At 28.9% G+C, this 132378-nt stretch overlaps 3 protein-coding genes across 6 annotated transcripts; 2 read left to right on the forward strand and 1 right to left on the reverse strand.

The window, feature by feature from the left end:
* Positions 1–12761: 12761 nt before the first annotated feature.
* Positions 12762–30274, forward strand: LOC107172360 (uncharacterized). Of its 3 annotated transcripts, XM_015522808.2 has the most exons (10): positions 12762–12979; positions 13075–13213; positions 13384–13740; positions 23823–26802; positions 26889–27213; positions 27283–27353; positions 27747–28006; positions 28089–28222; positions 28296–28628; positions 28721–30274. In XM_015522808.2, the coding sequence occupies exons 3-10, from the start codon at positions 13635–13637 to the stop codon at positions 29018–29020; spliced, it is 4509 nt and encodes a 1502-aa protein (XP_015378294.2). In that variant the 5' UTR covers positions 12762–12979; positions 13075–13213; positions 13384–13634; the 3' UTR covers positions 29021–30274. The 3 variants fall into 3 exon arrangements, with proteins under 3 accessions (XP_015378294.2, XP_089086729.1, XP_015378360.2); XM_089230603.1 differs by having other exon boundaries at positions 12762–13213; positions 13412–13740; XM_015522874.2 differs by lacking the exon at positions 13075–13213.
* A 5294-nt stretch (positions 30275–35568) lies between these two features.
* Positions 35569–38776, reverse strand: LOC107170494 (uncharacterized). 2 transcript variants are annotated; one of them, XM_015520729.2, is made up of 3 exons: positions 38311–38776; positions 38077–38204; positions 35569–36364 (listed from the first exon to the last, which is right to left on the reverse strand). In XM_015520729.2, the coding sequence occupies exon 3, from the start codon at positions 36311–36313 to the stop codon at positions 35978–35980; it is 336 nt and encodes a 111-aa protein (XP_015376215.1). In that variant the 5' UTR covers positions 36314–36364; positions 38077–38204; positions 38311–38776; the 3' UTR covers positions 35569–35977. The 2 variants fall into 2 exon arrangements, with proteins under 2 accessions (XP_015376215.1, XP_015376141.1); XM_015520655.2 differs by having other exon boundaries at positions 35569–36367; positions 38311–38775.
* A 12098-nt stretch (positions 38777–50874) lies between these two features.
* Positions 50875–120344, forward strand: LOC107172259 (uncharacterized). Its single transcript, XM_015522580.2, has 15 exons — positions 50875–51613; positions 52398–53198; positions 69440–69653; positions 72798–73120; positions 76995–77180; positions 81114–81539; positions 88211–88509; positions 97995–98256; positions 106869–106999; positions 107311–107506; positions 107616–107990; positions 108129–108701; positions 112835–113650; positions 115365–115606; positions 119203–120344. The coding sequence occupies exons 2-15, from the start codon at positions 52460–52462 to the stop codon at positions 119644–119646; spliced, it is 5226 nt and encodes a 1741-aa protein (XP_015378066.2). The 5' UTR covers positions 50875–51613; positions 52398–52459; the 3' UTR covers positions 119647–120344.
* Positions 120345–132378: the final 12034 nt, after the last annotated feature.

The following is a 132378-nucleotide window of genomic DNA, read 5'->3' on the forward strand; positions in this document are numbered from 1 at the left end:
ATTATTATTATTTATTTATATTATAAATTGGTTTTTTAATTATATTATTTTAAATACATTGTAGAATAACTAGAATTTGTTATTAATGTTATTATGTTTGTCTATTAATGATGAATAATATTTATTTCCATGACATAAAAAAGTTTATTATATTATATATACATGTTTATTACTATTTATTAATTAGTTTTTATTTTAATTTATAATGTGTTACGAATTTACGATGGTCATTGGTCGATGATAATTAATAATTGTTGTCATTATCATTATTGATAGTAAAATTACTTATTATATAGTATGTCATAAATACATTAAACAGTATTGACAATTTTAAAATAGTCCACCAAAAGCGCTAGCACCGGCATCAAAATTTAAGTCGTATGCCGTCTTATCATAGCTCGTTGGGCAACCATACTATCTTAAATCGTGGTTTGAGATGAAAAAATCTAGAGATTATATCGTGTCTATCAAACGACTTTTGGTCTTGAAATAATTAATTTGATGTTATTTTATTAGTATATTTATTGGCCGAAAGAGGGCGCCACTACTGTGATTCTGTTTTTTATATTTTATGAACTTAATACTTTTTTTTTATTGACAAAAGTGGTACTAAAACATTCAGCAGAGGGTCGGGTTTCAGCCAAAAAAAATTTCAACCAAATCGGTTCAGTAGTTTTCTCGGTTAGCGCAGTCTAAGAAAAACCCTTAACATTTTATATTATAGTATAGCTGATAATATCGTAAGCTCTTAGCTTTTAATTCGGGTTTATTTCCATATTCCCTCTTTCTGCTCTAGAAATCATGATCTATTGCCATTCCATTCTTTAAGTCCAAATCAAGTAATAACTCAGTCTTTGTTGGAGCTCTGATACTTGCTAATTTATTCTACATTATAAATGTTTAAATTGACCACTAGGTACAGATACATCTCTCACGGGCCGCAAGGTATTCGGGATACCTAATTATTTTTAAAGGGTTGCGTGGTCTCTACGTTTTCTTAATCCTTCACTGTACTCACATTTATTAAATATATTTATTTTTTGGTTCGAGTTCTGAGATCAGTGCTTGTATATATTATTACACGATACACAATAGTATATAGGATGCACGATAATATACAAAAAATGACAAACTCAGCTTACCCATCTATACATTATACAACCCATTATTTACTTTATATTTTAGTCAAACAATAATTGGGAAAAGGTGTAGTTTACTCTGCTAATAATGAAATATATCAACAAAATATACCATGTTTGGTATATAAAAATAAATATATAATATATGTCTATAAGAAGATAATAAATATATCATTGATTTTTTTTTTAATGATTCTAAAAAATAAAATCATAAAAGGAAATACCTAAATAGGAAACACCAGTGTCGGCCAGGTACGACCTGGTCATATCATAAATATGAAAAATGTAATACATTATATATAAGAGATTCTATATTTGTCATTTTAAATAAAATAAAAAGTTAAAATTTTCTCTTATTCCAAATTTACAGGTAGGTATTCGACTTTTATATAAAAAACTATATATATATATATAATAAATGCTTTAAATATATTATATTAAAAGTCTTGACATTTCTTTTGACAATTTTTCTATGTCATCTATTAGTTTTATTTTGTCTACATTTAAAGTAATATATTTTTATATAGCCATAATCATTAGTGGTTCTAAATGCTGTTGATCGAGTGACGACCTTAATTTTGTTTTAATTACTTTTAGCTTGGAAAATACTCTTTCACAAGTGACTTGAGTAGATGGCAACAGCATTATGTATTTAAAAACTTGATACAAGTTGTTGTACATACCAGAATGACAAGATTTGGGTAACAATTTTAAAAGCACATGCTATGCATTTCCACCAGGAATTACAATTTATTTAGTTTAAAAAAATTTAAAACTCAAACGCAATTAAAATTTGTCCTATAATGATACTTCGAGTTTTCTCTATAGCTACTTCAAGGAAAACTAATGGAAAACTTAGTGTTGTTTTTTTAATCCTTAGTTATAAACACAAAATTTTTTATGATTTTTCAACTTTAAAATTACTTCCAAATTTTCGGGTTTTCGACAGATTTCGTAAAAATTTGAACTATAAACGCTTATTAAAAAAAAAATTGTGACTAACGATTTTTAATTTTTTTAGCTACAATAAGAACAGCTCATAAGGAACCTTGTATTAAATTTTCAAGTTTTTTGGTCATCCAAAATTTTTTTACCGGCACGTCAAAAAAAAATTCTCGAAAAAATCGAAAATTTCAGTAGTCTATAAATAACTCAAAAAAAGTCAAACAATTTTGAAAATTAAACTGTATGTAAATATCACTGACATAAACATTTGGTGAAAATTTCAAGTATTTATAGTGATTAGTTTTTGAATTACAACCATATAAAAAAATCGATTGGTTCGAAAATTAAATTGTTCGTAAAAATTCCCATTTTTCTGTCATTATTTTTTTTGTTTTTTTCTATTTTATTGAAAATTGTTGTAAAATGTTAACTTCTGACCTCTATAATGCACCAAGGATATTCACTTTTACATCGGAAACTACCCCCAAAGTTTGAAATTGAAGCATTTCGACTAGTTATGCTGTACACAGACACACGAAAAAAAAAACACACATCATTGTAAAATCAATACATTCATCATTTCGTTCAGAATCTAAAATGTGAGAAAGTCATTTTCAACAAAACTTTATGATGAATTCATATATGTTTTCAAAATCAGTCTGTACAATTGGCAATAGATTGATACTTTTAGACAAAAAAAAATAATAAATAATGTTCATCTAGCGTGCGACGGTACGTATTTGACATGTGACTGCGTTTGCGACCGTCATATAATCGAAGATAAGAAATACTATTATGCAGCGGGCTGTAGTAGTTATGTGTGCGGGCCAAAACACTTACACTAATGATCGTTTACTACAAACACAAATATTGCCTATATTCAGCTCCTTAAAAACTATCGATATCGAATCCCCTTAAGTTTTACTTATTAGTTTTGAATTATAAATAAATTCTAAGATACATTTTACGTTACTTGGGTCAGGGTTAAGTACCTCAAAGAGCTGATCTGACAGGCCTGCATCTCTTCTATCTTTTTCATAGCTTCGGCATTCTAAAGGAATGTGTATGACGATTAAAGGCATACCGTAGCTGGAGTAAACCTGAGGATCTTCTCACTTTATGAGGTGTTGGTGGATGATGTGGGTGAACCCTATCCTGGGACGGATGATTGCAATCTCCTGTTTCCTAGTAATATTTTCGGGGAAAAAACAAGGGAAAGTGTTGTATTAATCTCGTGCAGTTTTTTTGATATATATAAATAAATCCTGGTATGAGAAGTCCAAAGTTGTGAGGAAGTTATAGGACGAGCGAGCAAGTCTGACGGCCTCGTCCACGCGCTCGTTGCGCACTATATCACAGTGACCTGGAATACACATATATGATATGAGTTTACCCGCGAGGGTAGCTCTGATTCCATTGGTTCTGAAGGCTAATAAGGCTAGAGAGAAATCGCTAAGAATTATAGCCTATCTAACCTCTATTTTGTTTGTTGCAAACTCAATGGCTTTGAGGATGTCTAGAGCTTCTGCAGTGTAGATTTTTTGGATAATTTCCATTGGATTTATGTGTCTTCGTAAATGATGCCCATGTCAACGAGGTTTTCAGACTGAGCATCCGTAAGAATAAGTGTGTGTTGAAGTGTAGATGACAAAATTTCTTTGAGGAGATGTTATGATGTTCTCTTATGTTGAAATGTCCATGAAATTAGACTAAGTACGGTAATTATTAAAAATTAAAAAAAATTAATGTCAAATGTCTATAAATAGGTCAAAAACATTCAACATATTTTTAAAAATCCTAATATAAACATTTATTGAAAATTACTTAAAATATTTACGGTTATTTGTTTATGAATCACAACAAAAAAAGATCATTTCTATCGAAATCAGGTTTTGTATAAAAATTTACATTTTCCTCTAATGCTATTTATGTTATTAAGAAAAGAAATTGATTTTAATCCCGTATAAAAGTACCAATTACATTTACTTCCCAACCTAAAAATATGCTGAAATTGAAAATCAAACCTACTAAAAAAAAAAATTACATTATGATAAAATCATTACATTCTGCGCTCCACTCCTAATCTAAAAGTATTGAATAATATTAACTATTAATATTACAGAAAGATTTTATAAAACACTATAAGGAAAAACTAATTGCCAAATATTTTAAATTATGTAAATATTATATTACTAGTAGTTATTACTCTTTGCCGTATTTGTTTTATTTATATTTATTTATGCAAATGTATTTGGCACACTCCATGATTTGTGCAGATTCTGCCAATGATCCTTATTACTTAATTCATAAATAACAGGTTGTTCTGGTACACAATAGTTATTAGTTTATTATAATCCGTATTGATATTAAAGACCTAACCTAACCTAACCTAACCATTTATTTTAATAAGCAGATGATTGATTGTATTGAATGCATAACTGTATTTATTATTATGTTTTTATTATTACTATTATTATTATTATTATTATTATCATTATTATTATTATTATTATTATTAAACTATTAATATTATTGACCATAAGCTGTTTTTAGAGTGGAAATGTAAAATTTGGAGCACGTATTTTACATATGACATGGATTTGTTGTTAAAAACCCATCCGGGAGCTAACAACACCGGCCAATACGTACACTCAGAGCATTTTCGTAGTTAGCGTACGACCACGCCTTACCAAGCCACGTATTATTATAACTACCTTAGGAGACGACACATCAGGCACCAATCGTAATTTATGAAATGGTTATGAGTAGTAAAAATTTACGAACATAGTAGCATTACCAAATATTTAACAACATAATATAAAAGATATTTATTTAATGTCATAACGTTTTTTATACTTTAATTCTTTTTTTTTTTTTTATTCATTCTTATTCATAAGTTTGTCCAATTAGAAATTATTTCCATATAATCTCATTATCGCGTGATAACTATTGTAGGTACTGACATAATGCCACCGTTAATACTTTAAATTAGTATTTTAAATATCAAAATGTCATTAAAGTTGCCTATATAAAACCCCTTAAATAAGAAATATGCTGTATATGGCGTAATTTTAATAAATATAATTGTTACAACATATTACATAATATTGTTTATGTACGTTATTTATTTCTCATTTACCTAATATAATATTTCAAATGTATATGATATTATATTTTTTATACACGATATTACATATTATGTGATTTTATTATAATTGTTAGCAATCCTGCGTACCATGAACTATATAATAGATTGAGTGCTCGAGGGCTTCTAACAATAAATATTATAGATCTTTTACATGTTTGGATAATATATATATAACGTGTTTCCTAGTGTCGGCCTGGACAAGGAAGCTAGGCAGCAATCGCTGCCTGGGCCCCAGTCTTTTTTTTTTTAAAAGCTTGAAGAATATCCTATGGCTATATTGATAAAATGATAACTGTAACAAAGTTATCCAATGTTAATAGAGATTCTGTATTACTACTTGAATTGAAACAATTTGCCTTGAATTACCTACGTAAAAATACCTACGTATTTTGATAAAATACGTAAAAATCACAAAAATTTGCAAATTGTTTTAAGCTAGAAATTCATAAAAAATTTTCTTTTTAAATCTAAGATTTGAATATTTAATACAAGATTCCTTACAAATTTATCAATTTTTATCACAAAAAAAATGTCCACCGGAAATTCAAATTAAATTTTTATTAGAATTTGAATTTCAAATGTTGACGAAAATTCGTCAAAACCATGAATATTTGCAAATTATTTTGTAGTTCAAAATTCATAATATTGCTTGTATTTATATCTAAGGTTATAACCTTATTAAATGATAAGCATCATTATAGGACAAATTTTAATTGCGTTTGAATTTTAAATTTTTACGAAATAGCGTAACGATAACGATTTATCCTCAAACGATTTTAAATATTTGTTATTATTCAAAAATATAAGTCGTAGATTCATGAAAATTTTATCAGTTATTAAGATTGGCATTTTCTTTACATGAATATTTTGACTTTTTTTGAGATATTCATAGACAACTGAAATTTTCAATTTTTCTGAAAAAATGTTTTTGAAGTGTCGATAAAATTGTTTAGCCCAATAAAAATACTTGAAAATTTAATACAAAGTTTCTCATAAGTTATTCTTATAATAATTAAAAAATTATAAGAATAAATATAGGCACAATTTTTTTTTTATTAACATTTGAAGTTCAAATATATTGACAAAAATTCGTCAAAACCATGTATATTTGCAAATTATTTTGTAGTTCAAAATTCATAAAATTGTTTGTATTTATATCTAAGGTTAAAAAATTCAACACTAAGTTTTCCATAAGTTTTGCTTCAAATAGCTATAGAGAAAATTTGAAGCGACTTTATAGGAAAATTGTTTTGAGCGTTTGAGTTTTAAAGTTTTATGAAATAGTGTAACGATCACGATTTATCCTCAAACCAGGTATATTATATCTATGATAATACAAGGTATTATGAATTATGATAACTACATGCAATGTTTTTGGAAAAATTGATTAACCATTCCTTATGCAAAATGCGTCCTAATTGAAAAATAAAATATTTGTTTCAAAATAGAATATAATATGACAATATTTAAATATAATATATCCTAGACTGACAAATCATCTCCGTTCAGAATAGTTTTTCGTATACAATGTTACCTACATTGCATTCAAATCTAACTTACCCTAGTCAAAGGTCCACCATACCACCTAATGTACAGCAGAGCGACATCCACTTTCCCGCTTTTATTTTTCTTTATTTTCTGCAGAAGGGTGTTTTATATTTAATTTATTTGCCATTAATTTGGATTCTCTATATAATTTCAAAAGAAAATTTAGATAATTTCTTATTTCAAAAATATGTTCTTTAAGAGAATTCATTAATATAATTGCTTTGGCCAAATCAGCATTTTTATCTTGTAAATATTTGTTCAATAAGTTAATTCAGGAAAGTAAATCGTTAAAAAAAAGTAATAAATATATTAATTTAAAATCTATGTTCTTTAATAAACTTCTGAGAAACGCATACTTTTTCATCTTATATAACAACAATAGTATAATTTCCAAAGTAGCTTTAACAGCTCGACATGTATGAATTTGAGATGACTAACGAGTTAAGCATAATATTTTAAGTTCAACTGGTTTTAGAATTTTCAAAATTTGTTTTTAAAGCTCAATAAACCTAGAATGAATTGAAGATCCAGATATAAAATTATATAAATCTTATAAAAAATGTAAAAAAAAATTACTTCATCTACATTAAATGTAATATATAATACAATTATTGTGGCAATGAATATTCACAGAATACACAGCACGGGGAACTTTAATTTTAAACAAAGCATGAACTCCATTAATTGAACCTCGCATAACCTTAGCTTCATCATAATATGACATATTATGTCTGTGAAACACATTTATTTATATCAATCTTATATTTATTTAATTTTACTTCAATATGATTAAATAATGTGTGTGTCTAAATTTTTTGGTGGAGTAAACCTTAAAAATCGCTCTTTAATTTCATTGTTATAATAATATTTAACAACAACTAATAAACGTTCAGTTTTTGTAATATTCTTAGTTTCATCTATCAAGAAGAATACTCTGAATTGCTAACATTCTTAAAGAAATTGTTATTACTTCTATGTATTTTTTATTTTCAATTACAATACTAGCATGATGATTATTTAACTGTGATAAAAGTTAAAAAACGTTTAAATCAACATACAAGAAGAGTAAAATGGGAACTCTTCTCATTAATCTAAGATCTAATTCCTATAAGCATATGTATCAAAAATAAATCCAAATGACTCAAGTCTATGGATAGCTACCAAAAGAATCACTAAATAATAGCGAGGAAAAATTCGCACACTAAAAAAACGATCTAAAGCTAAATATGAAACTAATATTGAAAAAGTGAAATCTTTACTCAACAGTTAGTTATCAAAAGCTGTTTTACAACTGATCAAAACCATACAATTCAAAATGAAGTAACAAACCTCAAACAAAGAAACAAAGAAGATCGAGCAGTATTTAATTTAATTAGCCCATGTACCCCTAAGGAACTACAGTTGATAATAAATAAACTAGCTAAAAATAAATCCCGGGAGACGATCTAATAACGAATGAAACACTCAAAAATCACTAGCATATATACAGCTAGTTTCATAAATTCCTCCATGAGGCTAGATTACTTCCCTGACGCATGGAGAATTGCAATTATTATCCAAATACATAAACCTTGAAAACTAAATAGTTCACCCAAAAGTTACAGACAAAATATTGAGACTAATTTTATGCTATTTTATAAGTAAGTACCTTGTCATCTTAAATATTGATTGTTTATTGTTGATAAAAAAATTAAGGCTTGATAAATTAAGTTGAGGTTTAGTTCATATAAATACCTAAAAATCTAATTATATCGTCATAAATATTTTCCAGAGCTATTTGAATTTCAATGGAATTAGGTTTTTAACCATAGACGCATTATATAATAACTAGAAGTGGGTTACTGTAATGGATGGAATTAAATTCGAATTCAATGATATCATATCATCGTATACGAAAAACGATTCTGAGCGGAGATGGTTTATCTGTCTAGGATATATTATAGTTTATTAAAAAGTTTCAAATCTTAGATTTTAAAAGAAAATTTTTTATGAATTTTTAGCTTAAAAGAATTTGTGAATTTTCGTGATTTTTACGTATGTTGTCAAAATTCAAACTTTGAATGCATATAAAAAATTTTTTTATATTTTTTATTTCTTTTATTTTTCAACTTCTATTGTAAAAATATGTTAGGAGCGTTGTATTAAATTTTCAAATCTTAGATTTAAAAAGAAAAACTTTTATGAATTTCTATCTAAGATAATTTGAACATTGCCGTAATTTTTTCGTATTTAGTCAAAATTTGAACTTTAAAAGCTTATAAAAAAAAATCATGCCTATGTATTTTTAATATTTTTCAACTGCTATTGTAACAATATGTTAGGTGTCTTGAATTAAATTTTAAAACTTTTATACACAACAAATAGATTTTTTTCAATATCAATTTAAAAAAAAATTAATAATGATCGAAAATTGCATATGCCTATAAATAGTTCAAATTAAGTCAAACATGGTGGATAGAATATACTTATATAAACAATCGGTGAAAATTTTATGTATCTATGGTCATTTGTTTTAAAGTTAAGTACATAAAAAACCAAAATCTCGTTTTTCCTTAATTTTTAGTTTGTTTATCCCGATTATTTAGAAAAAAATATTGGGAATTTTTAACTTTTGATCTCCCCAAAGTACAAACTAGATTCACTTTCTGATCGAACTACGAGATACTGAAGTCGAAAATCGAAGCACTTTTACTGCCCCAAAACGTAATGACAGACACAAAAAAAAAAAACACACATCATGGTAGAATCAATACATTCCTCGCTCTGCTCAGATTCTAATAATACTATAAGATACACCATCTTTGATCAAATTCATTAGTAATTTTATACATAAAAATATACAATGGTTTATTCACATCCATAACAGTAGCTAGCCTATACCCAAGGACGAGGTAAAATTGAAACTTACAGTTTACGACTATACATATAGCAGAGCGAGTTAACTGGTGTTTATAATTACATTTGTTGATTAAGATTTTAAGCACTTAACGTATTAATATAAGTCTCTCAAGACTCAACATTCATAATATAGATATATATTTCATAACTATAATATTTTTAATTAATATGTTTAAAAGACTTTTATCTTTAGTTATTTATACTATTATAATGACTAACTCACGGCTTTCATCTTTAAATTGTTTATAGTACGATCTTGAGCAATTAAGTAAACGGCTTATTTCAGTAGTTATTTGATTGCATTCAAATGTATAATAATTTTGTAATACATCTAATAAATAATAATACACCATTGTGCTGAGTTGAGCTAATCAAGATAAGTGCTCTACACTGTCCACACTTAAATTCTTAATTCTATCATAGTTTGTTGGAAATATTGGAAATATATATATATATATATATATATATATAATATATATACATATTACATATACATATATAATATATTTAAATTTAGGTGCAAGTTATATAAAGAAATAAAATTATTTTTATTTTGTATTATATGTTATTGGATAGAGAAAACTAAAAAACGCTCATATGTTCATTCGGTGCTTAATAGATTAGACTTCAACCCATATAATTCTATTTCAATTATTACAATTCATATACATTTCAACAGATATTATATAGGTATAGGTAAAATACAGATAAATTGATTAAAATCTAAAACTATCAACGTGTATTAAGTAGGCATGGTAATTGTTAGAGCAAAAATTTAACACTTTAATAAATTATATTCTTATTTAGTTAAAAATTATATTGTTACTCGAAGTAAAACATTTTTATATTTATAGAAGATGAATAAGATTGTTAATTTTTCTGTATAATTATTAAAAATATTTGTTGTTGTTTTTTTAATCCCAGTTTTATTATTATTATTTTTAATAACGTAGTGCATACAAGTCTTTTGTATTAGTTCTTATTTCGATTGAGTTATAGATTACTTACCACAGTTAAATTATTGATGCCTTATTATTTTTCCTTTAATTACTTCCAACATCCACTTGTAAATTTTTTATATCGAGAGATTCGAATTCTTATTTCTTATTATTTCTCACAATATTTTTGTTTCTTTCACTTTATTGATAATTATCTTATACATTTATAATACCGGTTATTCAAGTATAAAATAAATAATAATTAATTGAACATCGATGTTAATAAGTATTGATAATTATACTATATACCTCACAGTGGTGGACAAATCACTTTCCAGTCACTGCTTTCTTTAATGATATTTTGAAGTAAAGTTTCGAATTTAATTTAAACGTAAGTTAGAAATATTACACGATTCTCGTTCAAGATAATTAAATTAAACACCATACTACAATTATGTAGTTATATTTTACACCTTTTTTGTTATCGAAACGTATCACTAGAATGAATCTAGAAAATAGTAAACTGACATTAAAAATAAACACGTTTATTATCATTTTTGCGTTCTTTGTCGAAAATTGTTCTTATAGAAAAACGTAAAATACCTTATTTGTGTGCGTGTTTAGTTATTTTTATGTGACTTAAGTCTCGCATAAAAAATAATAATCGAATGCGTCTTTTAGCTTTTGCAGTTTTTTCTTGGTTGAATGATGAATGTATTTAGATTTTATAGTTATTTTCTCTTTGATCATTAAAATGTTAAAAAAATAATAAATTAATAATAATCAATAGTAGCTAAAGTCTATGGTATTACACACGCTTAAAACGTGACAATTCTATGGTAGCCGGTAGGTAATAATGGCTTCAAAAACATATTTTTTTTGTATTTACTAAATAAGTTTCGAATATAGCCTATACATTTTATTATTTAAAAAGAGTTGATGTTAATTACCATTAGTGAAAAAAAGAAAATAAATATTTATTCAGTACCTTCCCTTTGTTTTTGTATATTGTATATATTTTATACTAAGATACATCTTCATAATACTTTCTTAAGGTATAAGTAATTGATATTTTATTATTTTTCATTTCGGTTTAAAATATTTTGTATTACCTAAAGTATCTATTTCAAACTTACAAGTGCGCTGTGCGCAATTGTATCATCAAACCCTACGGAGAAAGCACACTTACGATTCTTATAGTAGATATCTACTCCAATTAGTACACCTAATATTACGTATGATACTTGATTCAATGGCCGTAGAAACAAAATGCTTTCACTATGATATTATTTGAAAACTTTTATTATTAGGTTTGTAATATATTGGGGTTTCAAAGGTTTATATTAATGAAGGTTTTCTAATTTTTTATAAGAAATAAAGTTAAGTCAAGTTTTTTTCGAAAATTGGTTAGTATTAAAACAAACAAAACATTGTGGCAACTTGAAAACAACGATTCGTAGTTACACATTGTACCTATAAAATATGTCCGCTTATTATATATCTATGATGTACCCATCTGTACGGACAATAATTTTGTTTGACATTTAGTAATAGGATTTTGCTGGAATGGATTGTTTTCGCATATAATATTAATAATAATAATAACATAATGTAATCTTATATAATGAAATAATATAGTTGGGTGGTAGGTACACGTCATAATATATACACGTGAATAATATTGAATTACCACTTCTTTATTTTTAACTACATACAGTGGTCACCAATACAAAGTGTTCTCCTTCCTCGGCTATAAAAAATCTCTTCGTCATTGTCGTCGTCGTCGTTGTAGTCGTATACACAGATTTTTGAGATACAATTACACTTATCGCGCGCTGGACAATCTGTCATACTCATAATAATATATTAATATCGCTATGATACTCGACTTGTAGTTCTTGACGCGTGCCTACAGAAAATAATATTAGGTACCTATTATTAAGTTTAAACTACAGCAAAGGTTAGTAGCATCGGTCCGACAAGACTCACTACCACCATCGACACCTCAGCAGCCTTTTCTGCTCAGATTGAAAGCTTTTGTCGTTGTATTACGTATATTCGGCAACATTATAGTAATAATATCGATATAATAATTTTATATTATTATATACCAGCAGATACCTGAACACTCCTTCTCCTTTCATTTCTCGACGTCGGCGACCGAACGAAGATAGAGCGAAGGCGTGTGACGCTGTTACACAACGTTTCGGCCTCGACGGCCACCACCACCACCACAGCCACAGCCACCTCCACTTCCACCGTCACCGCCGCGTAAGACCATTACACCATACAGGCATTGACTCTACAGTCTTAGCTAGCGTACGGTGATCCAAAGAAGTTTTTTCAGCGCACATGACGAGACGGTAAATATTTGTTTAATTCAATAATATTCGCGCTTTCTCTACACGTTTTGTTTTATCAAACAATAATAGTTAATACTTAGCTTTTATGTTATCAGTTATATTTTCTGCGCATGTTTCGAATGTAACTATAGTGTGAATTTATTCTTACAAAAATAAGTACATTGTAGGAGCGAAATCAAAAATACTTTACTGAGCAAGAAATAACCACTCCACTGTATACATCAAACATCAATCGTAAGAAAATATTTTAATAATAACCGATATTTTGTCTCCGTTTTCTTTTTATTTAATATCAAAGTCATTAAATCGACATACGTGTTAGTGAGCTTGCAGCTTTCTTAAAACGAAAAACGGTTTCTGTTTGTATGTACCTAATTTAAAATTTGAATTGGTCGTATTATCAGTATTGTCAGCATCATCCGTGGTCAATAGTTCCAGAAGTCGATATAAGGTCATTGTCGCTGACACATCAGTTTATAATGCTCGCCGACAAACGATCGCCTCACAGAAATGCAGGTGGTGTCACCGTCATCATAAACTCATGACGAAATAATCTGCACCATAAAATGTACCTACTAGATTCCTCATTGGAATTGAGGAATACACCTGTGCATGATATTTGTTGCATGACGTGCTCCAAGTTCTGTTTATAAGTATGAAACCAAACGCAGTTTGTCCAGAACACAGTTCAACAATGTCGGTATTGGTCATCATCCTCTCTGCTACTTTACTGACTTTTACGGGAAAAACAGGCGCTCAAGGTACGTTGTACTTCTTTTTACCGCTTGTAATAATTATATTTTTAAGATAATTATAATATAATACTAGTTTCTAGTTAAATAATTGAACATATTATAATATTGTGGTCACTGATCAGTGATCAGGTATTATAACTATATATATGAAAGTTTTAAATTATATTTAACGGGTTTTATAATTATATTCAGGTATTTTCCTTTACTGTAGTAATTTATGATACAATATTACAAAGTGTAGATAAAATAATTTAAATAATATCAATAAGCTACCCTTATTTATTTTAAATTACTGTAAAAAGATCTCATAAGTATCTTTTGTAAGTATTTCAAATTCTCATACTTCTTAATTGATTACCTATTAGTTTCTTAAATTATATACAATATATATATATATATATATATATATATATATATACAATTAAGCTGATAATGTTTTCTTAGCTATTGCTTGGACAACTCTGGGGGGGGGGACAAGTGGAGCAAACGTCAACCTCACTTTTAGAAGTTAGAAGGGCGTCGAATTCATAATATTGCAATATGGCAAAAAATAAATGGAAATAATTATTGCATGTAAACAATAAGAGTCATATTTATTACCTAATTTATCAAACGGTTTTACCAGTCGATGTTTCCGATTCTTTGTTTGGTTTTTATGAAACTTTACTGAAATTAAGCAATAACTATAACGAAGGCTTGAGGAAAAACTTCTTGGTTTTTCAGAACTATTCAAGTGTTGATGATTCTTGTGATATAATTGCTTTTGAAGTAATGATGAGATGTTACTTTTTCAAAATACTAATGCAGTACAAGCACTGACTTTCTTAAAGAGGATGCCTAGTGCATTTCCTAATAATGTGAAATTTCTCTTAGAATCTCATTAGTAGTACCACTAACCTCAGCGTCTGCCGAAAGTAACTTTTCTAAACTCAAAATAATTTTAAACTATTTCAAAAGACTGATCTGGCTACAATTTGTATACACAAATAAAAAGTAAATTCGTTAAATTTTAAAACCTTAAAATAAAAATAACACAACACAATATTATTCAAGTCTTAAAATAAGTCCAGAAATTTTTTGTAAATTCTTGTTTAAGCCATTTTTTTACATTTTGATAAGAGTTTTTAGTAATATGTAATAGATAACAATTAATTCAATTGTAAATTTATACTTAGTCAGTAAATATATAGTATTTTTTTGCAGACTGCTTATAATAACATGGTGTGTTCATGAATTGAATATTTAAAGACAACAATTTTTGTACAACATTAAATAAAATAGAGTATCTATGCAGAGTTAGTTAAATGACAAAATAAATCTAGATGAGATTGTCCAAAAATTTAAAGTGATGAGTAAAAAATATAAGCCACAACCCACCAAAAATCATATTGAAAAAGCCCCTAGAATTTAAAATTTTTCTCAGGACTAGTAATTTGTTCAGACTGGTCTGATCCAATGCGATAGATACCAGACAATCCGCTGACAAAAGAATTATCCAACTTTTCGTTTGTATTTCATATTTAACATTACCGAATATACTAAATATTTTATGATTTCCCTAGTCGTTAATCCAAGAAAGACTTTCTGTGTATATTTTTTTTTCTATTAACATATAAAGAAATAGTGACAAACGCTTGTAAATTTATAATTCACTATTTTACATAGAAAATCGGATAGAAAAAATAGAAAAAATACTGTGTGCACTGTGATCGTGAGCATGTGTGTTGCAGGTATACCATTTAACTATTCATCAGGTAATAATTGTTTATTATACACCACGTAATGCGGTATCTACACTTAATAATATTCATCTATATATACCTACAGTGCAATTTCGTACATAATAACCATAAATGTAACACAATAATTATGGCGAGTTTTACGTAGGTATATAATGGATTATAATTTATAATGTGATATACATTTAGTGTATCAATTTTTACAGTACATAATAATATAATCTTTTATATAAATATATATATATATATATATATATATATATATATATATAAATAGTAATAATAAATAAATAACGATTTTCGACTAATTATGAAATGGGCATCGCCCCACAGCTATAATATGTATCATGTATGCGACGGGTGTCCTTGGTTCGTGACGGCAACGACTTTAAGAACATTATACAGTGTATACCACCAGGTTGCCAAGCCGTCTTAAGCATATATATTCTGTATAGTACCAATATACATTCCTCTATAGTGCACTGCAGGTGTATGATACAGCCGAAGAGTATGTGTGTTACGACGTTGCCACGATTTTATATCGAATGCGATTTACAATATACTTTTACTTTCACTTTGTTACGACGGCCGCCCTCGCACAGAATACCGACGGCATTGCGCGATAGTAACGGTGGAGGTGCTTGGCGAGGCCGTGGACCGTAGTCCGTGGTAATGGAATTCCAGAATTCAGGAAACAACCAGTCCTAGACACATTACAATACGAACCAACACCACACGAATAATATTAATATTATGTTTCGTTGATAATATTATTGCATTGCACGACACTCTAAGACGTGTGGCGCCGAGTGGCTGAGCGAACAAACAGTTATTATTACTATTTAGATTCGATGCGTTTTAAAATATTTAAAACCTTAAGCTAACATGTTCTGCGACTTGCGAGTATAACTACCAACTGCATTAGTCATCGTGAACTAGCTTCGTGAAAAAATCGTTTCAGTAGTACTCGACTATATAAAAGCGTTATAAATTATTACTCACTCGGACCATAAATGCTTATATAATTAGGGCTCGGATTTTGTAATGAAATAAATCGTGAAAATAAGCGTTTATTATAAGTTATAATATTGCTAAAAAAAGCATTAATTTAATTTAAACTTGAAAAATATTGGAACAAATTTAAATTATTTTTCTCTTATCTAAAAGTTAAAATGATCACTTTGAATTACAACTATAGGTACATTAATCTGTGTCCCGATAACTATTCTATAAGTAATATGTAATTAAATTGATAACAAACGAAAAAATATAGACAACTTAATAGAAAAATTTCACCTATTTCTAGCGATAATATAAAAGTTACCTAATCTGGCCAATATTATTATAATTAATATTATAATTGAAGACATATAGATAATATATAAAATTACATTTTTCGTGTAGATTATTAAAAAGTGATGCAAAAGTGAGCAAACAAATACATTTAAGAAGGAAAAGCAAAAATCAAAATATATTTTATTCCATAACAACTATAATCATATAAAATTAATTTAAAAATCACAATTACCTTTTTATCACACTACGCGCGCGCGCGCAAAAAAAAAAAATTATCTACTATACAAAATCCTAGCCTTACTAATTATTATTGTTCCAGTACCTAAGTATGTGTTGTAAATTTGTAATTGTATAATGCCAAACTAACAACTATGTAATTGCACATGACGTGAAAAATTATTATTATTTCTTTGATTTTTTTGTACACATTACAGATATGACTTTCGCATATATTATAAATTTGTAAACATTGTAATGATAAAATCAATGTTAACTGAAAACCTAGTTTTTTTCTTATAGGCACCTAGGTTACTTAGGTTGTATTAAATTGAGTTTTGATAATTAAATGAAAAAATAACCGTGGGATTTGGATGTACCTATTTTTTTAAATATTATTCGTGATGTTTTCGTAATATGAAGAAAATCATATTCTTTTTATGTACATCCATCAATAAATTAAAATGCAGGTATAATATCATTTTATTTGATACCTGTACCCATTACAACACTGTTCGAGGGTAATGTTCTATTGGAACGCTTGAGACATTAAATACAATGTGTCAAAGATTATCTCATAAAAGTTTGTTGTATCTAACCGTAGATATCTGTTACTTTTTTAGGCCCGTAATCCCATTGTAATATAATGGATCCGTTGTGCAATTTCGAACTGATTGTTGTGTAATAATAAATACACGGCATGTTTATAGATACCATTCACACCCCCGCCACATAACATAGCATTATTTGCACAAAAATAATACGTATTTGACATAATAAAAGCAGGAACACCGCGCGTACAAACGGTATAGATACAAAGATATATTGAGCAATATACATTGATGGACATAATATTTTGTCGTGACATATTTCAATAAACTACAAGTCTTTATACCTATATGTAGCGTTACGCCGACAATGGCGATGTTATACGTCCATAGGAAACTACGTAGATGGCGGAAAACTCTAAATAAAATCGGGAAAAAAAATACAAAACGTTTCGTCATGCTGCGACTTACCTAACAAGGACCAGGTATTCGGTTTCTACCTATAAATAGTTATATCGTCCATTGGTAACGTGTTTTGGCGTGTTGTGTTTGTGTAGATAAAGTTGGAGAAAAAAAAATAATTCAAAAGTAAACGTCATTATTTAATCGCGCCCGGAGTCGCCACCATCATTCATCCGACTAATGGGATCGCGTATAGTAAAACATTAAAAATGAATGAAGGAAACGCTTTAATGCGTTCTTCGAATACCTCCAGGCCTAAAATGACTGTGTATCGATTTAAGTATATTAAGTCTGTTTTAAAATTATACCCACGGTTATAAATCGGTCCGTCGTCGCAGTTAAGAATGCCTTGCACAGGTTAATGTGTATAGGGACACTGAGACTATGATGATAATTGCGATGATATCATCGTCGTCGTCGTCTAGGGTATAGGATTTTATTTGATTAAATGGCGAAGTATAATATTAATATTACATTGGTTATGTTATAACTTTTAATATAGGTAGGGACAGTTAATTATTCATTACGTTCCGACAATGATTGCAAAAAATTTGTACATTTTCTAAAAAAAAATTCTTTATGTACCTACTTGCATTTTACTTTAATAAATAGCAATAACTAACAATTTTTAAATAAATCTTTTTTCTTTCTTTTGTCGCTTCCGCTGAATTCAAATGTGTTCACCACAATGCAATGCAGTGGGTACCTACCTACTATTGAGTCATCCAACTGATTATGTATAGGTAACATATTTTTATTCTAATTATTTTTTTTTTCAAATAGAATATTTACGTATATTTTACGATTTAATAACGAGTTGTTACTTTAGGTTTAACAGCATTCAATGTATTATAATATTAATAATATTATGTTATAAGAAAAGACGAAAAACAGGTTTCTTTGTTATTCCTCAGATCTGATCGCAAATTACGTTATAGATTGGCGATTGCCATAACAATCCGGTATAATTGACACAAGTGGTTAGATGAAATAAAAGATGATAGATGTTGATAAAATGTACAAATTATTTTTGTAAAAACGTAAGAATGTATTATCTTTACTTTATAACTGTCAGTCGAATCAGTCTTGACACAAGTTTATTAGATCAATTTAATCATTCCATTTCGGTGTTGCTAAACTTAAAGGTGAATAAAGGTGTTTGCGTTCTTACATTTTCCTAGATCTATATTAAATTATTCATAATATGATAACATTTTAGAGTAGAAAATGTTTTTCGTAAAAAATAAGAGTTATCGGTGTACTGAGGTGAGCATAGTAAACATACACATTTATATAATTCAATGTTATTAATTTAAACTAAATGTGAATACGTAGATTGATAACTTATAAAATAAGTAGTTTTAATTTTTCTAAGTTTTTAAATGCAATCATAATATATTTAAAATTTACGTCACGTGGATAAGTATAATATATACATGTTAAGTAAAAAAAAAACTATAGCACATGATGTCGCGATAATTCTGGATGTAAAATTTATTAATTAACAAAATAATCTAAAATGTCTAAATTAACGTATAACATGATATTAGTACCAGTTTACAGTAATATTATTAATACAATTTAAATATTAAGTAATTATCTTTCATAACCGAACAGCCTTGGCCACTATAAAAACTAACCAAACACTCTTAAGTGGTTTTAACTGTTGTGAAATACAAAAATTTCCTTTTTAAATGATTGTAACTCAACATTTAAGGATTTACCTACTTTAATTTATTTGCTTTACTTTTCATTTATAATGAATATCTATTGGAAAAAAACCAACGAAATTTAGTAAATGATAAATTCTAAGTAACCTGAAATTATTATATCATTCCATTAGAAATGTATAATGTATTTTGTATTGTATTATTGTTTAGATATTATATAATATGTCAGTTGAACTAAAAAAAAAGGTCAAAAACATGTGTCTACGCTGAACATTAAACCGTTAAAAGTATTAATTATTATTGTTATTAGGATTTCGCATTAAGGGATTTTGGTTGCCGTTATTTCATATAATACACAACGGAGTTGAATATTGTAATATAATATAATAATTCATAATAAACCGAGACAGAGGCAAGAACAATTAATTCCGGCTGTGACCAGCGAGCCGTTTTAATTGCTCCGCGATTGTAATAACTAAAGTCGTTGATTTTATTTTATTATAATCGTCTTTGGGTGGTCGGAAATATCCTATCATACTATCAGCTATATATTACCTATCTATTTCACGCCAGCATGCGGTCATTCTGAAAATCGATTTAGATTTTTTTATTCAGCCAGTTCATTTGAAATCGATATACAATCATCATCCATTATTATCATTTTCATCTTGCGTTTTTCTGTTGTTATAAGATATTATAAAATATCTCGGGGGTTACATTTTTCTATTATGAACGCACGTGCTATCGACATTTACATCTTTTAAAAGTAATTTAAAACTAAACAGTATTTTGTAATTTTAACAATAGCTAGGTTTGGTATTATATAAAGTCTATATGAATAATAATAGGTAATATATTAATATTATATTATACTGCAATTTAACTGGTATGCGTATAAAGTTTAATAATAACAGTCGCACCGTTGTTGTTAAAAATTTGTTTGTGCGGTGATGCAGTAACCTTCGCCAATCGCACTTTCACTTGGTATTTAATAATATAGGGCAACTGTAATAATAACAATAATAATGATTATTATCATTATCATTATATTTCATTCAAATTTCTTAATTTATATTGTAAAAGTAAGTAACTAAATATATTATACAAAATAAATAACTTAGAATTAAATGTTATAAAATGTTTTTTTTTTTTGATATTGATATTAATAATTATTAAGTTTCGAATTATTGCAACATTGTCAATACCTAAGTCTTTTTTTCATATTTCACTATAAATTACCAAAATCAGTCATCACCGCTTATCAAAAATCTAATATATCTACTTATAGTTTATCATTCAGATTATTTATCTTCTAGTTAACTACTTAAGTTTTTATTATAATGATATATTTCTATACATATTCATAACTTGTGTGTCCTTAAATATAGATATTATTTTTTTCATTTCAATATCTATTTTCATTATCACCAAAAGTGTGTTGTTATATATAGTGATATAAATAGCTATATAGTAGGTATATTATAGGAGCAATGAAATAATAACAAGTTATTTTTTAACTAAATCTTGTTATTTATTTTGACGTGTTTATTTAAATTTAAAAACGTTTTATTTTTATTTTCTCATATTATAATTATTTTGGAATTTCGTCTGATAGGTGGCATGTTCAGCTTTCTACACATAAATGTGATTTAGCTTGTGAAATTTAGATCCGTCATCACAGTGTAGTCTCATAATGAAAACACCAATAGGAATTCATAATTTGCGTGAAATTACTATCACAGAATTAACACAATAATGTGATCAACTTGTAAATAAAGTTTTATAATATTCAATTTAAAAATAGTAGGTGATTTATTGTTTTTATTATGTCGGCAAATTTTTTAATTACCTATAATATAACACAGTATTTTTAAAAACTCATACAAATGTTATAAAATAAATAATTACATTATAAAAAAAAACAACTTTGAAGGTATTTTTAAAAACCAGGATTGGCAGTAAATTTTAAATATTTATTATTATTAGATAGAAATGATGAGTTTTTATAATTATAATTATAATTTATTGTTACCTGGTAATTTTAAGTTATATTGGGTAAACTATTAATATTTAATATTTATGATAACAACAGAATAATGTGTGAATATTTTGATATTATTTGCCACTCATTTTGAATTTGTTATCTTTAATTTCTGAATAACCATGAACATAGTTATAGTTATAAATTCAAATATTAATAACAATAAGTATGATAAATAATATAATATATATATTATCTGTAAAATCATTACCATTTTTCATAAATACTTAAGTTTATAAGTATTTATAACTATAGATACATAAAACATAAGTTATAGTACCTAGTTACATAATAACCTATTAATATAATGATTTTTGAAAGAAATGTGTTATTAATTATAAGATCATTGAATATTTTTGATTATCATCAATAAAATAATAAATGTAAATAATTTTTGTTTAATAAAAATTAGGTATAAACTCTTTATTACTTTGTATTTGTAGCAAGATTTATTTATCGGGTGCTTATATGAAAATCTAATGAAATAGATTTAAGTTTAAACTACCGAAATTGTAAAATATTTCATTAATTCTGTTCAATCATTTATAACGAGGCAATAAACTATTATTTAATATTTAAACTAACATATAATAAATAATTTTTCTTATATATCTGTTGTATAACTTATAAGTTTATGTTATTAATTTTAGTTTTATTGGGACCTATGTACACCAAAACTGTTCAAACTATACATATGAATATTAGGCAATTAAAATACTGAAAAATGCTATTAAATATATGAATAAAATTATGGGGGGGGGGGAGGACTGGGAGGAATGGTATGCAAGTATGAGAAAATAATCACGCAAAATCCTGCTTACTTTGCTATTTGATGTAGAACATAACAAAATATGCAATACTTCAAACTTTCAATTTAATTTCCCGATTTCATGAAAAAAAATTTTTATCTTAACTAGTATACTTTATAATCATTACAAACAAATTTAAATGTAAGAAACCCTACAATATATAACATATTTTAATAATAATTGCTGAGTATGGATAAAAAATTCATGATTTATAAATAATAATTATTTCTTATAATATGCAGACCAAGTTACAGAAAATAACTCAATACAGTTATCGACGTTATTGAATTGTACCTTTTGAACCAGTGACTTCTAATTTATTTTTATTAATATGTATTAATTATTAATATGAATAATATATTAATTTCAATTAGTTTTCATGTTAAATTAATGAAGTTTGACTTAAACGATTCCTCCATATTTTATGGTTCTATAGTTTAATTATGCATTGAAAATTCCGCCTTAAAAAATGTATATTTGTTTTTTGTGTATGGGTGCAATGTCTACTGTATACCTAGGTTAGTAGACCTAGTGACGCTAGTGTATTTAATATTTAAACTAATGTATTTTATAACCAATATTCAATAAGCAGAATAATAAAATAAACAAATCATAAATCATTTTTTCTTGTATAAGCTATATAGTACACATTAAAAAAATTAAAGTAAATATTCGTAAATGATAGAGATACTTTTTAAAACAAAAATATGCATTCTACAATGATATCAACTTTGTACTTTTTGCAATTATTTTGATTCACTTAATAGTTAATACAATGTAGGTAACACTTTAATTTGTATATCAAATATACAACTATAAATTCAATTTCGTAAAATAATTAAAATTAAGTGTACAATATGAATTATTTTTATATTAATTATTAGGTACTAACTACCTATTTTCATCTACGGTATATTATTTATAACGAGCGAAATTTATCATTATTATACATAGCATATAATGTATACAGTATACACACTACTGGAATATATGATGTGATTATTTTCACCTGCAAGTGAAATTCCATCACGACTCTCTCTATGTGCCGCTATTAAAAAAATACACGTGCGTTTTACCAGTTTGTATATTATTATTTTGAAATAGTGTTCTTTAATAAGTTTAACAAAAATGTTATGATGTGACCTATAACTTTATTATAACTGAGTAACTGACCAATATGTTTTATACACATACTTAAAATGTCAACTACGTTTTTTCCATTGTTATATGCTATTGTTTAGAAATTAAAATTATCACGATTGTTCTATTAACGGGAATAAAATAATATAAATGTTTTATGTTTATAGGTCAGCAGCAGAGATTCTTTTCCACTTCGTCCAATAATGGAAATTTCCCTTTACCTCGAGTACAATTTCAGGAAGATACAAATAGTGATGACCTGAATTTTCCTCAACGTAGATTATCTTCTGCTAACGGTTTACCACTACCTAATCCTAGTTCATCGAGTTTTTTTTCATCTCAACAACAGCTTCCACCAGGAACATTTACAAATTCTGGACCATTTTCACGACCACCGAATGTTCAACCGTTTATTTTAAACGGACAGCAAACACAGTTTCAACCACTTAGAAATTCTGGTTCTTTAGGTTTCGTTGATGCAGTTTCACCGCCGTCTTTCTTCCAACAAGCACCACAACGTCCACCATCACAACAACAACAACCATCAACACAACAGCAGTTTAATTTTTTCCCAAGTAATTCTCAACAACAACGATTTCGACCTGTTTTACAACAACAACGTACGGAACAATCAGATTCCACTGAAAACTTTGATGAACATCAAAGTGCACAGCCCTCGTTAATATTGCAACAATCGAGCCAAGAAAATTTCAATAGTGATTCTTCTCGTCGTCCTTTGTCTCAAAATAATGGAGTTATACCAGTTTCTAGAAACACACCATCTACAGGACCCATTAGATGGTGGAATCCCACAACGGCTGAGGTAGAATCAGTGGTTGTAAATGGTGACGACACGGTAGATGGAATTAACACAAAAGACGATGCAGAAGAATTAGTTCATCAAAGACAAAACCAGCCACCAAAACGTGGACGTGGTCAACCGCAACAAGCTAAGCGAAGACCCATAACTACACCAGAGCCATCTTCAATTGTTAACCTAGAAGAACATCAAGAACCAGCGGCCATTGGATTTACCGTGATACATGATGAGAATGATGATCGATCATCGTGGTCTCAACCAATAGTCACTACACATAGGCCACAATCTGGACCATCTGCTTTTCGCAATAGAAACCAACCTGCAGTAGTTTCAGGTTCGGTGATAAATCGGCGGCCTACCACATTTAGTCCATTATCTGCTGTAGCATCTTCTTCTACCACCATACGATCTGCGCCCCAGCAACCTTCAGCATTATCTGGGGCAGTTAATAGACAACAACCAACTACTGTAAGAAGTAGAAAATCTTCTTTGTTTTCTACAACCACTACTACTATGAATACTTTAGATTATGAACAAGAAGAGGAAGACGAAGTAGAACAAACTGTTGGAGAGAAGCATCAATTCCAACCACGAAAGTCCACAACAACAACACAACCACCTCCAGTTCCAATTACTACACTGAGATCTGCTTTGAGACCAAGAATAAATTCTTTAACGACTTTGATTCCACAACAACAACAACGAATGAAAAAAATTGTGAACAATCCAGCAATAATTCAAAGCATAACTACTAGAAAACCAACAACAACAACAACAAGTACTACTACAGTAGCTCCTAAAACAACTACAGAACATCAAATAGTAGACGAATATGAAGAATATGAGGATATAGAACACACAACCACATCTTATACAACAACTGAATTACCATTAAATAAAAAACAGACCAAACTTCCATTGGTAAATCAATCGTCTGCGGTAACAATAAATAAAAAAGATAATAATAGTTCAATAGCAACTACTGAAAGTTGGGTTGTAGTCGCAAGTGTACAAACTAGTAGATCAGTCTCATCATCGTCATCAATGGTAGGGGGTGGAACAAATAAGAATAATACTGCCCAAGAGTCAATTACGTCAACAGCACCTAGTCCTACAACTAAACACAGGTTTAATAACAAACCTGCTATAACAACTACTAGCACAACAACAGTAGAAAGTATTATTGATAAATTAGATAGAGTTCAATCGGAACTTTCAAATGGTATATTGTATGGTAGCTCTTCAAATACAAATAATGGCAGCCGTATTTTGACGGATATGCAGAGTAGTGGTAATAACGATGATAAACGAAATGATGAAATTATATCATCGTTTAAAACTTCGGCCACTGAAAAAACAACTAAGACTCTAACAAGCACGATGAGCCCACCAATTACTACAAGTAACAATGTCACTTCTAGCATTTCTAGCACTACCATGTCTTCTAGCACTACTATGTCTTCTAGTACTACCAGTTCTCCTAGTAGTACTACTACAAAATCTGAAAAAGAAGAAGAAGACGAGAATGAGGATAAAGAAGAAGAAGAAAAAGAAGAAGAATCTGATGACTCTGATAAAGAAACAACATTTGTTCGAAAATTCGTACCTTCAAAACAGAGAACTTCTACTGTATCTTCTATTACTACAACTAGCACAGTCAAACCGGCAAAGAAAAAAAGCTTAATAGATTCTGTTAAGTTTGATGATTTATTAACTAGTGGATTACTTCCAGCTGGATTTAGCCCAAAGCCACCTCCAGCTTATAAATCTAAGACTATTACAACCACATCTACAACTGAAATACCACCTCCAGTTACTAATAATATTAGTAGCCTTCAACCAAAAAATACTAATATTAGTAGTAGTAGTAGTAGTATTTCTACTAATACTACACCCAGTACAACTACAGTAAAAGCAAAATCATCGGGTTTGAACATTAAATTTGTTGATGATTCATCGGCATTAGCTTCACTTTTACCACCAGGATTTAAATTAGAAGATGCTATTAAACCAGTCGAAGTTTTGTCTCCTTCTTTATTACCACCAGGATTTAAACTACCAACTGAAAATGTTGAAATCTCTAATAAAAACAAAGATCAAGAATCGGTTATGACAACATTTGTTCCAACGACCGACGTTCCGTCAACTACTCCAACAACAACAACAACGACAACAACAACGATCACTAGCAGTACATCAGGAATAGTTTTCCCCAATAGTGGAAAAGGAACAAATAGCTCTGGAACCAGGAAACCATTACCTTCAAGTAAAAAAATGCAAGCTGCAGTTACTGTGGCACCCACTATTCAGAAGGGATGGCCAGTTAGGTAATTATAATTTATATTTAATAATTTAAAGTTGTTTGTTTGTTTTATGTTGTACTTAAATAAATACAATTCAATCAAATTTTCAGGGTTGTAACTGAGTTTACTGGCTGGTCTACTCCATCAACAACTCCATTATCTATCGAAAAATTATTACTACAGTCTAAAGCAGCTGAATTAGCTGCTATGACATCTACTCTAGAGCCAACTACTAGCACTACAACGACTACAACAACAACTACTATGAAACCACCTCCCACAACAACACCCGGCCAATGTTCTGAAAGTGATTCAGTATGTGAACTTGTTGGAACAGTGCGAATAGTTGGTTCTGGATCAGAGAAATGGGTACCCGAGTTATTAGACCACAATACTGCAGAATGGAGGTTACTAGCTAGTGAAATTGAAACTCAAGTAAATATATAATATTAATTAAATATTACTATAGAATAAATATCTTACATTTTTAAATTAATTTTATAGCTAGATAAAGTATACAGTAAATCACCTGCATTGAGCAAATGGTATAAGACAATAACCATCGATTCATTCAGGTATGTCTATAAATTATGTTCAAGTAAACAAATTGTAAAAAAGTTTTAGGTGTTAACTATTAACATAAATATTATTTTAATATATAAAAAAATAAAGGTATAATAATTAAAGTAATAAAGACTAGTTTTTTATTTATATTTAATTGATTACTCGTGATAAAAATTATAGCGTGATTAAGTTCTAAATTAATTCAAATTTAATATTTATTTCAGTTAAAGTTTTTAAAATATTTTAGTTGCTGATTAATTTAACTTAAAACTTAATAAGTCTATATTAAAATAAAATGATAAATTGTTATGTAGGTATATAATCATTTATCATTATTAGTAACTTACCAAATTATATAAAAAATGTTGAGTTATTTCAACAAATAATTTAAATTTGTGTACTAGTCCTGGAAGTAATGCAATCAGCAATGGAAAACCTGATAAAAATGCTGGGATTCTTGTTGATTTCTTCGTACAGCTCAATCAACTGGGACGTACAGTTAGTACCGCTGACATTCGGCGTCTATTTCATGAAACATTACAAAAAGAAGGAAATCTAGGATCTTCCGCACAACCATTACAATACGGGAATAGTGGTGATTATGAAGGGCTTTATTTAAAATTAGGAAGGTTTACTGTTGATCCAGCACGTACAGATTTTATTGGTAAATAAAAATTCCGTAATATCGTTTATCATAGTATAACTAATATTTATTATTATTATTATTATTATTATTTTTTTATCAGTATTGCCTAAACCTACCAGAAGTGTGATAGCAACCGCTGGAACTGATGATGCATGGTTACCACAATGGGCTGTAGCTGTCATGGTTATTGGCCTTGCTTCATTACTTTTTGTTTTAATATTTGGCATAACAGTGGTATTTACATATTTTTTAAATATTATATTAAGGAAATATCAACGTTTTAATATTGTCTTAATACATTTTACAGCTCGTAAGTCGTAATAAAAACAATAAAAAAGTACCTCCACCCACTCTACAAACATCCATGATGTCTGATGACCAAAATCAACATATTTATGGCACGGGTAAAAATGGTCCAACTACTGGAAGTCGTCATATGATGCATCATCCACCGTCCCATTCCAATTCCAACTATAATATTAGTTCATATGGTTATGATAATTATGCGATTGATGATGACATGATGATATTAGATGAAGACGATTTGGAAGACGTGGATCGATTGTACGATATGGATGCGGTTTGGTCCGACCATGACCATGAAAAAGTCAAAGTTCCATCAAATATTGCAGGGAAAAAGGTTTGAGCTTACTGTTAATAAAATATTTATACAATGCAGTTTTAAATTATTATTTGTTGTATATGTGTCTAATAAAAATGTATTAATTACAGCATCGAGATACACAACATAATGGGCACTATGATAGTTGGCGGTCAACCGCGCTATCACCTCAGACATTAACACCAGTTCAAACTGGATATTATACTGGTGGTAGTGGTTATGGTTACGGCACAGATCCAAGTGGTTACGGAGCTGAGAGACGACATTATCACCGAGAAGCTACGTCTGTTTCAAATCCACGATCACATCATCATTATGCAAGCTCTCATCATAATCCTAACGCTTCTTATACTACTGGACCGAGGAAACCACCTCAGCAGTATCACCCCGACTACGACACCGATTTTTAATAAATATTTTTTATTTGTTTCTAAAACGTAATTTTCAGTTGCCATTGAGGTTGATGCCTATTTAGAATTTCTAGTAATAAATTAAAAGTATTACTGTGTACATAATAATATTCGCTCATTTATTATTTTTATATTATTTTTTTAAATACTTAATTTAAAATAATTTATAAATTTTAAAGTTATAGGTACTATTTCTTCGATGTGAATCATAATTTAATCATTTTATACAACGTATAACTCTAGTCAAACAACTGCTGAAAGTAAATTCAATTGTATGACAAAACTATTCGATCAGAAATATTGTGATTTTTTACTTACTTTTTTATACCTCTTTAGATTTTTTCATTTTACCATATAATTAAACAATTTATTATATGTATATTTTATTTAAAAAAAAAAATACCTTATGAATTTAAGCAATTTATTTTTATACACCTATGATATTTTATTTTTTATTTATATATATTTTTATGAACACTAAATATCGATAATTATAATTAATAAGTTTCCGCTTTGTCGTAGTTTCGTAGAAGTGCCATACTTGGTCCAAATTTTTACTTTAACGTAGTAGGTACCTTTATCTTCATAACAACGGTCATGTAGAGTTATGATTTTAGTTGCAAAAGTTTAGTCTTACTTTAAATACATAAATAAGTTCTTAAGTAACGTTCAAACTCACATATTTGATTTTATATTATTTTTATATAGCCAACAAAATATGTGATTGGTGGTTCAGTCATTATCTTTAGTATAAATACTTCATAATATCTAAAATAAAATTAACAATAATTAATTATAGTGAGAAGACTCATAAGTTACGTTTAGTTCAAAAAGTAACTGTAACTTTTAAAGTTTTAGTAATTTGGCTTATAAATAGAAACTACACATAATATCTATACCAAAACAATTTTTAATCATGTATTATAAAAAAAAATTGATGTGTCATTATCTAAGTTTCTTAGAAATGTGGTTCATACTACTTTTTAATTATTAAAAATATTCATTAGCTTAACTTAGAACATGAATCAAAAGGAAGCAGGGTTTTAATAAAAATGTTGTGTAGATAGGTAATAAAAATTGTATTATCATACAACTACTGCTGTGCCTCTAGTAAACTAAAAAATATAAATTATTCTTCAAGTAACACAATTTCTCCAAGTATAGTGCTTCTACGGAATTATAATTGTAAACTTTTATGATATCTTGTGTTAACTAATTATTGTTATTATAATATATTATTTGTATATATTGAAATATTTTTGATCTTATTTAAAATTATATAATTGTTCCAGATCCAGAAATATTTACTAATTTAAAATGGTGCAAGGATAATAAAATCTGTATATTACCGCAATGTTAAATATTAAAAAAGCTCCTACTTGATAAACTTTATTTTAGCGCTTTGAACAGAAATAAAAATTATGAATGAGTATGAATCCTTTTTTAAGGATATCGTAGCTTAAAATATTAATAATCGTTACAATTAATATTAAAAATATTATATTTATACACATTTTATATATTAAAAAACTCAGAGTAAAATGTATTAATTTTTCAAACAATTCATTATGCCACATTTATTTCTGATTTAATAATTCTTGCTTAAACAAGAATACTAGGGAGTAAGAATAGTTTTATTCATCAACTATTAAATAGAATCACAACGTTCTCATACAACGTATAAAATATAGTTATGTTCATATTAGCATAATTTATAATTATAAAAATTACCAATTAAATTGATTAGATTATTAATTAAATTAGTTTGGATTTAGAGAGCACCAATCAATCATATTACATTTTCAAAATATTATCCAAAATTTTATGAATATCAATAAAATAGTATTTTCATCTATGTATAATATTTAATTTTACTGTTGAAAACTAAAATTTGTATATTCGTATACAGTTATTTTTAGGTTTTAAGCTAGAAAATTATTGGATATATAATGACCTGAGTGTGTATTGGAGTAGATAATTTGCTTTAAACTTCAACTTTGAGTTTGATTACTGGGACGTAAGAAATTCCCATTGCTTTTCATAAAAAAAAAAATAAAAATGTGAAACTAACAAAAAAACAAAGAGAAAACGTGACTATATATGCAGGCACGCAGCACTAGTTTTCGACTAAATGGACTTGGATTTTAGTTTGACATCTACACCACGAAGAAAAAAAGAAACATGATTAATTAGTTAATAACCAACCACAGTTCATTAACTATCAACTTCTGGTGCTGCTCACTTATACGACTTTTGCATCCAACTAAGATATTGGTACAATTATGGCATAGAAAATTATCAATTTAACTATACACCTAATAAAATCGTTAAGAGATCTGCACACTCACAAATTTTTCCCTACAACGTGACATACAGGAAATACTCCCGTACCTCGTAGAGTAATTCGATTTTGATATTTTTTTTTTATTTTTGAAAGAGAAAAGAAATACTTCTTGCATTACGTGTTGGATTTGGATTTTCAAAATTATATTTGTAAGCCATTTAATACAATTTTGAATATGACCAATAGGCAATAATTTTCATAAACTTTATAGTTATTTTAAATTATTTTTGTATTAAACGACGAAATAAAAAATCGACGTCCAATACGCTCTCATCAAAATTATCATTTTTCTAACCAATTAATAAATATTTAAATCAGACCACTCTACGAGTTGTGAGAAATTTTCACGTAGAGCGTCTTTTTATCGATGAGAACTGTTGACATATTTAACAGCAGCGCTATCAGAGGCGTATATAGAATTTTCCTGAGGAGAGGGATATGAATTTATCCAGTATTCACTAACTCAAGGGGATCTTTGCCCCTCACACTCTCTACTCGATATTTTGCTTTAAATTATAATAATTTTTCTATATCATTAATACGTTACCAACATTGTACTAACATATACATATAAGATATTATACTACATACATATTAGTAGCCAGTAGGTATGTTACTTACTTGAAATTTATTATTTGTTATAAATTTATTACATTATTTTAATCTACTCATCGTTTTAACTGAAATCAGTAATAATTGTATTTTTATGAACACGATTAATACAAAGGAATCAGTATGCATAGAGCGTGAACGTGTTTTAACCCTTATTATGTATGAAATGTATGTGTTGCGTTTTCTTTAACAGCTAAAAGTACACTAACTGTTAAATAATATAGTAAACTAAAAAATGTTTCTAATAATATTAAAGAAATATTCGTCTGAACATACACAACCATGTAAAATAGAAAAAAAGGTCACAGGGAATATATCCCGCATCCTCCTCCCATAAATACGTCACTGATAGCAAGGTGAAGGATTTATTATAATAAATATTAAATACACCGTAGATCAGGTACCTAGCCCGGGAGTTGTATATTTACACTCACACTAATCACTATTTACGAATTAACATCAATGGCACCGAATTCGGCGATGAAATTTCATATTGCCTAAATATTGAGTATTGACCATTCAAAAGCCCTTATAACAATACAATTATTAAAATAATGTTAACATTATAATTCAGTCTAGTTTTATAAATATAAGAGAATACACAGTACACATTTCTTCGTTAACCCCATGACAATTACCACCAGTTCAAAACCTAAAGAAATCCATGTTACTTATCACTCGCAACCACTACGTTACTGTCATCCCAACTGGTACCGATTCTATAGTTACTATCTATGATATTGATGAGTGATGATAATTAACAAACAAATTTAAGTCAGGAGTTTTCTGATACCACTAAATTTACATATAAGAATATTTGCACCTATCCATTTAAAAGGTGTAGTCAATTTTATAGGATTGCAAATCGATTTTCATAGAATTTTTGGTCTGAACTGTTTTATTTTCGAATTAATTTCAATTCAAACATCAAAATTGAAACCTCTTACAATGATAAGATATTAATACAGAATATAAAAGACATAAATTCCTAATATTATAGATATCGACTTCAATTTGACATATCTACCATAGAGGCATAGAGATTAAAATTGTAAGAAAATTAACTCAGTAATTTCAGTTGAAGATATTTTTTTGGCGATATAATAAATATAATTCAGTGTCAGAAATATAAGTTATAAATTAAAAATAAAATAAAACATTATCTTACAAAAACACACTGTATTGATCTTAAACTCGACGAAAACGGTATTAAATCCATTATCTTCTTGCTTATCATAAAAATTAAGATTGAAGAACTATAATAGTATTTATTATAAAACAGTGTAAGTTATATATTTTGTTTCAAATTAACAAATAAAGCGGATAAAATATGTTAAGTAACTATAATTATATATAGATACACTTGTAATTTCAACTACGTTTATCATTAACCATACTACAGCTAGGTAAGTTGCTAAAAGGAATGTAAGCAAATTACTCAAAAAGAGCGATGATTTTATGGTAAAACAATAAATTTAATTTAAAAAAATGTGACTTCCGTAGTAGAAACATAATATTTATAATCATATTATGGTTTAATACGAAAATGTTAGCACAATGATTTTTTGTTTAAGTTTATTAAATGTTCTGACAACGCCCGTGGCGTTATCAGGCGGGGAGTTTGGGGCTAAATTCTGCTTTTTTGTTACCATCATACTTTATCTCTTATTTATATTGAAACAATGTTACTCATCTCGAAATTATTTTTTAATTGTGCCGCTGGACAACTTTGTAGTTTTTAGAAATATATAGAGCATGGGTTCTCAACCTTTTGAGGTCCACGCCCCCTTTCAAACTATTTTATGAGTTCACGCCTTTCCCCCCCCCCCCCCCCCCCCCCCCCCTTCACTAGGTGATCAACACACCGGCTGAAATGCACGGCGTAGAAAACAGCAACGTTTTCATTTTTCCTGTTTTTTTAAAAAAATTTTCACACCTCCTTAAGGACCACGCCCCCCAGGTTGAGAACACGTCATATAAAGGACACCGAATCCAGATGTATACAATAAGCTTAATAATTAATAAACGTTGTTGATTTTAAAAATATAATGCATGTATCTACCTATTTTCAAATTGAAGTTGTGTAACGCAAAATGTGGTGGACTCCAGATCTGGACACCCCATTTGCCCTTGGTGTATCAAGAATAATCAATAATCAAAATTTTAACATAATATTTGTAAGTTTAATAATGTGGTGATTTTAATAACAGTTGTTGATAACATTTTTCTTATTTTAGACTAGTGATTAATTTTTGCGTTTATATATAAAATACTTATATTTGCAGTATTTCTTATATATTACGATAGCAACAGATTTATAGTTCTTGCCTTCTTGGACCCCACCCCTTGAAAAAATCCCGGTTGTTCTTCTGAACTTAAAGGTAACAAAATCTAGGGTTTATCTTATTATTTTAATTTAATTTATAATGAATTGTAACTATTTACTATATATGTATGTAAAATATAATAATTTTTAAGTACTGTTAATTCACTTTAAAATTAAAATATCAACACAAATCTACCAGGTGTTCTAGATTATATTATTACTTTAAATTTAACAATGTATAAATGCATTATAATATTAAAGTTTACAACACAATGGTTTCGCTAAAGTCCGTGACATAAAAAGTGATCCTTGAGTACCGCGACCCATATTGCTTACTCTACCCGATAGCTATGGGTTCTCAATCTATACCGTTTGTTATTGCTTGCGGCGTGGCTGTTGCCGTGCCACGCACATCGGAATCCACCGAGATGAAACGGCCGTCAGGTTCGTGACGGTCCAGGGCCACTTTTCGTATTGTGGACTTAAAATTCAAATTTGTTTTATTGCACGTTTGTAAGACAGAGACATTCATGAGCGTTTGGCGTTCTCTCAAAACAATAAAGGCTTTTTTAAGTCTTTAAAGTGCTTTTTAGCACTTAAAAGTATATAAATAATTGACTGGAATTACAGCCGTTTTTAATCTATTTATTTATTTTATTTTCATTACAATATTCATTTCGATTTCACTATCAATAATCTGGGAATTAATATAATAATCCACTGTGTGAATAATAATTTAAATTAAAGCTTAATTAAAATGTGTTCACGACTTGAGACAACAGAGAATAAACTGATGATAGTAGATGACCTAGGTTACGTTGTTAATATAAAAAAGTTATGAATTTGCTAAAAATAGGTTAAAATTAAACCGTCGAGTATAAATTAAAATGCTTAAGAATATGCAAAAATATGCAGTAAAAAAATTTTAAAATACATTCATTATTATGTAGTTTTTTGTTAATAGATCGTGCTAAAATATACAACGTAAATTAGTCGTAAATATTATAAAAAAATAAACTTTTGGAGATTTATAAACATATTTTTAAAATAAACCCTGTAATATAGATATCAGTTTTGACAGTTTTGTACTAGTATTTTCTGCGTAGGTATTATAAGGTTATAACAACAAACATGATCGATCGACACTAAAATAATAAAATATTGTGTTTATTTACATTGTACATCATATATATAATATTTATTTATTTTGATGTCAAACACTTTCATTGAAAGTTTTTAACATATAACATCAATAAATACAATTCATTTTTAGCATAACTTTTTATTTAGGTATTTTGAAAACAATATTAATCTGTATAATATAATATTATCATCACAAACATACATTATTTATACTTTCATAAACTATTAGAAATGTAATAATTGTACGTACAATTGTGGTGCAAACAATTCTCAAAATATCGATACAACATAATAATATTATGATTATATGTGATAATTTATAGGGTAAGTCAAGTAGAGTAGCAGCGTGGCCATATTTATTCATCAAGATACATTAATAACTAATCGAACAGAATCGTATGTTACATTACATAAATTATATCATCATAGATACTATAAGATATAGATAAATGTGAAAATAATATAGTTGGACATGTTTAAAATTCAATATTATTGATTGAGTATTTATAGGATTTCAATAATTTTTCGTATTTTACAGGTTTTTGACAAAAACGCCAATCAGTGCCCACGCGATTATGGCTATGGTTAAGACGGCCACAAACCGCGTTTTTATTGGGTCCCAGGGCGTTGGTCTGACCGCTGGGCATTTGGGCTGACATACGTCCGGCGAGCCTTTTTCAGGAGACTGATCGCCTGACTGATGATTGCTATTCCCGTTCAGACCACTACCGCAGCATCCGGTCACGACGACTTCATTCATTCTGGTATCGGTCACACGGTCCATTTCGATCGACGGTATCTGTGTTACACCGACATAGTCATTTGGGTAACACGCAGAGTTATCATATCCGTTTTCGCAGTTGACCATATCTACGCAGTTCGATATTTTTTTCAAGCGTAGTGTTCAAATAAACGAGTGCTGCTGAGCAAATAAAAAAAAAAATGAAAAATGAATAATTATACTGTTCAATGATGAATCGTGACAGTATTTACGGTGCAGATTAAAACATTTGCCTTCGCCAATAAATAAAATATGAAATTGGTTTTTCAAACAATTGACGCGGTTTATACAGTATATTGGCTTGTTCCTACATGTTATTTAGACTTTAAATTGTTAGTTAGTTAGTACGTTATGCTATATTATATTATATAGAGAGTAATGGAAATTTTGGAAACGCATCTAATAATACAGATAAAGTAGGTACAATAAAATACTTTGTAGTTTTACTTTTTGTATATAATATTATTCGTTATTAAATTTTCATATAATATTTTAAACGTGACTTATTCATCGAGTTCTGGATTGAAAAATAGTGTAGTAATAAATATTTTGTGTTTATTTGACGTTATTTTAATACTATGTAATAATGATTAATATTTGTTATCATATTAAACATTTGTACCTACGTATATCTAAAGTTAAAAATAAAATTGTAATAGATGCAATTTTTTTAACAACCAACATGGTTTTGATAAATGTCTGTAGATTTAAACTTTTTGCTAACATTTCGAGATTCCTAGTATGGGAAATTCGAAAAAACCTAAAATATAGCATAAAATCGACGTATACATAAATCTATAGTATTATATAGGTAACTAAGGACCAAAGCCATCCGCCCGAATAGTTCACGCGTGAGATCTATTTGTCTGGATTTCTCGTACATAATATATTATGTATTTTTAAAATAACGATAAATTTAGTGCAAGACGTAGTGTTCGTCCTGCCCACAGCACTACAATTTAAAGGAAAACTTCTATCGTACTACACGCCACTACGCAAGCCTGCGACTTTAATGCCATAGTGGATAGTGTACGCCATCGCAATGTTGATTTTACCGGATCGTGATTAATTAATTATTTTAGCTTCGTATTGTTGTTAAACTTTGCGCTGCACTTTGTCAATGTCGTTTAAATATTTGAACGCGCGAATATGTACACAGATGCGATAATATTGCGCAGCGCTGAAATAACAATAACCGTGCAGGACCGGAAGTCTATTATATCATAATAGTTACGTTCGGTGAAATGGTAAATGAGAGAAATCGACGGCGACATGTGCAGTTGCAGCAGCGATTCCACTCGACCTATTGGTGTATGAATTTTTTATGAATAAAATATGAATTACTTATGAAATTAAAAACTACTAAACGCGCATCGTACTCGCGCATATATTATAACAAAAGTGTATTCTAAATATATGCAAACGCGAGCAGAGTCTACACAAGCCCATGTATGAAATCGTCTATACCCACAAGGCAGTTATAACAAAATGCTACTAACAATATTAAAACAATAACAGCATTCGTATGAGATTTGTTGTTTTTAATAATATTATGTTTGGAAGTATGTGAAAGGTGCAACAGCCATTGAGCAAATAATATAATATGTCTATAATGTGTATATAAGTACGTTATATTATATTGCAATACTATATATGCATAAATTATACAGGAAAAAATTATTATTTTAAATTTAATTTTTAAATACAATGTATAATATTGTATATGTGTGTGTCCTACAAAATTGGAGTAGGTATTGTTTTGGTTTTTGTGTTGTTTTTATTGAAAAAAAAGTATTATCTTGTACTGAAAATTGTCTTTAAATGTTATCAAGTATCTAAGTAACACTTACTTATTTTCGTACTAAATAGTTTTGTGTGGCGTGGCTATTCAGAACGATGACCGTCGTCAGATTTTATTCGATCCACAAGATTTTTCCTAGTTTCTTGTGTTTTTTTCGTTGTCTTTGACATTCGTGAACTACAAAAATAATAATTATAGTTATTGTTATTGTTCATTATATTGTTCGTTCGTAACAATATATAATCGGATCGCAGAGTATTTTTTTTGAAACTTGTATACACACCTTGACGACGACGACGACAATAAAAATAATAATAATAATATTTTAGTACATTATAATATTTTATAGTGTTGGATTTCGGTAAATAACGACTGTGGCGGTTCGGTGTTCCACGTTTATGACCGCCACACACATATATAATACGATTAAGCACTGCGACTGACGGCCATCTAACCGCCGTGAACAGTATTTTATGTTGCACTACACACGGTGATATCACGCGGTTTAATTTTGTATTAATAATAGTATATACGTAGTAATAATAATAATAATAATAATAGTAATTCTGATGATTATAATATATTATAATAATTGTTATTTCCTGTTTATCGCAGAAGCGACGTTTAATAATAATATGATATGATGATGATGATGATGATCGACCGCCGCACGCCGCCGTCGTTATCTGGACAGCGCAACAGTATAACGCGATCGCGGTTCGAACACTCTCACCGTACTGCCAACAGTGCCAACCCATGATTGTCTATCAATGTGTGTAGGTAAGGTACCTCACCTATACCAGCTACCCATCATACGACGTACATTCATAATATTTACATACCTACCTGTCCTACCTATACTAATGCATTACAAATAAGTGATACATAAATTCGACGAGAAAATATTATTTTCGTAGCTTCTTGATGCAGCCTGTATACCCTTTACCAACATATTATAATAATATAATATAATATATTTTGGTTGTACACAACAACGTAATATAAATAACACAAACACGTTGTATTTAATAGATGGTAGGTCGTACCTGCAGGTCTCCGGCGAAAGTAACATTTTTCTACCGGTTTCTACCAAACGACTTCTAGTATATTATACAGTATAGTGTATAGATTATGGAATATAGATGCTCCGACTGATGCTCTATAGCTGTTTTACATAATGTCTTACGCTTCGAAGGAAGACGATGTTATTTATATTTTGTTTTGGTATTATGTTATGGTTATGCTAAGTAGAAAACGTTATAACATGAAAAACGATTTTAAAAACATTCTGAATGTTTTCAAAAACCTTTAGTATTATATACTACGAGACCACATTAATGAGTCAAGGTTTTTTTTTCAAAATATCCATCGTACCTATATTTAACATTCGAATTTGGTTAAATTCAAGTCTTAACAAAAAAACTTTGAAAGTTCAAAAATGTAATGTAGTCTAATAATTGAATAATATATAAATTATTGATTATGTAGTAGGTAAAATACTAAAATATTGTATTCGTAATAAAGCTCATAATATAATATGTGTGATAGGTACATTATTTTGTTGTACTTTATTTTACCTATGTATATACAAATATAATATACATAATAATATGTACCTACTTGGTTCTTAATTATACTACATTAGTGTTATAAGAAATATATTATATTAAAATGTATGAAAGAAACATATTTTATTTATTTTTACATGCTATAACTACATGAGTATTAAAATCTAATTCATAGGACACTCGTTATTTGCAATTAATTTTTTTTTATATATTTCAATGCTATGATAATTATATGCGTTGTCAATTTAATGGTTGTTTTAGAATCATTTATAAAACAATTTCCCAACTATATGTATTATTTCCTTTATTCATACCTGTATACCTAATATTTGTTCTATAATAGTTTGGGGAATATACAAAAAATTACAAACAGCAATTTTTTATTTGAATATTATTGACGTTAGTATTTATATTTTGGGTAAAATATTATTAATTAATGATAATAATATTATTATTTATTAATAATTTTTATATTTTTATATTATAAATATTATAAATTCTTTTGGGTATTTTCTATTTTTTTGAAATGTATAGGATTTAATTTTTGGACATTTTTATTATTATATGATTATATTTCTAATCTATGAACTTGTATAATATTTACAAATATATATAAATATTATAAATAAAACAATGCCCGAAAAGTTTTTCTGTGAATTGCTTGAAAAATAGTCACCATTAAATAATATTGTGAACTTTGAACAGATTTAAATTTTTAAGTTATTATTCTTTCGAACAAACTTTTTACTAACTAATAAGATTATCCCCCATGAGCCACGAAATACTAAATAGAAATTTAGCCTCGTGTTTACTAATGAATTTAGTATTCATTGTGTTTAAAAAAAAAACACATTATGTGAGTGTTATGTTTGTCACATAGTGTCAATAAAATCCAGATGGGATATGAAAAACTAGGTTATGAGTGGGCCATGGGGGTGGATTTCAAAACATTGATAAATCGTTGCATTCGAAAAATGAACTACCTATGTGAAATTTAATTTCAAGTTCACTATATTTTGATTAGTTTCTTCAATTTCTTGTATTTCCATTAGAAATACTTTGAGTTTAACATTAACTTTTATATTGCTAGATATGAATTGGCATTACCTTTTCATTAGTGACCGGATTAAGCTATTAAAGGTTTATGTGCCACGAGGCGTTAATCCAATAATTGCTGAGTTAAGCGAGGATAAAATAAAACAAGGTTTAATACTTAAGCATCTACATTGTATATAAATCATCATCCTGTATATTAAAATATATGCTTATACGTTTTTCTTGCACAAAATGATCTTTAAATATTTGACATTAAGATAATGAATAAGTCGGACTGACCTCGACGTTGTTATCCATAGACGTAATCTGTGGTAAAACTAAAAATCTATAAAGTATAGGTGCTTTACCTTCCTCCTAAAAAATATACCAGTAAGTATTATAGTTGTTAGTTAGTAATAGTCAAGATTCAAATATTAAAACAAAAAGTATAAAAATACAAAGATCAAAAACTTACAGGTACGTACTACAAAAAAAACCCGTATACATAAATCAGTAATAAATTTAATTTTTACTTATGAAAGAGAAACAATAAAAAACACTATTACACCTCAGTTAAATATTTGCGTGGTTATTTAACCATCAGATTTTGCTTATGTTATTAATAATTTATAATTTTTATTTGATATTTGTTATTATTGTAACTTACAAGTACTTATTATTAAATTTTTTTAGGCCATACACATTCTTTATTAAATTTTATTTATTAAAAAAATTCTTCAATTATTTAGAACATTTGCTAAACTTTTATATACCTACTAATATAAAACAATGATAACTAAAATACTAAATCATTCTAAACGTTATCTATTTTAATTAGTGTAGTTTCAATGCGATTATACCGTTTAGTAATGTTTATTTGAATGTATTTAATTTTAAAAGGCAATACACATAACATTAATTAATAATAATAGATATATTTAATTTTCGATTTATAAAATATATAATTAAATGTTTCCAATTTAGTCCAACCAATTACCTGACTCAATTCTCTAACTAAATACTATTTACCTATCTGTGATATTCTAGGTAACCACTAGAGACATTTAAACGTAAATAGTGTTTGGATCTTTTGATAAGCGACTAAATTCAACCACTCAACGCTGACGATTTCTGCACTCAAGAATCATGACAATTTAATGTTATTCATTACTTTTTTACTGTAAAATAATTGTTTATATAATTTTACATAATATAATAATAATAAAATTATTAAATATTAAACTATGGTATATGAAAAAAAACTGGGGAATAATATCAATTAAAGTGCTCGTGATGAGTGGTTTTCCTAATTTTTTTTTACATTTATGCTTGGTTTATAATAATAAATCATTTTTATTCAAGTAGGTATATGGTATACGTATATACCATTCACATAATTTTTTGACGCCCATTAATTATTATTATAGTCTTTACAAGGTGGAGCATTTAAGCATTTTACATAAGTAATTTAATTTCATTGCAAAACATCATTTTTAAAAATAAATTATGTTTATACAATTTTAAGAGTTATTATTTAGTTTCTTAATTTTTTCCTTAACGAAGTACATTTTTAGTTTCATATATCAAAGCAAGTTATTTTTTGTGAGTATTATGATACATACAAAATGAATTTTAAACGAATATTTAATTAGTTATTACTTGAAATTAGTTTTGATGAGTGGAATAACGGAGTGCGATGCACAGGGGTACTTTGAAAAATGCAGGTTCACAGCTTCGCTTCTCGAAACTTAAAATACTTATAAGTTATGACTAATATTTAGGTATTCAAAATTTGATCGTATGTTTTGAAATAATCTGAAAATTATTCTGCATATTGGTGTATGAAATTAAAAATGTATTTTGTCATTCAAAAAGGCAAAAACTTAAAAGAATATAAAAATATGATTAAAAATTAATAATAAATATGTTTTGCAATGATACTTTAATTAATTATTTAAAATATTATTTTCAAAAATGTTAAAATCGTTCTACATAATAAGTAGACACTTAAATGTATCACCTTGTATACTATATATTCATCCGTATAGTAGTATATAGGTATATTAAATGCATAGGTACGCGATAAAGAATTATCAAACATTGATAAAAACGCTGATATTATTTATTTGTAAATATGCAGTGAAAATAAAAAAGATCGAAGTATAATAATTATTATTTTTGTATAATAAAATTAATATATATCTAAGTTTACAAACTATAAAACGAATAGTAGTTTATTTTCGGTTAAAGTTCAAACTAATTAGAAGTATTTTAATCAAATTTGTTGGCGGCCAGTAGATAAATGATGTGTAAATATTCAAAATATAATATCAATATTAATTTTATGTTTTACATTTCTCGGTTTTTCATGAAAGACTATTTAATTGGTTAAAAAATATACAGTTATAATATATTGTGTTACAGCTTACATTTTAGTTTAAATACCTTATTTTGTGTTCGAGTTTACCTAATTCAAAATATATTATATATATTATGCATTACAGTTATAATTTAATCATACGCCGATCTCTCATAAAAATTCAAAATTTTGAATCTGCTTTTAAATTATTTAAATTGCAATAAAAATATTTTATTTAAATATAATTACACAAGCTCTGTATGGTGTATGCATATATTATGACTATCTACCATAATGTAAAGTGATTTTTGTTTTAACAGTTGTTCAAAATAAAAAATCAATTATCTTATGAAATTTATTTTTGAAGAAGTCTGTCTTGTTGAAAGTGATTTATCTTGACTCATTATTGATTCTGACAAATAATATTAAAATACAGTGTATACATATAGGTATATATAGGTAAAGGTACATATTTAACTGATAACGACGCTTTATTTAATATCTATTGATATTACAGCCTACACAGCTAAAGTATAGGTATAAAAAATTAATTATTTTTGTACAGAGAGTGAAATAATGTTAATTATAATTTTTCGTATAAGAAATAAATAAAAATATATTTATAAACAATTATAGCCTATATTGACAATACTTGATATCTAGTTAATATGGTAATTTTTATCACATTTAATGTTATACGTTTTGTTAGACAAACTTTATTAAAATATTTAGATCGGGATACCTATTATTTCCAACTGAATCATCACTTAATTCATCAAAGACAACATTTTTTATGCTACATATATCATATTATACGTTATAACCATAATTTTATAATTTTATTAAATTTTTATTATTTATTCGTATGGAAATTACATTTAATATAATGACAATGTTCTGAAAAATAACAGTAACTGAATAATTATAAATTTAAATATTAGAAAATAACGTTCAATATAGCAAGTACATAATTTTTTTCGTTTTTAGTAAAATAATGCGTTCATAGGTCGATTTTACAAGTCATTATTATTATTCCTTTCTTGTGGGTAATTGGACAAAAATAACATCTTTATTTGGGTGCCATAACGACGTAAAATGTATTAATTGGCGGTAATTCAAACTATAATACTGATGATAGTACAGATATCTTAAAATATACCGATGTTTGATTTATAGTTGGGTATTATCGCGAAGTAATATTACTTTGCCATAAAATCTTATCCAAAAAATAAATTTCTCCAAAACTACAAGGAAATTAAAAAATAAATAATACCCTTGATAAGTACCATCTATATTCAGCAGTATCTACCAAATCTCTGGAGATGCTGCATAAACTTTTAAACTTTTTTACCATCTCAAAAAGTGTTCCCCAACAAAGAAAAAGAAGCTTTAAAACTAATAGTCAATATATTCTTCCAGTGATCGACCCTCATCAAAAGACTGCCCACAATCAGGTATAAAAAGCTCGTAGAGGGGTTCTTTTTTCTATTTTTTTATTATGTCGTTTAACGTCTTTCAATTGATCATCACACTTAAACTCACCTAAGTATAAAAACTTTCTAAATACATGCATCCGTATAAACTGGAATTATTCAGGTATAAACAGAGTGTAAACAATAAGTATTTTTACATTGTACTGCAGAATGAGTACCATAGGATTTTTTAAAGATATTTTTTTCAATATAAATTTTTGTGGAATTAAAAATAAAAATAATTAAAAAAAACTACTAGCATTTATTGTTAACAGTAAAAGTACTAAGATTAAATTAATAAGAAATTATTTTTGTGTACTTATTATTTATTACTAAAATTACTAATTTACTTTATTAACCTTAACTGCACTACCAAATGTGAAGAATAAAAAAATAAAAACAATATAAATAGTAATAATAGTATAATGAATGGTACTTAAAACTATTTTGTTTCTTATTCTATGGTTTAGTATCTATCTTACCAAATAATAAACTAAGGACACAGTTTTCCGTGTTACAAAATTTGTTTTTCAGTTGTTTATTTACATCAAATATTTACTATTCATTCTTGGATCTTTCCCAACAGCTATATAAAAGTTTACTTGGAAATATATTTTAGTTTATATTACTTTACTCAAGTTCACATTTCATAGTGTAGAAGTCTGATAATTTCTAAATAAAATTTAAATTTAAAGTCAAATTATTAATTAAGTTTTATCGAAGTTACCTATCACAGGTTTATGAATTTTCAATTAATGTATATCAAAGTATTTATTATAATCTTATTGATAGTTTGAACATTTGTAACTTTAGATACTGGATAATTTGGTCCTACTATAATTTGAACAAAAAAATAAAGTTGAGTTACACCTTACACATCAGTTCTGATAATAAAAATTTCGGGAAACACATCATGCCAGGGTCAAATTTTCTTAAATACTTAAAAGTACTATTTACACATTCATTACCTCTCTCATGGTTGAGGTGAAACACACTATTTCCAATACTATTCAGAGTAAACTACGTAAACTAAATAAAGCAAAATGTAGGTATTATTTCCAAAAAATTTTATAGAACCTACTATTTATATACAAGATTACGTTTTATTTCCCACGTTGAAATCTAGTAATTTAATTAGGGTCCAAGAATAAGATTTGTTAAACTACATAATTTAGATTGGTACCTACCTATATAGTAGTTTTACGATGATAGTATTATTAGTACCTATTTATAAGAAACTTGTCAAGAAAAAACTTATTAATGGGAACACATAAATATGTAATAATATGTAAGCAAGACAGTTTTAAATTTTTTTTTAACAAATGTAATAATTATCAATAATGACTGTTCGAAATTTGTATGATAACAACTGATAAGCAAACACTATATTATAGTCTCGTGTGAATGTTCTATATGCGATTGCGGCTTGCGGTTATAAGTTATAACTTATAACTAAGTTTAACCGGACCGCGATCTCTGGGACTTAATATGAAAATAAACATAAACGACGAGAAGACGGTTTTGTTGAAATTACATATTCGTCGACTCACAACGGTTCTAATTGTCAGTAGTTATATTTGAAGACTGAAAGGTTGAAGATGGTGTAGTAGATTTTATCCAAAATATACTCTTGTGATTTGTTATCAGTGCCTGTTTAAATGCCATAGGTAAGCACTTATAAGTTAACTATTATATTAACGTATTATTTATTTATATCAGGCATTGAACATTTGAAACAAGTAAAAAACAAATTAAGGTTGTTTTTATGGCAATTTGAAATGCATTGAGTTTTTTTATTTATTTAATTAATGAAGCGTGAAACATTATAAATTAGTTTCAAATTCAATTATTATTGACTTTTTTTGTCCATGAACATTGTACACGTAGTAACAATAAATAAATAACACGATTTCCTTTGGTTTAAAACTTATTTGTGATATAATATATTATTTTTACATCGAATTGAAATTCCAATCCGGCGTCAGTGTCGCCTACTTTTGAATTAAATCACTAATTTTTTACAATATATTTTTATTGTCTTAACTTTTTAAAGTCACGTAAATCTAATCTGAATTAAGTATACACAAGTTTATCTATACTAGTTAAAAAAATAAAAAAATAATGTTTTTGGTTACTTCAATTCGATAATCACTTTGTCGTATTACGTCTATATTTCTTTTATTTATTATACTTGTAGTTTAACCAATATTACTTTTCATCCATGCCATAGTAGTGAAATTGTTATTCTTATCCAGTGTCTCCGAAGACTTAAGGCCATGGTGTGGAAGGTTGTCTGTGACTCGCTTTTGTATAATGTCATAGCTTAGAAATAACAAATTGTCATAAACTTTTAAGAAAAAAAAATGTTTTATTATATTATAATTATGTATAATTAATGACATAATTATTAAAATTATAATTATAATTAAGAATAAATTGGAGTTTTGACAGTAACTATATAACAAAATTATTACAATTATTTTTATTGTGTAATTACTTTTACTAGCCACTAAATTAAAAAAATATAAAATTGCACCTAACATAATTCATGTAAATAATATATAAGTCTAACCAATATAATTAAACACAATCTATTTGCAATTAGATATACATATTTTATAAAATGTCAAAGAACGCAGTATAATAACATAAAGTGTTCTTAATAAATTTGACGACATTTATTTTTTAAGTTATAAAAATATATTTTGTAAATTTGAATAGGCACCTAATTATAATAAAACTTAAAAAACATTATAATGAGTTAGTTTTCGTCACTTAATTTTGACTTTTATATTTTCAGTAACGAAGGATATTAATTAACGATTGGGTTATACTTTATTATTTTTATCATTTTTTGAGTGGAATGCCGGAAAGCCGAAATGGTTTTTAAAACGATTTAATACAAATACATAGGTACCTACCATTTTTCAAGGTAAAAAAAATAAAATATGGTAAGTCATTCATTATTTTTAAACTTTGAAGTTTAAATTGCCAAAAAGAAATTCAATTTAAAATCTATAGATATAAACATATATTCAGGAAAGATAGTTAAGAGGATGATACTTTTTTGATTATATATTTTTATATTTTTTGGATAGATGAATAACTTCAAACATATTTATTAAGTGGATGTTATACCCTCATTTGTTGTCTCCACCTGTAGTCAAGTTCGTAAATTAAAGCATACCAAATTTAAGCTTAGAAAATCTCTTTTACCTCCGTTAGTTTAAAATTAAGAAGTAATCGACCTATTATAAAACTTGATGATAAAATTAATATCTGTGTTGGTATGTTGGTTTTTACGATACTTAAATTTTTAAGTGCGTTATGAATATTTTTAATTTACGCTTATTATATACTTAAAACTTGCTAAAAAATTGAGCTATCGTAAAAAACCAAAATGGCAACATATGAACACAGATAATGTTTTTTGTATTTGTATTTTATAAGAGGTCAATTTATCTAACTCTTAAACTAATGGAGCTAAATGTGATCTGCTGAGCTTATATTTGGTATGTTACGCACTTGTAAGACGGAGACAATACATGCGGGTAAAGTGTCTTATTACTAAATATGTCATCCACCCGAAAAATATAAAAATATAAAATTAAAAAAGCTTATTGTTAGTTATCTGTAAAACCAAATGCACTGTTTAAATAGGTAACACGCATATCTCAACTCACACATAAAACTAATATTACTATTTAATACATTGTTGCATTCGAAAAATCAATAAATTTAATTGTTTTCAAACTCATGAAAAAACTATTTAATAATTACATTTCTTACACACTGTTACAAAATATGTATTATGTTTTTATAATTTGCTATGTAAGAATATCAAGAAAAATATAAATGTGAACATGAAAACGTATTTTTATTATATTGATCACAGTATCAAACAATGATTGTTAAATTTAATTTATTTACGTTTTATTATATGTATTTTTGAAAGTGTCCTTGGAAATTATAATATATAATATGTATACCAAATTAATATTTAAAAAAAATTGTAATTCCTCTAGAAAATATTTTAAAACTTGAAATAATACAGAGATAATAAGCTTACTCTTTTAACTGATTTTTCATTTTTTAATTCGAAATCTTTTGAAACTTTCTCAAATCTCTCTGAAAAATTATTATTTTTATATTTCATGTGATACTTATAAATATAATCTACATTGAGGTATGAGTTCACGTATTATATATGTATATGAATATAATGATATATGGATATTGGATATGAATTATTTGTGGCAACTTCATAGTTTAAAATAAAATATTTTTTTATAATACAGAAAACATAATAATGAGGATAATATGTAACATTATTGGAATTATTTAAAATTCCATTCAATTTTTCATGAATTTTAGTATTGATGAATTAATTCTTATTCATTGTATTTATTGTATTGTGAAGTTCAATGTTTGTAAATTATATTTATAAATTAAGATATGGTAATACCAAGAACAAATATAATGCAATATACATTTAATTAATTTCAACAAATCGTCAAAGTACATTAACAATGCGGACTGTCCAATGAATTTAATACGAGGTATAACTAATTCATAATTCAAAGTATATCGTACATGGTTATGCAACATGTTGATTGTTATAAGAGCAAATAGGGAATTTCAATAAGGAGGGCTTCAGTTATACTAGTTCTTTACAAAAATTACATTAATACGATAATATAAATCCGGAGGGGCTGAATTCAAATTAGGGAGGATTAGCACGCACTAAGCCCCACCTTATTTGCGCCTATGTGTCTCGTATAATGGTATACGTACAAATTAATATCTCAATGTTTGCGAAATTTCGAAAAAAAACCAAAACACCTATACATTTAATACAATATTATATAAATATAATATTAAATTTCAGACTGTCTAAAAATACAAATATGTTAAACATTTTTAAACTTTTTTTAGATATTAGAGCGCGGAGCCGGATTGGCCCGTCTAACTTTCCGAGTAAAAGAACTTTGGGTGGGTCGTTTAACGTTTAAGTCACGAGGCTGTTGACTAAAAATATGTTGAGAGTTTAAAGTTGAAAAAATGGAGTCTAAGGATTGGACTGACTATGGTATATTATTATAGTTGTAGTCGTTGTTGATATTAAGTTTGTAAGTGGACCGATAAATTACAAAAAACTTAGTGGGCTGAATTTTTCCAATTCGGCCCTGTTAGAGCGGTATCTTTATATAATAATATTATAAAATCACTAGGTAAACAATTTCAAAATGAAAAAAAAAAAAAGGAATACCGATAAAACGTGAATATCGTTCAACGGACCACGCAGACAAGTTAGGTCATCATGGCGAAAGGGATGGATGTAATATACACGTCAAGATTAATGCTGTCTGGATAATGTACGAGCCGACCGAAGTTAGAACTTTTCGACTTTTGCGCGAGAAAAACCTGACCGTAGCCCGCCACATCTATGGAACGTTGTCATGGAAAACAGAAGCGCGGCCGCTTAGGCTTGGCCAAAGATCGACAAAGCTGACGATCACACAAATGTTATGCGAGTATAATAATATATACGTAGCGATGCGGTGGTCAGCGAACGTTCACGTTCCCCGTGCACACGGCGACGTGATATGAACGGGGAAACCCTGTGTGTATGGGGAGGAGCGAGATTGTGACGTGTACCACTCGTACACCTATCGGTCCGGTATATACACCAGCACCACTACATCACCGTTATGTACCACGGTACAACAATATCACTGATGATGTGGTGGGGTGGTGGGTTGGGGGCACGCTGAAAACGCATTTATATTCGCATTATACAGTATCGTCGTTGTAATGTTATATAATATATAGTGAATAGATGACAGTCAGATGTATAATATATGAAGTTGGTAACTTTGGACGGTAACGATAGATGTATAATATGTAATTTCGTACTATGGACACGGTTGGGTATACCTATGGCACAAGCGGTAGAATAACGCGGCAGCCAGGCGGAGAACAGTACGGCGACGATGACGACTACGACTACGAAGACGGGATAATGACGACGGATGGACGGCGGCGGAAGGCGTGCGAGAGAGAGAGAGTGAGAGAGAGGGGAAGCGCTCGCGCTCACGAGAGTGAGAGGGATGGAGAGAGCGAGTGAGCGAGAGGTATGCGCGGAGGACGGTCCCAGCTGCTTTGGTAGCCGCCGTCGAATTAGAAGCTGTGCCACCGTCGGCATCCACCGGCACCACGCCGGCACTGCGCCGGTGGAAGCGGGGACGTAGGCGGCAGGGGATGTGGTGCCGGTGTAAACTGCGCGCGGGTTGAGACGCGCGCGCGACACGCCGGGGGCCCGACGAATTGCGCAAGCGGCACCACCACGCCGAAAGCAGGGCGCGCCACAGCCTCGTAGCAGCAGCAGCAGCAGCTTCGGCCGCGGAGGGTGCATCCGTATAGGCTCCGGCATGCGCTAGTGGTGGCGGTGGTAGTTGACCGACGGCGACGACGCGGAGCAGATATCATACGCAGTACCATATTACTGTCGTTCGCATCCCCGTCCCACACCTTGCCGTCCGGCGTGTCCGCGTCTGGCGCGTGCGGTCCATCACGAGAAACCGCCGTCGTGCGACGACATTACACCGCTCGGCTGTATACCGTATATTATCGGTTACTCATTCATCCGTCCCATAAATTTTTTTATTCGCACGTCATTAAATCATCGGACACACGTTTTATATCAACGGCGGCCATGGGTACGCCGGACACCGGTCCGACCACCAAATGTTGCTGCACGGCGTCCGCTTGTCGTCGTGCTGTTCGTCAGTGTCGAGGGTGACTAAGTGGCGGCTGTGGACTGAAGTGCAAGGCGCACATAAGTACCACTGTCCGTACGATATCGTACGAATCTCGGATCGTGGACGTCAGCGGTGTCGTTTGAAAGACTGCATTACACGTCTCATCTTCGTCTCCGCGATGCACGCCGCCGTCTCACGTCCACTGCCGTGCGGACCGGTTGACGGCGGTCGCTGTGTTTGAGTATATGCGATTTAGTACTACGACACGACCACCGACTATACACAGCTGCAGTGACGGCCGTCGGTTGGATGGGACCATCGCGTGTGTTTCGAGCGGTTCGCAGTTCGATGCAAGTACCCGTTTACCTGTATATACACTAGCTGTTCTAAGGTAGTACCTAAATATATATAAATTACCATGTAATTATGTCGCATATATTTTTTGTTGCACGTTTAACCTGTTCATATACATTATTGTATAACTTAATATTATGTGTTGTTTACCCCCGTCGTCGTCTGTTGTATTATTAAAACGGCAAATGAAAATTTGAAAAAAAAAAAAGATCTTACATCGACTTTTTCGATTATGACGACCACACTCATATACGGCACGACGACGACGACGGATTAATTATAATAATAATAATAATAAGAAGAAAAAAATATATATTATCGTAATAAATAATAAACGTGTGATCATAGTATAATAAAAATAGTGCAATACAGTACGATGTGTCAATATATATTATATATGTACCTGCCATATAAACATTAAACATCGACCATAGGCATAGGCGCAATGTAAACACAACGCTTAATCCTATGTCACTACCGTGGGTCATTGTTACTGCAAGTGGTTTTCTATTGATGGACATTATTAATGAAGTATCATTGAGATAACTTAATTGTTTTGAACGTATAATTATATGCAAATGTCGTTGAAAGCATCAGAGTTCGAAATTACTAATTGGTATTGCAAATTATTTTAGTAACGGTGGGGTAGGAGTAGTGGTCGATGATATAATTGATGTCATGAATGAACTTTGTGTATTGTGCATCATGCGTGAGAATAAATTAAAGCGGACCTTAAAAAAAAAACAACCATAAATTGCGCCTATGACTACAGGTTAAGCCCACGACGTTTATATGTTTTTGTTTGTTTGTTTCTCGCACAGATACATTTGTGTAGTTTAAAAAATAATAACCGGAGATCGTGGAAACGCCAAAGTCGTCAAAAATGGTGTTGATCGCAATGTCTTTGGAGTCCTCAATGGTCGACAAACAACGCGTCAAGAATAACCAAGCGACCAAGGTGCAGTCACGCAAGAGTCAAGATGAATGTCGCAGAAGATATGGTACCGGGCCATTTGTCATCAAAAATAGCAATCGTGATGACTTCCAACGTCCCGGTGAAATTGACGATCGGACGTCAGCCACACCAGTAGTAATGAGACCGTCGCCGGTCAACCGGGACAACATTGGCGGCGTTGGCGATCGGAATTGGGAACGATCAGGCTGTTTGACCTGTGACTATAATGAGAAGCCAGCAAGCATTGACGGGACCGTCGATTGGACAAAACGTCGTACGACCAGTGAAGCAAACGCAAACATTGACGTGACAGCTGACGGTGCCACAGATGGTTACCATCCGGTTCGGCGACGACTTCTCGAGGACTGCGAACGTGACGGGACCGCGCCGGCTGCAGCAGCGGTCGACACGTCAACCGAAGACCGACGGCGGCGGCGGGCCGACACACGGAAGTGGTTCGGCAATTTCTGTCGACCTAAACCATCGTCCGTGGTCCCAGACATCCATCAGCATCACCATCGCCGGGTGCACTGGCACCGTAACCATCACCATCATACGCACTGTTTCCACATGTGGACGAGTAGCTGCTGCTGGTGGCTGTTGGTGTTCTACACGGTGGTCGTGGTCGTCGCATCGTTTGCCCGAGCTGCGCATTCCGCTAAAGACGGTAAATATATTACAATATTTTAATATATCGATACACTGCAGTGTTGCTTATGGCAGTATGATGGACCAGACCAAAGGGTTAAGATATCATCGTATACTCCTGGGCGGAAATCGGGAACTATTTTTAGGAGGCATGTTAGAGCTAATTTATTGCTCAAACTACCGATATTATAACTCTATATAATATATACCTATGGATATTATCATAGAATTATTTAGGTAGTTTTTGTTGTTCAATATACATATTAAAATCCCAAAAATTCAAAAATCATTTCGTTTCTTAACTTAATTTCATTTTAAATTTGAATACCTTAGGTCTTAAAATGTGATCCAAAGTAGTTCTCATAGAAATTTTAAAATATCGAAGATACTTTTCCACAATTTTGTTTGGTAAGAGTTTTTAAGTTAAAATTGTCCGTTTTCTTAGCTCAGCAATGTTTTTTCGTGTACTTACAATGATTTATTGAATTCAAACTGACATTGCAGGAAAAAGGAAGCTGTCCAATTTGTTATAATTTTGTTCATGTGGTTGTCGGTTGCTGTTAAAAAAGTACTTTATGGAATTTTTTTTAGTCAAATTATTATTAATATTAGTAAGAAAATATTCCATTTACTCTTTTGTTGATATTTTGGGAAATATTTATAAAATAAAATACTATTAAAATCATTTTTTTTTGGGGGGGGGGATTAGAATGACTTGGGTGGTTAGTGATAATATTTTGTGAGTTTTACTTCATATTACGTATATGTAAATATGTAATATTATAATACTTTTTAGTGAATAAAAATCCGTGCTCTAATTATAAACGTATACGATATAGTTAATTGTTTTTTGATTAAATTCAAACCTAAAACCATAATAATTAATTCATTTTTTTTTAGTTGTTGTAGTTGTTCTTGGAATTTTAATTTATGGATACCCAGTTCAAACATAAAATTAATTTTGAATGTAAAAAAATTTTTGTATACAGTATTTGGAGGGTAAACCTTAATCGCTTTCGATAGAATAGAATAGGTATATACGTTATATATATATATATATATATATAAATATTAAAACAATATAACATAAATCCGAACAACATATCGTTATTGTTTTTATGTGACGACATATCACTATTCACTATAGTAAGTATAATACTAACCCTCCACAAAACTGCTTTCTATTTTCACGTGTCATAAAAATTTGTTGAGCCAAACTGATACAATAAAAACATAAGCCACAAATCTATAAAATTGAAATGGTTAGGTGCGTTGAAATTGCGTCAAGTTTACTATTATGAAAGTTAAAAATATATTACACTTGGCTAACATTTTTTTTTTATGAATTTTATTACCTACCTGCACTAAGTTTGATGTTTAAATATTCTAAAATTTGATTGCCATTTTAATTAATAATTAATAAGTAATATTAAAATATTAAACAACGTACTGTTTAATATTTTAATAACGTTAGTTTTGTATTGACGCATGTTAGATTATTGTGATATATTATTAATAATAATTTTAATACTTCATCCCTTGTTAAGACATCAAAAGAGATAGAAGGGTGGTTAAATGATTCCATATCTGACCACTAATCGATTACGTTCAGTCATTGTGACATTTTGTCATCGTTACAGTCATCATAAATATATTATAAACGATAGAACGCCAATATTCTATTGACGGGATAATTTATCATTATAGAATTAACCGATTGTTAAATTATAAAGTTATAGAAGCATTCAGACTAAAGTGATTAACTACCTACAATCTACATGCCCCAAACTCGAGTAATGCTACGGGGAAAAAACAATAATCGCCATACTTTTTAAACAATTTGTATTGCGGCGAGCGACAATATGATAATTATACAAAAAACAAAATTATTGAATTAAAAGCTTACCTCCGTTCTTAACCATCGTCCATCACAACTCATCAGGTATTTAATTTATCTCTGAATGAAAGATTTTTAGTATTTTTTTAGTTCAAATGGAAATCAATTTATACGAAGTCTATACAAACCAATTACCCACTTAAAAAATATGATTTTAAGATAAAATAATCGGATAGAACAAATTTTGATTTTAATTAAAAGCCGTATTGAATTAAATTAGACAAACCATAATTTTTCTCCTATCTAAACGTTCATAGTAAAAAAACATTTATAGCGAAAAATTAGCATTGAAAACCATACTGAAACTGTGATTAATTAAAACATAAAAGTTATGTATTTCAGAATTTCAACAATAAAACTATAAACACATATATTAAAGGACAGAAATTATAAATATAAAATAAAAATCCAAAATCTTTACTAATTTTAGATTATGCGTTCGCTACTTTAAATTTTATTAGGAGTATACTATTATCTCATTTTGTAATTTATATATCTTACTCCAATAGTAAAAAGCGGGTAAGTGGATGTCGCTCTGCTGTACATTAGGTGGTGGGGTGGACCTCTGACTAGGGTAGGTTAGATTTGAATGCAATAGTAGGTATCATTGTATACGAAAAACGATTCTGAGCGGAGAAGATTTGTCAGTCTAGGATATATTATATTTAAATATTGTCATAATATATTCTATTTTGAAACAAATATTTTATTTTTCAATTAGGACGCATTTTGCATAAGGCATGGTTAATCAATTTTTCCAAAAAAACATTGCATGTAGTTATCATAATTCATAATACCTTATATTATCATAGATATACATATACCTGATTTCATAAAAATTTAAAACTCAAACACTCAAAACATTTTTCCTATAATGACGCTTCTGGTTTTATCTATAGCTACTTGAAGGAAAACTTATGGAAAACTTAGTTTTGTATTTTTAATCCTTAGTTATAAACACAAAAATTACTTGAAAATTTTTGCGTTTTCGACAGATTTCGTAGAAATTTGAACTATAAACGCTTATAAAATAAATTGTGACTAACGATTTTTAATTTTTTTAGCTATAATAAGAACAAATCATAAGGAACCTTGTATTAAATTTTCAAGTTTTTTTGGTCATCTAAAATTTTTTTACCAAAACTTCAAAAAAAATTCTCATAAAAATCGAAAATTTCAGTGGTCTATAAATATCGCAAAAAAGTCAAAACATTTTGAAAATTAAGCTGTATTTAGATAACACTAACATAAACATTTGGTCAAAATTTCAAGTATTTACAGTGATTAGTTTTTGAACTACTACTATATAAAAAAATAAATTTGGTCGAAAACTGGTTTTGCGTAAAAATTCCCGTTTTCTGTCATTTTTTTCGATATTTTTGAAAAATGTTACAATAATATGAGTATATGGTCAATGATCAGTGGTCATACCATACTTTCATTTATTATTACCTGATCTAGACTACACGTATTTAAGGATAAAAATTTCACTCGATGTACCTTCGAGTACTCTATTCACATTTGATAGGAAATTGTTTTGTATAAATGAATTAGTTTTTGATTTTTCAATAGTTTTTAGAAAACATATATCCTACAATCCTACATTAGTTTATTTAAGTATAAAAACTGTTATACATTATTCGATGGATCGATATTTTTGATTTATATATGTTATAAAGTAAAGATAGGTATTATCGTAATTATAAAACATATCGATTTTTGACTGATACCGAAACCGAATTGGTCTCTAGTCCCAACCCCCAAGTTCCGAATTGATTCCCATTTAAAAAGTATTTAATTAAGGTAAGCAGAATTCGTTCCCGTTTAAAAAGGTATTTTATTAAGCGTGACTTCCCACGTCACCGATACCCAATTTGCTGAATCCCAATTCGCCGACACACTAGTTCGTCGACTCTCAATTCGCCGACATCCCAGTTCGCTGATTATTTATTTACATTTTACCAATTTGCTGACTTATTAAGTAAATACAAATGTATCATGTATAAATGGTTATTAATACATGAAGCCAGTAGATATATTATATAAAAATGAAAGTAGGTTAGGATATTATATTAATACAAAATAAAAGTAAATATAAATAAAAAATTTAAAAAAAATTGTATTATTATATTGACATACTCTATTAAAGAGATTTCTTCTGATTTCAGTCTATTATTATATTATATTATATTATATTATATTATATTATATTATTATATTCTGTCCACTCGATGAATAAAATTATCAATAACTAGTAAATCTCGATCTCTTTAAGATTTTATATTAAACAATTCAATTTTTGATTAGCACTTTTCAATAATAGTGATACTAAAGTTCACTATACAATCGGCTGGAATGAACTAAATTCACCAATCTATATTATATATGGATTTTAGATTTTTATGTATGGAAAACATTTAAACGTTGAACTTATATCGATAACATACCATAATATTATCGCTATCTTATCCGTTTTCGGATTAGATAATAAATTTTTTTTTTTTTTATTCATGGTACAGCTTCAACTGCTAAGGTTATTAGCTTGTAACAAAATTAGTATTTAGTACCTACATATCAAAATATGGTTATACAATAGGTTCTTAAATTAGATTATACATATCAATTTGTTTTAAAAATGTAATTATTTTGCTGGTGTTGTCATAGGTAGGGCTGAGCGCTTCGAAGAGGTTGTCGGGCAATTTTAGATTTTTTCAGGGGGGCTATTCAAAAACTCATACGAAAAAGATCCGTATACGAAAATCGTGGTTTCCACATGAGTTTTCACATGATCCCAAAAAACCGTATTCTAAACACTTTTTCGTATACGGATACAAATTATGTCATGTGAAAAATATTCACACGATTGATTCGGATGGGTTTCCGTATGCGGATTCATGTTATTTAACCGGTTCTAAGGTTTAGATTATGGTTTAAACATTGAATGACGGACTTATAGCTATAAATTTAAAATTTATGATTTATGTTTATTATAATATCATGATATCATCTAAATAATTTAATATATTTAAGTATAATATTCATTGCATCAAGAATTTTTAATTAAAAGTTTATTAGTAACATGACGCGCATAGAAACAAATTATATAGATAATATTTTATAAACTCATACCCTTAATTAAAGCGCGGATTTGTAAACATTTGCACATTTATTTTGGTTGATCGTATGATATGCTAAGTGAGCATTACAATATTATTTCATGGTATTATTATTTAAAAAAGAAACTTTTTTAGTGCATATTTTTGTATATTTTACAATTTTCTATTTTAAAATTTTAATTGCATATTACATCTTTTAGTGCCTATTTCGATGTTTTTTTTTATTTTTATTTTTAGAAATTTTTAAAGTATAAACTACCTATTTTGTCTATTATAAAATAAGAAAAAATATTATATTTTTATAGTTTCGATTAATATCAGAGTAAGTTAAAAGTATACTTGTAGGAATAAACGGTTTTTCCATAATATTGCCTTAGGACTTAGATCAATAATCGGGTAAATAAAATACGTAAACTAAGATAAGAAAATATTGGTTATGAGTGTTACGACCATAATATTGAACATTGACTTTATTTTACTAATGTTCAAAAATTAATTTTTTTTTCGCTAATCATTTTATGCATATTTTTTATTTTTCATGCATATTTTAACATTTTAGTGCATACATTTATGCATAGGTGTTTAAGATTTTTTAGCGCATATTTGGTTGGTGTAATACTGATCAAATTTAAAGTTCAATATAAATCAAAAATACATTAAACGTCATTTTAGGGAAATTATGCAACAAAAAATAATTAAATAGGTAGATATTTTTTAACATGAATAAAAGTTACACTTAAATGTATAAATCAAATATGTATATTTATTATATACGAGTAGGTACCTATAATTATATATTATGTATGTATTATTCAATAAGACAAGTGTGCAGCTATACGAAAAATGAATTTTGGAAGTAACTTAAATATTTTTAATTTAAATTAAATATTTTAATTTACCCGGCGCCAGGCCTTCCAGTCTTTTATAGGGCCCGGAGTTGAATTTAATACCCCCGATAGTTCTTCCCACTCCTGTTTGGCTATGGCTTGTGTGAAGGTGGAGGAATGTTTCCTTTTAGCCGATTCCTCGTGATTTTTCAAAAAATCGACCATAGCTGCTTTTTGGTCGTTTTTCATCGACTTTGATTTAAATCTTTTTTCAACCGACATTTTGATATTTGAAAAAAAAATCGAATGAACAGTCGAAACAGGAAATGTTACGTACACAATACAAATTGTTTTTTCTTCCATGATAAAAATAAAAATTTGCAACGTTGCCGCTGATTATCGTGGAAAAATTATTCCCATACGGATCACAGATTCGTATACGAATATAAATGTTTTGTGAATACTATTTTCCATTCGTATACGAAAATGAATCGTGTAAATCGTTCCGCGTTCGTATACGGATCTTTTTCGTACGAGTTTCTGAATAGCCTCCCTGGTATCTATATGGATACGGCAGTGGATAAGGAGATGCTTGACTGTGACATATTACAGGTTCTTCTCTGCGCATAAGATGTCCATGGGACATCTTTGAGTGACCTATTCGTAGTATACTGATAACTACTTCATCTTTACGGTTTGATGAATGGGGTTTAGGTCAGTATTCGGTAGTATTTTTTATTTCTCTTAATTTGTTATTGGGTGTGCGCCGCCATTCAGATTCCCATAAATTGGTACAAAAAAAAGAATAATTTATATTTATTTTAAATTTGTAATACAAAATAATTTATCAGTTACTGCATTATCGAGTATTGATATAGTGACATGTAAAGTCGTAAAAAGAGGGATAAATGCTGGCTCTGTAGTTGAATGTACGTGTGTGCACCCGTGTCAACAATCCATATGATATAAATAAAAAAATATAATGGCTAAACCAAAATAATAAGCCAAATTTGTGAACAGTTGATATTTTTAACAATATAAATTTTAAACAAGGATTATCATTGGGCGTAGATATCCTAGGAGTACGATTTCTCAAATTTCCGGAATCGTGAAGATTTTAATAGTATTTTATATACATTTACGATTCCATAAAGTTCGTATATACATATCATATTATATACACGATTTCCCATAAATTTAAATGCAATGTTTTCATAAAATTGTTTGCTCTTGATATTATAAATTGTAATTTTTGATAAATTACATTTATTTTTTTGGATTTACAAAATTTATATTTATCATATATTATGTCTTAATAGTATTTTGAATTTTCAATGTGTGCTGGCTTCTGAAGAGTCATATTCTTTTTTTCATTACTATAAATTGTGTTAATCTTTACTTCTGTTCCAAAGTGTGTTACTAGTAAGACAGTTAGCACTGAATAAATGGGTGGATGAGATTTACTGTAGTTACCAACAATGTGTAAAATGTAAACTGAAATCATGTTCTCTGAAAGTTTTGTTTTCAAAACCACAAAATTGTCTAAAGCACAAAACGATTTGTAATATAATATGTCGCAATAATATATATTATACATACACATTTTGAAATGGTAACGTTGCATTTAAAATCATGAGAAATCATGTATATACAAATGGGGGAATGGTGTTACAGCCTATGATATAACCTTTGTTTTTAAAGTATTTAAAAAAAAAAAATACCAATATAAACTAATTTTATTTCGAATTTCATAGTGGTCAAGGATTTAATTATTCTTGGAACTAGGGGTGCATAATAAATCATTTAAACTTAGTAGATAATAAGAGATTTCGTCGATTCTATCAGATCTTTTTTACTTGGGGAAGTAATCCAGTATTCCACAATTTTAAGATGATTCTGTCATATTCAGCAGTTAATTTAACCAATCAATTCCTCCAATTTTAAATTGTAAATTTAAGTAACTTACTTAAGGTTGAGCTACTGTTTACAGAACAATTCCTACCATCGAATTATGGTAAAGATGGAAAAACATTAACTTCTCGTACACAAATTCCATTTATACTCTGTTCCATTAGAGAATATGTTGGTTCTGCATATCCCCCCCTGTGTCACTCTGCTGTCGAAACCAGTCTCCCTTGTAGGGTGTTTTGAAAGGATATGCAGAAAACCAGATTTTATTCGAGCCATCATATTGTTTCATGGAAAAGAGGATATTAATTTTGTACAATATTCTAATGATTTTAATGTGAAAATGATATACCTACTTGTATTTATAAATATAGATGCAATTGGTAGTTGATTTATTGTTTTTAAAACTATTTTAAATGTAGTTAAAATATTTTAATATTTCATACATTTTGATTATAGGTATTTATCCCAAAATAGTTATCTATTTATGTTAGATATTGTATTATAATATTCCCGCAACGTATATAGAAATGAACAATACTGTTATTCCATTGACGCATATACAGAAAAAAAAGTTTTGTGTTATAATAGACCTTTTTAAATTTATTTTTAGTTTTATTTTTTATTTAATCTTTAATACACTAAAGAATAACCATGATAACCTTAGGTAAATATATTAGTACCGCTAATATTAGGTCCCCAATATTATTTAGGTAGCTATTCAGAAGAAAGAGGATCTGGTGATTTTGTGATTTTCATTCCCAATCGGTCTTTGTAGGGTTGACTGGGAACGATTGTTACATTTTTCAAGAAATGATTTGTTACAAACTAAATAACACTTTTTTTTGTTTCATTATGATTTTAACCAGTAAATTAACTTATTAGGTATTACCTTTAATATATATACATGAGTATTGAGCCTTAATTTTTACTAGTTGCTGGTGAAATATGAATTTTTTTTAAATGTTATAATTGCATCTATTACAGTAAGAATTGTTACAGTGCCAGGGGAAAATGTATATAATATGTTAGAAAAACTTGTATTGTTTTTAACTTTTTGTTGTCATAAACACATTTTGTTATATTGCTCATAAAATAAATTATAAATATGATATGAGCTCATTTATTATTAAGAGATAATATTTTACATTGTAGAGTGTTACAATTGGAATATTTTTTTAAATTTTTATATTTATTATGATGGTGAATGAAAGGTAGTATTATTGACTGACTTACAATCATATTTTATTACAATTGCAACGGTCTCCCCTATTCAATGTCATGTTGATTAAATATCAACTAAAATTTAATAATCCAAAGTATAAATACTACAGTTCTTATATAATTTAAGACGACATTCATCTTACAAGTCATTTATCTGTTATTAGTTATTATGTTCAAGATGAAATAACATACATATTATACTTATCATATTAATGTTAATTTGATGTTCTTGTTTAGTGCCAAAGTAAGTTAAATATTCATCACTCATTTTATCACATACTTTTATTAAATTATTCACAATTTAAAATTATTTTTAAAATTAGTTTGAAATAATAAATAACACGTGCTAAAGTCTGAATCTGAAAATAAAATAAATGGAAACAATGATATAACTATATAACTATAATAATAAAGACAACTTTTATATAGTCTGCAATATTTTTTTAATAACTGTTATGATTTATGAATATCATTGTTTTGGGGAAATTCTTGAACTTATTCAGTTAAGATAATTTTATTTGTCTGTATTAATTATTCGAAGTTCAAACTATGTCAGTAAAATATAGGTGGTGAATATTTAAGCATAAAAATGTACAGGCTCTGAAGCTATTGAAAAAAAGATCGAACAGGAAATATAAGTACCAATGACATAAAAATAAATAATTGCAATTTAAACACATTTAAAAAAACAGCTTGTATTGTATGGTACTCAAAATTCAAACTAATTTTTAAATTGGTAGTAGAAGTTGTTTGTATTGGCCATTAGGTGTAAATATTTACACTCGTTAGATATTTAAATTGAAGAAAAAATAAAGTGCATGAGTGATGGAAAAACGAATTATTGATTTTCTACTAATTATTTTATGGGTTTTAAAACAAATAATAATAATCATCAGAAATTTGATCAGATTAGTTTTTAATTTAAATAACAAATTTACATTAAATTACATTAAAAACAATTTTTGTATTTATGGATTGAAATGTTTCAATAAGACCTATACCTATTTAGACCCTAATATTGTGAACTTATTAACTAAAAATTTAACTGATGTTTTTGAATGGTTACAGAGGGTTTTAATTTATAAAACAAAAACATTAGTGACAATTATTATTGCCATAATTTATGTATAATCGAATTAAATTTCGGGACTGGTCGGCACCGGACTTCAGAGGATAGACACGAATAAAACTCTTTTTTTTTTATACCGTCTAAAAAAAAGGAAGAAGTAGGCGTGCTTAAAGCGTTTTATATCCATCTTATTTAGTAATGTTATTTTTCTCGCTGGAAGCGTACGTCTCGGGTAAAAGGGTCGGTAAATCATCTGGCTTGATACAGGCAAACGGGCTTCGGGCGTCCGGTCAGGCGTCCCGTTTGTCGCACCCCCTCCCCCTACTACACTGTCGCAGTTATAGCAACTACTTTTTTTTTTTTTTAAACGACGGCGTCGGTGAGTTTTTGTTCCGTTTTCATCATAGAGATAGGGAGAGAAAACATTTTTAAAATTTTGTTTCCATATATATATATATATATATAAAAAAAAGAAGATTATACAAAAGAATTATATTTCAAGTATAGCGTAAAAACAAAAACATCCAGTTGTATCATACAAGATACAACGTTAAAACAAATGTCTGTATGAAATTAAAAATAGTATATAAATTGCATGACTCCTTAACCTGATTTATATGAATAATATTAAGCACTATTATATTTTATATATGTTCTCTAATGATTATCTATCAATAAAATAATTTAAGTTTGTTTAAATTCAACAAGCATGCACATAGGTATGTAAAATAATAAAATTCAATTTCCTGTTTCCCAGAAAATTGTAAGTGGAAACTTCTGGGATATTTCTATAATAAAAATGTATTGTTGTATTCCTGGGCTTGTGCTTTTGAAATTTTCATAATATTAAATATTGAGTTGCTGGATATTAAAAAAAACATGGGTACTCTACCGTTCGCAAGTCACTCACCTAGTAAACATGCTGGAGTTACTGATATTAGTTCAATTTATAAGTGAGGATATAGCGTTTACCAAAAACAGTTATGGACAATTTATTTTTTGTTATACATATTGTGGAAATTGGTCACAATTTATTAAATCCAATCTGCCAGTTGTCTTTAAAAAAATTAACGGATTTTTAGGATATTTAGTAAAAACTAAAATACAATTTAAAAAGAGTTTATTTATTTAAAGTATAGTAAGAAATCTCGACAACTATAATATTTTAATCTTGAATTAACATAAATTATACAGAATAAGAGGAAATAAACCTGGTAACTCTCTGTTAGTAAGGTGTATATTAACTGTACCTAGTCATTGAGTAGGTCACATTAATTTCAATAATAAATCACCGCTCACAAAAGCGATTCTAAATGAAGAAGTACTAAAACTCTAATTCTCTATAGATATTTTAGATATTTTATATATCATATAAATTAATTTTATTGTTATATCGGAAATTTATTTTTTTATCAGTTGGTAAAACAGTTGTTTGAAATTATTTTTACCAAGATCAAATTGCACAAATTCTAAACATATAATGATTATTATAATATTATTACATAAAATATGACTAAATGTTATTAATTTGTTAGGTAAATTTATACTAATGAACCTTAGGCCGGTGTAAATAGGTTCATGGTATAAATAACTTAAAAGTAACATAAACAAACATAATAAATGTTTAAAAAAAATTAACTATGTATAGGAAATAATAATATATGTAATGGCGAAACGTTTCTGGTCCTTGCAAATAATTTTTATGAACTTTAATAAAAAAAAGGCGGGTAAGTCGTGTATGTCGCTCTGCTGTACAGATGGTTACAAGGGGTTACTGTAATGGATGGAATTAAATTTGAATCCAATGATATTATATCATTGTATACAAAAAACGATTCTGAGCGAAGACGGTTTATCTGTCTAGGATATATTATAGATTATTAAAAATTTTCAAATCTTAGATTTAAAAAGAAAATTTTTTATGAATTTCTAGTTTGAAATAATTTGCGAATTTTCGTGATTTTTACATATGTTGTCAAAATTCAAACTTTGAATGCTTGTAAAAAAAAATTGTGACTACGCATTTCTTTTATTTTTCAATTTTTATTGTAAAAATATATTATGAGCCTTGTATTAAATTTTCAAATCTTAGATATAAAAAGAAAATTTTTTATGAATTTCTAGCTTAAAATAATTTCTGTATTTTCGTGATTTTTACATAATATGTTGTCAAAACTCAAACTTTGAATGCTTAAAAAAAAAGTTGTGACTATGTATTCCTTTTATTTTGCAACTGCTATTGTAAAAATATGTTAGGAGCCTTGTATTAAATTTTCAAATCTTAGAATTAAAAAGGAAAACTTTTATGAATTTCTATCTAAGATAATTTGAACATTGCCGTAATTTTTACGTATTTAGTCAAAATTTGAACTTTAAATGCTTATAAAAAAAAATTGTGACTATATATTTCTTTTATTTTCCAATTGCTATTGTAAAAATATATAATGAGCCTTGTATTAAATTTTCAAATCTTAGATATAAAAGGAAATTTTTTTATGAATTTCTAGCATAAAATAATTTACGAATTTTCGTGATTTTTACATAATATGTTGTAAAAATTCAAACTTTGAATGCTTATAAAAAAAAATTGTGACTATGTATTTCTTTTATTTTTCAACTTCTATTGTAAAAATATGTTAGGAGCCTTGTATAAAATTTTCAAATCTTAGAATTAAAAAGAAAAACTTTTATGAATTTCTATCTAAGATAATTTGAACATTGCCGTAATTTTTACGTATTTAGTCAAAATTTGAACTTTAAATGCTTATAAAAAAAAATCGTGCCTACGAATTTTTAATATTTTTTAACTTCTATTGTTACAATGTGTTAGAAGCCTTGTATAATATTTTCAAGCTTTTCTACCGAACAAATAAATTTTTATCGATATTTATAGAAAAAAAAACTAAAAAAGTTGAAAAATTAAAATGTCAGTCAACAGCTCAAAACAACTCTAAATATTTTGAAACTTTTATCAAATATATAAAACGCCTATATAAACATTCAGTCAAAATTTCAAGTATCTGCGGTAATTTGTTTTAGAGTTACACCAAAATAAGGAAATCGCTAAAAGTGAAAATCCAATGTTGTAAAAATTTAAATTTCAAATACTCATAAAAATTTAATTTGAATTTCAGGTGGAATTTTTATTTGTGATAAAGATTGAAAAACTTGTAAGGAATCTTGTATTAAATTTTTAAATCTTAGATTTAAAAAGAAAATTTTTTATGAATTTCTAGCTTAAAATAATTTGTGAATTTTCGTGATTTTTACGTATTTTGTCAAAATTCAAACTTTGAATGCTTATAAAAAAAAATTGTGACTATGAATTTCTTTTATTTTTCAACTGCCATTGTAACAATATGTTAAGAGCCTTGTATTAAATTTTCAAGCTTTTCTGCCTAACAAATAAATTTTAATCGATATTAATTAAAAAAAAACTAATAATGATCGAAAATTTGAAATGCCTATGAATAGTTCAACTTAAGTCGAAATTTTTTGAAAATTGCATGGTGGATAGAATATACTTATATAAACATTAGGTGAAAATTGCATGTATCTTTGGTCATTTGTTTTAAAGTTACATCAAAAACCAAAATCGATTTTTTCGAAAAATGAGTGTGCGTAAAATTTCCCGTTTTTCCCTTAATTTTTAGTTTGTTTTTCTCAATTATTTAAAAAAGTATTAAGAATTTTTTACTTTTGACCCCCGAAAGTACCAACTAGATTCACTTTCTGATCGAACGAGGTACTGAAGTCAAAAATCGAAGCATTTTTACTGCCCCAAAACGTGATGACAGACACAAAAAAAAAAAAAAAAAACACACATCATGGTAAAATCAATACATTCATCGCTCCGCTCAGAATCTAAAACTAAAATTGTAATTTAGTTTTCGTTTATTTACCCAATTTCATTTAAAGTTGAACTTAAAGTAATTCATATAAGTTCGAAGTTTTGACGAATTTTATCATTTAAAGTGTTCAATTAATTGCAAAAAATATTGGCTGTAATTTAAATATTTTCTAACTGGTATAAGGATTTACAAGTTATTTTACTTTCAATCAAAAGTATATTAAACATAAATTGAAAAACATCACAAAAAATCGTAAAATGTCCAACATAAATCTAAATCTAATATATCTATTGAAAATTATTTTATATATGATGTCTAGAGAATGCCATTATAAATATTTGGTCAACATTTAAAGTCTCTGTAGGGAGATAACTGCTCGGCTCACAATTTCAAGTCACCTATAAAATAATTTAGTAAGAACAATATTATAAGAAAAGTAGAAAGATCTACATTAAAAATTTGTATATTAGGTATGATTAGTGATGCGCATCTTACATGCAGAAAAGGAAATACTTTAAAATTAATATGGATGTTTATTTATTCTGCGTTTCGTTGTATTTAGTAAAGTGTTCATAATAATAACATGTTAAATATACTATATAGTATGTAAAAATATATAATAATATACATTTTACTATGAAAGGAAAATGGTACAACATGTACAAAAATTACTTCATTATGTATTTTATCTTTTAATTGACCTCATTAATAATTGAAAATTACTGCTATACTGAGTCTAAAAGACGAATATTTGTGTAAGCTTACATTTAATCGGGACTACCCTGTTTAAGTCTAATATTCGAATGAGTCAAATAACCGTAGTCTACCGTATTTATATTCTTATTTTATGTAAAACTAAAAATATTTTTTATTTTTTTTTTTGTTACAAGTCGTGTTATGTGTTTTGAACGTTATTAAGAGAAAACTGATTTAACTTTGTTATACATATTTCCAATGCCGTTTAAAATGAGTAGGTTGTAACTATATTAAGTATTTATTATATTATAAACTAATATAAATATCAAATTTATATAGAAATTATTATTCATAGCATTTGCATACTTGGAATTTTCTGTATATTATTTTCTTTTCTATTACACTGGTAATTTATATGCAGCAACACATATAAAATCTAAATAAAACTCAAAAATTCTCCAAAAAATTGTATAGTTAGTAAATTAGATGAAAACATGAAAAATGCTTACTAAAAATGTTGTTTTAAATATTACCTATTATAATATTCTATACACGTAATAACATTTTCAAATGCTTTTTTTTTGGCAAAAATTAATTTAACCTATTATAATACTAATGACCAAGAGTATAATAAAATAAATTAATAGAAATAATATAAAATACCTTTGTTAACATAAGCTGATAGATCCTCTTTGCTTAGAATTGTTTTCCGTACATAACTAATTACTGCAATGGTATTGACACTTAATGTATAGCAGAGCGTTAGGTAGTCATTTTTATATTTAAAATTTAAAAATAATAATAATTTGTTATAATTGGTATAATATTGCCAATTCATATTTATGACTAAAATGTGACGGCTATATTAATATTATAACGTGTTTACTTAACTTAAAAATAGTTTATAAAATATCTAAATGATTACCATTAAGATTAATACGCCACAACAACATTTACTGTCGTCGGTCTTTGTTTCGTTTGTATCATAACCAGCGTTTGCCGCCATCAGTTAAAATATTAAATATTTCACCATTTGTACTTTTTAGTAAAATTTTTAATATTTGAATGCATTTAAGTCTTTAAAGATATTACACAAAACATCAGAATAACCAAGTTCGTCATTTAAAAATTTAATTTTTTATTTGTTTCATGAATTCTAATTATACACTTGATAAATAAATAGATATTTTATGAATGAGTAAATATGGTATTTATATTTAACATTTGCGTATTTGAAATGAAGAATATATTTTGTTTTCTAAAACGATATACTAAACGTTCTTAAGAAAATGTCAATAAATCGCTTGTGAAATATCAAACTCATCTTTCAAGCCATTTGATAAGCAGTTGATAATTAGATGGGTGAAAACAGTTAGATTTTGTGTAACTAATTTTATTGAAATATTGAACCAGCCACATAGACATTTAGTTTAAACCAACAACTTTTTTATACTAGCATAAAATCCTATCAAATTATTATATAAAATATACCTTGGTACTGAAATTATAATATACACACAACACACATGTAACTTCATATATATAATTCATAAATGTAAAATATATTATTTTTGTCATACTATATTTTTTGTTTATCATTCTCGATGTATTAATATTTAAATGTTGTTACAATTGTTTTATGACTACACACATAATGTTTTATATTATATAGTTCCAGTTTACCACGTAAGAGCAGTCGCGGGGCAGCAAGCTCGTTTACCTTGTGATATATCTTTGGTATCCGACGAAGAAGATGATTTATCTGATCCAGGAGCTGATTCACCGCCCCTTGATGGCGAAAGCTCCCTTGCATCTGGTGCAAATTTACGCGATGCTGTACTACTGGTTTTATGGTACCGTGATGACCTGGGCACACCGATTTACAGGTATTAAACAATTTAGTATCGTTTTATTTTGAACAATAATATTTGCGCTCCACAGATTAAAACGATACAATCATTTTTAGAACTTATAATATAGATACAGAGTAAGAAAAGTCCATTTACATTAAACGAGATTTAAAATGCAAGTTAACGATTAAAATAAGTATATATTACTCGCGATTCAATGTAATTTTAATTTTCTATAATATTATTCTCTTATTTATTTTAATTTGAATGTGGGTATTATATTTCAAGTTTTAATAAACAATCTATAAAATATACAGTTTTTTCATTTTTAAAAGGTTTTAAAATGCCATTAAATATCTAAGAAAAAAACTTAATTTGTATTCATATTTATAATAATTAGTTTAGTATCCTTAAATTAATAAATTAAACGTTGATAACTTGTTTTTATTTTATATACCAATAATATTTGATCTTAACATAGAATTTAATTAAAATAATAATAACTCATAAAAATAATTATTTGAAACCTTTATAATATACAATTTATGACATTACTATTTTTATCTCCCATAGAACTTTTAAATTTTATATTTTTATACCATTCAAGAAAATTCGAATTTTTAATCTGAAATATTGCACAGAACTACCTATATTTCTAAAAGATAATACTGATTTAAATTTATAATTGATCCACTGTTATGATAATGTTACAATATACGAGTTGGTACATATTTACTGTTTATGTTAAGAATATCCTGCGTGGCTACGCATATTATTATAAAACTTATAACCAAAAGATTCACATATCTTTAAAATTTGATTTTAGACGGAAAATGACCATAATAATGAAAGAGAATAATATTTTTTATGTTCATAATTCTTTAATATTTTTCGTGAACTTACGATATAAGCTTATTAACACATATTTTGAACTTAGCCATTTTCAAAGCACTATAGATTTTAAAATATTATAAATTATAATAATACACGTATTACAATATCTCTGTAAAACATTAAAATGTCGTGTTCTTGATTTCTATTTTAAGTATTTTTCGTTTTATACACGATTTTAAGGATATTTCTTGGAAGTATGACTCAAATATGAGTTTAAGTTTTGCAGTTCAATACGTAAGATTAGCAAAGAATGGCAAAAGGAAATATATAGCAACCTTTTAATAAACATCAAATATTAATTATGTAGTTATGTTCAAAGTTTTAATATGAGGAAGTTATTAATAGTAGTCGAAAATGTAGATATGCAAAGATGAAACGACTTCTACTAGTAATTAAATCTTGAGATAATAAAACTATAAAAGAATCCTCAAAAATATTGTTTGATATAGGTTTATTAAAATAATTTATTCATACATCATCTAAAATTAAACATTTTTATAATATCTTCTTAATGCATATTTTGGTTTTGATCATTTTTATATTTTAATAAAGATTTAATGTTTAAATGCATTGTATTACATATTTTTACATATTTTGTATTTTCTAAAATTTTCTTTGAGTACCTACATTGTTTATTTAATTCAATTTTGATATTTTTACCTTTGGTTTCTGATGAAGTAGTATAATAAACCTATGGTAGGAATACATATATTGTAATAATAATTTTAGCAATATGCATGATAATTATGAAGATTTTATAGTGGAAAATATTATATAATATATACATCAATAATTAATTTTATTGAAATATTTGTTAATTTCAACATAAGCATAACAATGATGAAATGTTTTTGAAATATCACAATATATCTACACATTTATAGTGACGTTGCAGATTTCAGTTATCACCCAACAAATTATTAATTCAATAATTTCCTTTTCAAAAATGAAATAACATGTAATAAATAACAAATAAGTCAAACAAATTAAATTGAATAGTTAGTATCATATGGATTAAAATAAATTATTTTCTGTTGAAAGAAATATTTAACTAAGTTCTGCAGAATACCTACAATTTATTTTATTTTCAAGTCGATCAAGTCTAATTTATCATCAAAGATTTTCTTATCACCTTCTAGTGGCATGCTAATGTTTATACTCAGAGCAATTCATTATTCTAATACATCGAATATTGCCACTTAAAATAGAAATTTTCACTAATTTATTGGGAGATAAAATATATAAAATTAATTATTAAATTGAAATTATAAATTGATAATTACCCAATAGATATTAGTAAAAGTATTTAGCAGCCAGAAGGATTTGCTTTGAAAAATACGGTTTCTACAAAATATAATTATTCTTTAAATAAAATTCCATATTTTAACTTAAAATTAAGTTGTTATTTTATAAAACACTTTATTTATATTATATATAACCTCAATAATTCTGAAAACATTTAAAATCTTGTCAAGTAATCAAAAAATTCTTATTATTTTTATTTTCTAAAAATTAAAAACAACATTTTTTTTTATACAATATAAGGTTAAAATAAAACTGAGTTAAAATTGTTTTAAAAAAAAGTAATATAGTGAAAAAATAATATGAAATGCAGGTAATAGGTTTGAAGTTTCTATTTCTTCTTCTTTGGTTTTTAAAGGTCATTGAGGACCATTACTGAAATCCTGTGCTAATTTTTCTACCAACTATATTTTACTCTTAATACAAGTTTAACCATTACAATGTCATATTCTTACTACTTATATTATAAGAACATCCTTTGTCTACATTCGGTTTATAGACATTTAAAGTTTGATTTACGGCGAAATTAATTTTATAATATTATTTTATTAAAATTTACAATTTTAATATCAGATATAAAACTTTATAAGTTTATGGAATATAGTATTATTACGTTATTCGTTAAATTTCAAAATGTGTATGGATTTTTCAAAATTTGAAAACTCATATAGGTATTTAGATGTAGATATAATAATTTACTTAGTTATTTTTAGAAACCTATTTTATTAAGGAATTTGTGTTATTAATATGAGAGATTATTATTAATACAAAAAGTAATAATACACTTTGATTAAATCTTTGAAAAAAGTACTTCGACAAGAATTTTGAGGAGTCAACATTTTAAATCGATTTTTAATCAATTACATATCTATTATTGTATTTTCTGTATTATTTAGTTATTTATTTAATTAAAAAATTTCTGCATGTTACTGTTGCAATATTTATTATTATTAACATGTTCATATTTTTATAACTAATTAATAGCGTGGATGCCAGATCTTCTTCTACACATACTCATCAGCCGTATGACTCCACGTCGTATCATTTAATGACCACGGGTGCAGAAAGATGGTCTGACCAACGAGTGTTTGGTGACCGAGCACATTTTCATGTTAACGTAAATACAGCAGAAGGAGAATTGAAATCGAAAGTAAATAGTCAAAAGAAATCTACTGTATCGACATATTATTCATCGGAATTACGTATCGACCGGGTCAGCGTAAAAGACGCTATTCACCTTTACCGGTGCCGAGTTGATTTTAGATTAGCTCAAACCCGCAATTCTAAAGTAAACCTAACTGTGATCGGTAAGTCTATATCATTTAAATCATTAAAATCATAGCAAAAATACTTTCTTCATAAATATATTTTAGGGATATTTCGTTATAGATATAATGCATAGTTACTTAACCTAGATGTTATGAGACAGTTGTGGTTACAACAGATATATTTATTATTTATACACTTATAACAGTATATAAAATTAAAGAGGAAAAATTAGTTGATTCAAATTTGGTAATTAAGTGTTCGAATTTTTTTTACAAAATTACGCAATATAAATCTAATATTCTTATAAGGAATAAAAAAAGTGCCTCCATCCTTTTCTAGTTTTTAAATTAAATAGATGTCTCTGCAATGTATAATAGTGAATAAAAAATATGACGTAGCATTGATAAAACTGTACTATTATTATTATTTGTTAGTTTTTTGTTTGTCGTTGAATTAAATTGGAAATTCCATGTTATAATATTGCGCTTAAAGTTTAATACTTTGCCATTTCAGAGTGTGATTACAATATAAACAAATTATTTCGTGGTATTAATTACATTTTAAAACTTTCATAAATCAAATTACAATGATTGAAAAATAATGTAATTTGTTATAATTAATTTAATACTACGGAAAACGTTGTTAGGGATTCCACGAAAGAGCTCTTTAGACATTTCCATTATTAATATGATTAAGGTTAGGATTTGGTGCTGAGCGTGAGAATACACCTCCGTATCTATAATATCTCTCTCTCTTTCTCTCTCTCTCTCTCTCTCTCTCTCTCTCTCTCTCTCTCTCTTTTAACTCTGTATAGTTTATATGTATAAAATTGCGAACAGCAAAACATGAAACGATATAATATATATAGGTGTACAAATAAAGGCAGAAAATTGTATGGTGTTGCTAATAAGTAATAATGGTCGTAGTATATGGGTAGCAGCGGCGGGAGATTACAGGCCGGCAGACAGCAATGCCGGGACGAGCAACCGCTGGGAACGAGACTTTTGCCGTGTATTATAATACGTGGGTGGATTCAGCTTCTGCTCGGGTTGTTGCTTGGTTTTTCGGTGCAAAAAGGTGATCAGGGTGGATTAAATGGTGAGGGAGGAGGGTACGTGAGAGATGGACATGGAGTGGAAGAGAGATAGGTTCGTGTACCCACCACCCGGTCATATGTATGTGTGTGTGTGTGTGTGTGTGTGTGTGTGTGTGTGTATCGTGTACATTTGTACAATATATATAAATATATATATATATATATATATACAGAGCACGAGAACATCCGGGTGGAAATTCATCACCACTGCGGCCGCATCAGATACCATGTATATATAACCATACATGTGAAGCGTATATTTTGTATTACGTCTGGTCGAATACCGCAACGACCTAGAGCGACTAGGTTTGTCCACGACATTCTTCGTATATAAATGTTGCGTCACGCTGTCGCCGGTAACGAGTTCACGGCGCGGAAGCCGGTTACGTCGTTATACTTGCATCGTGGTGGCGCGGCGTACGCGTGTACACGCGAATGGGTGGGCCAAGGATGAACGAGTGAGCGGCGGCGTACAAAGTGGATGGGTTTTTTGGACGGTCGTCGTCATTTGGCGCGGTAGGCGGGGGTGGTGTTGGCGGCGCGACAGTTGGACGGAGGAAGTGTGAATATACGGACGGGCATCCGGGCAGGGTTTGACGACAGCGCGCGCTGGGTGACCGCGCGTAGGCGACGTGTAACGCGCGGAGCGGTGGCTTGGCAAGTCGTGATGGTTTAGGGCGAGAGTGGAGTAGATTGGGTGGTGGCGAAGAGGGTGTACTTGCGCGCTGCTATATCGATCTCGTTCGGGCGGCAGCACCCGGTGGCGGTGGTACACGAGGGATGGGGACGCTGCGGCAGTGTTGTCGAGAGTAGCAGTAGCGGAAGGGATGAAATGACGTAGCGAGTGGGACGGGGGTGAAATGAAAAGCTCTTGAACGTCGGTGGTGTGACTGTATAGAGTCGTTGTTATTATTATTGTTATTATTACTATTACTATTGCTATTATTATTATTATTATTTTCCTCTGTGCTTGGTGACGGAAGAAAGGGAGTCTAAAGGAAATACAATCATGAGTAGGTGGGTAGCAGTAGAATGATTCCACGGACGATGGCGTATACATGAATGCTGGCGGGAAAAAGTGTGTAGTAAGAGTAGACGCGGTAGTGATCAAGAGAGGGTTGAAAGGGTGAAAAGGTGATGGCAGGTTTTGTATGACAGTAGACAGTCATGAATCGAAACGGCGTTAGTAGAATCCGTTGATTCCTTTGCATTTATTATTATACAGTAATCGTTACAAAAGACGGTCGACGTTCGCAATTTATTTGAAATTAAAACAATAATACATTTATTACTCGTTTTCAATTTTATAAATAACTAACCTATTAACAAAAAATTAACTTTCTCATTATTGTACATATTAGCAATTTGTAACTTTTATTGTAGTTTATATATAAAAAAAAATTATTCATCGCAATTATTTCGCTCTTCGTCATTAATTCGATAATACGCTCGGAATCGTTTTTCGAACGGTGCACAATAAGTTAGTGTCCCATTTAATAAATCATATCTCTAACGTACACGCACGATCCCATGGTCTATATTAATAATAATGATTTATCGATGATTAAAGAATGTTCAGTTAAAAAAAAATAGATTTCAATAATATTATTTTATTACGTCTATATAATATGATAATTGGCTCTAATATACTGAATCAGATTCCGTCGTTAATTTCTAGTAGGTACCTATATTTACGGTACGATGGCACTGGCTGATATCTTAAAAATGATTTATCATTTCACCTAAAATATTTAAATTTATTTAAATTTTATGACTCGTTATGTAAAAATGTTTAACAAAATAATGAATAATATTTATTTTCCTAAAAAAAAAAATGTTCGTAATATACACCAGTACCTATACTAGATCAAAATTTAAAAAAGCTTTTTCTAACGATAACATATTTTTTTCGTTTTTAAACGCTAAGTTAAATCTAACTACCTGTCTAAAATTTTAAATGAAAAAAAACTTAAATATATAAACTCATAGTTTTTCCATCACTGGTCATATTATAAGTAAAAACATACCACTTCTTTGCCCATTAAACGATTACCATAATTGTGGCAATGTGGTGATGAACACAGCATCGTAGTGTTCGCATGCAAGACGGACTGCACGTACAAAGATAATTACTATACCTACCTACTATAGTAATGCGCACGCAATTGTAATTTCGGTACTCTGGTCACGTCTTTTTCTATTAAACCCTGTAACTGGACACAACTTGCAGTTTCAAAATCATTAATCGTCTCCACATACATTTGTATTGGTAGAGGTATTCGACGGGGACAATTTACTTATCTTCCGCTGCAATCATTGCCAATCCGGGTAATACCATCGCAATAAAACAATAATATAGGTACCTAATAGTAGTTGGTCGGGCGTGGAATGCGGTGAAATGGCAAATTGTTACGGCAGTTATAACAGCAGTCGCCGAGTTCTACGGATGGAATTCGGAATGTCTCCCCTAGGTCACGGTATTTTTTTTATTTTTTTTTTTTTATTGCTGTTTAGTCAATCGAGACAGCTATAGTTGGAAAGGGTATGTACGCAAAAAGAATATCCGAGTAGATGATAAATTATGGACTTTTCTATAATGTGCAATAGGGTTGGCATAAATAATAAATAACGGATAAAATACGTCGTACAAATATATTATATAGGAAATCGATCCATGTTTAGTGATGATAGATACAGATATGTGGATTACGATATAAATTATGACTTAATAGATAAATTATTATTAATAAATCAATAAAGACGTGCTAAATACTCTATACAATTTGTGATTATTATATTTGTATTGTATTACGCAGTGCCACCGGATCGCATGGAAATTATGGACTTGGCCACGGGTCGACAGCTACTGCGACGACAAGACGGAGATAACGTGAATAGCAAAAATGAACGAGGGTCGGAGGCGTCTACCACGACAACCACGGCGGTCGTAGGGCCTTATGTCGAGGGATCGGACGTGCGTGTTCGCTGCCGGGTATATGGAGGTTAGTTTCGTTATAATATAATAAGTACCATGATAATAGTTGAAATCAAATTTCCATTTGTGTAAGTATAATAATGGTATCGTAGTATTGTACTACCCTACAGTTATATCTTTCGGTAGCGTTTGGAGCACAGTTTACAGGTCACATAATCTACAATGGCAGTTTAAAATACATTCCTCGCTCCGCTCAGAGTCTAAAAGTTATTATTTATCGCGTTCGTTAAGAATATTAATAATAATGGTACTCCGCTATAGTAGGTACAGTCGTACCTTCATATGATATGGGGTCACGCGTAAAGCATATATAGCCAGACTCATCAGAGTTTGTCATCGTGTTTTACAATCTGGCCAAAATCTTTTGCGCTCATTCATTTTACTGTCTTTGTACATTGAATAATACAAAAGCAGCGGGGTAGGTCGTCGTCTTTGTGCGCAGCGGTACTCACGAACACCCTTATATTGGGGCCGGTGTGTATGTAAACATTATCAGTTGTTCCCGGTATGGTATTCATCTCGCCACTAATATTCCCCCGCCGACAGTATGATGCATATCACCATATTTTCACTTATATACCCGTGGTAATTATTTATTTATTTCTATCATCGTCTCCATATTATTTAATATGCACCCACCACCAGCCAAGTGCATGTTACTTGAAATATGTTTATTGTGTATACACTATACAGTGTATCTTAATTATGAAGACGACAAACGTTAGATTGGAGCTGTCCACACGATGTACGGATTATAGCCCCCGAGTATTGAAAACAATAAATTGCTATCCTTTTATATAAAGACATCTGGCAATAATGCATTCTCGGCTCGTTCTTTCTAACGTCGACGAGCAGAATTAATTATCTTTTTACAAAAAATAAAAAAATAAAAACTATAGGTTATAATACATAATACGTGAATGTTGGTTTATTAATAATTCTCCCCGTTTTTGTTGAATTTATTCATAATATTCTTTACCGAGTAAACAAGTAGAACAGCTTAACTATTCCTTTTAGTTCATGTATATAAATTACAAAGTATAACAATATTTATTAACTCCCTGTAACTCCATACATAATACACTATGTTATTATGATTCAAGAACCTTAAAAATGAGTCGAAGCGTTGTTGAATTTTAATTTTAGATTCCGGGTGGATTTATGTAGTATATGGTTTTACAATAATGTGTGTTTTATTTTATATCCAATTTTACCAGGAAACTATTACTGGGGGAAAAAAATAGCTGAATCATGTTTATGCAACGATTATAATTTAATAGTTAAATGCAGATTATACATTTATAAACCCTTTTATCCTATAAGTATTCTACCGAGTATATCACCACGTGCATGCATTTTTTTATTTTATAAACTGAGGAATAATCGTCGCACAAAACTATTTCGTAGTATACTCGTAGGTATACTTATTTACACTGTATAAATGTGTTGTACAGTGATACTAGATAGAACTGATATTGTCGTATCTATTACCAAATTAAATCAAAATCAATCATATATTTTTTTATTTCCCGGTGATTTTCGAAACAAGTAGGCTAAAACATCTTGGCAAATGTTTAGAAAATAGAGGTGTAGGTACCATGAATTAATTTTTTGAATACCATAGTACTCATAATACATTAATATTCTTCGTTCAAGTGAATATGAGAGGGAGATTAGTTCTTAATACCATAAAGTTTTTACCATGCAGCTATTTTTAATTAATCATACATTAATTTTGTTTTATTTATGTTTATTTTGAATTAGTATATTAACGGAAAGAGCAAAGATATCTTTTGAAAATAAAAGGATCACAGTAGTGTAAAAATATATAGATTTAAAATTATATACAATTGATAAAAGATATATTATACCTACTGTATCAAAAGTTTTAGCTCTACTGCAAAATCATAGTACCTATAACTCATATTATAATAGGATACATCTACATACAAGATTATATAAGTATTTTCTTAACATATTATGCATACACAATATACGATTTTTATATTATCTATGATATTATATAACTTGAAATTTTAGGCTATTCTATACAACAGAGTTTTCGAATTTAATATTACAAAACTGTGAAGGATTATATAAGACTACCTATTATAATTTATAATCTCTGAAATTTTTGTGACATTAAATTTAAATAACCTTGTACAAAATATTTCGTGCATGTTATATTATAATTTTGATATGTTAATATCGCATTAAGTTCAATGGGCATTAAGAAAATGCACATGATGTTGAAGCTCAAACTAATGGAATTTGACATTTTAAAATAGAATCATCGAAATGTAATACATTATGATAATTTATTGCTTAAATATGTAACAAAATATATATTTTTGTTAATCATTGATTCTAGTAATTTGATTCATTTTTTAGCTACTGACTAATAATTATCCATATCAAATACGCTAATGTCCTGAATATATCTGTATATTATATATTTATTCTTTTGTGATACTCAAAAATTAGGGATTAATTAAATTTAAGTAGTAATTGTTATTTGCATGTTATTAAAATTAAAATTTTATATTATTATGACTGTTCAAAACCATAGTAAATAATTAAATGTACAACAAAAAACTCCTTTATAAAATATCTAGGTACTTCCAAACATCTATAAGTTTCTATTTAAATAATATTAAATTATGAAAATTATAGACCTGAGGCAAATGATCTATTAATACTTTTGCATATTATATAATGATAAATTTACTTCTTAGGTAATAGCAAAAATGTATCCAAATTAAAATAATGTTTTTCTATAAAATATGTAATTAATTAATAATAGTAGAACAAAAATTAATTTACAATGGCGTTTGATTTATCTCTTATAATAAAAGTGCTCAAAAGTGTCACAAAAGGCTTTAAAATGTGAAAAATTAAATAAAACTTATAAGGTAGATAACTCTTACATTTATAAAAGTCTTGGATAAAATCTTAAATCACAGCTATTTAAAAAAAATGTTTTCTATAACAGATATTGTATTATTCATCTGCACGTATTAGCCATGCTAATAAACTTATTACGTACCTACCATTAAATAGGTAATAATTTACCATGGTACAAAGTAGCTTTACAGAAATTTAAATTTGCTAATCGTTAGTTTAACATTTTCAAGATAGAATATTGAAATTTTCCACTTTACTTCAATCAATTTAAACTAAATAAACACAAAATATACCTACCTACTACATTATCTATTATAAACCTTTTCTTAAGTATATACACTTATAATAATATGCTTTGAATTATAAAGTCTATAATATTTAATGACAGTAGTAAATGTATTGGTTTTCTAATGATGAATTTTCTAGTTTGATTTCATGAAAGTAGAATCGCGTCAAACGCTTCGAATATTAAATATCAATTATTATTATTAAATCCTAATAGATTTCAGAAATACTTACGGGTAATCTATTTTCAAACAAAATGCAGGCATTTCATTCCTTTTATTTCAATTGAAAAAAAGTATGGACCAATGGTTCAAACTTGTTTTAAGTTTTTGAAATTGTATTTATTTGAGCTTGTATAATTATGAGAGAATTATAAATATTTTAGAGATATTTAAATTAAGTAGGTATTAACTTAATACTATTAAGTTATTGAGGTTACACAAAATATCTGAGAATTATTATATGATAGTTGTTTTGTTTGGAAATGTTGATAATAAATTTTAAAAATAACACATTCACGCTTCAGTAATACGATTTTATGTGTTTACGGAATTTAGTTCAGTTGGTATTTTATTATTAATGTTGTACAATTGTACCTACCTATATTTGGTTCAATATTTCATTAAGTTCTGATTTACATAAGCTATTAAATGAGTAGAATAATATATTATAAGAGTGTATATTATCGAAATAATTTTATTTTAAATATAATACGTTATTATATTAAGTTAATGTAATATTTATTTTATAGGCAAACCAAAACCCCGTGTAGCATGGTTTCGAGATAATCGGTTATTAAAACCAGAATCAGACGATCCTGATGATATCAACGTTGCTCAACAACAAGACGTCACTGCTATTGATGGTTACGCGACAGCAACTGTCACATCAAGTTCGTCCACTTCTACTGGAGGTGACAACTCTGAAGGAGTGCTAGAAGTTGATTTGACTTTGACAGGATTAACGCGTAGCGATTTGCACACCGAACTCACATGTCGAGTGTGGAATTACTTTTACGACGACGAAGAGTATTCAATTATTGTTACCAATAGTGGCTCTAGTAATATTGATACTAGTATTGAAAAAGAAAACATGAACGGAGAAGTTGATCCCAGTCGTTGGACCCTGAGACAACGTCAGTCTTCGCTGACAGCCGTCGTTCATGTGGATATGAATTGTAAGTAAAATTATTGAACATTTAATCAATCACATTATTAAACAGTTATATGTAAATCGATGTGTGAAAAGTTTGGTTGGATATGTTTGTCAATTTCATTCGGTCGAATGCGCTCGTGTCTGATGATATTCGATCTCTTCATTCCTAGAAATGAGGACATAAATCTGACTTTGTACAGTAATTGTTCTACATTATTTCTCGAGAACAATGAATTGTACAAAAAATTTAAAAAAAAACAACAAGAAAAATGTTACAGCGAATCTATATTATTACCTCACGCAGTTTTATTTAATTATATGGTTAACAATAGTCGTGTGTAAAATCGACAGCCTCACTGAAATATAAATAAATAGCCCCTTTATATTCTATCACAATAAAATTATACAAATTTATCACCAAATCCACGCGTTAAACTCACGAAAATCCCATCGTAGCGCCAAAATCTGCACAATATAATCATATAACAATAATAGCCGTCATGTTTCGTACAATACATATGTAATAATATTATAATATTCTATCCCGCTCTCTTTTCGTCTCCACACCATCTCTTCTCTCTATCTCACCCTTTCCGTCGTGTGTGACTCTCGTTAATTACCAACCGAGTACCGAAAGTGTGTGTGTGTGTGTGTTTGACAGTTACAGCTTTCCAACGGTGCAGGACTCGCGGACGCCATATAGCAGTATAGTTTCGCATACACCCACACTTTCCTGAAATCGACCACCCGTAACCCCCCCCCCCCCCACCACGGGTCATGTACTCGTGTGATGTGTATACTTGTGTATATACATAAAATATAATATAATATGTTCATATATACGTATATAATGTTTACATGTTTATGTATCCTCTCGTATATGTAGCGTATAGAGTAATTAATTGGCACGGTACACTACACCGCCAAACGACACGTCGTTTTTAATTACACGTAGGCAAAAACACTCATTATATAATATATATAATGTGTCTGTTTCGGGTGTGTGTGTGTGTGTGTGTCTATTCGAGGTCATATGTGTGTGTGTGTGTGTGTGTGTGTGTGTGTGTGTGTGTGTGTGTGTGTGTGTGTGTGTGTGTGTGTGTGTGTGTGTGTGTGTGTGTGTGTGTGTGTGTGTGTTTGAGGTGGACGAAGTGACGGTGTATGCGAGTAACAATATATGCGCGCATAGTAGCTGAACGTGACGCATATATTATAATATATTCGTACTTGGTGGCAACGGGGCCGTATAGTTGTTCATGTCACCATTTTTCACGTGATGGCCCAACCGCCGACGACCACCTAACCCACCGGTCACGGCCAATCGAAATTAATCGGCGACCCCGGTTAACGGGTAGTATAAATAGTAATACAATATTTTAGTGACGACAAAAACACCGAAACGTCGAAAACCGGGACCACGCGTGCATATACTAAAATACACGTAAATTAACCTTCCATACAATATGTTAGTGTATTCATGAATATCGTCCTCTTGTATGCATGGTACCGCTGTTTAATTCTCTAAAAATTTGCGCAGTATTTATAATGTATGTATTAATACACGCTATATAGTATTTTGGTATAGTAAAAGCTCAAAACTCGAATCTAGGACGTACAAACCATATCATAGTTGAAAAAATCTATTATCGAAAAGGTTCTTATAAAAATAGATTACTGATAAATATGTAAGCGTATACTATGATCAGATAACGTGGTATATTGAAGGTATATTGAGGTATGAATAGTGTAAATCTCATTTCAAATCTTTTGGGGTACTTATATAATTTTGTTGCTGAGAATGATTTCACTCGAGTTTACAACATTTTTTATGTCTGGAGTAAATTTTAAGCATTTATCTATTAGCCTTTATATTTTGCAGTATCATATAATAAGAATAAATTTAATTTAAGACCTGACATATATATAGGTACCTATATATAATATAATACGTTAGATAAGTAATTTCTGTACCAATTACCGTTAGATTAGATTATGTCAATATAACTATTTATATTAATTTTACCTGTTGCATACATATAAGAATAAGTACATGTAATTGTAATACGTTTTGTATTCTTTAATAACTCATGACTATAAAACCATTAAAATTTCTCACACATAATAATATAATGAGATACACTTAAGTTTAATACCCATATACGTATATACCAGTAATATTTTTTGTTGATGATTCAATTATACATGCGTTTTCATGACATCGTATAACTAATTAACGTGTTGTTTTTACATCCATGACCCAAAAGTAGTAGCTCTTACAATTTCTTTTAAAATAATCCTCTTTCAACAATAAAAACTACATAATTTACTTTTAGTGTTACGTAATTAATTAATTTTACCTTTATTAAACAACCAAATTATTTAGATTTATTTTGAAAGTTGACTGAAAATAAACTCGATTTTTCCTGATCGTCAACTTCATATTTAGTCAACTGTATTTCTGATTCTTCCATCAACAAACGACATGCTATACTATTTACTGTTTTACTTCCCTATGATACATCTTTAAATAGTGTTAAAAATAGTTATTTGATATTTTTTTGGAATTGGATGTTGGCAGCAATTTCAATGACATTTATGATAGTGTTGGATGGTTTGGATAGGATTGTGTTAGATTTTGTATTAGCTGTGGATCAATATTGTCCTTAATGAGGGTGGATGAATATGTTTTTGTGTGTTATTGCTTGTCTTATTATGGCTACAATATGAACCGCAATACAAAAATATATTTGCTTAACTTAGTTGTGCGTCGTTAATCCTACCTATCGGAAGCTATAAAAATGCGATAAACCATAATCTGGAAATAGCGTGTGTATCAGTTAGGTGTCACAATCAGGACAGGAACTGTAATTTTTTTAAATTAATTATTATGTGTATATAAATTTAACGTATGTTACTATTATTAAAATATAATAGCTATCGTCTATCAATAATTTTTGTTTAAAAAATAAAATCTTTTATTATTCAGGTTTACTAAAAAAATGTATCAAAAATAAAATAAAAATTATGACAACCATTATTGATAGTTAGTGTTAAGTATTGAAACTAATGTATAGTCATTATTAAATGTGCATATTTATCAGTTTTGCGTGACTGATTTATTCAGATTATATTATGTACATATTTTCATCGTTTCAAGTTTGTATAGCCAATATGGTTCTAAAATAAAATTCTGAAAAATCATAAATATTTAACTTGTATTAAACGTGTTATTATGATAAAGACATATAATAATATAATAATTAATCCTTAACAATTACTAGTGAAAAATTCAAGCTTGGTAAACCCAAGAAATCACAGAATAGTAAAAAAATATGAGTGCTTTGGACTTCGGTGGAATAAAGCTTTGATAAACTACAGTATTCTTGCAGTAGGTATAATACATTTTTTTTAAACTACCATAACAATTTATTATAGTTTTTGTAAAATCGTATTTATTACAACATTAATAATTAAAACTACTTTATATTATAATATATAAACAATATTTACCTGAAATTCAAAGATCAAAAACAAAGTTAGGTCAACAATCATATTATAAGAGTGTAAGATGTACAATTTATGGCATTCTTAGGGATAATAAATATACAAATAAACAATAATAATAAAATGTACACGCATAAGTGTTATAGAGAAGTTATTTGTAAAATTGACAATTGTACTACTATTATACTAGAACGATTGTTGAGGAAGTTTAAGGGTAACTCCCATGTCAGTTTTCTATATGTCAACGCCGGAATGTCCATTCGATACCAACTAACTATTAGTGTTAATCTTTTCCAATGATTTTAATGAATTAGTTTTCCAATCATTCATTTATTTTTTGAGTTAACTTATTTTTTTTTAAATGTTCTGGTCTAGCAACACTTAAGCCTTAAATTTTGCCTCTGTTATATTAGGTATTCTTGAGTCGTCGATGCTTCCACATTTCATGGTTTTTATTAGCTGAATAACGTTTTAAATTCATTATGGCTCTACCCGAAATTTAGTTTTCTCCGATATTGCTTCCATTTATGTTTGTTCCTTATCTGAACCTCCTGTTTCTGTTGATATTAACAACCCCACTCCCCTTCCATTTCGTATAACCTAATATTGATTTTATATCTTGTTCAGTTAAATCTCAAAGTTAATATAAACTCTAAACCCCTTTTAAATGGATCTTAACATTTAAATCTGATAATGTTGATTATGCTGTATATGTGGTATGTGTTTATTAGTGCGATAACTTTGATTATTAATTATTTTCCTCAGGTATATCTGTTTATAAATCTCAATGTCCATATAAGTTTTCTAAAGAACTTATTGACTTGAGAAACACCGAGTACACATAAATTATAAATGTTTCTTTGTTGTGCCTATTACAAATTTTTATCTATATATTGCTATGGGAACTGTATCAGTTAGCTGAGAAGTCCTTTTCATACAACTCTAATATATTTGTGAAATTTTTCTGAAAAACAAACTACTTATCTGGTGTTTTATCTATTGCTCTAAGTATTAATTTCATGCAAAGTCTTGACATTTCTGGAAATACAGATTTATTCTTTAAACTTTTTAAATCTGTTTACGTTTAGTTGTTTATACTCTTCATCACTTATCGATTTGAGTAATATTAATTTATCCTCGGCTCCTTTTGTACTCTTGTAGAACGCTTAATTTGGGTTTGTGTAGGTAGGTATAATTTTCTTCGAGGTTTCTTCGAGGTGTTTCCTCTGAAAGCATGACAGACATGATAATATTCCAGGAAAATATGTATTAAACTTATGTAATATAATCTTTTGACCATTTTTAATTTCTTATTCTAGTATCTTTCTTTTTAAAAATAATTTATTTTGACCTCTTTTAAATTCTTGTAACTTGTATAAGTTCGATAACTATTAGTCATTAGCCAATTTCTCACATTGCTATATATCTGAGACTCTATATAGTTATCCGTTTGGTGTAAAATTGTGATAATAACATTGTACTGGATGAGTAAAATGGTTTTCGATCTAAGCATTCAATTTAAATTTGCTTCTTCATACTCGTATATACATATACCTATGTCACAACACATGGCGAAATCACCCATTCCATGAACTGGATATCCAGATAGCGGAATAAAACATTTCAATAAATTGTTTCTTATATTATAATTATTAAGTAGTGAATAATATGTTCAAGTCCTCGTAATTAATATTTTATAAATCGGAACTAAATAACTAAAATTGTTATAATTTCACGCATAAAATATGAAATTATGAAAAATTGAGATTACATAATATTTAATTTTAATAATGTTAACAACTGCTTGCATACTCAACATATGAAACATTTTATAATACATTTTTAAGATATTTTCAAAAATATTATCATACATAAATCGAATCAAAAATTTAGCACTTTGTGCAGTGTGGGGGACAAAATATTTAGAAAATTATGCCATGTCAAAAATATACTAATATAAATATTTGATGATGAATTCATGCCACTACAGTAGATTCATTATTGAATCAAAATTTTGTTTAGGTAAAAACTATATGGTTTTACAAAGCATACACAATTTTTATGAACATTTCAATATTTTTTAATGTTTTTCCCTTAACTATTTGAAAATTAATTTAAATTTGTCGTGTTAACTTTGACGTCTCCCAAGTCTTCCAAAAACTTCATTTTGAAGTAGCATTTTTTATTACTTTTAAAGGTGATGTCTGAGGTTTTTTCTTCAATACATTAGCTGTTGTAATACTAATACATTCGATATGAACTCAAAGTTTAATACTGCTAGGTATAAATATATATTTTTTTTGAGCTTTTGTGCCTTAAAACTGACTTTTTAATGTATGACCATTATTATACCATCTATTTTTTTATAATGTATACAATATTGATCGAGATTATAATAATATGCTCAATGCATGCTTATGGGACATGACAATATTTTATTTTAATAATTATAAATATACCTACTATATTGATTATCTACAATTTGCAAGAACAAACTAGGTTATGAATATTACGATTAAAATATATAAATATAATTAATAAAAATAAATATGTTGAATTAACAATCTTATAAAACGATAAATCTGATTAGGTTAATGGGTAATTTAACTAAATTGGTTGCTCTTCAATATAGATTTTTCCAACTGATCCAGTACCAATTTTTTTAATGAACACGGACGTGCTATTTCCTTTTTTTTTTTTTAATTTTTTGAGCACAGATAATATGTATAACTTTTAGTGAATAACTGAAAAAAATATGATTAAAAATGTCACACATTTTAATTTATAAATCATGAGTTGATACCAGTAATAATTAACAATAGTATGTTAGTTTTGAAAACAAATTTATTTATAAATTTTAACCAAATATGTTAATTACTACCAATTTTTTTTACGAAATTTGAGTCTTATATCTGAATTGTTTATAAAGAATTTGAATACGTTTCAGTTTACCGCTTTAATAACCGACTTGAGTCTATTAAGTGTCTCAAAATTACATCCATGAGTCTTACAAGCGGCGTTTAGTGTATAACTAAAATTTATTCGACTATTCGTCTGCTATAAAAATATCAGCTATTTTAAGGCGTGTCCATAAACTCAAAAAAATCAAATAAAAATAAATCAAATAATTGAACTCCAGCCGTTTTTTTACGTGTAATGACATTTTTTTTTATTCGTTTTTGTTTGTAGTTCCACCGTTAACTGTCCAAATCCTACCGATCGCGGAAAATGGCCACTTTAGTGGTATTGACAACGATTTACAGCCACCGCCGTTCACACAATCCTCGGCGAAAATGACACCATTACCATTACCAGAAGACGATGATCGTTTGTCTGAGCACAGCAGCAAGATTCAAGAACAACGCCAGCTGCAACCTTTAACAGCTGGGAGGAAATACGAGTTACCGTGTCGGGCTTACGGGTCACGACCACCGGCAAAGCTAACATGGTGGATGGATGGTCGGCGATTAGACACTACACGAGAGACGGTATGAAGACATATTTACTAATGAAATTTGCTTAAATTTTTTTCTGCTAGTTGTCAATATTAATTAAAATAAATTCATAAAAAAAAAATAATAATTTTCTTAACCTATCAAAACAATACACAATTTTATAAATTTATAATTCGTTGTTTAATAGTACTATGTAGGTACATTCGGCTAATTAATAATAATACAAAAAATTTATGAATTATACCTACATATTCTTATTGTTTTACAAACCATTTTCTATATCTGAATATTAAACACAAATTTAAATATGATATGATTAATATATTTAAATATTTAAAAAAATAAATAAAAAATAAAAAAATTAGATTAAATCTAGTATCCACTATTAAACAATTTATATACTTAGTTTTTCGGGGAGGGGATGGTTCAGACATTTTTTTGGCACATAACTTGATGAATAGTTGTTATTTATATGTTTTACATAAAGCGTGATGCATATTATTTAGTTTTTCAAAATATTTGAAAATGTTAAATGAATGAATAATACTAATATTTTATTTGTTGTTAATAATTTAAGTTTGTCTAGATTTGATTAGATAAGACATTGAATCTTAAAACTTGAATGCGAGGTTTCCCGTATTTCCATTATACTGCTTAAAATATATTTATAAAATCAATTAATGATTATCCGAAAAAAATGTCACATAAATTATATATAATATGAAATATTATTATATTTGGGTTGACTAGAAATCACCTGTCAAATGCAATGGTATAATTTTTCACTGTATCTATTAGTCATTTTTCTGAATTTAAGCACGGCTTTTCAATTTTATTAAATGAGTATCTATTAATCTACTAAGTTTAGTAATTATTAATTAGTACCTACTATTAATGAATTAAATTACATTTTCTATATAACCTTGCATATTTTTAGACTATCTCTAAAACTATCAAATTTTCAACAGGCAGAAAATGTATTACAAAATGTTAATATTAAGTGGTTTTATATTTATCCTTTAATGAACATGTCCATCTTTAATGCGGCCATACCTAAGTTTTATTTCGAATTCTTATATTGTTAAATAATGATTTATATACTCACTGTTTTTAAATAATAAATGTTAGTCTATATTTATGAATGATGAGGAAATTGACTTTTTAATTTACAGTGAATATATTATTATACAAGAAATATTGTGCCAATGTGAGGTGCGTGAATTTTTCCTAAGCGTAAAAATTCGAGCACTAATTTCCGCTAAAACACATTTAGTGCTCAATTAGTGTTATTCAACCGAAGCATTTTTGAAATTAGTGCTATGGCCAGTAAAAAGTTATAGGGGGGCTTACCATTCTCCGCTAACTCCACGTAGTGGTTGCACCATCAGCATCAAAATCCGTTATAGCACCAAATTTTAGTGCTCAATTAGTGCTATTCGATGGTACTGTTTTCAAAATTATTGGAAAAATATTGAAAGGTGTAATTTTTTTAATTTGACTATACCAAATTTGTGTTATTAAAATTCTGTTAAAAAAAATTTAAGGTAGGAGTATGCAAGTAGGGAGCTTTTTTACTATAGGTTTCACGTATAACCATTCATAATTCGTGTACTTGGACTTCTAATTCATCTATCACATTTTGCACCATAAGCAATGTTGAGGCCAGCTCAACAAATTTCTACCAAGGAAATATTAATATGGTCCGTTAACTCAACCAACCAACTTATATACTGCGTACATTATCTTAACCCAAAAAAAATATACATAAAATTATTGGTTATAAAATTATCAGATGAAGATGGGACAAAATAATGAGAGATATGGGTTAACAATATTATTACTCAGCAGTCAGCAGTCACTATATGTATTAATGTGTTTGTAACTAAAAAAAAAAAAACAGAAATATCTTTCCAGCAGAAATTTCTATAGAATATAAATGTATCAGGATATCTTGTGAAGTGTTTTGAAATCATCAGATCAAGATTGCACAAAATATTGAGAAAAATGGGTTGATAATTATTACCAAGCAGTTAACATAATATTATGTATTAATGATGTGTTTGTAACTAAAACAAAAATAAATATCTGTCCTGCAGATATTCCCAGAGAATATAAGAGCATTAGGTCTAACTTTAGGAACCTTTACGACAATTTTAAAGTGTATCGGAACGATATGAAAGAAATAAGTTCAAAACCAAACATTTTTTAGTCGAACATAACTTAACAAATGAGTAATGTTTGAAGCTTTGTGTTGACAACAAATGAAAATCGCGTTGAAAATTTTGTGTGCAAACGTATCACGCAACAATGCAACATTATAGACACAGACCAAATGGCAGTCAGGCCCATAAAAAAAAAGTGCAGCCAGCGAAATTAGAACCTAACCTAATCTAGTAGGTATTTAATTTTTTGTAAATAGTAATACAACAAGCTTGTTTCTATTGTGTAACTTGGGCCATTGTATGCACAGACCAGCAGCTGCTGCAACCTGTAGATAGTACTATCATAAATTGTGATAAAACTATGTCTATAATGACAACAGTGGCGATATGCAAGGAATAAGGATGATAACACTTAACGAAAATATTCCTCCATGGTATAGCCCGAAACTTTTTCTTTCTCTCTTAGTTTTTTCGTCTGGATGAATCAATTATAGGGAGGTGTGGAAGCGCTGTCAATTATATTATCGTTCTGTACAACGGGTTGATGCGCATATGGTGTATATTCTACAGTGCCATTGCTTTCGGGGAAAAAAAATAATGTATAATATTTGGTATGATATGGCCTTTATTTTATGGTATAAATAGGAATTATGATATTATTATTGATAGCATGGCTCAGTATAGGTAACCGATTTACTAAATCTTTCACAAAATCTTTTTTCCCAGAACTATTCACCTTGTAATAAATACTACTTGCGCTTCAATATACAGATGGAACGGCCTCTCTATATTACTCTATGATTATTATTATATTATTACTATATTATTATCAAAATTTAATACATTTGTAATAAACACTTAACAAAATTAAAAATCAAGTTCTGGGAATTTTGTCTAAAATAGGTACATAATAAATACACAATTAATCATAATTATAAAATATGATAAGTGTAAATCTTACAAAAAGTAATAAAATAAAAAGCTTACCTCAGTGAAATAGTGTATAACTAACACAACTCGAATAAAAGTCATGTTAGTAATATTTTGTATGGTATTATAAAATAAAAATAAAAAATTAATAAAAATAAAAATTATAAGAATAAAAGTTATGGGATACAATAATAAATTCAAATTAAAACTACAAAATCATATACTTATAAGTTGAAAAAAATATAAACAGATCATTACTCAGTAGAAAATTTAACAATAATTTTTAAAACAGTTCCATCGAATAGCACTCATTGAGCACTAAAATTCGGTGCTATAGCGGGTTGGTGCACCCGCTGAGACAAAATACTGGAAACCCCATAACTCGGAGGGAAAGATAGCACTAATTTTGAAAACAGTACTATCGAATAGCACTAATTGTGCACTAAAATTTGGTGCCATAGCGGATTTTGTTGCTGATGGTGCAACCGCTACGTGAAGTTAGTGAAGAATGGTAAGCCCCTTTACAACTTTTTACTGGCCATAGCATTAATTAAAAAAATTCTACGGTTGAATAGTACTAATTGAGCACTAAATAATGGTGTTATAGCGAAAATTAGTGCTGGAATTTTTCCGCTAACTTCACGCACCTACCAATGTGCCACAAGTTTTTACGTGAAAATTCGATAATGGTAGCTCAGAGTGTCGAATTGTTAAATGTTATTTAATGTTATTTTAAAACATAATTTTAAAATACAATAAAGTTTCAAAACCTAGTTTATTAGTATCCTGATGTCTTAGAAAATGTTGATTACAAGTTTGATCCTATACCTTGTAAGGTTTCCCTAACAGTCGAACACTAAAATAGTGACCGACCACCACGAATCCGAGACGGTTTAGGTCGGAGAAATGTGGATTTAAAATATATAATACTATATAAGGTACATTTTTTTTTTTTTTTTTTTTTATATGAATTATGATTTTAGTAGAAATTTTATAATTATTAATATTACACCGTATGGAGTACATGGCATTTTACCCGACACCGCATAAAGCCAACACCACACTGACATGGGTGAATCTGCTGATGTTGTTGTTGTTGTTATTGCTCTCGTTTTCATCCAACTACCCTCCGGGTGACAGCCCTGGCCAATCGGGCTGTACTACTCCATTATTCTTATGGATGGAACACTGGTCGTAAAAGGGGCCGTTACGCCGGTGACCAGGCTGGATAGCGAACGACGACTGACTACTTTGACCCAGTGATGCGATGCCGTGGTGGTGGCCTTGTCGGTGTATAAATATATAATCAGAATACGAGATACGACAGGTGTGCGTGTGTGGTCGTGTACGGATGCGTGTTGTCATTCGCACTTTGTCCCAATGACCGATATATTAGTGATATTGATATAATCTATTACTACCCATACACGAACCGAGTTCCAATGTTTTCACGGGAATAATTTAGTCACGTAACAACCTTCATCCCAAAAACATGTAAATCCATTTTTATTCCACGCTAAAAGGTTTTTCAAAACTTTGTTCTACAGTTTGAAACAACAAAATTAATTTAAGCTTAATAAACTTTGTGCCGTAATCAGTAGAATAAAAATATATTTTTTCTATATTTCTAGGCGTCTTCTGATTATTTTCATTTAAATATTTTATTTTGTTTCATTAGTTTGAATGGAAAAACAATGAAAGAATGGCTCAAACAGAAAAATGAACATTTTACTCTTAATATTATTTACACAAAAACACAATATGTATAATTAATGAAATGAATAACAAATATTACAAGACGGTAGTTAGAACATAATTTATAGTTTTTACAATATTAAGTTATGACTTATGTGTGTATAATAATAGTCATTTATTTTATGTTTTATGCGCTTTGTTTTTTAATTTACTTTCCTCTCCCTTCTCATATAATTTAACTTCCACAACTAAAGTTTGCTATCGTAGTGTTGCTTCATTGTTTGAAACTTTAAACTTTAAATTTGGTTGCCCTAAACCTTTCACTCATTATTTGTGACATATTTTTCTTTGCTGAGCTATCTCGTTTATCGCTTTTGTTACATATAAACCATTTTTTTTTATATTTGTATTACCTTTTAAAGTTTCAACTTTTATTATTTTTCATTGGTTTACAGTGTGGCATGTAAAAAATATATAAATAAAAACCGAGATTTTTCAACAAAGCTCTATAGGTACATATAGCCGTTTCCATTTTTTTTTTTTTTTTTATTAAATTATGCGCAATATAATATTAAATTGAGTCAAGTAAGCGACTACAGAAGGCGTAAGCGTAGTCGACATAAAGTAGACTTTGTTTATTTATTCAAACTTGCTTTTATTATTAAATTTTACACACACAAAACATATTATATAATAAAATACTTTGTAGCTGTTAGGTACACAACGATGAACGATCCATTATAATAATAACACTAACAACTGTAGTAATAACAGTGTTTTTACTACAGCAACATTATTAAAATAGCAATTAATATATTTTATTAATTTTTCTAAAGGTGTTATAATTTTGATTGGTTAAATTTTGATGTTTGTATTGCCTATGATATTAGGTATTATAGTAATATTTATTCATTAATAATAATATTATAAATTACATAATAATTCTGAATCTGATGTATTAAATTAAATATATTATGTACTAAATTGTAATTAAATTAATATAATAACTTGATATACCTATCTAGTCATAATAACATTATTGTAATAAGTATACATAATTAACACGAATTCTCCAACATATTTTAAATTAATTGTTTTGTAACATAGCTAAATACCTACTAATTCTCGGGGCAAAAATATTTAAATCTTCCGTAAATAAGGACATATCCTATTAGACATTATAGTCTGGACGTTGGGGCAAATGATCTTGAACATAAAAACAATAGAAATATCAGTAAAAAAAAATTTTAACTAAAAAACAATATCGGGAAAGTGGATGTCGCTCTGCTGTACAGTGGGTTACAAGTGGGTTACTGTAATGGATGGAATTAAATTTGAATCCAATGATATTATATCATTATATACGAAAAACGATGACGGTTTATCTGTCTAGGATATATTATTATAGATTATTAAAAATTTTCAAATCTTTGATTTAAAAAGAAAAATGTTTATGAATTTTTAGCTCAAAATAATTTGCGAATTTTCGTGATTTTTACGTATGATGTCAAAATTCAAAATTTGAACGCTTGTAAAAAAAATTGTGCGTATATATATCTTTTATTTTTCACCTGCTATTGTAAAAATATGTTAGGAGCCTTGAATTTAATTTTCAAATCTTAGATTAAAAAAGAAAAACTTTATGAATTTTCTAGTTTAAAATAATTTGCGAATTTTCGTGATTTTTACGTATGTTGTCAAAATTAAAATTTGATTGCTTGTAAAAAAAATTGTGACCATGTATTTCTTTTATTTTACAACTGCTATTGTGAAAATATGTTAGGAGCATTATATTAAATTTTCAAATCTTAGATCTAAAAAGAAAAAGTTTTATGAATCTAAGATAATTTGAACATTGCCGTAATTTTTACGTATTTAGTCAAAATTTGAACTTTAAATGATTATAATAAAAAAATCGTGCCTATGTATTTTTAATATTTTTTAACTGTTATTGGTACAATGTGTTAGAAGCCTTGTATTAAATTTTCAAGCTTTTCTACTCGACAAATAAATTTTTAATAATATTTATAGTAAAAAAAAACTAAAAAGTTGAAAAATTAAAATGTCAGTAAACAGCTCAAAACTAATGAAAATATTTTGAAAATTTTATTAAATATATAAAATGCCTATATAAACATTCAGTGAATGTTTCAAGTACCTATCTGCGGTAATTTGTGTTAGAGTTACACCAAAATAAGAAAATCACTAAAAGTGAAATCCAGTGAAAATCCAATGTTGTAAAAATTTCAATTTCAAATGCTCATAAAAATTTAATTTGAATTTCCAGTGGACTTTTTATTTGTGATAAAGATTGAAAAACATGTATGGAATCTTGTATTAAATTTTTTAATCTTAGATTTAAAAAGAACATTTTTTATGAATTTCTAACTTAAAATAATTTGTGAATTTTTGTGATTTTTACGTATTTTGTCAAAATTCAAACTTTGAATGCTTATAAAAAAAAATTGTGACTATGAATTTATTTTATTTTTCAACTGCTATTGTAAAAATATGTTAAGAGCCTAGTATTAAATTTTCAAGCTTTTCTGCCTAACAAATAAATTTGTATCGATATTAATTTTAAAAAAACTGATAATTATCGAAAATTGCAAATACCTATGAATAGTTCAACTTAAGTCGAACATAGTGGATAGAATATACTTTTATGAACATTCGGTGAAAATTTCATGTATCTATGGTCATTTGTTTTAAAGTTACATCAAAAACCAAAATCGATTTTGTCGAAAAATGAGTGTGCGTAAAATTTCCCGTTTTTCCCTTAATTTTTAGTTTGTTTTTCTCAATTATTTAAAAAAGTATTAAGAATTTTTTACTTCTGACCCCCCAAAGTACCAACTAGATTCACTTTCTGATTGAACGAGGTACTGAAGTAAAAAATCGAAGCACTTTTACTACCCCAAAACGTGATGACAGACACAAAAAAAATAAAATAAAAATAAAAATAAATATAATAACACACATCATGGTAAAATTAATATATTCATCGCTCCGCTCAGAATCTAAAAGTGCAATAATTATTTATTATAATATGTAAAAATATATTAGTATTAAAATATTTTTAAAAAAAAAAACAATTAAAAAATTTAATAATTAAAATCTTTTTACCTAATAGTTAAATACTTTGGGTCAAAGTCTTTGGCGATTAAAAGACAAATTATATTTCTGTGCGATTATTAAAAGTGTATTCTCTCGTGCTATAATAAAGCGCTGTATAAACGTTTGTAGTAACAAATTAATATGTCTGTGAACTTGGCGGCACTAAGGTACCGGAATTCAATTAAACATATCCAACAATTTTGTTGGAAGTTTGTTGGACATTGTTGGAAAGTTTTTAAAATTTGTTGGACAATAAAAAAAAAGTTATGTTCAATTTTCCAAAACCGCCGCCAAGTTCTCATCAACGGCCAACACTAAATCAAACACAACAACAACTATCCAAAACTGTAGATGACAATTTGTTGGACGTTGTTGAAAGGTCCCACGATTTGTTGGATCACCATTTATTTTATACGATTTTTTGAAAAAGTGCCGCTAACTTCACACCAGTGGCCAACAATTCCAAAAACTCCAAAAACCATCCTAAACCGTTGTTGACGAATTGTTGGACTTTGTTGGAAAGGTCCCACAATTTGTTGGATAATTGTTGGTTTTTTTCGAATTTTGTAAAAAATTCCGACATCATACCAATAAAGTGTCCAACAATTCCAAAAACCCCAAAAACCATCCTAAACTGTTGTTGACGGTTTGTTGGACGTTGTTGGAAAGGTCCCACGATTTGTTGGTTAATTGTTGGTTATTTGTTGAAGTATGTCTTAAGTATAAAACTGAAAAAACTTTGTGGGACCTTTCCTACAACGCCCAACAAACCATCAACAACGGTTTAGGATGGTTTTTGGGGTTTTTGGAATTGTTGGCCGCTGGTGTGAAGTTAGGGGCACTTTTTCAAAAAATCGTATAAAATAAATGGTGATCCAACAAATCGTGGGACCTTTCCAAAAACGTCTAACAAATTGTCATCTACAGTTTTGGATAGTTTTTGTTGTGTTTGATTTTGTGTTGGCCGTTGATGAGAACTTGGCGGCGGTTTTTGAAAATTGAACATAACTTTTTTTTACAACAAATTTTAAAAACTTTCCAACAATGTCCAACAAACTTCCAACAAAATTGTTGGATAGGTTTAATTGAATTCCGTTACCTTAGTGCCGCCAAGTTCACAGACATGAAATTAATACTACCCGTATAGTTGGTATATCATAGAAAATAACAATTAACAATTAATATAAAATACGGTATCTATAACGCATAATGTATAATAACAATGTGATCATTGATTGTCCATTAGTTATTTAGTTATATTATTCACATAATACAAGTTCTAAAAATAAAATCCGTTTCACAAATATTCCTTTTCATTTAGAACTTGGTTTTTTGAAACCTGATTAAAAAGTTAGAAGTGCATGTTGACAATATACGAGTCAGTTTATGTAAGTATTCATATAGATATTATAAAATATTTTACTCATTTCAATACGAAAAACTTGAAAAAATATCAAAGATATGACTTAATTTTGATTTTATCCTAATATTACTATTTTCTCGTAGGATGTTGATTTTATAGATAACCATTTTAGCTTATAATTATTCTTATAAGATCTAAATATGTCTTTGTAACCTTGTAACATGATTATGATATTAAGCATTTATTAACAGACTTCAACCGACGGAAACTCAACAACAAGTGTATTGACGTTCGTGCCTGTTAAACCGACGACCAAATCACGTTACCGAGAACCCGGAGAAGCTGACGATCACAGAACGTCTGACTATGACGGAAGGTTAACTTGTAGGGCCGAAAATCCACAGCACCAACTGTCGACGTCCCAGCGAAAGCACACAATAGCAGCCGGTAGTGATACGTCTGATGATGCCGGAACGCCTTTTATACAAAGCACATGGTTGTTACGGATACAATGTGAGTATAATGGTAGAATTGTATATATAGTATATACGACTTATTATTTTATTCATACGCGCAAATAGCTGCATATGTTTCTCGATACATGCTACACCTGTGCAAACATATGTACAGTTCTATAAATTATTTATTATTAGGACTTAAGTTTGAAACTTACAATGAAATCATATTGGCTAAAAATATGAGAAAGAAAACCATTGGTTTTACTATTTTTATTCATCGTAAAAATATTTCAAATCAGTTACCTTGAATTTGAAGTTAAATAGAAATGTATGTATTTTGAGTTTGCTTAACTTAAATATAATTTTATAAGAAAAATTAAATAAACTCTGTGTTTAGTAAATATATAATATCGTTTGCAAAATGTTCTGTAGTTTTATTATACTGAATAATAATAGCCATGTAAATACATTTTCGTAGATTTTTATAACTATGATTTATTTTTTACACTTGTAGTTGAACGATTAACATAAAATTTTATTACCTATATGTCTTCGTCGATAAAAAATACTGCCAAAAATCATTTATTTCTAGCCTAAACAAAACAGTTTAAGTGGTGAACTCAAAATGTTGAATTCTTAAGATAACCTTTTTTTTTATTAGAAAAGTTAAAATATACAATCTGTAATTGTTATTTACAATATGTAATTATGATGGTTTTTAATTATTTTATACAAGGCGTGAACGCATGATCGAAGAGTTTGCCCAGTGACAATACTTTAAACTTGATGTGTTTAGTAGATATTTAATTTTGACTAATTAATGTATTTTAATTGTCTTTAGGTATTTAGTAGGTCTCGTGGCCATTTTCGTTTGAGGCGGTGGATTGGGTTATCTGTGAGTGAGAGGGAGGAGAGGTTAGAGATGAGAAAGTTTAGATGATTAATAGTATTTTTATGACATTTTTGCAGTGATTTGACGCAATTTCGGAGGTAGTTGGAATTTTCAAGTCATTGTCTAGAGTGAGATTACTGATATACCACGGAGGGTTGGTTAAGACTGTTAAGAGTCGGAGATTTATGGATTGAAAGGCTTGGAATTTATTTAAGTTGGAGTTTTTAGAGGTTCCCCAAATTTGTATACTATAGGTCATTGCCGAAGATTACCTTGTTAAATTTTATCTGTAACAGGCTATAGTAGTTATAAACTTACTTATTTGATACCTCATAGGTCATATAGTATTCTAACTGAAAGTTAACACTAAATTAATCAATTCTTAGTCCAAAAAAAAAGCCTATAAAAGGTCATCGATAAATAAAATGTATTAATTATAAATATTCAGAGAACTAAAAGTTATTGAAATTAACCCTAATAAATATCTTCCTATTAATATATTAAATTATAATTTTCTAAATGTAAACTATCATTTTTATACTTTTTATAAAAACAAAAACAATTTCTGATAAATCTAATACTTCAATATTTTACTATACGTAGATTTATAGTAGAAAATAAGTATTATTTTTATATTTATAATTTTTTTTTTTTTTTTTTTTAACAATTGTAATACACTAATGCATAACTTAATCTTAGTGTAATTATTAAGTCGTAAGTGATAAGGCACATACTATATAGTAGTTACACAACTCATTATTATTTATTTCTATAGTAGCATTTAGTTAGGTCCAGATCATCAGATCATGAAACAGCAAAAAAAGAACCAATCTAATGAAATGGGAAATTTCACGTTTAATGCGTAAATATTTATATGGACATTATGTAGTAAGTATTAAATAATTCAAACTTACTTAGGACAAATACGGTGTTCTACCGAGGTTGTATAGTAACCTATATGGTGTAAACGTAAAGACGTCTAATCGGTAACATATCTACCATGCCGACGACTTTAACTTCCGTAAGCGTACACAAGTTAAAATAGTAATTTGTTGCGGATGCAAGCAATCAATAAATTTACCAAGTAAATTTGACCGACTTTTACGTTTCATAGACTATGGAAACTTTTAACGTTTTAGAAATTTAAAATAAAATAAATTGTAATATATTTATAGCGGAAAACTGTATTTTATTAATTTTGAATAATATTAAGACCAAGGCGTGATACATAGTTTTTATAAAATTGTATTTAATCGACGATTGTTATTGTTGCATAACGTATTACATATTTTTAAAAATGAATAAATTTAATGTAGGTTTAATTAAATTTCAAGATTAACTGATTACGACGGAAAATGTGTTAATACAATATATCAATTTACCAAAATGTATAGCATTTTTATTGTTTTATGATTTTTAACTAGCAAAATTATTATATTTTGTTCTTCGCCGATTTCCCATGTTAAGTATTTCCTGGAGATTAAGCGCATAATTGATGATAATTGGGTGTTTCACTATCCGAAGACCAACAAGGATTTCTGTAATTTGCATTTGAATGCCATGTCAACTTGTTTTTTATTTCAAAAACTTCTATACAGACACGTATTCTCTTAAGTGACAATTTAACAAATTAAAATAGAATGGATGGCAATTCAATTACGAAACAGTTAGCGAACAGTTGAGCTTGAAGTTTATAACTGTTCACTTAAAATTCGTACTTGATTAAATATAAAATTTTACTATGTTTCTTCTGCTTTTCTTGTATTAATAAATAACACGTTAAAGAGAATAAAATTATGTAGTCATCGATAAACGGGATGAACGAAATACGCCTACAAAATGTCATAAAAAAAACTTTGCTACAATCTTGAATATAACTCAAATAATAGCCCACACATTTCATTTAAAAAAATATGTGAAATCTGGATTCCAACTCATTAACTGATAACATTATTATCGGGTAAATGCATAATGTATAATAGTAAATATCCTTGTAACTACATTTATTTAAATTAAATTGAAAATTTGTATCAACTACGTAAATAGTTATTGAACATAATATAAAGAGATGACTAGAGGAGGTTGATACATAAAAAAATACTTTGAATACTACAATTTTCGATTGTAAATGTTATAGTTTTTATTACTATTTCACTCGAGTTTAGATATTTTTTATTGTTGTAACAATTCGTATATTGCTTAGGTATATATTATTATTGAAATGGTAAGAAAATATTATTTTCTAATAGTTGTTGTTCGTTCACAGTGATTGATTGTAATATACGGCGATGTAAAAATGAATACAACTTTATTGTTAATAATAAAATCCCGATGATGTTAGGTATATTGATAATAGTTAATTAGCATATTTTTATTAGTAAAATAGCTGGTATTTTCGTTTTATAAATAAAACATAATTTGGTTAGATATTAGATCGAATTGTTGTTTATTAATACCGTAAAATTAGGTAACTTTGATAGACTTATATTTTTACCTACCAGAGTACCATCTCAATCATAGGCGTGCGCAGGCCTCTTTTTCAGGATATGCAGAAGACTGACAATAGCGCGCACTGAAAGTTATTTTAAGATCATAAAATTCTGATAATATGTAATACACAATTCACAAATATTGAAAAACCTACTGTTTAATTAAAAAACTATTGTAATAAATACCATTACACAATACAAGAAGTATGTATTTCGCAAATACTTGGTAGTTGATTACTGATAACTGGATGTTTAAATTTTCCAGAGTCGACATTCGCCCCTCACAGAACTTCAGGGTATGCAGCTGCATACCCTGCATACCCCCTGCGTACGCCTATGATCTCAATCTTATACATTTTTCATAAAATGTAGAAACTTTGATAAAATTATAAAAAGATCATTATTTCAGAAGATAACATTAGAAATTTAAAAATTAACAAAAATGCTGTAACTGAGATTTATTGTTGAGAGTTTTATCATTAATACTTGTAGTAATATTAGTGAGTGCTAAATGATACACAAGTTTTAATTATAATTATGATAAAAAATTTAATAATACACAAGTTATTTATAAAATAAAAAGTAAAATTAAATAGTAAAAATTATCAAAGTTACTTCATAGGTTCTTCAATAAAATATATTTTTTTTAAATGAAAATTGTAATAAATTAATTACCAATAATTCCATGTGTTTTTATTTAAATTATTAACTTTAGTCTTTAATCATTTTTTAATGTTAAAATAATTAGTGTTCATAGTTTTAGCAAATATTAACTATAACTCAAAATAGGAAAGACGGTACTGGATATTTTGTATATCATATTTTTTAATGCCTAATAAAATAATGTTCCACAATTGTTTTATTATTAAAATACTCAAGTATAAATTTATAATGTACTAAATACTTTGAGTATATCATAAGAATATTTTAATAATATACTTAGTTTGAAAGGTTGGATATATTAAATGCTTTAATCATAAATTTTCAAAATATTTTATATATAATGTGTGTTTTATATAATTTTAAATTATTTAAAATACAGTTACATCTGCTATTAACGTGTTATTTGTTAACTAAATATTTAGTTTATTTTGAAATTGTTTATTTTGTCCAAATCATTAAATCTAAAATTGAAATACGAAATAGATTTGTATAAAAAAATAATACTTGCTATATGGTAGAATAATGCCGCAAACTTGTAAGTTTCAGAGCAGCAGTATTCGGGGTTCGTTATTTTAGTGTCTATAGACAGTTGTCAGTAAATTTTACATACCAACAAACTTAAGTTTGGTTGTTTACGACAGACCTAGTCTTTTCCTATAAATTATTACTTCCAACAGATCGTTAGAACTTAGAAATGTAGTAAAGGTAAACTGGCAGTTTGTAATGTTTTTAATATTATTTTAGTGATTATATTTTCACTTACTCTAATCATGTCTTTTACTTAATGTTTGAAATGATCGTGTGTATTTTATTTTCCAAAAAATTTGCGTGACTCTAAATCTGAGTAATTAATGTACATTTTTATACAACTAACTACCAAGTGACAAGATAAATTGTTCTCATTACGCAGCGCTAGTTTTACTTTTTGTTATACTTAACTCATTATATTTAATTATTGTAATTAACTACAGAGTTTTCTTTTTCTTACAAATGTATAATATTAACTTTAATCATTTTTCAAGCCATTTCAATATTTACACGAATACAAAATTTATAGCATCGACATTAAAGAACCCGAAAATATGCGATTGTTTAATTAATTAATCGAAATATTTACATTTAATTTCGATAATACATTCGATTTAACAAACATCACCATCAATTCAGTTTTGTGAGTTTGAGAGTGAAGAGTAGGTAGGTTCTTATGATAATGTTGATAATTTCAAGTACTCTGAACTTTATCAATTAAAAAAATCATTTCCAATCAATTTGAATAATGAGTAGTTTTAGAGGTAATGAATAAGGAGGTATACGTATATGATGTAAAATATGTATATCAAAACATTAAATCACATTATTTTATAGGTAATATAACTTGTTAAATGACATATTCAGTGATATTTTTAATTTTAACGTTTGTGTGCGTGTTTTTGATGCATTATAGGGTTCAGTGGCGTACGCAAGGGGGGGGGGGCTAACGGGCTGAAGCCCCCCCCCCCCCCCATTGCCCGTATTATTGTATTATTTTTATCTTTAAATCTACTGACGATTTAATATAGTACATATCTAAGTGTGTATTTCCCCATTTATTACAACCACGGACTAAGATACCATATATTAGTATATTGTATATTATTACTATAATTAATATCTTTAATTGTGATGACGACCACAATCCATAGATATGTAGATATCTATAATCTATGATTACAACCGAACGTACTATGTTACCAACAATCCGAACAACGTCAATCTATAAAAATAGCCAACATTCCGATTTTCGATAATTTTTCGACTTTCGTTATTATACTTATCAGTTAGGTATCTATGTAATTTTGGAAGTTCTACAATAATTTTCAAAAACGTCATCTAAGCGATTACAGTTATTAGATTGGACTAAATAAAAATGTTTAAACAACAAAATGGGCAATAAAATACATTTAGTCCAGTCTAATAAGTTAAAAATATATTTACACTATTTACAGTCATTGTAGTTTTTATTAAATCATAACCTCATACCGGAGACTAATAATTTCTAATATTAGATGTATTACCAAATTCATAATTACAAGAATACTTATTTATACTTATATTTTGTAAATCTTCATTATTAATTTTTAAGGAGGTATTAGAGTTGTTCTGTACACCATATTTATGTTTCACAACATATATGATCTAATAAGTCAGAGGTAAAAAAAATATTTACATATCTAAAAGGGTGTTTCTAATTCAAGGATATCACTAGGTAAATCCATTTTCAAGCCCCCCCCCTCCCCCCCCAAATGTAAAATCCTGCGTACGCCACTGATAGGGTTGTACGATATATTTACTATTAATGGTAGGCACATGGTCAACCAAATAAAAAAATTCTCCACGAATCGAGTCTACAATCTATATATACTCGTATATAATAACTTGGCTGATTTGATTCATCATCGCCTAGTTGGGACCACTGAAGTAATGAGTATAACATTTGATTAGTAGATTCGTTTTATGATGTAGGGACAAACTAAAAGGATTTTTTCAAAATTTGTATTTTAAAGAGATTCTTCTACAAGAATTTTGAGATTCACGTTGGCAATTGAAAATTTTTTTTGTTGCCATTAGTTGCACATTTTATAAGTATTAATTTGTATGGAACGGTTGTCATTGGTTACTCGGGCAGATAAGGTAAAAGTTATGCATAAAATCTTTGCGTTTTCGTGGCCTTGATTGAAGAAACTATATTTTAAAACTAAATGTATGTTTAAACTTATGTACTCAAAAACTACTTGATCGGTTTTGTTGAAAATCTCAGAGATTTTTTTATAGAGATATCAGAAAAGTTTAAAAAGTAGTTTAAACCACAACACTACAGTAAAATATAAAGCAAAACTAATCCAAAACGTTCGTTGCCATCTAGGCCGAATTATTTCACAAAAACATAGCTACACTGATATTAATTTTCCCATGATTTAAACGTAGATATTAAACCGATACAGCAATATCTAGGTATGTATAGCGCTATATTTATATTTTTTAACAGGTGAAGTCAGGTGTTACTGCTATTTAGTATAATTGTTACCTAGTCAATTATTTATATTGAACAATAATGCCCCTTTATTTGAGGTAATATTTAAAAATTATAGTAGTACCAAACATTTATAATAATAGAATTTTTGAGACTATGATGGATATTTTGACAAAACGATATGACGAATTATATGATTTAACATTTAACGTAGTTAATTTTAATTATTTCTAAAAGAAATAGTGTATACCTTAAGTGTTAAATTATAATTTTAATTAACCTTAAAATGTTTACAGTTCACCAATACTTGATTATAATAATTATAATAATACCATAGATCTAATCTAACTAATCAAAAATAAAATAATGAAACAATTCTTGTAAAGCTTATAGATTTAACTAAAATTGTTATTTATTTTATTAATTTTAATTTTAAGTGTAAAACATTTTCATTCTTACATTATCTATTCTAACCTTACAATAAAATTGTTATTGAAGTACATTTTTCATGAAAATATAATTCACATACCTTTGTAAATTACATTTTGTTTTCGTAAATAATCTCAAAAATTAAAAGTAAGGCAAGGTTTTTGAGACTTGGATTCTTTAATTTAAAATATAACATTATATTCACAAAAACGTATGGTGCAACGTACAAGTAATCTAAAATGCATACAAACTTAACGTTTAAAAAAAATATAAATCAGACTTTTAATTAAATATGAGAATTAAAATATTATGGGAAATATAAATATAAAAACATTATTCTGAAAACATATATTATATTATTGAACTCATACAATAGACAAACTTTGCTTTTTGGGTTTATTACCATAGTCCATAACCTTACAATATAGACCCAGTATAAAAGTACCTATAAATCAATATATATTACGGAGAAAGTGACGTATTTTTAAACGTATATGTTCCATCTATTCACCTTTTTAAAAAATATTGTATTATAAAATACATACTATACATTATAAGTTATCGTATGTGTTTATACACTTTACGTATACACTAGCTACTGTTGGTTGGCTTTACTACGAAAAACTGTCATTCTGTCATCCCGCAACGCTGCGCTGCTCGTCATTGTCGTTATGTCCGGACCATTTCTCGTTGAACTCTGTCGCCGTGCCAATTTCGTATAAAAGAAAAAGTGTGCCCTCCGTACATAAAAAATAAGTTAACTCACAATGTCTCGTCGTTTATTATGATAAAAACTATACGAGTCGGTGGCATAAATAGCAAGCGCATTTTTTATTGTATATATACGGGACGGGTAGGGGCCCCATCCGCGTCGTGGTCAATCGGTTGTGAAATTGCTCTTCCACCCCTCTCATCGTCTTGTTATACAAACGACACCCTACCCGCCGAAAAGTTAAGTCACCCAGTTAATAAGTTACCGGAGCTGATACTATATAGTAACTGCTAGGGATTGAAAAAAAATATTATTGAACAGATCATATTATTTATAAATGGCGTAAAAAATTCTTTGGCAACGATATTACAATCATATTATATGGTACGCATCGTATCTTTTGTTGGGCTTGGTGCTTTAAATATAATTATAAGTTTCAAATAGTGCATACCTAATATATATAATTTTCCAGATGTTCCTGAGACTCAAATCACATTGGGTACTAACTTACGTGCAGATGACATACGTGAGGGTACAGACGTGTATTTCGATTGTACAGTGGATGCGGTACCACCTGCGTATAAAGTCCAATGGAAACGAGATGTAAGATATTATATATTAGCATTAACATTTATTATTTAAGATTAAATTTATAAAGTATTTTGTCAATTTTAAATTTAAACCATTTGTTAAACCTAAAAATAAAATAGAACATATAAAAACAACTTTTTTCTAATACGGAAATCACATAAAATATGAAAATATATTATTTTCAAAATGTTCATGTTTTAAATATTTCCCACTATGGAAATCTTCAAAAGTATTTTCAGTTGATGATAGTTTATAAGTGTTTATTTTTATTTTTGAATATTAGGCGTTATTTAGCATAATTTTGTTTATTTACAATATCTTAGGGCATTGAACTTCATCACAATGCTGGTGGAGGTGGTTCGATATCTGGAAGCGGATCAACTACAACAATTATTATCAGTAATCAGTCATTGGTGTTACAAGGGGTTAGCCGCCGTGAGGCAGGCCATTATACATGTGGTGCTGAAAACGCCGAAGGTCCCGGACCTCATAGCAAATCAATTTATCTCGATGTTCTCTGTAAGTTTACATATGTACATTGTACAGTGATAAATAATGAACAGTATTATTAGTGTTGTTTAAAAATAAAAATAAATTATGTTGAATGAAATATACGATTTTATTTTAGATGCCCCAACGTGTACACCAAGTAACGGTGCTGGGAAAGCTGTTCAACGAGTGGTTTACGGTGTGGCAAAAAAAGAAACCGTAACGATTGCTTGTCACGTACAAGCTAATCCTGCACCAACAGAATATCGTTGGTCGTTCAACAATACGATTTCTTCAATTGCTACAGGTGGCGGAGCTGGGTCCGCCTCGACAGGATCCTTGGTCAAACAACGGTTCAGTAGTATTGGAAATTTGGCCGGTTCTTCTTTAAACTCATCGAGAGTGCTAACTTATGCTCCGAGAACAGATTTTGACTACGGTACGGTTGAATGTTGGGCTCGAAACCGAGTGGGTATGCAAGCGCATCCCTGCGTCTATCACGTTATTGCTGCAGGTCAGTAAGCAGAATTGCCTATAATATTATATATATATATATAAATATAAATTAGTTACATTATGTTTTTATATGTCAATAAATAAATGTTATAGGTGGGTACCTACTTATTAACTATGATATAAATATATTTTACAGGTCGACCAGATCGTGTAACTAACTGTACGGTAGTTAACTCTAGAGCTGCCATAAATCCCAATGGAACAAGAAGATTAAGAAGTTCTAAAAACTCAGGATCTCATATTTTTATAAGATGCACCGAAGGATATGATGGTGGATTACCACAACGTTTATGGGCTGAAATCAGAGAAGATTCTAAAGTCCAGAATTCGGACTTAGGTGGTGACGATTTAGGTGGAGATTTAGTACTTAATGTAACGGGTATTGATGAACAAGACCAACCAGGTTTCTCAGATTTAAATCCAGATGAAAATAAAAAATCAGAAAATGTAGCTTCTCCGCCGGTAAAAGTATTTGTTGCAAGAGGATTAAAACTAGGAGCTGTCTATAGAGTTGATGTGATGGCTAGCAATGCCAAAGGAAGGTCAGAACCATTAACATTAATGGTATCAATACCAATGGGGATGACTGGAGGTGATTCTGATGAACAAAATCAAAATGGAATTTCAAATACAATGACCACAATTGAAGGTCAAGACCCTGATCGAGCCCGGAATTTACTATTGGAACAACAACGAGAACAGGAACGTGGTAAGTGTAATTTTAATATTAATATAAAATTTAAAAAAGCAACATTTTATATGCACCTTTTATAAAAAATAAAAAAACAAATGAACATTATTTAAGAAAGTGTGAGAATATAATTTAACAATATAATTTTTCAAAAATATTTGGAATGTTATAAAATATATTTTATGTAAATCTAATAAAAAATACAATTATTAAATTAGGTGTTTTTTTTAATATGGTTAAAATAAGTAACAACAGATACCCAACCTTATTAAATTTAAATTAAAAAACCTTCTAAAATATTTACCGAAGTAATTTAGAGTAACAGTTATGTGTCAAGCAAATATTCGAACATTTTACAGAAAGTTAAAATATTAAGCGAATAATCAATTAAAATAACATTCCCTGCAATTAATTACAAATTTTAAAAGTAATTAAAAAGTCTTCATTTCTAGTATAAATTGTACCTGTAGTGTCATTGTATATTTATACTCAAACAATTTTCCTTCGTATAATATATTTTACAAAGCTGGTAGTAATTCTCTTGAGTAACAGCAATCGATATCGTCACCCTTTAAATTAGTACTCCCTGGCTTCAACCAAGCTTGTAATATCTAAAGGGGCAATAAGCGCATGTTACACATAGGTGTTTATCACCTCTTGCGATTTTTATTCCCCTTACCTACCCAAGAAAATAAATTTATAAAGGGTGACCAGGGTGGGTTATAATTACGTGGTGTAAATATGTCAAATTGTACTACAGTATTAATTAAAAATGCAATTACGTGCACAGTTATTACAGTTTATTAGTAGCAATAGTAGCATGAGTGTACAAAGTACATTTTAAAAGACCACTCGAGATAAAAATTCAAAAAGGCATATTATTTATTTGTATTTATTTAAATGTGTTTATATTATAAAGTTCCTTAAATTAGCATATTCTAACTAAACTAAACCTAACCTGCAAATTACCTAGTGGCTAGTAGTTACTTAATGTGATTTTATATTTCATATTATCATAAATCAATAAACCTGCCTAGGAATAGTAAACAAAAATAAAAATATAAAAATATTTTCCTTAAATATATTCATTATTTTTAAATTTACTATTAATACAAATAGTTAAAGAATATAAATTCAATTAAAGTACATTCATCCACAATTCAATACATACTATTTCAAATCATAATCATTTTTTAATAGAAACCAATCATGTATTTAGAATTTAGATTAAATACAAAATTGAATATATTTTTATAACGTTTTCGATGAATTTATATTTTATTCTGACTTTATAAGTAAACGCTATATCATAAATTACTACACTATAAAGTATTAATTATTTAAAAAAACACAATAAAGTGTAGGTACCTATATTGTATATATCAGAGCCAGAGGTATTCAAACTGTGCGTCGCGGCTTCCAGGAGAGTTGTGACAGTTTGCAAAGGGAACCGCGTCAAAGCATCGGAAACTAATAACATACCTAGGTCTTGTATAATTATTATAAATATTATTTGCAATTATTATGGAAATGAAAACGATATACCTTATGACGCGACCATTTGAAGTTTTATTTCTAGTACTAAAGTCACCGCAATTATCACCCATATAACATACTAGCGATATTGTATCCATGTGTTGTTTCAATTTCTTCATAATAATTTTGGGAGCCGCCAAAATATTGTGAACACCAAAGAAGCTGCGGGATGAAAAAGTTTGAATACCTCTGGTATATATAATAAACAGTAAAGCTAAAAAATTAAAAAATTATTAAATATGCTAACATTTTCTTTAAATATAAAAGCCTTCTCGAATTAAAGCTCAACTAGAAGTTTAATTTTAAATCTAAGTGCTCACAGTTCATTTCAGTATCTAAACACTTCATCCAACTATCAAGTTGAAAATAGATTTCTCAGCTTTGTATGATGAACCCATTAGAACCTTCTTCCTCCCGGACGTATGATTATAATGGACATAGTAAACCCGTTGTTCAAATTCTAAGGTCAGATATCGAACTCCTTAGAATAAATTGGTGTTAAAATTTTATTTAGAGGCTATTAAATGGTCAAGTAAATCCTCAGCGTCTTCTAGGTCGACCCAGTATAAGATTACCTACCTAATAATTCCAGGTAAAATCATTTTATTTGAGTTTCAGTCAGACTAACTATTTTAATTTTTATTTTATTAGGTAATATGCAATCTGTAAAATTTAGACACAATAAGCATATACGAGCAATGTAAAACAAAAAAAATAAAACAGACGAGAAAGACGTGATTAAAGGAGCTACCCATTAGTGACACTTTAGCTCATTGGCGCAACTATAGGAGAACGCAAAAAGGTCTTTAGCACCCCTTGATATTTTAGATCTAACTATTATAATTATAATGAAATAACATCAATTTTATGTTTTTAATCATATAGCACCCCACGTTTTAGAGGTCTAGTTGCGCCTATGCTTTAGCTGTTGTAAATATACATCGTTTTGCTAATTTAAAGAAGGTCAAGATATCATAATATTCTTTTCAACCTTCGTTGGGGACATCCATGAAGAGTTGGGATAGAGAGACCTTTTATGAGTGGATTGTAGTGATTTGAAAGTTTGAGGTGAAATCTATTGTAGAAAGTTTTGGATTCTTCGTTAATTGTTTTTATATGAAGGTCGTTATAGAGCGTATGATTTGAAACGAAATAAAATACATTGTCATTTTGTGGAGTGAAATATTTTGGAATGTTTGAATTTTGTTGGTGTTTGATTTTTTGGCTGTTCCCCAGAGTTGTAGTCCGTAAGTCCATATAGGTTTTAAATGAAATTTATATATTATTATTTTTGTTTTTAAAATTATGAATTAGTTAGAATAAAGTGATTTGAGTAGGTATTGCAGGATCGTGAATTTAGTAAAAGTCTTTTGGTTTTTGTACGATTATTCCATGTTAGTGTTTGTCGAGATGAATACCTAAATATTTAACCATGTCAGATGTTGGGATTGAAATATTATTTATGAAAACGTTAAGAAAGTGTCCTAGTTTTAGTGTGAAGGTAATGTGGACTGATTTTGTGCTATCAATTTTGACCCTCAATTTTTTGTAACAGTCTGCCATAAGATCCAGATGGAGTTGAAGAGTAGCTGAAGCAATTGGGTTTTCATGCATTGATTTAATGGTTTTGTCATCTGCGTACTCCGCTACTAAAGTGTCAGCGAGCGAGTTGATCGAATACAAAAATATTAAGCAATATAGGGTATAACATACCACTCTGTGGTTCTCCAGCATTAATTGTTGAAAAATGAAATATTTGAGAAGGGTGAGCCATGGCGAATTTGAAAATTATGATTGTCTAGATACGATTTTATTAATAGAAAAAGTTCTGAAGGAAGACATTTCCTAAAGGGTTAAATAGTTAACCTTGATGCCAGGCTCTATCAAACGCTTGAGATATGCCAAGAAAAACACTAGTACAGTATGGTTTCTTTTCTAGAAAGGAGAAGATAACATCCACGACTCTGTTAACTTGGTGAGTTGTGCTATGCTTACATCAAAAACCGAATTGTGAGTGAGAGAGAACATTATTGAGAATGATGTGTGATAATAATCGTTTAGAGATGAGTTCTTCGTAAATTTTTAAGAAAAAGGGCAAAAGACTAATTGGTCTAAATAAGGCAGGGTCATCAAGTACCTTGACGAGTTTAGTGAACATAACATAATAATGTGGGAAATTTTCCATAACATTGGAAAGTAGGATATTCTTATGAATGAAATTTATTATGTAAGTTAGAAAAATATGGCTTTTTGGAGACAAACTATTTGTAAGTAATACACCATCGACAACTAACAAAGATGATTTGGAATGTTTGTTTTTAATACCCATACAATTCTTGTTCTGTTTTGTTTCATTGTGTTTTTGTTTCTTTTACAATAATTGTTGATAATATAAAGTATGTAAAGCCGTTCGTTGTTCATCATGTACAAACACAAATGATAAAAATAATAGTAGGTACTGCAGTGCATCTAAATTATAATATTATTATAATAAATATATATATTTTTTTAATTATTTCTATACATGTTTTTACATATATACAAGCGTTACATAAGTATAATATATGAGTACATGTACCTATATTGTTAATCGTACGATGTGGGGTGGTTTGCAGATCGGAGGCTACAAGAGAACGGTGGTGGCGTGGGTGATTTTCGGATGACGCGCGCCATGGCTATTGTGCTGCTCGTAGCCGGGTCATTGGTGGTGGTTGCTTGTGGAGCGGCTACGTTTCTACGGTACCGCCGGGACAACGACGATGACGATGACAACGATGACAACGACCGGGACGGCCATGGGCCGGAACGGACTGTGGTGGACGCAGGCACGGTGTGCATCGCCGGTGCAGGGAACAAACCGGAAGGACCAGTGCACTGTCAGCCAGTCAATGCAGACGGTTGCGTAGTACCGCCGAACGGTGCAATGCCGAACAACAACAACAACGTTGGTTTGAACTTCAGCAATGGCAACAACAACAACAACTGTGGCAAAAACATGATTTCGACGGACAACAGCAAGGAATATCACTGCGGTAACGTCGTCAGCGGCCGAGTGGTAGGCGGCCTTCAGAGGATCTGCAGCAACACTATCGGCAGAGGTGGCTCAGTCCCAATTGGTGCCTCCTGCGCTGACGCCAGTGGATCGCAGCAGGACATCACCTCCGGCACGTCAATCGCGCTCGTGCCGCCTTCACGTGCGTCTCCAACGACTCTCTTGCGCGGTGCTCCGTCCACCAACAACAACGCACAGCAAACGTCCTACGGCACTACGTGTAAGCAATCATTACAGCCGAAATTGTCACTTTCGGCCACCGCCTCCATCGAACAACCGGGACAGGGACGGATACCACAGTCGTACCACAGCAGGAACCCAGACATTATACCGGCCCCGCTCATGTCACCTGGAACCGTTTACAATAACTACAACAGCGGTAAGGCATTTATGTATAGGATAAATTTTATTATAATATATAATCGTTAACATAAATATGCATTACAGTGACGTCATTTCAGATTTTGGGAGAAAAGGGCAAAATTTTGACTGGCTCATAATAGAACTAAAAAAAAAAAACACTCGCTAATAATTACATTTTTATCTTAATACAAATAGCTTTTTTTACATAATTTCGTATCACCAATATGTCAACAGCTTGATTTAAATCTATTAGTGAAGGTAATGAAATAATTTGAAATGTCAATTTATGGCGGCCTTCCTATACATATCCGGCCTGACAGCGGCCCTTTAATGATAAGGGGCAAATTCCCACAATGCCCCTCTCCAAATGACACCACTGACTACGGAGTGGTCCAAAAATATACTAATCATTTGGTTTAAAAAATATACTATATCATAATATTATGTTTAAATATTACTTTTCTTATTAGTTATTATTTCCTGATAGTTTACTGTAACAATATTGTACATTGAGTACACTAGACCCACTCGGTAAAATTATACTATAAACGATAATATTATATAGGTAGGTTAGTTATACTTAGAAATAATAATAATCTTCTTGCAGATTTGTCATATTTTATATTTTTGAATAGATTATATTTCCTGACACAAATAGTCAAATGTACACATTCATCGTACCTCAATTTAATTTATTATTTCACATTATTGAAATTGTATTTGATTTCTTTGGGCACCCCAAAAATCCATCTTGGATCCTACTTTTTTAAATTTATGTTATGCAGTTATGCTGCTGCAATCAGTTATCATGTATTATTAGTCCCTGCGTTCCTCGGAATAGATAATGAAAAATTAATTCGTTTAGCCAAATAGCCTTCTTAAATGCCGCGTACGTGATCATAATTTATTATCGAAAAGTGTATAAACACTTTTCATCATAATAACAATATAGTATGGTAAATATACAAGATAACCGAACATGACCCTATAACTCCTGTTGATTCAAATAGCTGAATGAAAAAATGGATAATTCGTGTTAAATACGTGCTTTGATTATTCGTATACTTTAGTGGGTTGTTGTGTAATTTAAAGTTTTTTTTTTTAAATAATTATTTGTGAATAGATACTATTTGAGATTTGTATAAAAATCCAAGCTTATTGATATGCTGGTAAGTTATAGATAACATTATAACTACTATTTGGGATCAAATTCCGTGTATAATTTATAACACTGTGTTTAAGATTTTTCATTGTAGTGGTTGTTAAGACTCTAACATAATAAATTTTTTTAATCTTACTAACAAAAGTAGATTATACATTTTTAAAAATGTTTAAGTATTAACATTGGACAATTAGTTATTACTTATTATTTGTATTAACAAACATTTAAAGATTGGAGAAGCATAGTACAATAACAAGGGGGTAGGCATACATCGTACACCACACGACTGTTGTGTTCGGCTTCTGCGTTAGACGAAATAATAGAAAATAAAAAAACACAATGGCAAAAATTATAAAAATTAAATTGTCTGTAAAAAATAGTGTTATTTATAATATTTATATATTTTTTTTTTCGAAGTAACAAAAAATCTCAGAAGTGTTGTGGATTACCACCTACATAATATTTTTACGAAAAAGTATTAGGTATTAATTGTGTGTTTATCAGCACTTATTATTTTTCTCATGAATTATAATATAAATGTATCTACAACTGAACCGTGGTTTTATAGATCATGGCGACCCGGCTGACTCCATGACTTTAATCATGGCTTCGTCCACGTCGTCGTCACCGATACACAACCACCGTCAACAGCAGGTCCACCACCAACACAACCGTTACAACAACCCGACAGGACAATACCAACCAGGCGTCATGACACTACGTCGGCCAGTCGTTATTAACACACAATATTATGGCGCAGGCAGTGGCGGTGGAGGAACTCAACAGAGACACAACATACAACAACCCGACGTGAGTGCCAAAAATCAATATACAAAATACAATTAAATTAACGATACGCGTGTAACGAATATTTTATCTGGTAGAGTGGGAGGTACATATTGATTTGTTAGAAAATAATAAGTTGATTTCGCAGTAATTATACAATATAAAATAAATGACAATTTCTCCCTCTAAATGAAACTATACTACATTCTTATTGATACATCGTCATCATTACCACGAACGCTTACAAACTGTAGTTTAGTTTATACATACTGTTCCCAAACTTATGATACCGCGAGCCGAATTCTAAAGGCACCACGGTCTACGACTCATATAAAAATAAAACAAATATTATTTATAATTTATTGCAATATAATTTTTGCTGATTTTAATTTTAGTTTCATATAAATAATAACAGTAAAACCTACTTATTTTATGTGACGGAGTTTTTATTCAACTATCAGAAATTGTATCCGACTTTTTTGTCCAGCTATTTTCAAATTCCTATTATAGTCAGTTGGTCCCACAAGCCACAACAGGGCAGCACACTAGCCAAAAAACTAAAAAGTGCACCATTGGGGTTTGGGAACCACTGAGATATTAGGTGAAATACTTACACAGTTTGTTAATATCTATATGCACTTCGAATTTCAATACTGATATTAAAATAACATTAAGTAGGTACTAACAAAATTTCTGTCGAATTTCAGTGATCATAACATTTTAAATTCATCACCAAATTGAAATGTTCCACCCGCCTTTCTAAGCAATTCAATAATTATTATTAATTAGTCTTTATAAAAGAATAAATTGGTTTGAATAAATTTTTATTCCCCTTTTTGATTTTAATCACACGGCACTGTTGTCAGAAAGAAAGTAAATAATCATTAATCATATTCAATACAAAATTGTTGGAAATTTTAAAACGACCTAAAAATACATAAAATAATATTATTTGATACGTAGCAATAGAAAATTAATATGTTGAGTATTACATACATCTGTAACAAAACAATTAGAAGTAACATTTATAACTATCATAAACTGAATACATGTAATGGTGTTGCTATATTTTCTCAAGAAAAACTTTTTTAGTATTACAGAGTAGTCTGTTTGATTATATTCGTATGGATGTATGATATTATAAGAGTTATAACTGTAAAGAACTATTTACTAACTATAACGGCCACTTAGAAAACATTTACAGTGTGATATGCACTTCGAAAATTCCTTATATAGAACTTCTCATAAAAATTCGGTATCAAATCCTCTTGTGACTTGCTGTCAAAAGTATCGATTTCTCGCCATTGTTTCAACCAACATATTCATCCAAAAATATATTTGAGTTTGTCATAAAGTTTACTTAAAATCGACTTCTTATATTTTTAAAGTTATTAACATTATTAAAGTATTAACATTCAAAAATTCATATTATTTAAAATTAAAAATCTAATTCTTAAGAATTAGGATATAGGCATTTAATTCTTGAAAGAAAGTAGTTTTCAAGAAACTTCATGAAGATTTCAAATAGGTATGTCATCTTGTGGCGTGCCCAGGAATTTTCAATGAGAGGAGGGATGTTTAAGTAATAATCAGGGTTGGGATATTATAGTACTTAAGATTGCAAAAACATGCATGATAATATTACTTTAAATATCACTTAATATGTGCTAGAAATATCCAACAAAAACAACAACAATTGGAATTAACAAAGTTAAACATAATCTAAAGCGTGATAAAGAATAACCACAACACGTTCAGCCGAATACCCAACTAATATAGTAGGTACAAACTACAAGTACACAAGTCGATTGTATATCGACTAGTCTATTGATACATAGTTACACCTAAAAACCTAACATTTACAACACTCGTTTGATTACAACTGCAGCAATAGATAACAAAAAGAGTCACATCAAAATCAGCTGAAGAAAAAAGCTTAAAATTAAAACCAAATACCTAATATGGAATTTTGCGCCCGTGTAGCCGGTCTATTTTAATTATCTACATATATTTTTTTAAATCAAACATTAATATGAAAAAAAAAGTTTATTAAAATGTGATTCCATACAATATGACCAATTTCGATTAACTAAAATGCAAAATTATACTTAAAAGTCCAGAAATAGCACTAAAATCTAAAAAAATCTTGTAATGTATAAAGTAAAATATTCAATACCTATCAGTTCTCTGACATCTCTTAACCATTTTATAAGATATATGCTAATGCCGCAAAATCCCAATGCTGGGTATAATACATTTGAATGAATTATTGTGCTAGTACCAAAGACACAAATAAGGAGATTTATTGATAATGGGGAGGGGGGAGGAGGAGAAGGACATAACAGCTAACGTATCAACCTGTACATGCCACTGATGTCATCCAAAGTTCTACCCGATTATTACTAGTAGGTATAGTGGGATACAATTGTATGCTTATTGTACATTTGTATGGTCTATTTTAGTAGAAAACACAGCCGAGATTCTCTCAAACAACCATGTTATTGTTTAGTAACAACGACCCCGGACCAGTGGGCGATGGCCGTTTCCAACAAAAGTGTTCCCTTTTCCAGCAATATCCATTTCCGCCAAATAAAATAATTTACCACGTTTTTACCAAAATCACTTTTCATTCGCTTTAGCCATCACAGAATTAAAATTTTTAAAAATTACGTTTTATTACACACGCAGTTGTAATGCAATGTTTAAAGTGTGCAACCTTTTCACTTGTTTATAAAATATTGTCCCGTTAGATATTATCATGGTTAATCGACATAAAAGATAAGTACGTTAACGATTTAACATACAATTAAATATGACAAACGTACAATATACATTAATTATATATATACATTTTATATCAATCCGAAAAACTCATGAAATGTATAAATATTCTACGATTGAAAAAAATATCAAATACCTATATGAGTAGGTACAGTATATACATAACTAAATACACTAATATATCATTTTTTTGAATTCAGCATTAGTATTTTAAATAAAGTTATTACTGTATTAAAGGTTTTAATATGAGCGTAGTATACAAATTATATTGGTAAATTAACCGTGGTTAAATTAGGTGGATCTCACTTGGTGGAAAAGGGAAAGATGCGCCCCTTTGGTAGAAGAGGAAAGTTCTAATTTTGGCGGAAACGTGTTACTCCCGGACCAGTAACAATCTAAATAAATACTTATAGTTTGCTTTGTAGAAATACGACATAACGTAATATTTACCATATTTTAAAATATCATCGGAAAATAGGTAGGTAATCTATAGTCCATATCATACTGATTAATCATTAGTCAAACAAAACGATAATTTTTTAAACCAATCTCAATGAAAAATATGCAATGTAATATTTATAAAAAAAATTCCCGTGGTTATAAACGATGAAGACTAAATTAAATATACAAAGATTTTTACTAAAATACTTTGGTTTATAATGAGACACATTGCTATACAATTTACTTAAACACTTAGTAGTTAGTTGTATATTGAATTATTAATGAAAAATATGCAAATTCGGAATTCCCATAAGCCCATGTCATAAGTCCATAACTTATAAAATATATTATTAATAAATTACGTCGTGCATAACAATATCATGTGTTTACGCTTGCAGCCGATCGTCATGGTCAAAGGCGTTTCGGCGGGGGCTGTCAATTATCCTGCGACAGCGTCTTCGGCTGCGGCTTACTGCACCCTCCCACGGTCCTCTTACCACCACCACCACCACCAACACCACCAAAACCACAACTTGCACAACCACCAACATCACCATCAACAGCAACAGCAACACTGGCATCAGCAGCAGCAACAACAACAGGTGCACCATCCGCAGCAGCAGCACCAACTTCCGGCCGACTTGGAAGTGGATGTAGTCGAACCACCACCGCCGCCCTGGCCACCGCACAATCTCACCGGCGCTTACCCGGCGACTGTGATCGTCGTCCCGTCACCGCCGTTGCCCTCACCACCGGTACAGCAGTCGACGCCGGCCGCCTCAGTCATCGTTCCCGCGCCGGACAAACCTCAAACAGTCAACAAACGGGAGAGCGCTGTATGACGACGTCGAAGCACAGATGTTTGAACTATGCATCATTAAAAAATATAAAATTATTATTATTTTACTGTTATTAAATAGAAAATAGTTGTAAGTATATTATATTATTATTATGAATCAATTTCGTTTATTTTGTTTGTATTACTTTTGTCATTATAATTTTGTTTTCGTTATTGTTGGAATTTATATTTCAACATGTAATTTAATATTATTATAATTAATTGTTTACGACTTTTTGTACCATAATAATACTAAACCTGAAGCGTGTTAAATCGCACACGCATATATTATACATGCACTCACATACACACCCATACCCATGCCCACACTTACAAATACACGTTGTTCATTTGTTCGCACCAAATTTATAATTTTCCCCCTTCTCCAATCTCCCAAAAAACTCCAACACCGTAAGTAGAACATGTTTTTTTTATATATTATATAAAAATGAAATACAGTCGTATACTATGAATAGTAGTAATAATACTATTATTATTATTACTATTATTATTAATATTATTATTATATGATTATTATTGATATTTAATAACAAAAAAAAAAGATTTCTATTAATACAATTGTATTCACAATATGTTCGTTAATTTTTTAATTCTGTACAAATACTATTAAAAAAAATTAAAATAATATTATTGCATTATATTTATAATAATATGTAATAAAGTTTTATTGCCTATTTCAAATGTTTACGAAAAAAAAGTACATTCATATAATACTATAGAAATTATAATAAATATTGTAAGTTGTAATAAATATATTATTTAATAATATATCAATAATGCCGTAATGCCGTAGATGATGGTAATGATAGCATGTGGCAGTTTGGGCTGTGATGAGGTAAGTGAGGGCAGTGCCTCACCTAAAAATATAATAACCTGGTAATTAGTTTTAATATAAATTGTTTTATTACTGTACTATGGAAAGTAGAAAAAATATTATAGTACCTAAGTCAAATTACATATTAGCATCGAAAACAAAATATACATTTAAAAAAAAAAAATTGAAATATTTAACTTTAAAAATATGAAAAGTTTTCGACTTTTTCTGTTTGATATTCTTTATAATTAGGATAGATAAAATTTGTGAATTTATCATTTATAAATAAAATAAAATATAACTAATTTTACTTACATATTAATTTCAATTTGGCTCGAATCAAAATAATACATTGGATTGGTGACCATTTTAAATTAGTGCTTAGAATATGTTTAACCAGTGGTGTAGCAAGGATTTTTCTTTGTGCTGGGATGATAATGTGTTTACAGTTTACACAGAAATGGTTTGAGTAAGGTCACCCATAAGTTTAGTTATGCTACAGAAGCTTTATACTGGATACTGGATAAAAGTACAATATTATACTAAACACGCTCTCGTGTTCCACTATTTCTCTGGCAATAGTGGGCCGTTTTTTGCGTTTTTTGCTTTGAAAGGTTCCTAAAAAGGGCTCGTGCAGATCGTTGTTGGTTTTGAGTCAATTTGCCCAAAATTCTCTCTACAGGGGCCGTTTCTTTCCTTTTAGAAATCTCCACAATGTACGGCCACCGTAACAGCGCAACACGTAAGATTAATTTTAATCTTAATCTTATCGACGTTCAGAAATCGACCGTTATCAAAAACTGTAGCTATATCGGAACTGGCGAAACACACAGCAAACGCCGTATATACACCACGTGCGCAGAGATTCATAAACACCACTGCGTAATAAGTGTCTTTAAGCTTGATCCAAGCAAGCTCATAACCGACCTGCTTAAAAACAAGTTGTGCCTCACAGTCGTGTTTAAGTTTGATAAACTCCATTTGTAAATGAGGTTCGAGATCTCCCACAGATTTAAACGAAAATGGATCTAAAATCCAATTACAGATTTGTAACTCAAGTAGGTCTTGAAATCTTGATTTCATGTCTTTTTTGAGCTGCAAAATATGATCAGTGAAAATTAGAATTTTGTCTTCTGGAATTTGCATCTGAACATGACTTGAGATTCGGAAACTGAATCAGTTTTTGACGATTTATGTTTGTTCTGTAAAGATCTAATTTAAAAATGAATGAGGTACCGCCACCGTTAAGAACCACTGCTTTAGGTGAACAAGAAGTTCTCTACTACAATCACGATATGGAGAGGCGTAACTCAAGACTCCCGTTTGTTAACCACAGTATTTAACCTATGCCAGGATTTCGTTCTCAAACAGATAGCGGACGCAGATGTATCCAGTATATCTAAATACTTATCTAATCTATCTTATCTAGTAAATATTTTATCTAGATAAATAACAGATAATTATAAAAATTAAAATTAAAACAACTAATTAAAAAAAAAAATATATATATATATTATATTTAATGTCGTTTAAGTACATGGCTAGGTATACAAAAGTTTTACATTTGACTTATTTTATTATATCATGTGTTATCACCAAACATGAACTTCAACACATATTACATAAAGAACCAATAAGAGCCAAAGGACTAAGGGAGTAACAAAAGTATAAATAGTAAATACAAATTGAGGTAGTCATCCTGCTGTAAAGTAGATGTCGAGTGGACCAAAAATAAAATACACCTAGTTAATAATATTTTTAGAAATAATATTTATTACAGGTTAAAATTAAATATAAAAGAAATAAAAAAATTTACTTAAAATGAAATACTACATTTTTTTTTTAAATGTAAATAAATTAGGTAGATTATATCAAAAAAAATTTAAGAAATTACTATGCAAAACATAGTAAGTAAATAGGTACCTAGTTAATAATATTTATTAAAGGTACAATATAAAATTTGTTAAATATGTCAGGTGATCAGGCAAACTGAAATTAATACAATCAGAACTATTTGATTCAAAAAGCAACTGACCAACATCAACATATTCAATATCAATAGGACTGGACAGAATCATCTTCATTATCACTAGGTATCATTTTGTGTATCTTTTCATCACTGTCTAACTCGTATAAGTTACCTACATAATGAGGATCAGATTCAATTGTTGAGCTTTTTGAAAATCATATTAATTTTAACAACGTCGAAAAGATATTTACGATTATTCTGTATTAGTATTTGTGTATAATACGAAATAATGTTTACTATTATTATACGTCATGTGAAATTAAAATTGGTTTAGAAATAGTTTATAGTCTATAGATTTATATCATAAAATATAAAACCCGAAATATATAAATAGCATCTCACGTACTGCTCGTCAGACTTATCAATTGTCATTAATATCAGGATATGTCAATATGAAACATGACATATGATTTATATATTATTATTTATATTAATTTCAGACGTATTACAGTGAATACAGAAAGAATAGACGACTGGTTTATCTTTATTTCTCAATAAATAATATTATGTTATATGGAATTTTGTTTGGGACGGCCACGGCGGTGGTTATAACTTCCCATCTGTTATATTATATTTTGTATTTTAATAATAATTTAAAAATATTTATAAAATTCTGGGAAATTATACTGGTCACGATAGTAATATACTAATAATATAGTAAATAGTAATATAGGCTACTTATATAAATTACTAAATTAGTAGGTATTAAGTATATTATATTATATATTATAAACCGAATATAGAATTTTAATTAATAATAAGTGCTAATTAGGAATAATTTTTATTCTTTTCAGAATAATGTCTTATATTTTTAGCCCTAGATGTTATTTTACGTACAAGTTGTGCCTGAAATAATGAGAATAAAAATTAAACATTTTGGAACAAATCTAGCTAATTTTCAACAAAAAATTTATCTTGTAAATGTATCTAGATAAGTTAAATTGTTATCTAAAATAAATACTTAGATAACTTATACTTATTTATCTAGATCAGATAAAAGATAAAAAATAATTATCTAGATAAGTCCTAACACTGCTAAAGACCTATTCTCTACCGTTGGAATGCAGATAAACCCAACCAAATCTACGATCATCAACGTAGAAGACGGACAGCTGACTAGCAGTTCGCAATCTACGCCAGGAAAAAGCACAGTCTCGCGCACGCTTAGGTCCCGTAAACAGCCTCAATCCACGCGCAATTCACACTGAGTTAAGGTGCAATGAGTTCAATGAGCGGAAAGAGTTGAGACAAAAGGGAATAGGCGTACTATGGTATAGAAGTTATACCACGACTAACGCTTGAGTATCAAACAAAGGTGGGTTCTCAAGTGGTGAGTGGACGAACGCTATTAAAGTGTCGATGATTTCGATGTCTAACCGAGGAACAGGAGGTAGGAGTATCAACAATCTCCATTGCAGGAATTTAACCTGCAATGAAAATAATATAATTAAAACCTTGCCCCACATCCAAGGATCCTGCTCCAAAACTGAACTTCTTCGCAATAATGCCCATCACAAAGTCCGTACCACACTGACCAACCTATTTAGAGTAAAAAACTTTGAAGTACACGAAGAAGCGTGCTGTGTAGTACTCGATGAAGGAGTAACTCAAAACAGAAAGTCTGATATCATAGTGGTAGAAAAAAGGAACAGACGAGGTCTCATCTTAGACCCTACGATTTGTTGGGAAACTAACGATGAACAACAAGACGTCAATGTGCATGAAGAGAAAATAGGTATATACCTGCTGTGCACACCCAACCTGTGCCACCTCTACGGAGTAAGAGAGTGGGAAGTACTTGGGCTTTGGTTCGGTGCACGTGGGACCACATCGAAACTCCTGCTAGACTTCTTCAAGAACCACGGCCTGCAACGAAGTGATCTCGACAAAATATGTCTGTCCGTATTACAGGACACTTTGCATTTAATAAATTATCATTTATATTCATAGCGAAAAATTATTAATATTGAAATCTTTGTTACTTTTAGATTCTGAACGAAGTGATGAATGTATTGATTTTACAATGATGTGTGTTTTTTTTTATGTTTGTTTTTGTGTCTGTGTACAGCATAAATAGTCGAAATAATGCTTCAATTTCAAACTTTGGGGGTGGTTTACGATGTAAAAATGAATATCCTTGGTGCATTATAGAGGTCAAAAGTTAACATTTTCCAACAGTTTTCAAAAAAATCGAGAAAAACAAAAAAAAAATGACAGAAAAACGGGAATTTTTACGCAAAACCAGTTTTCGATCAAATCGATATTTTTATATGGTTGTAATTCAAAAACTAACCACTGTAATACTTGAAATTTTCACCAAATGTTAATGTTAGTGATATCTATATACAGTTTAATTTTCGAAAGTTTTCGACCTTTTTTTGAGTTATTTATAGACCACTGAAATTTTCGATTTTTTTGAGAATTGTTTTTTGAAGTGTCGGTAAAAAAATGTTGGAAAACCAAAAAAACATGAAAATTTGCTACAAGGTTCCTTATGAGTTGTTCTAATTGTAGCTAAAAATTAAAAATCGTTAGTCACAATGTTTTTTTATAAGCGTTTATACTTCAAATTATTACGAAATCTGTCGAAAATGCGAATATTTGCAAGTAATTTTGAAGTTGAAAAAATCATAAAATTTTTTGTGTTTATAACTAAGAATTAAAAATACAACACTAAGTTTTTTCATAAGTTTTCCTTCGAATAGCTATAGATAAAACTCGAAGCTTCATTATAGGAAAAATTTTAAGTGCGTATGAATTTTAAATTTTTTCGAAATAGCGTAACGATAACGATTTATCCTCAAATGAATTTAAATATTTGTTATTATTCAAAAAGTATAAGTCATAGATAGGTACGTGAAAATTGTATCAGTTATTTAGATTGGCATTTTCTTTACATGATTTAATTTTCAAAGTATTTTGACTTTTTTTGAGATATTTATAGACAACTAAAATTTTCAATTTTACTACAAATTTTTTTTGAAGTGTCGATTAATATTTTTTGGCTCTATAAAATACTTGAAATTTTAATACAAAGTTTCTCATAAGTTATGTTTATAGTGATTAAAAAATTATAAGAATACGTTGGCACAATTTTCTTTTATTAGCATTTGAAGTTCAAATATTGACAAAAATTCATCAAAACCATGAATATATTTTTTTTTGTGTCTGTCATTTCATTTTGGGGCAATAAAAGTGCTTCGATTTTTAACTTTAGTACCTTATTCGATCAGAAAGTGAATCTAGTAGGTACTTTGGTGGTCAAAAGTAAAATTCTTATATATTTGTCTAAATAATCGGGATAAACAAACTAAAAATTAAGGGAAAAACGGGAAATTTTACGCACAATAAGTTTTCGACAAAATCGATTTTGATTATTGATGTAACTTTAAAACAAATGACTATTGATTCATGAAATTTTCACCGAATGTTTTTATAAGTATATTCTATCCGCCAAGAAATTTTCAAAAATGTTTGACTTATGTTGTACTATTCATAGGTACCTATATGCAATTTTCGATCATTATTAGTTTTTTTTAAAATTAATATCGATAAAAATTTATTTTTTGGGTAGAAAATATTGAAGATTTAATACAAGGCTCTTAATATATTGTTACAATAGCAGTTGAAAAATAAAATAAATTCATAGTCACAATTTTTTTTTACAAGCATTCAAATTTTTAATTTTGACATAATACGTAATAATCACAAAAATTCGCAAATTGTTTTAAGCTAGAAATTCATAAAAAATTTTCTTTTTAAATCTAAGATTTGAAAATTTAATACAAGGTTCCTTAAAAATTTGTCAATCTTTATCACAAAAAAAATGTCCACCGGAAATTCAAATTAAATTTTTATTAGCATTTGAATTTCAAATATTGACAAAAATTCGTCAAAACCATGAATATTTGCAAATTATTTTGTAGTTCAAAACTCATAATATTGTTTGTATTTATATCTAAGGTTATAAAATTTAACACCAAGTTTTCCATAAGTTTTGCTTCAAATAGCTATAGACAAAATTTGAAGCGTCATTACTCATTATAGGAAAAATGTTTTGAGCGTTTGAGTTTTAAATTTTTATGAAATCGCGTAATGATAACGATTTATCCTCAAACCAGGTATATGTATATCTATGATAATATAAAGTATTATGAATTATGATAACTACATGCAATGTTTTTGGAAAAATTGATTAACCATGCCTTATTCGAAATGCGTCCTAATTGAAAAATAATTTATTTGTTTCAAAATAGAATATATGACAATATTTAAATATAATATATTCTAGACTGACAAATCATCTCCGTTCAGAATCGTTTTTCGTATACAATGATACCTATCATTGCATTCAAATTTAATCCCATCCATTACAGTAACTTACTGTACAGCAGAGCGACATCCACGACTTACCCGCTTTTTTATTTTTTTTTTATACTACTAATTTAATTATTATTTTATTTATATCCATATTATACATTTTAAACCCTATACGCTATGTACAATTGTATTGAACAGTAAACTGTGTCGTAAGGCAACTCACAGGATGAGCAGTCCACTAAATATATATTAATTAAGTTGTTTATATATATATATTATGTTTCATAACAGCTGTAAGGTCTTTACAAATTTCCACTTGCAGTAACCTGGTCTCTGTGTGTTTCTTGTACGCACAAAACGTCACATTGAGCATCTTTACACAATTGCGCTAAAAGAGTTTCTTTTTCTTGTGATATACTTTCGATATTTATCGAAGCGATCGTCATAGTTGGCTCTGATAAGGGCCATTTGTTGTTCATAATTCTTTATATTTTATTTTCTAAGTAATATACTATGGAAGGCATAAGAGGGTACATATACAAGTGTGCGTGTCTGTGTATGGAAAAATTAGCCGTTAAAAAAGTGTCCTTGGGTACACCACGTCATAGAGGTTTTTTCCATGTACCCTAATGCAGCACATGAAATGACCATATTATATATAGGTAATAACAAATAATATTATAATATAATATCATATCATCTTCAAACCACAAGTATAAAGTGGCTCGGATTCCAAAATACAAAATAGCAATAGCATAATAAATAATTAACATTTTAACACCATTAGTATAAACGTAAAACGTAGTGTATTACGTATGCTTTAGATACTATATTATTATTTTTTGCCATACGGAGTTGGGGATAACATTTTAACCAGCTGACCGTTTTTGGTGTCTAGTACGCGCTTCAGTAATCTTATCTATCTCGATGTATGGACCATAAAGTTGATATGAAAAAAAAAACGAATACCTAGTGATATTGAAAACTGACGAACAATTTTGTGTCGCCTTATTACTTATCAGTCTCCCTTATCGTCCTCCCAGACTGCTATATAAAATACAAATGAATGCAATAAAAATTAGGTATTATCTAAATTAGCGGTGGGCGGGACCCCCCCCCCCCCCCACATTGTCGTATCAACATCGAACCTTCACCAATATTTTGGAACTAATTGGAACCTAGTTTTAAAAATTTGGAACTTCAAACTTTTCTAAGAAAACAATTTTTTTGGTTGGGGGGTCAACTTCACGCAGCCCCCCCCCCCCCAACTTCGTCATATCGTCCTCGAACATTCACCAATATTTTGGAACTGATTTGGAACTAATTGGAACCTAGATTTTGAAATTTGGAACCTCATACTTTTCCCGGGAAAATTGTTTTTCTGTTGAGGGGGCAGCCCCCCACATTGTCGTATCTACCTAGAACCTTCACCAATATTTTGAGACTAATTTGGAACTAATTTGGAACTAGTTTAAACTTAGTTTTCGAAATTTGGAACTTCTAACTTTCCCCAGGAAATATTTTTTTTGGTAGTGGGCAGACCCCCTTATTTTCGTATCGACCTCGATACTTCAACAATAATTTGGAATTAATTTGAAATTAATTGGAATCTAGTTTTTGAAATTTGTTAGTTCGTGTTTTTTACAGAAATTAAGACTATGAATAATACATGTGATATTAATTAATATTATAACAATGTATAAACTATGTAAAAAATGTTAAATAATATAAAAAAAATTGCATATCCTTTGATATATATTTTTTAATTTCTCTTTAAAAGAAATTTTTCAAAATGTGTTAAATTTTGTTTGACATTTAAATATGTATTCATATGGAAAATAAAATATTCTACTACTGTATACATTTATTGAGAAATTAAACGACTTAATTAACTCACTGAAATTTAACACTTTATAACTGTTTTAACCAACAATGTCACAATGATGCCAATAAGTGATCACCACTGAAGGATCCACATTTGTCTACTCTTACAATAATTATAGTATATTATCGTAAAACATGGCTTCTATTTTGATTCGTCTACTAAAACATAAAACTAAATTTTGTTACTCATTACATAAATATTTTACATATACCTACTATGTAATAGTAAACATTTTATTCATAACCTTACCTTACGTAACCTAACTGTATTATTCGTAGCAGCATTTAAGTGAGTTAATTAAGTCGTTTAATTTCTCAATAAATGTATACAGTAGTAGAATATTTTATTTTCCATATGAATACATATTTAAATGTCAAACAAAATTTAACATATTTTGAAAAATTTCATTTAAAGAGAAATTTTTTTATTATTATTATTTATTATTATATACACAATCTGTACCTCATGGATACAATAAGAGTATTAGCTGAGATAATATAATACATGAAAAGGCTTGACAAAATCAGCCACCCAGTGATGACACTTAAATATTGAGATTATACATTAATTTATATATATATGAATTTAATTATTTACTGTTTTTATAATATTAAGTTAGCATATCTCTACACCTGTTAGGCGTTCTAAACGCCTTGGAGGATTTTCCGGAATAGTATTTGCTGATAGAGCTTTAATTAAAGGACTGGGATGAGATGCAAGCCGGTTATGGAATCTTTTATAGTAAGTAACTGCTTCTTCTTTTACAGATTTGATTTTCAGATCCGCGTGAAGGGTATGATTAGAAACATAAAAGGGGGAGTTCGTTAATTTTCTTAGTGCAATATTTTGAAAAGCTTGAATACGATTTGTATTTGATTTTTTTGCATTTCCCTAGAGTTGGAGACCATAGGTCCAAATGGGTTTTATGAGGGATTTATACATTAGAAGTATTATATTAAGGTTGGTGTATTTGTTATTGACTAGTAAAGATTTAAGCATACGAAGTCGGAGGTTACTTCAACACAATAAACAATAACTTCATTATGGGTGGTGACTATAATGCGAAGCATCAGAGTTGGGGCTGTTGAGTAAACAACCCGCATGGAAACATTCTCTATAATTTTGTAAATTAAAAAAAATACAAGGTACTTGCTCCTTCAGAACTTACCTATTGGCCATCATACCCGCAAAAAACTCAGATATATTGGATATTTTTATAACAAAAACTCCGTCAAATTTGCACTATGTTATTGACAATATTCTAGACTTAAATTCTGATCACTCGTCGGTCATTCTTACACTTAATAACTACCCGTCAAGTATTATTGAACTATTAAAATTATTTCACACCACTACTGATCGATACAAATTCCACGATCAGGTAAATCAGAACCTTCAACTAAATATTAGATTGAAATCCAATGATGATATAGATGTAGCCGTAAATAACCTAACAAATGTTATTCAATCAACAGCATGGGCAGCCAACACAACTAAAAATGTACAAAATTCTAACTCCAATTCACTGTCGACTAATATCCGTATCATAATATCAGAAAAGAGGAGAGCTAGAGCCCTCTATCAACGCACTTGCCTACCCTCCCACAAAAAAATATACAATAAATTAGGTAAACATCTTAAAAAAGTTTTAGCAAAAATCAAAAACCTTTCCTACGAAAACTTCCTGACTGACTGAATTATCTGCAAAGAATGGTAGTCTTTGGAAAGCGTCCAAACAAGCACTTCATTTTAAAATAAATACTCCACCTATTAAAAAATCCGATGGGAGTTTTGCTGTGTCCGACACAGAGAAAACCGAACTCTTTAAAAACCACCTCTTTAATATTTTTCAACCTCATCAAGATATTCTACCTGCCAACTCAAATACGGTTCTTAAATCTCTTGATATGCCTTTACCACATTCTCCTCCAGTTAAACATTTTTCACCGAGTGATATTAAATTTGCAATTCAAAAGCAAACTCTTAGGAAATCTCCGGGATTTGACCTAATAACGGCTGAAGTAGCCAGATGCCTCCCTCATAGGCGTGCGCAGGGGGTATGCAGTTGCATACACTGAAGTTCTATCTCATCGACACTGGAAAATTGAAACATCGAGTTATCAGTTATCAACTACCAAGTATTTGTGAAATACATACTTCTTATATTATGTAATGGTATTTATTACAATATTTTTTTAATTAAACAGTAGGTTTTTTCAATATTTGTGAATCGTGTATACATATTATCAAAATTTTACGAGCTAATAACTTTCAGGGCGCGCTATTGTTAGCCTTCTGCATATCCTGAAAAAGAGGCTTGCGCACGCCTATGGCCTCCCTAAACGTGCAGTCGTCTTACTTACTCATATATTCAATGCCATACTTAGAATGTCATACTTACCACTCTTATGGAAGTTCTCCAAAATCATACTTTTCCCAAAACCAAACAAGCCCCCTGACCTGGTAACGTCATATAGACCAATTAGTTTATTACCATTTTTCGCAAAAGTGCTAGAAACACTTATATTGAATCGCTTACTTCCCATAATTAGCGAAAAAAATATACTTCTTAACTATCAATTAGGTTTTCACGCTCAATATTCAACAATCCATCAAGTACAAAGACTAGTTGACTCAATTTCTTTCACACTAGAAAAAAAAAATGTATTGTTCCTGATGTGTATTTCTTGACATTCAACAGGCCTTTGACCGTGTATGACACGAAGAGCTGCTATACAAATTAAAGACTTTTTCGCCCCCAACCCGCTATACGCTACTCAAGACCTATCTAACTGATCGTTATTTTCAAGTTTCTTTTAAATCTGCATACTCTAACATAACAAACATCAGAGCTGGTGTTCCACAGGGGGGCATCCTTTCCCCAATACTGTATAACTTATATGATTCTGATCAACCAACCAACGCCAATACCACTGTGGCAGACTATGCAGATGACAAACTTATCATATCTATAAATGAAAACCCTTTTGTAGCGTCGCTTAATCTACAACATTATCTATCTCTTATGGAAACATGGTATAAAAATTGGAGGTTTAAGATGAACCAAACCAATTAATCTAATCACACGACTTTTACCCTTAAGCTAGGACACTGTCCGCCAGTCACTCTTTATGGCATTAAAATTCCGACTACTCCAAAATTAAAATATCTTGGCCTAACCCTCGACCGTAGACTAACATGGGCCCAACATACACGGGTAAAAAGACTTCAACTAAAGAGAAATTAAAAAATATAATATACAGGGTGATTTTTTTATCATGAACCACTCATTATTTCAAAAAGTATCAATGTTTTTTAAAATATTTTTTTACAAAGTTTCATATTGTTAAAAAAACAACGTTTTTATGAAAAAAATAAATTTTTTAATATTTTTTATCCTTATAATTTTTTAAGTTTTTTACTTTTTTGAATGGCAACCTAGAGTTTTAATTTCATATTCCAAAGCAGAATATTTTTCTAAGTATTTTGATACGTAAAAATCGAATTTTGGAAGAATAGTTCATGAGTTATAAGTATTTAAAGTTTAGACAAGCGGAGTAGTGGACAAACATTTTGCGGGGTAACCCCGTACCACTCCACTCCGCCAATCTAAACTTTAAATACTTATAACTCATAAACTACTCGTCCAAAATTCGATTTTTACGTA

This window comes from Diuraphis noxia, unplaced genomic scaffold (genome assembly GCF_037042655.1).
Source record: "Diuraphis noxia isolate RWA-SAM2 unplaced genomic scaffold, SU_Dnox_SAM2 contig0001, whole genome shotgun sequence".
Lineage (NCBI taxonomy): Eukaryota > Metazoa > Arthropoda > Insecta > Hemiptera > Aphididae > Diuraphis > Diuraphis noxia.

Bases quoted from the DNA above. Each gene is read 5' to 3' on its own strand.
- LOC107172259 (XM_015522580.2), top strand. From the start codon at position 52,460: ATGGTGTTGATCGCAATGTCTTTGGAGTCCTCAATGGTCGACAAACAA. The intron at 69,654-72,797 runs GTATTAAACAAT...ACTAATTAATAG, and splicing joins CTGGGCACACCGATTTACAG to CGTGGATGCCAGATCTTCTT. The intron at 108,702-112,834 runs GTAAGTGTAATT...GGTGGTTTGCAG, and splicing joins ACAACGAGAACAGGAACGTG to ATCGGAGGCTACAAGAGAAC.
- LOC107172360 (XM_089230603.1), top strand. From the start codon at position 13,635: ATGAAACCAAACGCAGTTTGTCCAGAACACAGTTCAACAATGTCGGTA. The intron at 27,214-27,282 runs GTAAATATATAA...TTAATTTTATAG, and splicing joins CTAGTGAAATTGAAACTCAA to CTAGATAAAGTATACAGTAA. The intron at 27,354-27,746 runs GTATGTCTATAA...TTTGTGTACTAG, and splicing joins ATAACCATCGATTCATTCAG to TCCTGGAAGTAATGCAATCA.
- LOC107170494 (XM_015520729.2), bottom strand. From the start codon at position 36,313: ATGGTCAACTGCGAAAACGGATATGATAACTCTGCGTGTTACCCAAAT.